This window comes from Neophocaena asiaeorientalis, unplaced genomic scaffold, assembly GCF_003031525.2.
Source record: "Neophocaena asiaeorientalis asiaeorientalis breed wild unplaced genomic scaffold, Neophocaena_asiaeorientalis_V1.1 scaffold72, whole genome shotgun sequence".
In the NCBI taxonomy this organism is placed as follows: Eukaryota; Metazoa; Chordata; class Mammalia; order Artiodactyla; family Phocoenidae; genus Neophocaena; species Neophocaena asiaeorientalis.
Window position 1 is genome coordinate 8,837,906 of NW_020185336.1, and position 136,933 is coordinate 8,974,838.

Here is a 136,933-nt window from a genome sequence, read left to right on the forward strand (position 1 = left end):
AAAAAAAAAAAAAAAAAAAAAGAGTAAGAGTCAGAAATAAAGGAAAAGCATAGTACTAGTTGAGAGGATTCCACAGGCTTAAAGCAGAACCTAGTCAAATGCAATTGGTATGAGCTCTACTAACCCAGCTTCAAGGGCAGAGAATTTAAAATCTGCCTTTAGCTGGCTTTCCTCTGCAGGCTTTGGTTTTCCTTTTTAGATATTTTAATGGTAAATAATGCTTCTCATGAATATTGAAATATCTTCCAAGATGAGGTTCCTGGAAATGTTTTTTATTCCTTTTTGGCTTAAGACTTCAAACAACCATTTTTGTGATTAGAATGTAGAGACATTGTGTTTTTTTTGCTTGTTTCGTTTTGTTTTTTCCTATTGGTTATAAAGGATTTAGGTATTTCAAACATTAAAATGTTAGGAGCCCACAAGCAGAGAATATGGATATGGATGAGATCCCTGAAGAGAAAAGTCAAAAGGTCTCACCTTTTGACTGTTGATAAAGGCTCTCTTCGTAAGATATGCATTGTCATGGTGATGGGGAACAGGGACTGAATTGGGAAAGGATTAGAGAAGACATATATAATTACACTTAATGACATGTAATTATAATTATAGCATATATAAACTATGGAGAAAAGTACACTTCCTTGACCTAGACTCAGCCTGCTTAAGGGTACTGGCAGACATTATGCTAAACAGCTAAAGATTCTATGAGCCAGACTGGTCTCTACGTTATCTAGCTATAACTTCATAGCTGAGAATGGGAGTTAGGTGAGGAAATTATCCTGCTAGTTAACATCCAGTGATACTTTGAGAAGAGTTGGGGAGGCACTGATATCTTAAACATAAACTTTCTTGATATTCCTAAATGTCAGTTTAACACATTTGAATATTTAGTTAGCAACACTTATGCACTCGGCACTCTGAGAGTTAACCGTAGGACAAACAAAGGAGGTAGGATATTATCCCTAACTTAAAGGAGATAAAAGTCAGACATCAAATGCAAGTTGCATTTTTATTTTTTATGGATGAATTCTTTTAAAATTCTGTGTAAGAAGCGTTGGGAATCAGGTGTAGGAAATTGTACCAAACATCAATTTTTCAAATAATTATTTGTTTTTAGTAACAAATAATAAGAATATAATTTCATTGATAATACCAGTATAATACAGTAAAATGAGTACATTTCAGTATAGGATACATCCTCAGTCCTTTTTATATTAACTTCATGATTTATGCCAAACCTTAAACCATCTGTACTAGTTTTTACTCATTTAAAAAGTCAATTTTCTTTTTTTTTAAGTCAATTTTCTTTTTATTTCAATTTGCTTATTTGAAAAGGAAACGGAAATTCAGAAACAAATATAGTTTAAATAGAAAGTAATTATAGAAATAAGTACAATTGGGACTTCCCTGGTGATGCAGTGGTTACGAATCCGGGACACAGGTTTGAGCCCTGGTCCGGGAAGATCCCACATGCCGCGGAGCAACTAAGACCGTGCGCCACAACTACTGAGCCTGCGCTCTAGGGCCTGTGTGCTGCAACTGCTGAGGCCCATGCACCTAGCGCCCGTGCTCCACAACAAGAGAAGCCACTGCAATGAGAAGCCCGCGCACCGCAATGAAGCGTAACCCCCGCTCGCCGCAACTAGAGGAAGACTGTGCGCAGCAATGAAGACCCAATGCAGCCATAAATAAATAAACAAAAATTAAAAAAAATTAAAGTAAGTATAGTTCTAAAAAAAAAGTACAATTAAAACAAAATAATGTAATTAAATTCTAGATAAATGCTGTTGCCTGCTGAAGGGAGGCCTGTGACCTACATTCCCTTTGTTTAAAAAGGAGATTAACTAGGGCTAGAAAGGTGTGAAACCATACCAGCACCAAAAAGAGACTTTCTTCTTTACATAATTAAAAATATTGAAATCATATTCTTACTATGTGATTTAATGTCACTTAGTATTGATACGTGTCCAACAGCCATAAAACAAAACAAAACAAGACAAAACAAAACAAAACATCATGTCCCATACTTTGAATTCACTGCCTTGAGGCTTTCAAGGTCAAGATCATATACTTTATTTCATTTACCCTTACAAGAACTTTATGAGGTTGGCATTAACAGCTTGTTCATTTATTAGACCAGTTTTAGAGATGAGGAAAGAAAGACTAAGGAGGTTAAAAGACCACTGCTCCCCCGTGTTTAGTGTTAGATACAGACAGGAGCCCAGATTTTTGAGAAACAAAGCACTTTCCAATTATACAATCATTGTATTATGTTTCACACTATTATTGTGTTATACGTTATACAATGACTATTTCAAGCTCTTTTTATTCCTTTTTTCTCCCCAGCTTTATTGAGATATAATTGACATATAACACTGTATAAGTTTAAGGTATACAATGTGTTGATTTGATACACATATATTACCAAATGATTACCACCATAGTGTTAGCTAACACCTGCATCACATCACATCACACAAATTACCATTTTGTTTTTGTGATGAAAGCATTTAGGAGGTAGTCTCTTAACAACTTTCAGGTATATAATACAATATTATTAACGATAATCACCATGTTGTATGGTGATTATCATTATTATTCTGTATCCCCAGAATTTGCTCATCTTACAACTGGAATTTGTATCCCTTGACCAACATCTCCTCTATTCTTCCATACCCCAGCCCCTTGTAACCACCATTCTACTCTCTGTTTCTGAGTTCAATTTTTTAAAATTCTGCATATAAGAAAGGTCATACAGTGTTTGTTGTCTCTGACTTATTTCACTAAGCTCTTTTATTATTAAATATCTCAAATAAGTAAGTAACAAAAAATTATCAAAAAAAATTTATTAAGATACAGGAAACTGATTTTTCTTATTTCAATGCCCTGAGGGTAGACATTTTATTAACTGACATTCAGCCTCTGCTTGTGATTTATTTCAAGAGGGATCTAGGTTGGTTAGGAAATTTCATTCGTCTGCTTTCATATATAGTGTAATAGATGTATGGAGAAGGAAGAGATTTGGCCTGAGTGGCAGTATAGGAAATGTACGAGACTCTTCAATGACCTTAGGTTTAGAGCAGTAAAAATAAGGGCTCCTGATACTGAAAAATTTAAAGTCACAGCAGAGGCGGAAGCAAAGATCTGAAGATCAGCTTTAGAAAGGCTAAGATCCAAAGTGGTTTGTAACTTATGAGAAAGTCAAGGATGACCAAACGATCTTAGTTACATTTAGGACAAGAATAAGATCATCAAGAGATTAGGCTCAGGGACAGCAGGTATATCACAATTAGGATATAAAGTTGCTTGCCGACGCCAGAGAGTAGAACTCTTTTTTTTTTTCCAAAAACATATTAATATTTTATTCTTTTTTTAAGAAAAAAGCAAGTAGTTCATATTGTACAGATACATTCTTTTTTTTTAACGTCTTTATTGGAGTATAATTACAATGTTGTGTTAGTTTCTGCTGTATAGCAAAGTGAATCAGCTATACATATACATATACATATATCCCCATATCTCCTCCCTCTCGCGTCTCCCTCCCACCCTCCCTATCCCACCCCTCTAGGTGGTCACAAAGCACCGAGCTCATCTCCCTGTGCTATGCTGCTGCTTCCCACTAGCTATCTATTTTACATTTGGTAGTGTATATATGTCCATGCCACTCTCTCACTTACCCTTCCCCCTCCCTGTCTTCAAGTCCATTCTCTACTTCTGTGTCTTTATTCCCGTCCTTCCCCTAGGTTCATCACAACCATTTATTTTTAGATTCCATATATATGTGTTAGCATACTGAGATAGACTGACTTCTATATTAAATTGTACAGAATAAACATTGGTTAGGCAGAATGGAAGATAAAGATGGAATAAAATAGTCTAAGAGATAATCCTGCTACTAAAAATGTGTTCAAGTTTCCTGCTGTGGCAAATCAGGAGTACAGTTTCCCAGGGTGCAAATGAGGACAGTGACGTGTAAAGAAATTAGAAGGAAAAGTTGAAGATACGATAATGCAAATTTAGATTCACATTTTAAAAAGAGGAACAAAAAAGAGTATATTCTGACATTCCAGATTAGTGAGATTTAAATTAATATTGGGCAAGGTTCCAGAATGAATTATTAAAGAGAGGATTCAGAAAAACCGAGAAGAAAATCCAACAAGAGCTCACTAAGATCACTTCATGACAGAATAACTTCATTTCATCTTTTAGCAAGAAATATTGCCTGTCGTATGAGTGTATTTGATCTTCCACAGGCATATTGGAAGTTCCTTCATAAAGTTTCTGGAGAAAGGATGAAGGAAAGCTTTAATGCAATTATAAATATCCTGTTGGGAAATGGTTCACATGCGTCTGAACAAGGGCTGCTTAACAGAATGATGTTATCCAAAGAGGAAGTTCTAAATGCTGCTTCCCAGGATTCTTCCACGTTTAACATTTCTTGCAGGATAGGTCTGTTGGTGATGAATTCCCTCAGTTTTTGTCTGAGAAAAGTATTTCTCTTTCATTTTTGAAGGATAATTTCACAGGATATAGAATTCTAGGTGAGTGGACTTTTTTCTTTGAACACTCTATTTCACTCTACTCTCTTCTTGCTTGCATGGTTTCTGATGAGAAGTCTGTGGTGATTCTTATTCTTGGTCCTCTATAGGTAAAATGATTTTTTCCTTCTGGCTTCTTTCATGATTTTTCTTTTTTGTGTTTGGTTTTCTGCAGTTGGAATATGATATGGTTAGTTTTTTGTTTTGTGTTTCTTATTTAACCTGCTTGGTATTCTCTGATCTTCCCGGATCTGTGGTTTGGTGTCTGACATTAATTTTGTAAAGTTCTTGGTCTTTATACTTCAAATATTTCTTTTGTTTCATTCTCTCTTTTTTATCCTGGTATTCCAGTTATATGTCATATCTTTTGAAATTGCCCCATGTGTCTTAGATGTTCTGTTTATTTTTTTCTCATTATTTTTCTCTTTGCATTTCAGTTTTTGGAAGTCGCTATTGACCTATTGATTTTTAACTGAAGTATAGTTGATTTACATTTTGTGTTAATTTCAGGTGTACAGCAAAGTGATTCAGTTTTATATATATGTGTGTGTGTGTGTGTGTGTGTGTGTGTGTGTGTATATATTGATTTATTTATCTGTGTTTTTTTCAATCTGAAAAAGACAACCTTTTCCCTTTTAGGTTATTACAAAATATTGACTATAGCTCCCTGTGCTACACAGTAGGACCCTGTTGGTTATCTATTTTATGTATAGTAGTATGTAAATGTTAATCTCAAACACTTAATATATCCCTCCCCCTTCTTTCCCTTTTGGTAACCATAAGTTTGTTTTCTATGTCTGTGGGCCTATTTTTGTTTTGTATATAAGTTCATTTGTGTCTTTTTTTTTTTTTAGATTCTATATATAAGCGATATCATATGACATTTTTCTTTCTCTGTCTGGCTTACTTTACTTATTATGATAATCTGTAGGTCCATCCATTTTGCTGCACATGGCATTATTTCCTTCTTTTTTATGGCTGAGTAATATTCCATTGTATATATATACCACATCTTCTTTATCTGTTCATCTGTCAGCGGACATTTAGGTTTCTTCCATGTCTTGGCTATTGAAAATAGTGCTGCAATGAACATTGGGGTGCATGTAACTTTTTGAATTATTGTTCTCTCCAGATATATGCCCAAGAATAGGATTGCAGGATCATATGGTAGCTCTATTTTTAGTTTTTTAAAGTTACCTCCATATAGTTCTCCATAAATGAATGTTTTTTACTTGGAATATTTTCTTTTGATTCTTTTTTAGAGTTTTCATCTCTCTGCTTGCATCACTTATCTGTTCTTGCATGTTGCCTACTTTATTTGTTAAAGCTATTAACACATTAATCATAGTTATTATATTATAAATTACCAGACTGATCTGGCATATCTGAGTTCTGATGACTGATTTTCTCTTTAGAGTGTGTTTTTTTGTTTTTTGTTTTTCCTTTTGGCATGCCTAGTAATTTTTGGTTGAAGGTGAGACAGGTAAATAGGTAATAGGATTTCAGTGTGAGGATTTATGTTAATCTGGCTAGTAGTTGAGCTGTGTTTAGGGTTCACTATAGTGTTAGGCATCAGAGATTTCAAATTCTTCCTTAATTTTGTCTCTCCTCTTGCCTTTGGGCTTCCCTGTTTACTTTTCCTCAGAAAGAATCTATGTCTTGAAGCTCCTTCATAGGCAACCCACTATTATACTGGAGCCCCATTGCTGTGGTGGAAAGGTAGGGGGAGCAGAAACATTCAATAATTTTGTGATTAAATCTCAGTCCTTTTTGGGGCCGTGTCTCTGAGCTGTCACCTTCACAAGTATTTCTGCACTAACATAGTTTTTTAATTTCTCCCTTAGGTGAGACAGGGAGACTAGACGGGGCTGGAGAGGGAGGAATGCCCTCCTCCAGCTGGACTAATGCTCAGGGAAAGTCTTTCCCCAGGGAGATTAGACCTTTGTTATGAAGAAGACCCTTGGGTATATTTCACAATTATTATTCTTCCTTTTTTTTCTGCCAGAGCCAGTAGAAGATCTTTCTCAGATCTTCATCATGAGAACGTGGTTGGGTTTCTGGACATAAAGCCCATAAATATGTGAGGGAACCCCTGAGAAGTGTGACCCCCAGGAATTTCTCCTCTCACACTAGTCTTCCCTCAGCTTATAGCAAATTGTCAAAGTTATTGTGTGAGTGTTTCTAACAGTTTATGGCTCCATTACCTTCTGCCCTAAGTAAGCAGGTATCAACTGTGTCTGTCTGGATGAACCCTTCAGATTTGGAGGTAATGTTTTGCCCTGAAACCTCAATTCTCTGATAGGTCCAAGAAAGGTCAGTGATTTTTAGTTTATCCAGATTTTTAATTATAAGGATGGAGGTGATGACTTCCGACCTCATTACATGTTAGATCTGAAACTGAAAGTCCTCAATTCTTCTATGTTTAACATTTATAATTCCCAGTCTAAGTGAAGATGTAGAGAATGTGGTCAGTGTGAGGATGAATGAAAACAAAAGGAACAGTGACTACATAAGATGGCAGAGTTGTGATATTGACAAGCTGGAAAAAGCATGAATTTAACCAAAGGTAATATAAAAGAGATAGACTTAAGTTTCTGCCCTTGAGTTCAAAACACATTTTTCAGGGATAGGAAAGGATAGCTGATCTTTAACAATGACATCCAGGAAAAAGATCTGGGGCTTTAGTCATCATTTAGATTGCCATGAATCAATAGTGGGGATCAGCTTCCAAAGTAATTAAAGCATTGGTTCGGCTAAGTGCTTATGGGTATTAAATAAGAGTAAAACCTCAAATGCATTGGGTTAAACTACTTTCTTTATTAAAGAGCTTTTTAGAATCTTTAATGTGCTCAAGTTCATCAGGATTTTCCATGAGGATAAAGAACCTGTAGCTTTTGCCAAATTTATTTGACCATTGATCTGTTTTTGAATTCTGGCTCTGACATTTAATAGTTGTGAAACACTGGGTAAGATATGTGACCTCCAAGGATCTTAGTGTTCTCTTTTCTAGAATAGGAATAATAATGATTACTTCACAGTCTTTCTATGACAGTTAGATGAGAATAATGTTTGAAAACGCTTGTCATATTGCTGGGCACATAAGAAGCTCTGAGTAAATGTTGAAAGTTTCCTTCAAGTTTTTTTTTTTTTTTTAAATTTCTGGCCATTACCTTGAAAAATATAGTTAGGAATAGGTCATATTTAGAACATCTAGCAACTAATATGATTTAGTCATTTACTAATCAACACATTGGTCTAGGAACAACCCTTGATTATTGGTCATGCCGATGTCAGGAGGGTGCCAGGTGATGGGCAAAGGCAGTGGTGGACACTCAGGGAGAGATTTAGAACCATGACTTTTTATCAATTATAAGGAAACTATTTTAATACACAGTGTATCTATGTTAGTATGTATCTGATCCCTGTCAGCCCTGTACACAGCGTATGACAGTATGTTCAGGTAAGAACGTTTGATAGTGTAAAGCTACTCAATACAATGTTATATGATGAACCAGAGAAGTTTATTCCAGAAAAGGGAAGACTTGGGTGATGGAGGTGGGCATGAAAGCTGTCTTCAAATATTTGAAGAGTGTCAGGTAGAAGAGAGACTAGACTTGTTCTGGGTGGTTCCAGAGGGTTCAATCAAGCACAAATGATGTGTGAAAGCTTTAGGGCATGAAAGTTCACCTCCACACAGGGATAAGTTTTCAGAACTCAGAGCAGTTCAAGCACGGCTGAATTCTCCATTATTTAACGATATTCGGAAAGAGAATAGTCAAGTGCCTGGAATGGGTGTTGTGGAAGGGATTCAACTATTGAACAGTTGGAGTCATAGATTCAACTCAAAGATCCCTTCATCCCTGAGCATCTTTGATTCTATGACCAAGAGGCAGGAGTCTCAGTGGTAATTCTATTATTTCTGTGAGTTACTTATATACATTATGACAAGTTTATTCCCCTCTTTAGCCTTGAAAATAAAATGAGAGCAAGGAACTACATGAGTTAACTAGAAACATAAGCTGCTGGTACGATAAACCTCTTGACGCCTGAGGGCTACTAACCCAAAGAGAGACAAATAAATGCAGAGTGTACATATCATAGAGATGTACACAGCAACCCAAACCTATCTGAGGTCAGCTCATTTTTAAGAAGTCTGTTTAAATATTTCAAGTTTTCTTAATTCAATACATTAACCATATATTTTAGTTACATATTAATGTCAATTAATTTAGTGAACAAGGAACCGGAGAGAAGAGGTAGAGCTGGGAAAAAGGAAGGTAATTGGCAGAAGGATGTTCTCTTTCATATGCCTGGCTCTTTTGCCTCTCTTTATGTCTTAACTTCTGCTTCATGAAACTTTCCACTCCTATGAGGTTTGAGTTTTTCATCTATAAATGGAGTGGGTTGGGTAAGATACTTTGTTTATTCGTTTAATTAAACATTTATGAAGTGCATCCTTGGTGGCAGGCATTGCACTAGTTCTCTGTGATGCAAAGACGCACGTCCTGGCTTGCCCTTAGGTGCTCTGAGTTCACATCAAGTCAGTGACAAGACGGCTATGATCCTGGGCTGCCAATATTGTCTTTAAAAAGCTCCTCACTGGGCTTCCCTGGTGGCGCAGTGGTTGAGAGTCCACCTGCCGATGCAGGGGACACGGGTTCGTTCCCCGGTCCGGGAAGATCCCACATGCCGCGGAGCGGCTGGGCCCGTGAGCCATGGCCGCTGAGCCTGCGCCCGGAGCCTGTGCTCTGCAACGGAAGAGGCCACAGCAGTGAGAGGCCCGCATACCGCAAAAAAAAAAAAAAAAAAAAAAAAAAAAAAACACCCCCACACACCCCCACACACACAAAAGATCTCAGAATAGAAAAGCACACAAAACCAAAAAAAAAAAAAAAAAAAAAAAAAAAAAAAAAGCTCCTCACTGGACTCAGCCTGAAATGATTTGCTTCACTCATATCAAATGAATGACTGTGAAAGACTGTGAACACAGGAATGCTCCATCTATACACATATTCTTATTATCCAAAAGCCTATGCACAGAGTGCGAGGGATTAGAAATGAGAAAGGAAACAAATCACTGTTTAATTTCCACGAATTTCCCCTTAAGGATGACTATGAGTTCTGAGCCCTGTCATTCTCTTACGTACTTTTTTCTTCTCCCTCAGGATTTTGGATGGAAGAAGTGGCAAGTTTTTCCTTAAAATTTGTTGCAAAAGTGAGCCTCAGGCATAAATTTTATTGTCAGCCATAGAATCTCTTGAGAACATAGCCTGAGAGACGTTACCCTTTAAATTATGTTTCTTACTGTAGATAGTAAAAACTAAGTATAACCTTTAGGCTTTTAGGTACACATTAGCTGTTTCCCTCAAAACCAGCCTTTCACAGAGGTTGCTAGGACTTCTCTGTCCCTTCAGTCTTTCTGAACCTTGACTTCTATTGAGGATGTATTGGTTTTATTAGGCAGCTCATTTTTTAAAATTAAAACTGCAAACAAGTATAAAGTTGCAAGTCTATCCATGAACACCAGACTAAAGAATGTTATTAACCATGGGAATTCAACATTGGGATATTGTAAAGTATAAGAAGTGAAGACCAAAAAAATTTTTTAAATCAATTAAAAAAAATTTTTTTTAAATCAAACATGGGAAGGTGGAATGCATTAAAAGGTGGCCTGTGACTATACTATTAGTTACCTGTTCCCCTGGGATTTCTATTAAATAGAAAAACTCTACAGGAAATTTGGTCCCTTATTTGACTAATAGCTGTTTAGTCCCTGTGATTTGGTTCGGTCGTGAATAGTGCTATATTTTTATAAAGGGTGGATTGTGTTTAAGAACATAGGCTCTGACCCAGACTTTCTTGGTTTAGATTCTGGCTCCTGGCTCTGTCCCTTACTAGATAGATGACTAGATGGTGCCTAGGTTTCCTCTTCTGTAAAATGGTGACAACCAGAATACCTATCTCAAAGACTGTTGTGAAGATTAAAGGGCTATTGTTTTGAGAGCTCATTGACCAATCTTGGTACGTAATAAGTGCTAGCGCATGTTGGTTATTATTATTACTACTTTTATTTTTAAATTATTACTGTTATTCCAGAAATTTATTTATTCACAGTCTTTAAGTTCTTAAGTAATATGAATAATGAAAAAAAATTGTCCTCCAAGAGTTACTGCCTTTTATTTTTCCTTGTTTAGGTGTGTGTTGGAGGTTAGAAAGTGTAGTATTACTTATTAGAATGTGTACCAGAATCACCCAGGTGCTTGTTTATAGTGCATCTTCTGGACTTCAACCAAGTTAGAATATCTGGGAGTACAGTCTAGAAACCTAGATTTTAAAGGAGGTGCCCAGAATATTCTGAGTCAAACTGAATGTTGAAGATGACTGAGTAACGCAGGCATAGCCTCTTTTGCTTAATCACAGCAACAGGTCCATTTCTAGAGCATATATTAGACACCAACCACTGAGATCTCTGGATAGGATCTCATTAAACCCTCATAAGAGGCCTCTGATTAAAGGATTTGCCCAAGAGCTACTGGTGAGGGGGCACATTGAGGGATAGGGTGGGGTCTACCTGGCCAGAATCTAGGGCTGCTAAACATGCCAAGCGCATCACATCCTTTCTGATCACGTGCTCCTCCTCTGTGGAGGCTTTCTGCTCTGGGAAATCCGAGCCAGAATATTCACTTCCAAATCAGCGACAGCTGACTTTTAAAACTCTCTACATGAGGACTGCATTAGCCAATGTGTATTTTACTGAGAGGTTCTGTCCAGTGAGCAACCAGGAGGGTGACGATGAGAACACTGAGCACAGTCTCCTGTGGCACCACAGAGCTGCTTTTTTTGGTTTTGCTTTGTTTTGTTTTTTGCGGTACGCGGGCCTCTCTCTGTTGTGGCCTCTCCCGTTGCGGGGCGCAGGCTCCAGACGCGCAGGCCCAGCGGCCGCGGCCCACGGGCCCAGCCGCTCCTAGGCACGCGGGACCCTCCCGGACCGGGGCACGAACCCGCGTCCCCTGCTCCGACAGGCGGACTCCCAAACACTGCGCCACCAGGGAAGCCCCACAGAGCTGCTTTTATTTCACTTTCTAACAAACTCTGCCTGTTTGCCAGTAGGTGGCGTCTTCGAAAGCCGTACCACAATCCTACACCGTGGAAAACCCAACTCTTAGATCCTGAATCCCTAATACTTAATTTAAATAGATAGAAGCAGATTTGTAAAAGAAGGACAAGAAAGGGATCCGAGATATATTCAAATGAATTTTATTGTCACATTCTAATGCCAGAAACCTCTATTGCCAACTCAAGTCTTGTGTATATAACAGAGACTATGAACTAGGTGGTGTGCTTGCCCCTGTAGAAGTACAAAAACAAATCACGCAAAGCCTGCAAGTATCCAACAATGTATTAATAAATAGCATTGTTGCTATTATTCGGCTCTCGCTACGTATCAAGCACTGTACTGAGTGATCCACATATATTTTGTCACGTAATTTAATCTCAAAAATTCCATGAGGTAGGCATTCTCCAGATGTTCTGAAGTTCTGAAAGTTCCAGACATGGGGGAAAGAATACTCCACGACATGCAAACGGGAGTCACGTGTGGTAACACAGAATACTTCTCTGTGGCAAGGGTAGAAACAAGAACGGGGCAATTTGGGGTGATCAACCTGGAAAGTAGCTGTATTGTGTTACAAGGAACTGGTACTGAATATGGCAAGCAGTGGTATTAGTGTTACTAATAATAGTAACATAACTAAGTAACGATAAAACAATAAAAAAAAAGAAACAAGTATGAATGAATATCTATTATGCCACACGGTGCTAAACAGTTTCCCAGGATTAACACATTTAGTTTTTACAATTCTAGGAGGAATATTATATTAGAATCTATCTTTTACTGATGGGAGACCTGAATCTCTTCAAAAGGTAGGCATCTGCTAATGTCTGGTTTTTGTTTGTTTGTTTGTCCTATAGTCCCTCTCATTGTCTTTGCCCATTTTTCTGCTCAGGAGTGGACACCTGTCCCAGGCCTGGCAACTGGAGGATTCTATCCCCCAAGTCACAACAACTGGCTCAGGAGTTAACTCATGCCCCAAAGTGGCCCAATGAAGGCCATCCCAGGGACTTGGGCTGGAATTAATGGGAAAGAAATGCTCCTGTTTCATATTAATAATTATCTTGATAATGTAAACTTAGGGTTGCCGGAGAAGTATTTGCTATGACCTTGGGAGAATTTACCTGAGAAACAAGCCAGTATAGAGCAAAGTAGAACAATAAGAGAGAGAGAGAGAGAGAAAGAGAGAGAAACGAAACTTTCCGGAAGCCAGAATAATTCTCCTTTCTGTGGAATTTGTTTTGAATTGACTCTCTTTCATTTTCAACCAGTGAAACATTATATATCAAAGAAATGGACACCAAGAGTGAAAGGTAGATTATAGACCTTAAAATGTGGGATTGGATAACTAGGAGTGATGAGAAGAAATGAGAATTCTCTCATTCCTGATTGTGAAACTGACCATCATTGCTCTAAACTGTCCCCTCAAATCTTGATTAGGACCGTGTCCTACTAAAGATTGAATTTTAGAAGACTTGATAGAAAAATATCAGGATGCTTGAGAGCTTATAATTTTCTTATAGTTTTTAGCAAACTGCTACAGATTCAGTCAAACCTGTACTGATGGACAGATGAGTGAGAAGAAAATACAACCTTATTATGAGAGTATGAGAGATCTTCTTGGCCAGTAGGAAGTAATCCAAGACGATTAAGAATCAAAAATATATATCCCACAAATAGTTGGAAAAGCTGAATTTTCTGCCCCTAGGCGGTCAATGAAAATGAAAGCAGAGAAACAAGAAACTCAGTGTATTAGTTTCTTATTACTGCTGTAACAAATAGTCACACATTTAATAGCTTAAAACAGCACAAATTTATTCTCTTTCCGTTCTGGATGTTGGAAGTCTAAAATCAAGGTGCTGGCAGGGCTGTACTCCATTCAGAGGCTTTGTATTCCATTTCCTTGCCCTTTTCAGCTTTTAGAGATTATTCATGTTTCTTACCTCACGATCCCTTCCTTGTATGACTCCAACCTCTTGCTTTCCTGTGACATCTCCTGTGACATCGCATTTCACCTTCTTACCTCGTTTTTTTTCAGGGCCCTTGTGATTATTACATTGGATTCAATCTGATAATCCAGGATAATCTCCTTATCTCAAAATCCTTAATTTAATCATGTCTGCAAAGTCCCATTTACCCTGTAAGGTAACGATTCACAGGGTATGGGAATTAGGGGCTTGGACACCTTTGCGGGGTGGTCATCTTCCGGCCTATCACACTCAGCTGGAAATCTTATGGGACCTAGAAAAAAGTTTCACCCAAATACCTCCTAATCGTCACCTTCCTTGGAATGGAGAGAGAAAGGTTCCCTGTGACACTGTTTAAATCCTCGGATCCAAACAAGTGCAAAGCCAATTCTGGACTTTCTAGTGAAATGATCTGTTAAATCCAGAGTTTAAGAATTTTTGAATTGAGTTTCTGTAATCTGCAACCCAAACATGCCTGATTTGTACACTGGCTCAGGGTCACAAAACAGCAGAGCAAGGGCTTCCCTGGTAGCGCAGTGGTTGAGAGTCCGCCTGCCGATGCCGGGGACACGGGTTCGTGCCCCGGTCCGGGAAGATCCCACATGCCGCGGAGCGGCTGGGCCCGTGAGCCATGGCCACTGAGCCTGCGCGTCTGGAGCCTGTGCTCCTTAACGGGAGAGGCCACAACAGTGAGAGGACCGCGTACCGAAAAAAAAAACAAAAAAAAACCAAACAGCAGAGCAAGATTTCATGCCAGGTCATCTGATGACCGAGTCCAATCTCTTGATCATTATAGGGGTCGCTGATGATAATGCTCATTTGCCCTTTATTTGAGGCGGGGGGCTCTTAATTCTTGGTTTGTGCTCTCACTCCCACCTGACTGCCTTGGCCACAGGGATTTACATTGTGGCTTCTTTTTCAGGGCTACACTCCCTTCTAATCCTCACCAAATTCCTAGCCTGTTTCTTCCAGTACTTTTAAAAATATGGTAAACAGTGACTCACTGAGAAGCTAGGCCCCAGATTCTAGGGCTGCAAAGACATGCATCTTTCCTGGGGTATAAGAAAGACTTTGTCTTTAGAGAGATAACTAACAATCCCCTTCCAACCGATCCCATCTCCAAGACTGGAAAGCATGCTTTTAGTAAAAAACAGTTGAAGTTTTAAATTTTGTTACATTAAATTCTTAAACCTCAGGTGTTACCCACAGACTTCACTACTGGCTGCCTGGAAGACACCATCCTTTGCTTCAAGACCTTATATTGCCCAAACGACAGCTATTGCTTCAAGCTAGGCTTAAATATAAACACAAGGTACGAAGATGGCATAAGACAATCAACTTAATCTAATTTATGCAAGGTGGTAGGCAACTATTGTTTTTTGAAGTGAGATATATGATTACTGATTGATTTTATGATGTTATAATGTTTTGTATTTCTGTAACAGTTCACTTTAGCTGGGCTGTCCTGTCAATTTGGAATGTTAGTCCCTTAAGTGAACCAAATCAGGTTATCCTGGCTCCTTAGCTGGACCTAATATAGCCTTAAGATTCATCATTTGGCATTTGACAAGTGAAATGTGGGTATTTGCATAATGTAATTTTGATACTTTTTAAGTTCCCATGTGAAGATTCTTTCATTATCATATTTTGTTATGGATTTCAGAATGGTTATATTTATATGATATCCTTTACCATTTAGAATAATAACTAGGGAAAAAACATAAATACTCCAGTAAATTCTCTTTTAAGAAAAGTCATATTTCATGCAGTGAAGATTATGCAATGGTTTTTGTTTTTGTTTTTGTTTTTTTCTGTGGTATGTGGGCCTCTCACTATTGTGGCCTCTCCCATTGCGGAGCACAGGCTCCAGATGCGCAGGCTCAGTGGTCATGGCTCACGGGCGCAGCTGCTCTGCGGCATGTGGGATCTTCCCGGACCGGGGCACGAACCCGTGTCCCCTGCATCGGCAGGCGGACTGTCAACCACTGCGCCACCAGGGAAGCCCATATGCAATGGTATTTTGAATTGAGGATGCTTAATGCAAATTCAAACACACTTTACAAATCGTAGGTTGTTACAGTCAATGGGTGACAACATACCTTTTAATAGATAAAATACCCTGTGTTTTATTTGGTTGTTAGACTCATTTTGGAGCTAAATGGTTTTTGTGTTGCCGTCTACTTGTAGGAAAACTTATACACATTACAAAACATTTTACCTGGCTTTTTATAGAAGTGAACACACTGGTTAGCCAAGGCTGATAGAAGTCTGGATCATTTTTCTATATTTCTAAATCTGAAATAATTCTAATGCCCCCCAAAAATGTCAAAGCAAGGCATTAGAAAAAAGAGAATCCTCCCCCCACCCCCAAATTTTAATCCCTATAAAAACTAAGCTATAGGTACAAGTTGCAAGTTGCTATATGGTCATAGCAATCTAAGAGTAAGAGAGAGAAAAAAAACTTTGCTGTGTCCCTGAAGTACTTGGCAGTCTCGAGGGAACTGACAGATGTTGGAGACAGGACTTCAAAGATAATGTGAGCACTTCTACATTTTTATGTTTATTGCTGGGCATTCGGTTGAATTAGTACTATTTACTGCCCTTCTGGATCTCACAATCTACTATGTCCCCATACTTTCCTAGCTTTGGTGTTAGTCCCTGCATCCTCCCATCTGATTCCCTCTATATTTTCTTCTTGCCCTAGATCCTGGGCTGTTCTAACTGTAAGTTAGTGGGGGTGGATCGACCTGGCCCTGAAGCTCCAGGTTCTGATTTTTGAATTAAGAGAATAGCTCTGTTATTTCTGACGGGAAGGAAACTCCCTGACCCTCCCAACCCTGTCCTCAGCAGCTGGGGTGTCTGTCTTGGGAAGGCCTTGATGACACCTCAGGCCTTCTGTTGCCCTTTCCTGGCTAGAGCTACTTCTGCTGCCAAGGCGGTTAATTCATCAGGCTGGAGCCCAGTGGGTTCTCTGGCCCAAGGAAACACTAACACCCCGAACAGATGGCTCTTGGCTTCATCTAAGCTGCAAACTCTCAACAGTAGGTTTACCAGCTGTGTGACCTTCAGCAAGTTTCTTAATCTCTCTGTGTTTAATTTTTCTATTCTGAAAAATGAGGCGAATAATAGCACCTTCCTTACACTGCTGTTTTGAAGATCAAATGTGTTACTATTTGTGAAGCATTTGAACAGTGCCTAACATATAAATCCTATATGAAAGTTTGTTAAAAAAGAAATAAAAACAAACAAAAGAAGAGCATTAGGATATGCCACTCCAAAATATGTCTCTTTGGCATAAGGATTATTTTGAGCTAATTATTTTTGAGAAACTGCAGACACTGGAGAAGCTCAGGAAATAGAAAGTTATCTTTTGTAAGGGAAATTGGTACTTATAAAGGAGATCTCCCTTTGTAAGGGTGTCTCCCTCTCTGTACCAGGAAGAGAAGGATAACTCTAAAACATAACAGAATCTTGTCAATGGAGAAGGCAGCCACTTAAATCTGCATAACATACCGTACCCTTGTTTACTGTGCTTTTCCTGGAAACCTCTAACTGGCCTCCTCTGTTCCACCCCCAGCACTCACCTTTCTCTTTTGTCTTTAGCTGGAGATGATATTTACGGGAGTGGCTTAGGCCATCTTAGGGAGTTACTAGGTTTCCCTGGGTCTCTCCCATGTATACATAAGGCATATTTGTTAAATTAATTAGACAAGGAGGCCATTGGACTAATGTGGCTCTAGTGCCCGGTGGCCTACATAAGCAAACCAAAATAAAAGCCTATGTATTCCTCACGCTTCCGAGATCAAAATGCTAAGGACAACCAGTCACAAACAGCCAACTAGGTTTTAAGCTGTAGTCAATCAATAATTTCCTTACTTTGCTTCTGCCTTTTCTCTATAAAAGTCTCCCCATTTCCTGTCCCATATAGTGCTCCTAGCCACTTCCGGTTTAACATTACCCAGTAAGAATCGATTTTTGCTCAAAAAAAACTCTTAAAATTTTTAATAAACCTCAATTTACCTTTTAACAACATATTAATAAATGTCTGTTCCCATTTCTCTTGTTAATCTATCTTTTATTACAGGGATCTCAGACAAGAACTCAGAAGAAGGTAGAGGGAAAGTTTATTTTCCTCCTGTGCAGAAACAAACAAACAAATAATCAGTGTGTTGGGTAGAGAAGAGTTAGTGATGACAAGGGAGAGAATTCTAAGATCATAGAGATGAATTCTAAGATCATAGAGGGGATGGGACCAGAGTGCCTTGTATTTGTCGTCCCTGATATAGACCCAAATGCATTCAGCCCTAGACACAGGTTTAAAGATGATAAATGTGCAATTACTCTCAAACCTCTATTCTTCTTCCCTTTAGAAAAGATCTTAGATGTATTCTCTAGGGAGTAACATTTATTCATTTATTCAACAATAATTTCTTTTCTCTATTCAGTACCTACTTATTTCAAGGCAGATGCTACATGCTGGGGACACATGCAAGTAAGTTAACCATGCTCTCTGCCCAGATAAGGCTTAGATTCTAGCTGGTGAGAGACATTATGCAGATAACTGTGCAATTACTTATTTAATCACAACTGTGAAGAGCACTCTGAAGGAGAAAGATAATGTGTAACAGGAATCCCATCCTAATCCTGTGGGTCAGGGAAAGGGTCTTTAAAGAAATGGTATTTCAGAGGAGCTGGTTAGGCCAGGGGTTTGGCCTTGAGGAAGAGAAGGGCGTTCCAAGCTGAGGGAGCAACATGGGCAAAGGCTCTGGAATCATTTTGCACTAGATGAGATTCAACAAAGAAAAGAATTAATGTCTTACTTTAAGAAGGAAGGAATGGTAGGTGGCAGATGTTTTATATAATCATCTGTTTCCCCCAAAGGCAGACAGTGTGGGTGCCTTATAATTTTACCAGCACCATGAAACAACAGTAGGGAATATTGAAAATAATTCTGAGTGAGGGAAGGGAAGATTTCATGGAGGCAATTATACTAGGGTTTTACAGGATGGGTTGAGCTACAATAGACATGAATAAACTAGAGGATAAGAAGCTATAGACCAAATAAGTCACTGAAATGTAAAATGTTTGGTATTAGCAAGACGGCAGAGTTTATGCTTGTATTTTCTTAGATCTACTTCTCTGGGCTTCCAAAATCATATCGTGGAATCCGCTGCCAGAGCCACTTGTTTACAGGTTTTTGATAAGCTGTTTTTATTCTTTAATAAATAAGAAAAGAGGCCATTGTCCTTTACAAAATAGCCGAGGTTGTACTTGAACAAAATCTGTTTGGAAATGTTAAGCTGGTTACACAGAACTAATATGCCTCAAGGTGGTCATTCTCTCTGGATTAAAGCTGTGGAACAATTGTGGCTCCTGTTACAAGGAAAATGACAAAGGGCCATTATGAAAAGGGACAAAAATCTCTGTTCCCAGAGGGGGACTGACAAGCTGAAAGTCCCCCTGTACATGCCAACACAAAAGGCTGATTGCCTCGGATTGTTTGTTTATGTAAATCAAAAGGCTGCTATTAATTCTGCAAGTGGGACTGCTGAGCAACAAAGAAGGTGGTGATTGGCCAGATTCTCGCTCATGGGTTGGTGGCAAATCTGACAAATTCTATTACTTTTGTGCTATGCTCTATCTGCACACCTTCAGGAAAAGAAGCTTGTTATTATGCACTAAAGGAAATCATTTGTGTCCTTAGAGTAAGAGCTGGATTTGAAGGCAAGAGAACTTCTCAAGGATCTTCCCCAAAGCTCTCTCCAAGTCGGACTCAACTGTACATCATGACAGACGTTCCAGTGACATTCAGTCAGGTTGAGTGTAATGGGGTTACACCCCCTGAAAACGGTCAACAAAAAATCACTAAAATCATGGAAAAAGCCAGTGATATGGATGGCACCCCACCATACTGCAGGGTAGAATCTAGTCTTGGAGATGAAACCAAGAAAGGAAGTCAGGAGAAAAGTGAAAAATTACAAGAGAACATACTGCTCCACTCGTCCATGGAGGAGAAGATTCTAAAAGGTAAAGCATTTTGCTTTTCTATAATTTGCTTGATTTGATTTGCAAACTCACTCAGGAATCTTTGGGTGAACTGTTATGACAGGAATAAGCTGCACATCCTCCCACCCTTGCCCCTGCCCAAATGCAGTCCCTTATCCTATGGGGGCTGCAGAGCATAAGGACTAAACCTCTGCCCTGGGTCAAATCCAGGCTCATTTATTTGATAGCCCTGTGACCCTAGACAGCTTTCTTGGCTTCCCGAAGCCTTGGTTTTCTCATTAGAAGAAGGCAGAATAATAGTTCTGATATTTGTACTGTTGTTGTGAAAATTACTGTCGGTTAAATGTTAACTACTGTTATTTATTATTATATGGACAGCACCATTATTATTCAGTCAGAAGGAATTCATAAATTCAACTTTGCTTTCTAAATCTACCTGAAAGTGTCTGAATTCGTGGTACTATAAACTTATATAGACATTAAAGGAGAGGTTATCGTTATGCTTATACATAAAAGGAATCGGTGAAGAAATGAGTTTGAAGAATGAAATAGTTATTTTTAGTGACCACAAAAATCAAAGACCTCTACCTTTTTAAAGTCTTAATTGGTAATTTATTTATCTTAGACTACTTAAATGTTAAAATATTAATCTTGTGGGGGTTTTTCTTCCCAGAAAAACCAGAAGAGAATCTCTATATTGCTCATAAGGCTATCACAGATCTTTCTCTCCAAGAAACAAGTGTTGATGAAATGACATTCAGAGAAGGTAAGAGGAACTTCCATTTTGTACACAGAAATTGTCTGATGGAATGTGGAAGACAGTTTTTGCATGGGATGTTACGTGAGTGTGGTATTGAAAAAGCAATCCAGGTAATGCTTTCAAAAACTCAAAGCTGCTATAGGCAGATAAGGGAGTCTGGATTTATCTGTGGGTTCCACCTGAGAAAGCATTACACACTCTACAAGACTGAGACTGCATGGATCGGTAAAACTGATTGGCACGCTTTGACCTGATGATATGATATCTGCGTCTTAATAAGTTAGTCTACTAAATAAACCTTTCCTTTTGATTAAATGTCTTCAGATCTATGTCAGGCGCCTTGCAAGATGTAAATATTTCAAAAATGGGTTTATCTTAAAAGTTTACCATTGGCATACTGTTTAAAATAATCTTATAAATTTATTTGATCTATAGGAAAATTCTAGGCCTCTGCTGCAAGCACAAAATGGTTACCTAATTCTTGTCAAAGAAATCTTCCAGGTGATGAAGTTAATTTTACTTGTGTTCTTTCAGGAAAATGGGAGAATAAAAAGAACATTGATTTTTAAATGACTGTATTATTTTTCAAATAAACTCAAGAGTCTAAGAGACACAAAATCTTTTAGATTTCTAAGGAGACACCTACATTCAAACAATTTCAAAATAAAGTGGAAGATAAAAATCTACCAATTAATCATTCATATCCTCTCTTGCAGCCATACCCATCTTATCTCAAAATTGAAGTCAGCTTGGTAGACCTAAGTGATTTAGCTTAGTTAGGACCTTAACAAGTAAAACATTGAAGAGATTATCGGTTGAAATATTAGAACATCACACAAAATAGTAGATGCCTAGGAGGATAAGGTTGTTGGCAGTTTCCTGGGTTTGTCCCCTTTGCCTGGACACCTCTCAGACTGTCTGCTGACTACATACGGTGGTCCACTGTGTAGTCACTCAAAGAAGAATGTAGTAAGCAACAGTCACTGTCAAGCTCTTACATTATCACAGATAATTTATAAGACCTAAACCCCATGAAATGGACTAAATAACCTCTCACCCTAACCCTTCTACTGCCAATGAACAAGCGGATTCTGAGAGGCAGGGATCTCAACCTTTCAACCAGAGCCCCTTTCAAATTTCTGATCAGAAAGTCACTGGAGACAATAGTTTTCTACGATCTTTCATTTCCTTCAAATAGAGAATAAAAGCAGTCTGGATTTTTAAAGTGGATGGTCTCAGGGTGAGTTTATCCCTGCATGAATCCTTTTGTGTTCGGTGGAACATGTTCCTCCTGTAGGGTTTGAAGAACACATTTTGGTGTTTTTCATTTTCACAATGGCAAACAGCTATAAAGTCCCCAAAGAGAATACTCCTGAGTTGAAAAAAATAGGAAGATGTTAAAAATACTTAGAAAGAATTATAATTTAAAGTCAAGAAGTAATTTCATGAATGACAACTCCATGCCCAAGTCACGAATATGAGTAAAAAGATCAGTTTCTTTGGTTCTTATGGAAAAGAAGAAAACAAAACAAAGCTTAAAATTATAGCAAACATTCGAATACATATTTAGTTATGATGTAAAAAACACTGACTAGATGTCAGTGGCCTGATAGGAGCTGTGCGCAGCTAACGAGGAGAGATGAACCACCTCCACTTCTATCTCTTTGTGTAAGTTTACAATCTGATTCCTATAGTTGGGAAAAAAAACCAAAAGAGAATGAAAAATCTCTGATGGAAATGGACTTGTCAACATCTTTCAGTGAAAATAGGAAATTGTGGAAGAGAAGGGCAAAGAGGAACAGTGCCTCTCGCTTTATATAAAGACTGTTATGGTGTTGAAAGGGAATAGTGAACACAACCCCGAGTCATGTGCGCTGCAGCCTGAAGCTTCCCACAGAAGTCCTTCAGGGCTGAAAGCTCTGAGAACAACCTCTACTCTCCTATTATTAATTCATTTTTTTCATGCTCAATAAATATTATTGAGGATATGCTGATAGGATGTGTTTGAAAAGTGAAATTTGCAATGAATTAAATGAGCCTCTTAAAAGTCACTGCATGGTATCAAACAACTTAAGTTAATTAGTTATCGGTTAAGGACATGTCGAAAATAATAGGCTAACCTAACACTCTGTAGATATGACCTTAACATGATTTTTAAATCTTGACTCACTAGAAATCAGTGGCAGATCTTAGGCTATAGAGTGTGTCCTTTCGTGGACTTGATGTGTCCAGTAGCCCAGCACATGACTCTTGGCCATCTGTACTCCTCCTCCATAGCTGGTACTTTAGGACATGTGAACTCTGAGAAGCATGGTGGTAAACACTGAATTTGCTACTCTGAGTGTGACCAGTCACTGGCAGTCATTATTTCATTATTTTTACTGTTGGAAGAAAGCCTTTTTTCTAACTTTCCTTGAGGAGTGTGTGTGTGTGTGTGTGTGTGTGTGTGTGTGTGTGTGTGTGTGTAGGAGCTAGGTCCAAATATTTTTTAATATATTCACATATCCACTCGTGACAGGCTAGACAGGATTTTTAAAAGTGTGTCTCAGGGAATACCAGTATCACTAGATACAGTAGTCCACAACAAAAATGTTCCATAGTCAAGTGAGGTTGGGTTGCTGGATGCTAATATCCATTAGTATTTTAAAGGCTTGGATAAATTCTGAAGAGGCTTACTTCATTGTGCTTAATGCAGTGTCTTCCAAGCTAATTTGATGGTGTAGCCTGTTTTATTGTGTAAAACATATTAATAACCCACAAAACAATATCCCATAAAATGTTTGGTGGAAAACGATTGTCCAGAAATATAATCTGGAGAATCTGTGGTATTTTGAAATCTCTACACATATCAATTGCCAATTGATTTTGCTACAGGACATCAGTGGGAGAAGATTCCTTTGAGCAGCAGTTACCAAGAACCAAGTAGACGAAAGGAAAGGATTGCTGAACAACCTTTAGGAGAGAGAGAAGATGAGGATCTGAAGAACAAAACTCAACACCAGGCAATGGAAATTGAATGGCTGGGATTTCGGAAACCAAGCCAAGCTGATGTGTTGCATTCTAAGCATGATGAGGAGCAAGCAGTTTGGGATGAAGAAATTAATAATGATGATGATGATTGCAAAGACGATGAAGATGAAGTTCGAGTGATAGAACTTAAGAAAAAAAATGAAGAGGGTTCTCAGTTAAAAGAGGAAGGCGATGCAAGTGAGGACTCCCCACTGAGCAGCCCCAGTTCCCAACCTGTCACACCTGATGAGCAGCCAACCTTCGGGAAGAAGGGTGATATTTCCAGAAATGCTTATTCAAGATACAATACGATATCCTATCGGAAAATCAGAAAGGGGAACACCAAGCAAAGAATCGATGAATTCGAGTCTATGATGCATTTATAAACTAACTGGAACTGAGAAGTTCTCATGCCCACTAAAGCAAAAGCTAATTCTCTTTTCCTGAGATGCATCTTTGTATGCCTTGAGTCATCCCCTATAAAGAAGTGGAAGCTTAATCTCTGTTTCACCGCAGAATAATGTGGAAATAACCCTAGGCAAATCTCAGTCTGGTAACCTCAAATCAAAAAGCTTTAGATTCATTCTTGGATATTTGCTTTTTAAATCCTCACTAATATAGCCTGTGTGCTAAGCACTAAACAGTTTGACTTTAAAAGTAGCAATGCCGGGAAATGTAGTCATCAAATGAAAGAGGACTACTTGAAATGAAATGTATTTCTTTTGGTGTCTTTCTTCCTGTACACTGAGGGTGATAGAAAGTCTGGTATCAAATCTCTCTTTCTTTAAAACGTGGTTTTATAGACTCTGGCAATAAACTTTCCAAAATACTTTGCCTTTCCTATTATCTTCAGATTTTAAGTTGTTTTTCTTGGCATGTACAGAGTGAAATTCTGTATAGGCTGCCTTCCTAGGTGTTACCATTCACTGAATTTTCTCACTAGAGGGGCTGAGCAATTGTCAGTCAGGAAAATTCTGTTTACTAAATGTTGGCTTTATGTTCTCAAGATGAATTAAATCCATTGTGAGATTGCCACAGGGAGGGGCTGGAAGATTGGTGGGCAATTGACTAAAGAGTTATATCAGATAGATTATTTCTGAGACTGAAAATAAAATCTTGTCTAGCACAGTTAATGTCATTAAACATGAAAATGACAGCTTTAGCACAATTTTAAGAAAATACCCCTCTCTATTACTACACTTTCTCCTATTAAGAGTATCTCAGAATAATTTTCTTTCCTTAGAAACCTGAGACAACTCTAGTCATAACTGTACTAGTTACTATGAAAATGGAAATAATTATCTTAGAATATTTTCAAAGTAGAGTGTGAGCATGTATTTTTAGTGAGAAAGCTCTGATGGTTGTTGGGAATATATAATTTACTGGACCTCAGCCCAAATCAAGATGCTTAAAACTGTGCTTGTGAAGCTTCACTCAAACCAATGTGTCAAATAATGTATTGAATATTTATGAAAAGGGAGAGTCTATATTTATATTCTTAGATAGTTCCATAATTTTTCATTTCATGCTTCTATATATATTATCCTGAGCTTTCTGTCACCACAGATAAAGACATTTCTTCTGGCCCTAGAAATAAAAAGACAATTCCTTATTGTCTGAATGTAATACAGTCTTCATTGTACTATTCAACCCTTTGTTTATTTATTTTTCATTTTGTGAAAAACCCTGGGTTAGCCCTTCTCAGAGTTTTGCTTGTTTATGTGTAACAAATCCCACACATTCTAAAGGCACTTTCTTTAATTCTTTATTATCATGTAATATGTTTCCATGGTATCATATACTATTAGTGTTTATGAGACTCAATTTTGAATTTTTTCCTTTTATTCTTTCAAACAGATACTTCACAACCTGACCATATATAAGTCTGTCACGCTTAATCTATAGAATCTATACATTTCATTCTCGACAATGCAAGTTTTCAGAATAAAGACAGGGAAATCAGTTTTTTATTGACAAATTTCGGTAGAAGATTGATGCACTAGGACAATTACCTGTTTACTTAGAGCCTCTAAATCTTTTCACTTGGATAAGCTATTTTCTTTTTGGATTACTGGTGAACCCCTACTATTTTCTACTTAACTTCAAAGCACAGTATTGTGTTATCCATCATGGAACAGGACCATATTCTTAACCTACCATCAACAGAGCCTGTATTTTGAATTATTCCAGCAGAGGCAGCCAATTCCTGTGGAACTTGAGTGAGGTGGGAGGTCTGTGGTCATTTGATGTGGCCAAGCAACTAGCTCTAATTGGGCTCCAAAATACAGTACGCCTGGCCCTTTTAGTTTTGTGCTCTTACCATATGATTAACCAGCTATGAAAGATTTTATCAACAAGACTATTTCAGGGTGTGTTCAATGAGTAAATGCTTAATGCTCATGAATGAGGCAATGTAGTTGCAGAAGAGCACTGAAACTATTATTTGGCATTAGTGCCCATCGCCCTATTCCGCCATCTTACACTAAGGCCACAGAGCTTAGTGACTGTAAGTACATAACGGTGATGGGTGGCTGTTTGATTCTTGTAGCCTAAGAAAGACAAGGGTCTGGTTCAGATCTCATGGGGGGATACTTAACATATTTGAAAAGCATATGGGACACATTAAGAACACAGATTGGTAGCTACACATGAAGGTTTACTGCTTTTGTGCTTCAAGGTTCAGGAATGGAAGAAGGACTCTGGTACCTGGTAGGAGGGAGAATTGACTTATTGTGAGAATGCTGGTATTTCTTACATGACTTTTTATTTTCCTTAGATGCTGGGTGAACAGGAAGTAATAACAGCTCTATTTCTCTGTCAATATAAAACTTAACCCTTCATATAATGCTACCTTTGAAGACACAGAATATATCAGACTCTATCTATCTACCTATTAACAGTTTAAATAAAGAACTGTGTTTGACTTGCTCTCAATAAAAGTTTGTGTCCTTGTTTTTGGTGCCTAGATTTTATTTTTTTTAATCTGCCTTTTAAAATTTAAAAGAACCCTTGCATATTAGCAGCTATTGAGACCATCAATAAATACCATTTCAGAAATCAAGAGAACACCTCATTTTAATTCATTTGCATTATTTATTTCAAAAAGGTCTTAAAATGCTTGTATATGAAATTGTAAAAAGAATTTCTGATGGATAGATATGTAATGTTCATGAGACATTTCTATTATTTTTACAGGAACTGAACTATTGTTTTAGATACATCTTAATTCCAACAACTTGAAAAAAATATATATCTTTGTAGTCATTAAGGTAATACATTGCTGTGAACTATGCTGACACTTTTATAGTAATTGTTTCTACATATTTACATGGTGGAGTACTTTTGGCACACTTTCAAATGGAGAACAGACATTTGAGTTTTTCAAAATGATAGGAAAAACATTTAAAATAAGTACTAATAGAGAATTATGGAAAAAGATGAAACACCAGCGTATCATGAAGAAATATGTCTGGCCATATGAGAAAGGCATTATTTCTTTTAAAGCCTAAACTTTCATTTCTCTATAAAAGCAAGAGGGCTATAAAAAGTAATGTCAAAAGTTACAGCAAACATTTGTCCATATTAAAATATCAGACAGTAACATAATAAATATGAATACCAAAATGTGTACACAGCTCATGAAGAACACAAGGTAAGTAGAACATACAATTGATATAAACACAATGACACGGGTAGTAATGAGCAGTGGAAATCACCCAGATACGTGGCAAACTACAAAATCAAAGCATTTTGTAATTAACCGCCTGCTTGGATGAGTTTTGGTTATCAATTTGGAAAGTAATTGAATTTTTACTTAGAAACTTAAAATTACATATTTGATTTATTCTTTATAGTAAACTTGGTTGGTCAGAGGCAGAAAAACTGGGTACCTAAAAATGTTCTAATTTATTCCAAATTCCTTTCTACTCCATAGTTTCAATCTAGTTTTTCCACTAACAAATATTTTTAGGTAATCAATAACAAATTCACAAATTTAACCTTTGCCTTCCCTTGTTTTTATGCCCAGCTCTTATAGCTAATATGTATAAAACTAGCAACATTTGGGCAGTTGTTTGAAGGAGAAGAATTAACGCATATGCATAAACCTAAACTGAATAACAAGCATCCTGATAATTTAGAGTTTGGTTACTCCTTTCAGGTCTGGAAAAAAAGTACCCAGAGTGAAAGCCTGTGTGAGATACTTTTGTCCAGAAGGCCAGATGCAGATGAAGCTATGCACTTAAGAGAGACTTAAAAAAAATCCCAAAACAGTTCTTAATTTTTCTTTGTTAGTTAAAACTCTTGGTTTTACTTTCTCTCAGTTCAAAGCATAAAATATAGAAACATACCCATAGCCATATATATATGTTTTAGTTTCAACAGCTAATATAAAGACTTTGTATAGATATTTATAACCAATATCCTTGAACTGGGAAAACCTATCAGTCAATAACAAAATAGAAAATCTCAGTTTTCAAAGAAAGTATTTGTTACTTATTTGATGGCAACTGTCGTCATTAGAAACTCAGCATATTAGAAGTTGCTCTGTTTGCTGAAAAAGGAGATTTTTGTGTTTTTGCAAAGCAAAGATTCACATAAACTTGAAAAGAGACCCTAACTGTAGTGATAACTATTAGTTGACCCATTAGGTTGAAAACAGAGGCATTAAATCTTAGTGCGGTGGTATTTTTTTCCTTTCTTTCAGGCACGGACATCACCAACACCTGAAATTCCACCCATTAAACCTCATCAGGAGTAGATAATACTTTACATGGCTTATTCAAACCTGACCATGGAATGGCTATTTGCCAAAAATAAACATTTTTGTACATTAACTGTGGTTAGTGTTCCTTTTCTCATTTCAAGGCATCTTGGCTTGTAGCAATTGTTGAGTAAACTTATGCAAAGGTTGTTGTAAAAGCATTATGGTGACAATCTACACATTGGAATGAAAGCTACACGACTTGGTTTTTGTTTTAAATTAAAGGACTCCAGTTTTTCACTTTCCACCTCTGTTCAAATTGAGCAATTTGTCAGCTTTGATTAATGGTTGGGGGAACAAAGAGTTGGTAATATCATTCACAGAGAAGCAATCTCTCTATGTCCACTTCTCCCTCTCATATTTGTTCTAGGAAATGGAAAGGAATATGTCCTGCATGAAGTCAAGGAGATAGACCACTGCGAAGTGTATGAGGATAACTATCCTTAAGCCTACACTTCAGTTGTTTAACAGAGAGGGGCGCAGCCTCTATTTCCTGTCTGTACAACATGCAAGAGAGAGACCAAAGAGGTGTGACTCTATACCAAGGGATTTTAACTGAGCCCACCTGAGTTGTCTGTCCTACTTACAGAAGAAATAGAAAGAGGAGAAGAAGGAGGGGGAGGAGAAGAAGAAGAGAAGGAAGAGGAGAAGAATCAAAGAATCACAGCAGCATGGTTTAGCGAAAGAGGCTCACCTTTTTTTTTTTTGAGCCCAATAGAATGGAATCTGGGTTTTAACTCTTACTAGTGGGACGACTTTAGACAATCCCTCTCAGCTATCCTCGTCTGCATAATGAGGAGAATGAAACTCCCCTCACTGAGTTGTGCACAATAGTGAGATGGGGCACAAACAGTGCCTAGCACATAGTAGGTACTCAAAGGTACTTAGTCCCACTTCTTTTCTCTTTACTCCTTGTAATTTCCTTGTTTTTATCCAAGCTCTTGGGGCTTTCTTTTGAGACAGAATTTCTTTTCTGCGTTTGAATGTGAAAGTTAAAGATGGTACAACAAATCAAGATGGTACTATCTGGTGCACCTCAACTCCATTCTCTTGCATGAGAGACCCTCGAAAATCATTCTAAGCCATTCATGAAATGAAGGTTGACTGGAAAAATTGAATTCCTATACACCATAACTAGTATCTTTGCTCCTCTACAGTTCCTAAGGCAATTCTAGAGGCAAGGTGTTAATATATAAGAAAGTATTTCCAAATTAGAGTTCAAAGCTAATGATACATTGTGATCATAGCACATGGTGGTTTTTGCCCTTGTGAATGACAGTTGATTAAATGTTGGCAAGAAGAATTGAGCAAATTTGAGGCTGGTGATAAAAAACAGTTGTATCAACAACAGCTGTGTAATCCTTCAAGCGAGTAGGGTAGAATCTCTAGGTAACTGTTGAAAACAAGAAAAGAACTGTGCAAGCTGGAAGGCTCAGAAGAACTCAGACGGTTTGGTAAATTAGTTTTTGATCAAATAAGTCCTGTAAAATATTATCAACTATGTTTGTGTTCAAGGTAACAAGATGCAGAGACATTTTTTAAAGAAAAGGCAATAACTTAAGCTAATCCAGGGAAAACTCTGAAGTCCCCAAGAACAGAGCCCCCTATTGAGGAACTTGGGCTAATTAAGACCCTAATGTGTCCCAGCCAAGGGTTTATCTTTAGAAGTACCAGAAAACCTAGAGGCATTTATACTTTTATAAAGGTCTTCTGAAAACAAACATTAGAGGGCAATGTTTAAAAGAATGTTGTTAGTAGATTACACAACTCGTCAATACTCTTACAGTTAGGTCCATAAGATTCCTAACTACTGCTTAGTTCCTTGCTTCTAAGAGTAATTGAGCAAAAACATGGTAAAAGCTGTTTTAAAAATTCTACCCAGGGCTTCCCTGGTGGCGCAGTGGTTGAGAGTCCGCCTGCCGACGCAGGGGACGCGGGTTCGTGCCCCGGTCCGGGAAGATCCCACATGCCGCGGAGCGGCTGGGCCCGTGAGCCATGGCCGCTGAGCCTACGCGTCCGGAGCCTGTGCCCTGCAGCGGGAGAGGCCACAGCAGTGAGAGGCCTGAGTACCGCGAAAAAAAAAAAAATTCTACCCCCGAACAAATATGTGATGTATGAAAACAGTTCTTTGTTATATTGACAATATGGATCCAAATATAGCTTCACATATTAAGTATGTCAAGGTAAAGCCAGGAAGAGCATACACTGAACAGACCACAGAAGGTTTTTTTGAGCAAAAACATTCAAATTTCTTCAGCTGGTATACCCAAAGGTAAGTGTATCGAAAACATAATTCATCTTTTTGTGAACAGAGTTGACATTTTTGGTGGAAACTCTTTTTGAATAAAAAGAGATTCTTTAGACTGGCAGAAAACCTTTCAACATTTTTCATTTACACAAAGCATTGCATGAGGCATCCAGCATATTTAGTTTGGTCAGCAACTCAATTAGTCCTTTGGCAACTGACTTGTGTTTTATCCCTCACATGGCTCTGTTTTGAAAATAATTATCTCATTTTCTACTCATTTTCTTATCTCATCTTCAATGTCAATTATTTACATAAAACATCTTAAATATGTTGCAAATATGTAAAACTATTTCCCCTTCCAGCTCTTAGTTATTGTTTTGCTTTTCTGTAATTAATTGGGAGTTAAAATTTAAACGGGAAATCAGAACTAAAGATGCCCAGTTTTACCATCAGCTCAACAGCACAGGTTTGTTTCTTTATTTTAATATTAACAAGAATATAGCATGATTGACCTCCAGAGACCCAACCCTAACAAAAAAATGTATGTATATCTTTCTTAAGAATGTTGTGGAGGAGATTTGGTTAGGCTAGTGGCCCTGTCTCTGGAGATCCAAATTCTAATCCTGATTCTCTCACTAACTGGCCTGGGATTTCTGGACAGCCCACCTTCCTTACCAAAATGAATGCAAAGGATATTAGGATTTCTAAGATATCTTCCGGTATGCCTAAGTATTGTCATACCTAAGATTATGTGCTCAATTTGGATCAAAGAAATATTGGAATTTTCCCCAAATTTATCAGTGTTATCTTGAAGCCCACATCTAGGACTTTATTCTTTTCTGCCCCCCAACCCCACCACCCCATAGAGATGCCAGATCCCCTTCCGTTTTTGGACAAGTCTCAGACAATTTTTTCTTAACTGTCTTCCTAACTGTTTTAACTCATTCTCTTCCCCTTTCTTTATGTTTTCCTCACTTTATTTCTACCTTGAAATCTTTTAGAGCCCATTTTTAGCATTCTTCATCCCTGTGAATGCTGCTGAATCTAAAGTAGTATTTTCACATAAAAGAACTTTAATATTTTTCCGTGCTCTATTTCTGCTTTACTCATTTCAACTCCTCTTATTTGGTCCCACATTAGAGTAGGTTCAATGATTAAATGTATTTTTGGTTACTGTGGTGTGCTGTGACCCAGCCTCTATTTCTCTGCATTTTTTTCTTTCTTTTTTAATATCCACATGAGTCTAGAAGTTACTAGTATGGCCATTTTTTAAAGTGCAATTTAAAAGCACAGAATGAATGGAAACAAGATCCATGTCTAGAATTGAATAAGCATGTGACTTCCTCACTTAAAGTTTTTCCACTGACTCAGACTGGGAAAAACATAATACAGTCATCTAGATCAAAACCCTGCCATCAAGGAGTATTGTATCAATACTATTTCAAACTGTTAGGTAAACATGCATGTAGTTGGGAGGGATTTCACCAAGGTGAAAGCTGTGTGTTTCTGAGGTCTTTTAGCCTAGGAACTCAAGTAATTTTCTTTCTTTCTTTTATTTTTTTTTGATGAAAAAATAGCAAATAAAGGATCAGCTTCTCACTGATTATAACTACTTGTGGACCAAAAGAGCTGGTTATGATCAAACTCAGCCTTCATGAGTACCATTGTGCTTCTCCAAGTACTTCCATCTTCTTTTCCAGTTACCTGTTAGATGGCATGTGGAAACTTGAAGGCTTTGTTCCAGCACAGGGTGGAAAGTAGGCAATTCAAAAGCCCATCTAGTGCTGAAGAAGGACTCCAATCTAATGTTGGACTGTTTCCCTGAGTTAACTTTTGGTATCTCAAATATTGTGATTTTTAAAAAATCTTCCATTCAAATGTTATTAATTTTGAACTAGCATGGAGAAATAGTCACCAAGTTCATTGTCATAGTCACAGTGTCTAATAGATTTACTAGATAAAGACGTCAGTTCCTCCTCAGTCTTCATAATATGTTTCAAATTTCCACTTTTGATATGGCTTCACTGGGTCACAAGCAGCAACTTTCAGGGTCTTCTGAGAGGAATTTCCTTCTAAGCATAACAACTGGTGATAGTTTCCAAAAACAATGTGATTCACCTGGAGAGAAACATGATCTGAGAATGAGCCACAGACTGAATTTGACAATCGTGTTGTAAGAAAATGAAAACCAATAAAAAATTAGGTAATTACATTTTTGATTTTTCAGGAATTCTCCTGAACAAAATTAATAACATAAACACAGGTTTTAGGCAGTATTAAGTTTGTCTTTATCTCAAACTAAGTTCTCACATTCTCCAAGCTACAAGACTTTCAATTCTTCATGAAGCAAAAGATGAATTTTCTGATGATATGGCTGATAACTATATTATTTAAAGGAAATAATTCCAGATGGCATTTACTATATTTGATCGCTGGCTGCCTCACTGCTGGTAGTAAGAAAAAATACACACCATTATAAAAAGTGTGTTAGTTAATTTCTTAAGTCTGTGACTTCGAATGCAAATTTGGAATAAGAAGTGCTAGAAATGATGTATTTTATTTACGAGTTTCCTATCATGATCTCTGAGAGTACATAATGCCTGATGTCCAGAAAGTCCAGACGTGATTAGAGAAAGTCATAGGTATTTCAGAGGTTCTATTATTGCTTAATATTTATTGAATGCCCTAGAAATGGTCGATAACCTACTTAGAACTTGCTCATGGGTTTATAATTTTTTCACTTACCAATCCTCTCAATTACCCATGACTGTGACAAAGGTCATTCTAATTTTATATATATATATATATTTAATTATATATATAATATATATATATGTTGTTTTGAAATGCTTTAAAAATTTATCAAACAGGGGTGACTTCATAATAATTTATTTTAGAGATGGTCTTACAAAAACAATGTCATCCTTATAGGATTTTGGGAATATGATGCTTGAGTATGCTCAAGATTTTGTAAAAGAGATAAAATTGAGAAGATCATTCTGGATTTTCTACAATGTTCTGCTCGTGTGTTATAAAGAGGTAACTAAATAACTTGTCCCCAACAAAAAACACAATGTGGAAACCGGTATTGGAGGGGCATTCTATATCCAAATCCTAGATGCCACCTGTGAGACTTTTCCTTTTTGGTGTCCACAGTTCACAGCATTTGAGGAGGGCTGACCTAGAGGACACCTTTTAAATGTAGATTCAGAAATGTATAATTTTAATAGCTCACTAGTATCCGGGGTCAAACTCACTATCACCCTTCCGCCTTCCATGAAGCTCTCAATGCCTAATGCTTTCTAAAAGAAGAGACATGTTCCTGTTATTCATAGTCTTATTCTCCATTTCTTTTGTTTTTTAAGACTTATACATCTTGGGGGACCTAGGAGGTTTAGTATGAAAACTACCAAAATACTGAAAAGAGAAGAAAGATAATTGTCAAGATATTCATCTCCATGACATCTAGCATCATGAAAAGGGGAACCCAAGGCAGAAGGCAGCTATGTAACATGTTACAAAGTCATAGGCACAAACGAGGTAGGGGAACAGCTTTCTAATTTTTGCCAGCTTAATTAAATTACCTTATTTACAAATTGGCTTACCATTAAGGAGACCAGTGTTGGGCCTATATAAAAATCAGCGAATAAAGGCCTAAGTTCTAAGTGGGCCCAATCCAGTTTATAAGTAAGCCCTATGTAATTTAAGGACTGTCAGCTCCTAAATATTTTCTCACCAGCCTAATATCTTTTCTGATAACAGATTCACTTCTGAAGATGAGAAATGTATTCTTTTTCTCATCCGCAATCTCAATCTTTCCCCCTCTCTCCCTCCCTCCCTCCCTCCCTCCCTCCTTATCTATCTATCTAATCTATCTATCTATCTATCCATCTACCTATCTCTCTCTCTCTCCCTCTCTCTCTATCGCTCCTCTTTGCCACAGGGTTAAGAAAGCAGAAGGTAAGATGTCATTTATTCAATATGTGTTTACAGATTTTCTTAACACTATGCAACGTGAAATTAGCAGCTCACACACTGGTAATTCCTAATTTTTCTGAATAACTCGATAATAACCATCATCACTAAAAAGAAAAAAATATTGTCCAGAAGGAACTGAAATATAACAGGGATGATCTATAGAAAGAAAGATTGGAGGAGGTGTTGCTTAGGTCCTAATTTTGATCCTGAGCAGGAAGAAAAATGTCATGAAGAGAACAGTCACTGGCTGTGACATCAAAAAGAATGGAGGCGCTCCAAAGAAAAAAGTGTGCTTACTTCGGGGTTCATCCCTGAGCAAAATGATGGTCTCGCATACTCAATGCATTCAGTGGATTTGGTGGCTACCTGCTAGTGAGATAGCAGAAAATTTGAGAAGGCAGGCTTGAAATTATTCCTGCTACTCCAAGATCCTACACCAAAGCTTATGACTTTGTGTCCTATTAAAATATAATTGGGGAAAACAGAAGACTTTGAGAGTGAATAGGATAGAGCACAGATGTTCTGGTAAATATTCACAACTGGACCTCTGGTAAAACACCCCCGATTTGTAGTGTGAAATAAAATTCATATTTATGGCAAGACAAGAAAAATTTAAACATAAAAATTCTTCTCTGCCCTTTGGTCTCCCCTCTCCCCCATCTATGCATTGTGTCTCCGCATTATGCATTGACCGAACCTCCCCCATCAGCAGGAATACCTGCTCAACCATAAACAACACATTCTAGCATCAACAACTCCTTAAAAGAGAACAGTCCTTCCTGATCTTGTGAAGGGTCACATGACCCACCACGATGGCACTTAAATCTGGATTGTGTAAATTGTCAATAATTCGTTATTTAATGTGCAGCCCTGTGTCTCAAAAAATTTATATAAACTGTGTCTTGACTTCTAACAGGCAGAACAGTTCTCAGAGCTTTCTGAGATGCTCTTTCCGGGTTATAATCCTCAAATTTGGCTCAAATCAAATTTTCCAATTCTTTCTTAGATCGACTGGTTAATTTTTTGTCCACAGTAGCATGGGTATAAATACTTGCATCACGGCTGGTTTCAAGTTACCAATGTGACATTGCTGAATGTGAAGTTGTCAAGAGCTGTGCACAGCCAGCTCCCCCAGGCTGGTTGGAGCTGGCTCCAGCACCCGCTCAGAGCCTAGGCCTCTGGGAACCAGAGGGCATGAGAAAGTCTCTCTACGTGGAAAGGAGGCAGGATGCGGAACCAGGTTCACACTAAGTGCAGGGCTTGTGGGAAGCACACTGTGTCTCACTTTTCCCATATACTGTCCCTGTAAACTTTCCTGGTAACCAGTGAGAACCAATTCTAGTCTATACACCTTTCTTCTGGCATTATTAGTTGACTGAAGCAAATGACTTTTAGAAACAAAGATGACAATAGCAATTTAAGCAAAAGAACCTGGTGACTGTTCTATTTAAAATAACTGATTTGAAAAATATTTTGTGAAAAGAATAAAAAAAGACTCGACAATTTATCGAAAATATCTGTTTATCTCTCTGTATGAACTTTCACACTGTCTCTATTGTCCCAAACACATTTAAGGCTTCTGATTGAGAAAGCTGACAATGAGGGTTTTATGTCCCATTTAATTGAAAGCTGGATTTGTGGTAAGCAACAGGTGCAAATATTCTCTTACCAGCTCTGGATGAAAGACGGATGTTGATTTATGCAGCCATTTTAGCCCTTTGTTTCTGTTATCACAAGGGTGCAGCCTCAGGGCTCCGTTATCAGGGAAGGGAGCTAAGCACCATTCTCCTTGTTTAATAAGTCTTAACCAGGTGTAATTAAATTGTTGAAGCTGTAGGTGAAATGAATAAGAAGGTGACTTCCAATGGCACACACAAGTAGCAGCTTTGTCAAACGTTTTTGTTAGCAATGCTTAAGAATATAGGCACTCTAGTCAGATGTTCTGTGTTCCAATCCTGGTGTTGCCACTTTCAATTCTGATCATGTGGGCATATTATTTACCCTGTCTAATCTCATTTTTATCAGTTTTAAGTTGGATAGCTATAGTGTCTATCTCAAAACCTTGGGGTAATGACTCTCAAGTGTTGAGCACACAGTAAGGCCTCAATAAGTGTTAGTTGCAATAATAAAGAGTATTTAGTACAATTAGTATGTATCTGCGAATGGATGTCATTTTAGGTGTTCTGAATGCCAGACTACCTTGGTGCTTGAAGTATTGGAACAGTCAAACCACCACATAATTTAGGCCCCTGGCCATTGGGGCTACAGGGAGATCCAAGTCACAGTCCTAAATTACTTTGATGGGAATTATTACGTTTCTTTTTTTTAAGACTAGACATTTGGACTCCTAGAGGCTTTGTTCTATTATAGGAAAGGTTGAAAATCTTTCTTTGCCGGTAGCATAAGGAATCACCAGTTTGCTACTGTGTCAGCATCCCCCAGTTCACAGGAACGGCTCTTGGAGATGTCCAGTTTTGGGGAGTCGCCAACTGTATGTCTAAAATAAATACTGTTTTAGGTAATGGAACGATGTTTTTAATTTTTATAAATATTTCTCTCCAGTTTTCTTACAACCTAGTACTGTCTGCCTGGTCATTAAATGTCTAGGTGTGTGGGAAATTTGTTGTTTTGCACCAATGTAAACATATTTTAAGAAAAGAGACTGCTGCTAAAATCTACCTAAATACTTTTATCTAATGAATCATTTGTAATGTAACTGAGATTTAACTTAGATTATCAAGTATGTTATTGTGTTAGAACTCTCCATTCAAAGGGTAGTACCTGGACCAAAACTAGCATCTCCTGGGAGCTACTTAGAAACGCTGAATCTCACTCCCCACTATGGACCTATTGAATCAGAATCTGCATCGTAACAAACTCCCCAGGTGATCCGAGTACACATTAAATTTGAGAAGCACGAACATGTCATAATACAAGGATTTATGTGGCTACTAGGGGAAGCTAACTCTTACCTTGAAAAGGGACATTTAACTGGTAGAAAAGTTAATAACTAAGGAGACATTTTAAGTAAGGTGACGGATAGGGCTTGATGGTTCAATCCTAGGGTTTTATTCCTTTTGAGCTTTTTTGGATGAATGCTATAGTCACTGGCTTAATATTAAGCCTCATTAATTCTGCTAAAAATAAGTTAACTTCCTCCATGTTCCTTTACTTTTTATTACTCAAACCAACCAAAAGAAGCAGAAGCTAAAAATGAGTAACAAGACAAAAAGGAAGATGGGCGTTTGTGAAAAGCAGGGGCTCCATGATTCATACTTTTTGTCTCCTAGCATCCCTTCGAGACTTAGTGGTTATTGAGAACTTGGGTTTTCAGATAAAATACTGGTTAATCAGACACAGAAAGTCACTATAATGATGAGTCTTGAAGGATTGCATTAGTTAATATTTTACTTTCATATAATTTGGACTGCTTATGGTTTTGTTTTACAATTTACTACTTTATTTCCTCTTTGAGTTGTTAATACATGAAAATTACTTCTTTCAATTGATTTTTGACACTTTTCTCTTTCCTCTGTCTCCTCTTTCCTAATTAAGAATGAATTCCATTAGCTTCAAGTTTATGATCCATAGCTGAATTATAGCAGCTTTGAATTAAGAGGTAGAGATGGGATGTGCTTGAAAATACAAGCAATACCTCTAAGTCAAAGCAAAGGAGTAAGTCTTGGCAAGCCTAGATTCTCATCACAAAAAATTTCTCTGTCAAAGAATTTACCTGCAATTTTAGGGGGTGAGTTCAACTCTGGAATGTATGTTCCTGTGAGTCCTATTTGGTACCCAAACTGATAACTGTCCCCACAGAATGAGTTGTTAGGAAACATATGTTGGAGAGGGAGGTGCCATCACTCAGAGCTCACCTCCAGCTCTGCAGAGTCCTTGCTCTGGTCTCCCTGGCCCCACTCCCTCCCCTAAATATTGTGCTCTGAGTTTGTTGAAATTTTGCTTAGAGTTTTCCGCCATGGATCATGAATTGTGCAATTTGTATTACTCCCTTAAGATGTAGGATAACGTGGGGGGGGCGGGGGGAGTGGAATCAGAGAGTAAAATTGCTCCCTTAGATTAATTATTTAAAAATATGTACCATCTTTATTTTCTTTATCATTTTGTCTTTATATGTAATGAGTTACTTTTCTCATTTTTGTTTTTATTACTATAACAGTGAAAGTTTGTGGAGCAGCAAGTGTTAGATATTCTTTTACAGGCTTCACATGTGTTATCTAATTCCATCCTCACACCAGCTTTGGAGTAGGCACTATTATCACTGCCATTTACCTAAGGGTTAAGAAATTTGCAGTTGACACGTTTTTTACAAGTGATGGAACCAGAACTGGGTCCCCGGTGGGTTGACTACAGTATCAACTACAGTTGACCTTTATTCCCTCAGTCACTGTCTTTTACATTTAGAAGTGGACCCTGTTGTCACCAACCTTATCATTACACAGAAATGTAGAAACTAATTATTGTTTCTGTAGGCGAAAATGAATTTCTCAAGTGAATGATGAATGTCATACCCTGCACCTAGCAACTACATCTGCACCTACTATCAACTGTACCTACCATGAGAGAAAAAACCCAGCTCAACGTACCTTGCTGCTCCCATCACAGTCTTCCAGAATGGCTGTGGTGTTTTTGATGGAAATACATTTACCCAAGGCCTCATTAATAAGCTAGGAAGCAAAATATAAAACATGCGTTAAGAAAAGATATTTTAAAGTACAACAAGACATTCAGAAAACACAGAACATAAAACTATAATAGGGTTAAAAGATAGTTAAGTTAATAGCATTACTTAGCACTATACAATTTTATTGGTTGCTGTTTCTAACAGAGACATAATGTAATCTTGCTAAAGTACAGCTTCAATCTGTCAATTTAGGCCTGTGATTCAGCCACAGAGCCAACAGAGGCTCTTAATTAACCCTTGCCTGGAATGCTGAATAGGAAAGGAGAAAAAGGTGGCATGAAAAGTAGTTATTTTCTTGTCTCAAGTTTGTCTGATGCATATATTAAAAGTCAATGCACATACTTGCAATTTAATCAAACCAGTGGTTATGGGCTCTGTTCCCTGGCTGACCCCTCCAAGCTATTCGACTGCTTAGGTACTGAATCATAGATAAATTGAGTCCTTCAAAAACAGCAGATTCCAGCTGACTCCTGGTCAGAATCTTCCTAATGACTCAGGCAAGCTACAATTCATTACAGGAAAGTCACGCAAGTTAATACAGAGCAAAGCTTAAAGGCATTTTCTGGCAGGCCCCCAGGTTTTTAATGGATTTCTAAGGTCCAGTATGGAGGCAGCTTTCTATAAGTCACCATTTAATGTGGAAAAATATTGATTCCCATGCTCCCTTTGACATTCTGGGCAGGTCTAACGAGATGGTGGGTTAATAGCACAATTTGGGGGCTTCCCTGGTGGCGCAGTGGTTGGGAGTACGCCTGCCGATGCAGGGGACACGGGTTCGTGTCCCGGTCCGGGAAGATCCCACATGCCGCGGAGCGGCTGGGCCCGTGAGCCGTGGCCGCTGAGCCTGCGCGTCCGGAGCCTGTGCTCCGCAACGGGAGAAGCCACAACAGTGAGAGGCCCGCGTACCGCAAAAAAAAAAAAAAAGGAAGAAAGAAAAAAAAGCACAATTTGGACTTAGATATCTAGAAGAGCTGTGGAGAGCTAAGTGTCTACACAGGGAAGCCCCTTGTGCTGGGAAGTGGGGAGGTCTTTGTTGCCAGGGACTCTATTTGTGTCCTTTCTGTTCCAGGGCGCCTAACAAAGAGCTCTAACCCTGGAGCGCTGTAGGACGCAGGCTATGTAGCTCACAGAGTTGCCAGACTTCATAACGCAGTGTTCAGTGGGTTGGTTCTCACTTTTACATGCATAACTTTTCTTGCGAGAAAGTTAAGGGGCATCTTTAGGGTCCAGAAAGTGCAGGAAAAAATGTAAAAACAAGAGGGAAAATTGCAAATGCTGGCAAGCAGGGGACCAATAGTGAGCATGGATAAGCCAGAGTTGGAATTGAGGTCGTCCGCACATGATGGGAAGCTAAAAAGTTAGACCCTCAGTGGAATGGTGTACTGGGAAAAAACAATTTACCCATTAGCACAGGGGGACAAAGGGGAAGCTAGGTTCTCCCATGGGAATCTGAAACCTTACATCAACCTTCATTTTGGTTTGAGATGCCCACTTACACCACTAGCATTGGCTAGGAACACTGATAGAACCCTCAAAGCACAAAAATAAACATCAAAATCTACCAGTTTTGTTACCTCTGGGGTGACTGGCAAGCAAAACATTTCTAGAAGAACGGAATCTCCATCAGAAATCCTCAAAGGAAGCTCTATTCACAATTTAAATTGTGACTAGACAATGACAAGTTTGGGAGGAGACAACCCATCATTAGTAAGTGGGAGCAGTCAGAACCTACAGAAGGAATCCACCACCATGAACTTCAGAGAAAGGGTTAAAAAATAGAAGTACACAGAGATAGAATACTCCTGGAGTTGAAAGAAAGGAAATGCTGTCCCAATTGCTCTCTGGATCTTAACAGAAATAAATATAAACTCCTGTACTTGTAGATTATGCAGAAAATATCTTATCTTCAAATGAATTTGGAAAACTCTGGCTTCAGTACAGTTGAACAGGTTGCCTTACTCCAGAACTTCTCAGAACCTTCGGTACTGAGTGCAGGTTAATGTTTAGCTCGCGGCTCTGAAAGGCAATGTGGTACGAGAGTTTGCCAAATACATTTGACCACGGAATCCTATTTCTGACTGCACAACTAATAACTTTGCTCAGAACAGTGTTTGGGAACGCCTGGTTTAATTGATTTCTTTGTATTTATTTCTCACAATCCCTTCTTCCAAGCACTGAAAGGCTTAGAAAGAGAGAAAACTTTTCTATCCCTTGCCTCCCCTCTCCCACTTCATATGAAGATCTGTTTCCCTTCCCTTCTTCTGGAAATTACTGGAGAAACTGCTTTCCTTCATATAGGAATGGTCTATGAAGTGCTAAGGAATTGTTATTCTTTATCTCATTATGAATAGTTTTAAAAACTGGTTTTTAACTTTTGATTTTTTAAAAATTATATCCATGCTTTTATTGTAAACCATGTCAATCTTTTTTTTTAAATTAGGAAGTACACAAATTTTAAATTATCCATTTTGAATTATTTCATTTCCAATTTAGGAGGTGGGAGTTCCCTATGGTTTATCTCAGAGTTGTTAAACACTAGGCTAGAAGCTGTTTGCTGAGTTTTATCCAATATAAATATGAATTATTGGTGAGGTTCTTTTACTTTATTATTTTCAAATATTTTTGGTTCAGTGAGAAAAGATTTGTTCTTATTTTTAAAAAGTCAAACTTTCCTCAGTGTGTAGGTTTAAAGAAGGGAAAAATATGGAGCAAGTAAAAAAAAAGCTGTGGATTTTATTTTCTTGGAACTTTACACGATTATCTATCCAAAATAATGGTCTAGTTAATCTTACTCTGAATTGCCTGGAGAAAGGTTTTTTGTTTGTTTGTTTGTTTGTTTTAATAGTAATAATACTCCCTACTGGTTGCTTCAGAAGGGAGCAAATGTCATTTTATTAAAATTTGTCTAAGGAAGGCAGCAAATAGGAAAATAGAAAGAATTTGTTAAAATCATTTAAAAAATATTTTCCACATTTTGTTGTATTAAAGCTCAGGCATCAGCAGAAGGCTGTTTCATTAGGAGAGCTCTTCAAAACTTTCATGGGAACTGTGATACAAGCTAGCCTCAAAGAGGAGCAAAAGATAGTTTTTTAGTTCCCTCTGGTGGTTAAAGTTCAGTAATGCTCTTGCTGAGATTCTGTGTTGTTAGCACAGGAAAAAATTACTACGGTGATAATTTCTTTTTATTTTATCCTGCTCAGGAAACAGAGTCTTAAAAATGTAAATTTATTTTACAAGCATATTATTTGAACAGTGTATTGACCCAGGTTATTCTTCCTAATGAGTTATCTAAGATAAAATATCAGGTTGAACCATCTGAAGTAGCGACTATTGCATTTTGACCTACAAAGGTGGCAATTATGTCGTACACAAACAGGTTACGTATACTTATTTGTCAGTTGAATTTTATAAAAGCAGAACAAATTCTCAGACTGGTTTCCTCTCTTTCTCACTTTTCTGGGATCTCCTTTATATCATCAAGGGGAATGGCTTTACTAAGTGTCTTTGTTATCAGGAGATTTCCTAGGCAGAGAAAGACTGGGTTTGTACAATCCATTTTCTAGGGAGAACTGAAAAAATATGACCTAAAAAGAGATTAAAAATTACTGGAGAAGACCTCTAGGTCAAGGCTTGACTAACCATCTCTAAACCCAGTCTATGGTAAATGTTCTCATATCTTGTCATCTTCTTCAAATTAAGCCTTGCTCCTAGAATGGTTTTGAAATGGGTTTTTTTTTTTTTGCATTACGCGGGCCTCTCCCGTTGCGGAACACAGGCTCCGGACACGCAGGCTCAGCGGCTACGGCTCACGGGCCCAGCAGCTCCGCGGCACGTGGGATCTTCCCGGACCGGGGCACGAACCCGTGTCCCCTGCAGCGGCAGGCGGACTCTCAACCACTGCGCCACCAGGGAAGCCCTGAAATGGCTTTTTGTTTGTTTGTTTTCTCTCTTATTTTTTTTAGAGTTTCTCTCCTTCCTTGACTTTTCTTAGCTTTGTACTCTATCCAACCTATCAAGTTTGGCTTCTTTCCTTTTGGTATGTTACCTTGTGCCCGGAATTTTCCCTGCTATTGTCTGACAATTTCTGTTATTTTCAATCCCTCTTTGAAATCTCTAAAATTCTAATTAAATGACGTCATGCCATTGCTTAACCCTACTCAGCAACTTCCAATTACATTCTGAAGAAAGAGAGAGAGAAAGAGAAAATCCTTACTCTGCCCGCAAGGACCTGTGTGATGCATCTCCTTCCTCTCTCTTCACCTTCATCTGGTGCCATCCTTCCCTGCTTCACACCCTGATAACAACATCCATCTTCTTTCCAGTTCTTGAAATCCTCAAACTTTCACCCGTCTTAGAGTTTTTGCACAAAGGGCATCCTCTGCCCACAGCTCTCTTCTTTACAGCTTGGCCAGCACTTGGTCTTTCAGGCCTGGCCTTCAATGTCTCCACAGAGTTTAGTATTCTAAGAATAATTCATGACCTGTGGCCAGTTCCCTAAATAAAAGCTATTATATTTTTTATTTACAGTTTACTTGCTTATTTGTTTATTATCTTTCTATCCTACCCAACTTTAAGCTCCACAGAGAAGGGATCAAGTCTACTTCATTCATCACCCTACAATCCAGTTCTGAAATACTGCCTCGTTTCTTGACACTCAGTACGTGTTCGCTGAATTAATCAATGAGCATGGCCGCCTGGAAGCCTTCCTCAAGTTTACCCAATGTATGTAGTCCTCAACCACGCTTGGTCTCCTCTGCACTCATATTTGCTGTTTATTTATAATGTAATCATTCATTCTTCCCCATGCATTTTCAAAAGGGTTTTTGCATTGTCTTTTGACGAAGTCAGATTTTAAATTGCTGCTTGAACTTACCACGCCACTTGCCCTCACTATGGGAGCCTTCAAGTCTGGAAAAACATTCTCCAAGTACCACTTGAAGCTTTTGCATTTTAGTTTCTTTCGAAGTTCCCGTTGCTGGGTGAGGTTTCCGACATCTAACCCTTGGTCTGTAAGGTGATCCCCATGGCCGTAGAAGAGCTCCTTGTACTCATCAAGCCAGACCTCAGCCACCCTCACCAAGTTCCTCTCCACTGTCTTCATCCGGTCTTTGGGGAAGGAATATGGATTGTCATTTCGGAATATGTGGCCCACTCGGGAACAGGGAATGATCTCAATTTCGCCACCACACATCCACACCTGGAGCAATTTGATGACACACACCAATTATCCAGTGATTGCCCACAAATCGTGGGCAATTAATGACAAGAAGCCACCCGGCAACTTTTTCCCCCTGTTGAAGTACTACTCTTCACTTCTGAAATCCTTTTCAACAGAAAATCAAACTCAACAGGTTTATTTAGTTTTGTATATTGCTGTGGGCCATTTTAGGGTTATTAAAATATATACTTTCTCTTTTCCTATCCTGTATAAATCTTGTTTTTTTCCTAAAAAAATCCTAACAGAATCCCAATGTATGAAATATGTAACATGAGTTCCTGCTTTAGTCAGATCAAGGAAAGGAATATATATTTCCTTTTTTTTTTCAATGTCCCCTTCTCACATCTTGGAATGAGCTGTATGACTTGTGGCCACAACTGAAGACAATTCTTCCTGATCAAGAGCTCAAAGTAATACCCCTGCTACTCTATACACCCCTCTCCATAGGAAAGCAGATGCTTTGGGTGCTCTCCACTATGGCTGCTGCCACCGCTTTCTCAGGTATGAACCAATGGTTATATAAATATCCAGAGTTATCTGAGACATCCTAAGATGCTGTACTATCGCCTGTCGGTGGCCTTCCCTAGTGGCTCTTTTTATCCTTCTGTCACTTGTGTTCTCCAAGATAGCCCGTTACTAAATAATTCCATTATTTCTAATATATTAGAAAAACCTATGAGAGTCATTTTGTGTCAAGTATGCATCCCACAGCATTTACACTGAATGGCAGACAGTTATTTCCCCCACATTCAGATGCAGAAACCATGTTGTGAAATATGAGGGAACTCCAATAAATTTCATGAGAGTTATTGATTCTTCCAAATTCAATCTGGAATATGAAGACATTAATCCAGAGACCTTAATATTTCTGTGAAGTTTCCTCCCAGAGAAAGTAACATATCTGATTGTATTAGTAAAATGAAACTGTTTAAAAATGATAAACTCTTAATTGTAAAGAGAATTTGTGAAACACTTGGTGATACCTTGAAAGAGAGCTCCATATTTTCTCCACCCCAAACGTCGAGCCCAGGATCGTATGTTCCAAGTTCAAAAAAGTAATTTTTATCAATAGAAAATAATCCACCTGCCATGACGGGGCATCTACAAAAAGAAAAGTTGTTTTTTTAATCTCGCATGTCATGGGAGCTCAACTTTTAGAGTGGGTTCCCTACTAGGAGGCATTTTAGAATATTTACCAAGTATGAGGAGGTCTTGAAAGAAGTCACACATAGCATCTAAGTGACAAATTCCCTGGTTTATGTGACAGAACTTGATTAGGGTCAGCGAAGATGGGGCCTGGAACTAGGATTCTTACTTGTCCTTTATGCCCTGACACAAATTCTCCAGAGATGTTATTTTTAATAACAGTTATTTAGTGCTGTTTAGGGAAGACCCGGCAGGCACTGCTGTAAGTGTTATATATGTATTAACTCAGGCCTCACAAAAATCCTGTATGTAACACTAAGAAACTACAACTCAGAAAAGGTAACAAAGTTTCCTAAGGTCACAGACTGGTAGGCTGTACATCTGGGGTTCAAATTTGGGTGGTCTGGCTTGACTCTATGATTTCTCCGCCGCTATACTGCCTCAACTGTACACAAACTTTACTGACAGCTTGTTATGTGGCAAACACTTTTTAAAGCACTTTATATATAGTATTATCTCATTTAATTCTCAAAACAATCCAAGAGGTAGCTACTTCTGTTAGTCTTAAAGTAAAAATGAGGAAACAGAGACTCAAAGAGGTTAAGAAACTTCTTAAAAGTCACCACTAGTACCTAGTAGAGTTCAGATTTAAACCCAAAGGGTCTGACTCCAGAGCCTTCACTGCTGTTATTGGTCATGGGGAACAGAAACTACATTTGAGTCAGCAGTCAGACAAGGCAGTCATCACTTCCCATGGTGGTCACCAAGGGCTCCCCCTGCTCTGCCTGAGACTGGCTGAGTGCTCAAACTGCAGGTCTAGACTTTGGGGGAAGTGTTAGGAAGCTCCCACCACTTTGGCTTCAGGTCTAACCTGTGTTCTTCAATCCAGTTTCTCCAGCAATAAAGCCCCAATTATAATTCGCATCCAGCTTCTGTGTCTATTTCTCAATTTATTCACAGAATTTTGCACCCTTCCCATAGAAAGTACAGGATTAGACTCAAAAAGAATTAGAATGATATCTCTATTACTATTATTTACTCTTAATCTTTACTCATGTTGACTTTAATATTATGTGTGATTATATAGCATTTATGCAGCACATTTAAGTGGCTTATATTTCTTAGTTTGCAAATCCCAGAGAACAGGAGTAGTGTTTGTGAATTTCCCTGGTTCAGGGCTGGATAGGGTGCAATAGCCCACTGAAAAGGTGAGTTTTTGTTGTGGGAAACTAACGTCTCAGGAAAACATTGTTTGCTTTTGGTCATTTATTGGCTAGAACTGTAATTCTTGGTGTTCTATAGACTGACAGCATATACTTGTTTTGTGGAATTGCTTCCTATGCCTTTATAAAAAAGATATATGACTCCTTCCCAATCTTAAGTTTCACACACTTACCTTATTATATCAGTTTCTTTGATTTTGTTTTTTGCAACAACGTCTGGAGGAATTGTTCTCCAACCAAAGTTCATTGGCCACACAAAGATGCCTCTCTGAAAGTTGTCCACTGTCATGTAACTAGTCCAGGAAAAAAAACCAAAGTGCTACCTGAGATCATACACATACACTTAACCAACCCGACATCATGTCTTGTGCAAGTGAATGAAACAAGTGCCTACGCAGATGATTTTAGGTCATCACAAACTTTTTAACAACGTTTCAATAAAATGTATGAGTATAATTTGCATCAGTGACTAACTGGCTAGATTGCTCACTTTTACCTTACACTTCTCTTTTAATAATGTTCTAGCCATTTTTGAGGAAAAAAAACCCACTTAAGAATATATATGTGTATGTGTACGTATACATATGTATACATACAGATACCACAGAAAGAAAAACTAATCTTAAGGAAAATAAATATTTGGGGGTTCAGCTGACTAGAAAGAGGAAAGATCTGGACGATGAGTATTAGTATTTATTAGCATTAAGGGTTAAGAATTTGTGATAATCAAATAAACAATTGGATTGATCAGCTTTCATCTCAAGATATCTATCATGTATTTCCATTTATTTAAACAGATAAATCGTGTATTACTTAGATTTGCAAAAATGTACATATTAGGAGTATGAGCAGTACTTTCTGCTGCTGGTTAAAACTCACTTAAGTATCTTGTGGAATATGACAATATTACCTCATATCCTTATCATTGATGACTTCAATTACTGGACAGGCTACTTTCTTTCTACTTAAATAAACTCTTTCCAGAAGAGGTTCCAACCAACCAACGTTACATTCCACATGAGAATCTAAGAATGTCAACACGTCACCTACAGAGCCAGAAAAAGAACAATTATTTGAAAATGCAATACACTGAATGTGTGTACGTCACGTTCAAAAGTCCTGGGGACTGATCCAGAAATGTGGTTGTAAAGGCAGCAGTCTTTTCTTCTCACTGAATTTCTTCCTTGTCTCTCTAATTTCATTCCATAATGACATAAAAGAAACTTTGTTTCTAGCAGTCGCTTGGAGCAAGCATTATTTATGTTTGGAAAAAATTGATCAGCCACTTGGAATGCGGAGCCAAGGCTCTGAAGGGAATATTTAGTATTAAAATTAGTTGCTTTTGTCCCTTCTAAGGAGGGTGGGTCCCATTAACTCTGGGGTAGAGGACTGGGACTTTGTTTTGCAGAAGACAAGGAAGAGTTTGAGATTCCAAGTTTGGCCTTAGGAATGACGAAGAGGAAAAATCGCTCCACATTATAGGAGTAAAAAGGATTTAAAGTGGGGGAACTAGTAAGACTAGGAGGTAGTTTTAAAAGGCTTACGGAGGGGGGAATGGGGAGTTGTTTAATGGGTATAGAGTTTTAGTTTCATGAGATGAAAAGAGCGCTGGAGATTGGGTGCCCAACAGCGTGAATGTACTTCACGGTGAACTGTACATTTGAAAAATTGTCTGTCCTTGTTGAACACAGACCCCCACTTAGGTGACCAACTTAGGATACTGCTGCTAGCACCAATTAGTCATGGAGCATTGTGCTTAGAGTTCCTTGATGAATGTGGACCTGCTGCCCATTTAATTTGACAGAATGATTTATAAGTGATGGTGAGGAAATCACGTGTCTTCCCTGCAGCAGAAACAAGTTGTAGAAATTTACACAAAGACTGTTGCTCTTCAGGAGACCTGAGAGTTGGCCAGAAGTTAGATGTCACTTGTTCTCCACATACTAAAAGTTAGCCAGAGAGTTACACTTTTGCCTTATTATTTTGTAGAAGACTCTTTCAGACTCTCAGAGAGCCTGATATTACTCTGAGACCAGATGTGGCTAACTCGACTTCTGTTTCTGCATGTCCTTGGATATCTGATCTCAACCTTGCCTGTGGCTTCTCTTCCCTCCTCTCTGAATCCTAAAGGGTAAGTCTTTAGGAAGCAGTAGCTGTCAAGGCCTGTCAGATTCTGGATTCAGAGCCTTACCTTTGATCTCTTTGTTTGGTCAGGCATTCTAGAGAAGATTTCTACACTGGTACCTTTGCTGATCTCTGATTATAGAGACTCTTCAAATCCACCGCAGGCTGCTGCCTATGCTCTACTTGTGAGGTCAGGGGAATGCCTGGGAGAGTTTGGGAGGACTCACTAGGCTGGCCAGCCCTGCTCAGTGCCATCCTTGAATGGTCCCTGAATTACATCCTTGACTAAATCTGGTACAGGACCTCCTGAGTTCCCTTAAACTCTCCACAGGGTTCAGGTGCATTTCAGGGCAGTTGGATTTATCTTTAGATGAGGCTGTTATTAACCGCATCAAACAGACATTTCTGCTTCTTTCCAAACTCAGACATCAGCCCTCCACTAATGCTGCTCAAAGTATGGGCCATAGACACTGCCATCTATAGGGAGATAGGGACAGAAATTGAGAACAAATGTTTTGAAACTTTATAGCAGTTTGCCAGAGTAATTGGTTAATTTATTGTCTATTTCATATACATGTGTGTTATATATACATACACATGTATATAATTATGTATATATCTATATGTGTGTATGGATGTATGTATACATAATTGTGTATATAGCTATTTTTTCCCCATTTCTCTTTTTAGGTAATTCATTTTTATTATCATTTATAAAGGTGTCCACAAAAAATGGAAATGAAAAGAAGTCCTTCTGTGATAGTTTGGGAAGTCACTCTGCCGCATAGTGGCAAGCAATTAAGATGCACCTCGCTGAAGTTTTTCAGAGTTGTGCCCCCTTAGTGAGTCATTAAAACAATTTACTGGGATTGGCCAGAATCTAAAAAAAATAAATAAAACAGAAAAGAAGATATTAGAATCCGTCATGCATTTCTTAACATGGGTCACGGTCAAAAGAGTTTGAAAGTTACTAAACTAAGGCTGAGCTAATGTGTTCAAGGGTGTTAATGAATGACTGAGAAACAAATGTACACTTTTACATTTGGATTTACTAAATTCAAAAAAAATCATTTTATGGTGTAACTATAAGTTATTGAGAAGGCCGATGGCAATAACTTTGATCAAGTTCATCGCACCCCTTCTGAAGGTGGCCCCTCATGCTGTCTAACAATTTGGGCTGTTCTGGAGATCATTACCAGCAGGCCTTGTGCTCCAGGCAGGCAGAGAGACAGTTTTTATAAGCAGCACGGTTTTGGTCCTGTGTTCATCAGCTTTCTCTATATGGATGTCTAATTTTCATCTCAAACTGAGATGGACAAAATCAGAGCTCAGTGGCAATCCCAAACCTGTTCCTCTGGTCATAGCCCCACCATCCACCAACTTGTTCAGATTCCAATCCTAGGGGTTTTTTTGACTCCTCATATTAACACTCTCTTCACATCTTACCTGATGGCAAGTCCTGCAGGCTCTGTGTCCAAAGTAATTCTAAATCTGACCACTTCCTCTATCTGCTCTGGTACATTTCTGGTACCTGGACAACTACAGTAGCCTCCTAACTGGTCTCCCTACGTCCTCTCTGACTTCCCTAATACCTATTCTCTACAAAATGGCCAGAATGAGCTTTTAAAATGTAAGTCAGACAATTTTATTCTCCTTTTTAATGTTCTTCATTGACTTCACATTATACCAAGAATATCGCCTGCATTTCTTAAGTGACTCAGAAAACTTTACAGAAGACAGCCTTTGCCTTTCTCCCGCAATGCATCTCTTACCACTCCCTCCATGGTCAGCACCCATCAGCCATAATAAACTTCTTTCTTTAATTTGAATATACAGAGCTTGTTTCTGCATTGAGACATTTGCATTTTTTGTTCCTTTTGCCTGGGAATGTTCATCACACAGATCTCAGCTCAAAAGTTATCCACTTGGACTATTTCTTGACTATTTTATTTTTGTATCATTTGTGGATAATGACTTTCCAAAGGAAATCAAATGGAGAATTTCATTAAATTTTTCCAAATGCAGTCCATAATTAAGAATCTTAGCTGTCACCACAATGCCCGTTTTGGTGTGATGTGCTTGTTGTCAATTTAAAACTTCCATTACAGAGAGAAGAAATTTGTTAGCAAACCAATGGGATAAGAAAAGTTCCAAATCTGGGGTCTAGTTGCAAGACAGTGAAACTCTGGTGAGCAGATAATTCGGCTTCAGACAATGCTTGAATCCAAGCTGGTGGAGGTCTGCAATGCTATGGCTTATAGGGGCAGAGTGGTGGCTAAATGTCTAGAAGCAACAAAATGTAGTAGAAACAAGTGTAGGTTCTAAAGCCAAGGTTTCTGGGTTCTAATCCTGGCTCTACCACTTACTAGCTGGGAGAACTTGTCATAACTTCAGTGTGCCTCCTTATTCTCATCTATAAAATGAGGGAAATGATTGTATCTACTTCATAGAGTTATTGTAAGGATTAAATCAATTAATATAGAAAGTGTGCAGAATGGTACCTAGTACATAAGGTCAACTATTATTATGGGGTACAAGTGCATCCAGAGAGGATGTGAAAATGAACCAAAATGTTTGATGCTATTTTTAGAATACTTATGGAGAGAAAAGATATACCTTCTCCCCCATTCACCCACTAATACCCACACACTAAAAAGAGGTGAGGAAAAGAAGGCATGTTACTCTTTGGGAAGAGAGGGCAATTGGAAGAGCAGACAAAAGTCAGGGGAGAGATAATTAATTCTGAAGTTCTCAAAACCGATGGGGTCAGGTCAAAAAGTCACAGGCTTAAAGGGGCACCTTGTGGTCAAATTTGGGATGATTTGAGCACACACACACAAATATGAATACTAATACTAATGCTGATAATATACACATTGACTTTTCCAAGGCATAAATCCATAGTGAAGTGGGCATAACAGGGGGTTAGAAAGGAGGAAGAGAAAGAGGGAGAGAGGGGAGAGAGAGGCAAAGAGAAAAAGAAAAAGGGAGATGTCTTCTTTACAAGTTGAATGCCAGCTCTAAAAGAAGAAGGAATGAGAGGTTTAGAAAAACAGTTTTGCAGTCCTCAGTGTAATGATTGATTCAAGCAATGTTCATCAATGGCTGCTAGATTATTGGATAAAATGTTGTGAGGGCAGACTTAGAGAATGAACTTATAGTTACCAGAGGGGGAAGGGTGGGGGGGGGAGGGATAGACTGGGAGTTTGGAATTGACACGTACCCATTGTTAAACTTAAAACACCTTTCCATAAGAAATTTTAAAATATAAGAAAGAATGTTAGCAGTGAAAAAAAAATGTTGTGAGGAAACAGAATACTCACATGGATCAAAGTATCACCCACAAATTACTTCCTACTCTGAGGAAAACTCTAGCTGTCAACATCTTAACCAAGTGCTTAAAATTAGTATCACCAACACTGGGACGACCTGGCATCGTGTCTCTTGATTTGAAGCGATAAGAAGTTCACAATTCCCATCACCTATGTAATAGAATTCTATATGGTATTCACGGAAAACATCCTGCGAGATAACAGTGAGAACATTTCCGAACATGGTCAATTGCACGAAGTAAATGGCCTGTACTCTTCAAAAAAAAAAAAACAACTCAAGGGTAAGTAAGCAATGTATGTGGACTTGTCTATTTTAGACTGAGACTAGGAAGACCAAGTAACCAAATGCAGTGCATGACACTGAATTAGGTTTCTAATTTCAAAAGTGAGAAGCAGTTATTAAAAAATGGGGGAGCAATGAGGAAATTTGAAAAGATCATTTATTAGGTGATATTTAGATGATGAAAGTCGTGCTAATGTAAGAGAATGTCTCTATTCTTCAGAGATGTCTACTGAGGTACTTAGAGATATGGTGTCATGATGTCTGTAAATTCCTTTTCAAAAGTTCAGAAGAAGAGTGTACGTATGTATGTGTCTGTGTATGTGTGTGACGAAGCACGTAAAACTTTGTGGCATGAAATGATGGATATACGAGTGTTCACTGTATTATTATTTCAAATTTTCTGTATATTTGGGAAACAAACTAAAATAAAAATGTAACCAAAACAAAAAATTAGAAGCTTCTTACCTGTTGCGTTCTGTGCCCCTGCCAGCCTGGCTCTTATTAAGCCATGTCTCTCTTTGAGGTGAAGAATCCTAACTTTTGGAAACTGAGACATGTATTTATCCAAGTTATCTTTCAGGTAGTCTATATCAGGGCAAGGATAGACAAGGAAACACTTTAATTAATGAGATCTGGACAATACCAGAAGTGCCTCTTCACTATCAAATTCCCAAAACCATAACATTTACTATAGTCACTAAACTTTATTCTTTGAGCCATGATGTCATTTTCTTGGATGGATTTTTCTCTGGGTTCAGTACTCTAAGCTCTCCGTTTTCCCAAAACCCGAATCCATCTTTTCAGTGTAGCCAAGTTACGGAGAGGAGGGCTCGCCTTTTCTGAGGACTTGTCAGGACAGGTACAAATTTACCTTGAAATAAATAAAGCTCAGGTTTCTGCACAACCTTTTCCCCTGCTAAGGCCCCTTCTAAGACCTAGGGGAGAGTCTAAGTATTGTATGCAAACTGGAAAACTTGCAAAAGAAATATATTGTAACTGCAATTGGCTTAGACCACTGTCACTTCCTACTATGACACCCCCTCTGTCACACCTCTGCTCTCTTGTTCTTTTTGGGGGTTTTGTGGGGTATATTTATGTAGCTTGCAGTTACTTCTATGTACAATTAAGTTATTGACATATCCCAGGTAGGAATGTCTTCTAGGAATACTTCTGCTGGTCACTTTTCTACTAATTGTGAATTCTTTTTCTTAAAGAGGACCCCATAGAAGCTTTGGGTCCCACAAAATCCGAATAGGCCATTCCTAAAGGGACTATTCTCTGCTTGGTAACTCGATGCTATTTCTGTTTATGCTATCGAGGCCACTTCTTAAAATTTTCAACCAGTTTTCCTTAGGTATCTCCCTGCTCCTGGAGCTCAGTGTGACCCTGGTAGGTACTCTGAGGCTGAGGGAAATGGCTCCTGCCCTTGGGGTCATGACCAGGGCTAAGCTGCTCTATTAAGATTGTTGTCTCTTTGCTGCTTTCTAAAATTTTCTGAAGTGGGTTGCATTTTGGGAATTTGTAATGTGGTCTAGGACCTCTGGCGGTCATGGGACTATTTACATACACAGTTTTTTTGACAGTCCAAAGGGAGAGATTCTTCACTGTAATAAACACGAAAGTAAAGACAGTGGTGGATTCTGCCTTTGAACTCTGTTGGCACCTCATTTTTCTTGTCCCTTTGGCAATTTGTCTTCTCAACACTTAGCTGAACATATAATAGGCTTGGCTCTGGAAGAAGAGAACATAGGCCTTCCATTTCATTGTTTACTATAACTCTAGCTATTATCAGTAGGAAAGGCATCCCATTAATTATGGAGTTTTTGCTTGTTAGATTCCATAAAAAGTTATTTATGCAATTGTAGAGAACACCTTATGGTCTCTGGAACTTCAAGGAGCTGTAGTTAGAAAATCACTTCTACCTGGCAGAGAAGTCATAGCTAAAGGGAAGTCTGCGGTGGCTAGTTGATAGGCCCTGGATAGTTGAGCTGAATTTCTGTTACCCATAGACGTTTGGACTTAGGCCTCTAAGGCACAACATGAGAAAATGATTTGGCATTTGTAAAATGTTTATGCTTTATCGAATTATCCTGTAATTTCCATCCAAACTGCTATTGCCTCATATCAAAGTTTGATTTTCCAGGGGGTAGTTTTCTTACCTTTGGTGCTGAAGTCATCCACCAGTAGAATCTCCTTGATGAGGTGCAGAGGAGAGCGGTTGAGGACACTATGAACAGACCTCAGGAGAGTGGACCACACCTCATCCACAAAGCACATGATGACACTGGTGGTGGGGAGGTTATTGTGTACGAGTTGCTCTGCACACCTGGGCCATAACAAAAGCAGAGCACAAAAAATGTGCCAACAAGATCCACAAGGTGGTTTTAAAAGTCACAGAGTGCAATTGTGTGTAAATACACACACACTCACACCATCTATCCATCTATCTATCTATCTATCCATCCATCCTTCCATCATCTATTTATATCTTTATCTTTATATCTTTCTATCCATAAGATGATTTTCTCATGTGCTTTTGTTGGGGAGAGTTATAAACAAAACAAAAGAGCAGAGGAAGGATACCAAATGACAATTGTTGCTATAAGAGGCCTAGACATGCCAGACATGAGAATGGCCTGTGGAGGCATTACCCTGCAGTGGAAAGGACATAGGCTTTGCAGGCAGTTAAGACACTACTTTGAGTCCCACAGCCAATATTTCTCAGATATTTGTCTATTGATACTTTACTTAATCTCTCTGTGCCTCGGTTTCCTCATCTGTAAAGTGAGGGAATGGTTCTTACTGAAGAGAGGTTTACAGTTTAGTGAGAATGCATACTAGCACAGTTTCTGGGCACAGGAATTCACCAAATGGTAGCTATTGCTATCCTAATTAGGTTATATACCACAAGAGAACATGCCTATTCTCTTATTTAATGTTACTTAATTAACATTAATTCAGCTAATGTTACCAAGTAGCTTATGAGTGCCTTCCCAGTTGGCCTTCAGCCAAATGCCAAAGAAAATATTCTTTCCCACTGCATGTATTTATGGATATAGATGATATGTATTCTATACTAATTAAACTCTTAAATAGCTAGCTTCTCTATCTATTTAAGGGGTTTTGCTGAGACCCTCTGTGCTACAGGGTAGCCACAGCTGAAATAATTTTGCTGGCATGGAAGTGAGACAATGGCTACAGTGGGAGTTGGTATTCAGGTGGGTTGTAATTGGTCTTGGGACTTCTCCATGCCCTGAAGTGCATCGTGCCTCACTGCTGACATTCTCCCATCTTCCACCTGAGTAACTCTTCACAGGATGGAACCCAGTGGAACCTCACAAAGAGTATTTGGCATATTTCTAACGCAGCTACTCTTAGTAATGTGATAATTAAATTACAATGATCATAAATAAATATTATCAGCCTTCTGCATTATTTCATTTTAAACCTCAGACTAACAGCATCTCTTCCCCTTTTTATAGAAGAATAATTGAAATCATGGGGAGTCTAGTCCATGATTATACTGGTAGTAAATGGCAGAGCGGGGACTCCAGCTCTGGTCCAGTTTGGCTCCAGAAATAACTATTCAGGAAATATTAAGTCCACAAGAATAAAAGCGGCTGGCTGTAGATGTGGCATTTTGTGGGAGCAGGTACTTCTGCCAGACAACATAACTACACTGTGCTTAGTCTGAAAATAAGAAATAGATAAGAGTAAAAGCCATAGAAAAAAACACATTAGAATGGCACTTTGCAGTTGGTAAAATACTATTATGTACATAGTTAAATTCAATCTTTATAACAAATACTTGAAATATACACTATTATACACTTCTTCAAATAGAGCAAACTGGAGCTTAAGAAGTCAAATGAACGACCAAATGTAACACCCTTCACTGGAAAGAATGTATGTGAGAATGTGAACAAATAGTTTAATCCAGATCTAGGTCATCAGAGAAAATGAGGTGAAAAGGAAAGTGGTAGAGGATTTTGAAGGTACTGGGGAAGTAGGGTTAAATATTCCATCTTGGGCTCTAAGTTGGGAAAGAGGAAGTAAAGCTAAGAGGAGTTTATTGGCCTGAGTGAAAGGAAGAGTATAGAAAACATCAGTGACCTCCTGTGACTCTCTCATCTCTAATTTTATAGTGTAAATGAATGGGAAACGCACATGTCACACATAAATATTCTTTACGACATTTGGTCCTGAAAAAAATAAATCAATTCTAAAAAGGAAGTATATATAAGTCCATGCCACTCTCTCTACTAAATGTAAAATAGCTAGCTAGTGGGAAGCAGCCGCATAGCACACGGAGATCAGCTCGGTGCTTTGTGACCACCTAGAGGGGTGGGATAGGGAGGGTGGGAGGGAGACGCAAGAGGGGCTATGGGGATATATATATATATATATATATATGTATAGCTGATTCACTTTGTTATAAAGCAGAAACTAACACACCATTGTAAATCAATTATACTCCAATAAAGATGTTTAAAAAATAAAATAAAAAGGAAGGGTCAGCTGCACAAATTCTGCCTGAGCCATCTGAATCAGCAGGCCTTAGCTGTGAAGTCCTAGAGCTGCTTTATTATTAAAATTAGGTCGACTTTAGAAACATCTAGTTACAAATGAAAATACATTGGGGAGAGTTAACTAAGCAGGCTAACTCATGTTATATAACAAGGAAGATGAATCTTCTCATCTTATAAAACAGTCGATTTTTTGGGCCTCTTTTAGAAGAAAGTTCTAAATGGTAATGTGAGCCAGTCTGAAATTGGAGGTTGAAAGAATGCTCAGGGATTTGAGAGGTTTGGGGAAGGCACCTCCCTGCACCAAATACCTGCTCCTTCTTTCCTCCTTTCCTCTCCATTATCTGTTGTGATGCCTTAATTTCCCCATCAGGAGTCTATATAGGTAGATCAGGAAGGATTCCACTAGATCCAATGTAGATTTCTATCCCAGGAAATAGTACCTCTGCCAGTTATGGACAAATATATATTTTAGATGCGTTTGAGGAATCACATTGAAGATGACCCTGTGGAAGATTATGCTATACAGATCATACTGGTGCCTGGAAAAGGGGGTGGCATTAAAAGATGGGGAAGAGGGGCACAGAAGGACATGTGAGAGGTTTCAAATACAAAGTTTCATAGCGTGTCTTGGTTTGGGTGGCTGAGATGCCAGGCTACTCTATCATTTATAGGTACCTGGTTTCCTGCATTACTAAACAGGTTAAACATGTTTCCAGGTGTATAGAAAACCCAGCATGCTTGTTTTGTTCAAAGGCACAGTGGGTCAGACAGGAAAGACTTTCAGCCTTATTAGCTCTTGCATCATTCTCACACACGGACTGTCATCTACTTCCCATAGGTGGTGAAACTGTTTCAAGTTATCCTACATTGACCCGACTGAAGGAAATTTCCTTTCGTCCAGTTTGCCCATTGGAAACCTTTCTGCCATATTGGAGGGAGGAGTTGCAGCTCAAGTCAAGTCTAAGTTAAATGCAAGATATTTCTGAGTTAGTAATCTTTTTTGAGGTTAATAATTCATATTTGTATTGTATATGCCCAGTCATCACACAAGTGAGGTATTTAGAGTCTACAGGCCTTGTGCTATACTTTAAAATTAACCCAACCTGTAACCTGTATGTTTGGGGGAAGTCTAGGCTGAGATTACTGTAGTCTGTCCAGGTACTAAAAATAAAGGGGGATTCTAACGTGGGGGGCTCCACTGTCCTGCACAAAGTGGGTCCACTACTGTGTGGGAGAGAAACACTCTGGACTTGAGGAAGATGACTAAATACTGAGATCTTTCTGATACTTATTGGCTGCATGCCTATGGGCAAGTCACGTAACTTTTCAGAACCTCAGTTTCCTCGCTGTTAGGATGAAGATTACAACGCCTTCATCACCGAATGTCTGTAAAGATTTGATGAGATGATGGAGATAAAAATATTTCTGTAAGTTCCATGGTAAAAAACCCGTGCAAGGTCCTATGATTATGCAAAAGCACATGCACCCATTTTGACTGCACGCACTGCCCTTTTCCCAGGCCGTCCTTTAATCCAAATCTATCAAGGGCTCATCATTTACCAAGAGACTCAGAAAGTGATGCGTTTTGCCTTCTTGGCTTGTATGTGCTGAAGGCTCAGCAACTAACCTGATTTGTGTGTAGCCTATCGAATAAAGAAGGTTTTAAATCAGACGATTGAGGAAATGATAATATTCCCTCATGTCTATGAATTTTTCATTCTTATTCCAAAACAGTCAAAATGGACTATGTGGGTCAAGTCTCAGCGTTCACAGGTTTGAACAGAAGGTCGAGGAGAATATTTTCTCAGCTTCTATTTGCAATTCAACTACTGCCTCAGTGTGAGCCTTCAGGGGCCTTTCCTCTCCAAGCTCTGGTATCTTTGGGAGAATCAGAAAGAGAATAGAACATCTAGCTGAGGAGCTCTGTCCAGAATTATATTCTTTTCTGCAAGACCTTAGAATTATTGAAGCTTCTTTTCCTCTCACTGATAAGAGGGTATAGTGATATAAAATTTTTACTTTTATGTTTTGTTCTTTCTAGGGTAGACTAACCCTGACATTTAGTCAGAATTGCCTGACTACTAAGTTAGAAGTTTTCAGTCACACTCAGCACCCATACTCCAAAGGCTGAAGCTGTGTTTCCTGAGGTAACTGCCTACCCATCAAAGCTACTGGACTCGGGCTTAGAAATATAAGCCACCAGCATCAATATTCACCAGTTCAACAATAGTCTATTTTGAGCAGGCAGCTGTCAGAGTGAGGTAAGGGATGGGAGGGAGAAGAGCAGGAGGTGGGGGCTTCCGTGGTGGCACAGTGGTTAAGAATCCGCCTGCCAATGCAGGGGACATGGGTTCGAGCCCTGGTCCGGGAAGACCCCACATGCCGTGGAGCAACGAAGCCAGTGTGCCACAACTACTGAGCCTGTGCTCTAGAGCCCGTGAGCCACAACTCCTGAGCCCACGCGCCTAGAGCCCGTGCTCCGCAACTAGAGAAGCCACAGCAATAAGCCTGTGCACCGCAATGAAGAGCAGCCCCCGCTCACCGCAACTAGAGAAAGCCCGCGAGCAGCAATGAAGACCCAATGCAGCCAAAAATGAACAAATAAAAATAATAAATGAAATTTAAAAAAAGAAAAAGAGCAGGAGGTGGTGTGATGTGGCAGAGATAGTTCTGGGTGGAGGTTAGGGCACCTTTCAGGTAGTTCTGTCTCTCCTGGGGTCTGTGACCTTGGACAAGTCACTTCCTTCCTCAGACTTCTCTGTAACGCAGGGGAGAGTATTAGAGTTCTCCTGAAGCTTCATCTAGTATTGACTTTCGGTGAGGTTTTATGTAATTTTAGCCTCATAAGTGCTTCCCTCTGGGTCATGAGAGCCAGAGCAAAGGTAAATTAAAGTGTTGTTTTGGGCTTTAAATCTTTGGACATTTTCTCTCTGGTCCTTAGAAGCACCTTAACAAGGTCCTGCGTGATCTGGACTCTGCTTACTTCTATGGTCTCATTTCTACCCTCCCTGCTCTCCCCAACCCTACATCAGATTTCCCTCAGTTTCTCAATGGATTATTCTTTTTACCCCCTTTCCCATGTCTCTAACTCCCTCCCCCTTCAGGTTTCAGATGAAACACTTCTGCGCTCTCTCAGGCCAGGCTCAGCCTTTCTCTTCCTTGTCCCAGTAGTTTACTCTGCTTCCGAAGAACGTTTTCATGTGTTTGCCTTGAAGGCAGGACCCATGCTCAGATGTTAGATTGCAGGGTAGGCAGGCACTCAGAGATATTTGTCCACTGCTGAGCTGTGGTTGTTGGGCAGTTTTATAGAGTCACCTTTGCTTAGTGCTGTATAGAAGATGATTTCCTGTAAATTTTCTCCCTGACAAGGTACCTGACGTGCAAAACTAATTCCCCTCGTATACCTCTGACCCTATCCCCCTCCCTGCAGCTACCCACCCCGAGTATAAGGAAGAGAGATGTTTTAATTTCTGCTAAAGTCATATGATTATAAGGAAACAAAAGAAAGAGGAGCTGTATCCTATGGAAAGAGCACTAGAATTAGAAGTCAGAAAATTTTCTTGCTGGGACAGCAGACCTATCAGTGAATCTTCCAGAGCCTCACTTTTCTCATCTGTAAATCACATGAGAGATAGTATGTCTTTCATAGTGCTGTTGTGAGGATTGTTTAGAATAAAAAAACTCCACACGCATGTAAAATCTACACACACACGCACAATCACTGCCTGCAACATAAATAAGCACCTTTTTGGTGAGGCTCAGCAAGGGACAGATCCCCTTTATTCAGAGAGGCTTGGCAAACCCAGGAGAGGTAGAGGTGTGGTTGGCCACTATAAGGGCAGAGCAGGTGGGGTGGGGAGAGAGCCAACCTGGTGTAGTTGAATCATTGCCGAGTGAAGAAAAATCAGAAGACTGAGGGTTGGATCCCAACCCTACCATTCATGAGCTGTGAGTCCCTGGGCAAGTTACCTTTCCCTGTGCTCTTTTCCTCATCTGTAGCACTTTATCAATCTGGCATGGCTGTTGTGAGGATCAAACACGATGACGTACACGGAGAATGGAAGGTCCCAGCTGCCCAGCTCATGACAGGCAGTGAGCAAACAGGCGTGGAATGAAATGAACTGCCACCAACTGCATTGCCTGCCGCAATCTGAAACCTCAGCTTCCTCTCTAAGTCTCAGCTTCTCTGCAGGTGAAGCTGGGACAGCGACAGTACCTGCCTTGAAGAATAACTTTAAGGAACAAATGAGAAGGCAAGTCGTAAAGGCCTTTTTAAATACTGTACTCAAGTTTCTCTGCACTGACCCTTCTCACACATACCCGTACACCAACGTTTTAGAAGTGGGGCCAGTTTAGAAGATATTTTAGTTTCGAATAATATAGATTTTTTTTAAACATAGAGGAGACTCTAAAAAGCTCCCTTTATTCTGAAAGCAAACAACAAAACAGAGCTTCTAAACAGACATTGCTATTTTTCCCCCATTTTCTGAACCTTGAGCAAAAAAACGTTCCCTTCTTGAGAGGCTCTGCTCTGAATGGGTCACCCAGGACAGCCCAACAGGGAGTTATTTTCTGGGATAAGAGTACTCAGGGCAGTATCACCATAAGAATTTGATAAATAATTTTATGATGGTTAAACTGGGCCCTGGATGAGGTGTGTAAAAAAGAAGTGTACACAGGTTCAAATTTCTACATTCACTAATTCCTCTCTCGCATAAATATTTCTAGGTCTCTGGCGGTATTTAGATGACAAAGTCACGGATTTGCTTTAACATTTCTCAGTCTTACATTAATTAGGCACTGTTTTCTTCTCTTTGAATCAGTGGCAGAAGTGTGTTTTATATCCTCTGGTCACCTCTCTCCTTATCGTTCCCCTAGTTGTGGGGAGAGTGTGATAAGTAAAAATGTCAAAAGCTCTATGGTCATCTTTTGGCCACATTTAAACTTTGTCTTGTTATGGTCTAGCCTGCACCCTTTAAACAAAGTTTGCTTTATATTTCCAGCTTCCTGATACAACTTTTTAGTGAAATAGCACACTGTGCTCTAACACACACGGACACACTAAGGTACATATACACATACACACACCCAATTCAAAAGCAACATTGCTTTGTGTACACTCATGGAAGAGAAAACAGGAAATAACCCTTTTAAATCCATCTTGTGGGATTTATTTTTTCCCCTGCCCTTGTTCGCTTTCTCAGGGAGGTCTCAGAGCTTTTCCAGTCAATTTTAGATAATGTTCTCCTATCACTATTAGTCACAAAAGCTGTCTCATTTCACCAATTAAAATACTAATCTTATGTAAAACTAAGGACACTGAACTTCATATAACAGTAAAGTTTCTCTTTTCTCTCAGCCTGATACACACATCTAGAAGCATGAAGTTTGGAAGGCTATGTGGTCAGTTTACTTTCAGTAATTCATTAGTTGTGGTTTTGGACCTCACTAGGATTGGGAGAGTAGGGGAGAGGTGGAAATTTAGGTTCTATAAAGGTTTTTCTTTCCCCTCAGTAAATTGGACTGGTTTGTGGCAAATGCATGGTGCTATCTTTTGCTTTCCATATGTGCCAAAAGAAAACTCTCTTTAGCTGTGTAGGAAGGAATCAAATCATTGGTTGACAGTCCCAGCTCTGGGCTAAGAGAATAGGCCCATTCTAGTTGCTTTATTGAGGGGCTTGCCAGAGTACTGTAGGAAAAGCAAAGCATTAAAATAAACAATTGGCTAACATCGTGATGACACAGCAGTGCTAGAAGCATGCTGTAATTCTTACTGTCCTCTAAAAAACTAAATATTGGCAGCAAACATGTCTTTGAGTCATTTTTCTCTAAATGCAGATTCAGGAAGTGCACTCTTAAAATAAGTTCATTTTTGGAGTTACATCTTCACTCTAGCTGCAGGCCACAGGACAGACTTCTCTAAGTAGAATTGCTCTGCATTTCCAGTAGATAGGACCATGTTTTAGCAAAGCCTGTGTGTATGTATTGATTATTGCTGGCTAAAACAAACTTCAATAATTAATAGTAAGCACTGCAAGGATTAGCTTTTTATAAAGAAAGGGTTAAATATAGAAATTTGAAATAACCGTCAAAACAGTATTTTATCTGAAGCATATTTTATAGGCAAAAATTCTAAGCAAAATGAAATTGTATTTTATTTACTGGCATAAAACATTCTCATAAATAAGATAAGGAGATTTTCAACCATTGAAAGTCAAAACATTAAAATGACAAACCAAGCAACAACAAAAATATGAATTAATGAATGAACATGAATTAATGAATAGACAATAGTGTTAGAATAGGATGTATTTACCTTAAACGAGACACCAACATATTCCATATATTCAAAATGAAAAATTAGGAAGTCATTATTAATTTGTAAAATGACTTCTTGCAAGCCTAATTTGAATAGTTATCTATCATTTATTTTTTAAAAAATAGTATCAGTATTCAAAAATCATTTCAGAGAATCTTATCTTTAAAACCATATTGTGTAAACTTGAGTCCACAGCACTGTGCTCAGTGCTAAATGGATACAAAATAAAGTAAAAGACAGAGTTTCCTTCCTAAGCTTAGAATTTTACTGAGAAGTTGAAACAGATTCTCAAGGCCACGGTTAGTGACGGGCACACAGCAAGGAGTGTTTCAGTAACCAGGAGAGTGCATTAATGGTCATTGGAATTTAGAGGTCACAATCAAATCATGGTCTAGATGGAAGTAAGATACAATTAGATTTTGAGCAATGTCAGGTTAAGATGTTCTAGGAGAAATGGTGACGACTGTGAAAGGTGAGGATGGGGGGAAGCCGTGGGAAGGGACCAGTTAAGAAAAATATCAGTGGATGGTAACAAACGTGATGAGTAGAGAAAGATAATAAGACTAACTATCCTTATGCTGAAGGCCCACATTAGAGAGCATGTCACATGCAGCGAGAGATAGCCACACAGCAAGGGTCAGAAATCAGGGTGGCACTGAAAAGGACAGTGAGAATAATGCTAATGGCAGAAAGGAGTTTTTGTGCTTTTGGAAAAGGCCAGGACTATATCTCAACATCTCAGAAATGGTTCTTTGGGACTCAGGAGAAAAGGAGAGAAGAGCAGTTTTGGAAAAGAGAGTCTGATTTTAGAACAAGAGCAAGTGAAGTTGTCCTGGGAACGCTGCTTCTCTCTCCTCCTTCTCAATGTCAACCTCATCCTAGCATATCGGTTAAATCATCATCCTTAAGAACTATTAACTACTTATTATCTTTACCGAGGGGACCTAAATTTAAACAAACATACTAGCAAATCTATGGTTTTTATCCTTGTTTTGGTTCAATGTATATTCAATAGCCAGTTATGATACGTCAGTTATACTGTGTTAATCAATCCATAACGTGGATTTGGGGGAAATGAAAGAAGCAGTAAGGGAGATATTTCCCAGAACTCTTAAAATTTAAAGGTTCCAGTGGGTTGCTACCATAGCTAATTTTAAGGCCAGTCCTTCGGCATTCTAATAGATTCTTTCTCTCTCCATTTCTTTCTTTCTTTCTTTTTCTTTCTTTTTCTTTCTTTCTTCCTTTCTTTCTTTCTTTCTTTCTCTTTCTTTCTTTCTCTTTCTTTCTCTTTCTTTTTTTTTTTTCTTTCTTTCTTTCTTTCTTTCTCTCTCTTTCTTTTACCCTCTCTCTCTCACATGCACGTGTACACACACACACACACACACACACACACACATTCTTATTATATTCTATAACAATTTCCCCCATGCTAACTTTTAAAATTTATTATCTCAAAAAATCTTATTGTGTGTTTTCTTACAAGCATCTCATACACCTTTTAAGCAAAGCTGAAAAAAATAAAATCAAAGTAAGAGAACTTTAAATCATGCCAACCTGATGAATCAAATGTTTTTCATTTGTATTTTCTTCCAAACTTTATCCGTATGAATACATAATTTGCACATACTTGTAGTCAGAGTGATTGGGTAAAAGAAAAGAAAAATAATTTATTCTCTTTCCTGTAAGAATGGCCCAAAAGGGGTTCTGTACACGGGATCCCTGCTGGCTTAAAACTGTCACCTCCATCCTGTTGGAAGAGTAGAGCATCAGGTAGGCACCTTGCCAAGAGCACCTATATTTAGCCAAGGTGGGTTGTGTGATAAGAGGGAGGGGCCTGGCCACATGCTGTCTGACTCATCCTCTCAAGCACACGTGTCACTCACTTTCTTCTACTGTCGGGACAGCCTCCTTCAGAAGACAAAGCCTGACTATGACTTCCCTGGGCAGCAACCCTTAATTTCCACAGACCAAATTTCAGAAACGAACAAGCACTGGGAGCTACTGAGCCTTCAATAAATCATATGGACGCTAACATCATTATTACTTGCTTTTGGCCCTCACACAATTGTCCTTTCTCTGGTTTGGAAGTGCAGTCTGGGCTTCTGTGCAGTGTCTGATTTTTCTCCAAGCTCCATAGCAGTCTGCCAGGCCACAGAAGGGATGTTAAAATAAAGCTACTCTCCTACTTCATTCTCTGGTGTTTTGTGTTCAAAGTTGGCATGTATAGTATATGGCCATATAGTATATACTATATAGGATATGTATAGTAATATGCCATACACAGTATGACATATATAGTATATGCCCTATACTGGCATATTTGGATGTTCCATACATAGTGGATATGTGTAGTAATATAGTGATATATCATAAATATATGTGATATATGATATACAGGATTTCAGATCAGAGCTGGTGCAGCATAATTTTTGGGATCATTTTGGTAGTCATTAGTAAGATATGGGCGATCAACAGCACAACATAATTTTGAGCATGGATTTTAATAATTTCTCTCTAATTGCTAGCTCTATGACCGCAGACAATATAACTTCCCAGGGCCTCAGTTTCTTCATCTTTACTTTGGGTATATTTGTGTTCTCCTCAAGGTTGTGAGTTTCACCAGGGTGAGGAACATGAATGGCAGAGTGCTTGGCCTAAGCAGGTGATTAGCGCATGGCCAATAGCCATCTGCCAATGGCTAAGAGCTGAAAATGGCTAACATCCCAATGAAGAGGACCCTCTCACCAATATGAATACAGGCACATCTATATCTGCCTTCCTCTTAGTAACATTGAATACCTAGATCACAGAGAAGGGTTGTTTTCCTTTTTTTTTTTTTTTTTTATTGAAGCCAAACGAGGGCATTCTTTACAGACCACATGTGCTAAATCTGAATCTTGATATTCCCTAATTCCACCTTCTCGGCAAACATTGTTTGGCTCAGGAATTGCATATCAAGGCATACGTGGAGTTGTATTATCAATTAATGGGTAGTGAACATATGGCTATGAGGTACCCTCACTTATGAGTGGGCCAAAAAGAGCCAGAAACCAAATATATTTGAATCAGATTAAATATTTGTGATCCACTTTCTGGTTAAAGGAATATAACTGTTTAGAAACTGGTTTATGAAGGCTCACTGGGCACCTTCAGAGCTGTGCTGTCTTGGAAGACAGAAGTAATTTCTGAGCGCCCTTACTTGTTGATTTGAACGCATAATATCTGCTGCCTCCTTTGCAGAGCCCTTGTGAAATTCATGTGATTTGTGTGCAGTTGCTCCATAAATGGTGAAACTCTAGAAATATAAAATATTATATTCTTGTATGTCCTGTGGGTGTTTGCTACTTATTGGCTGATTGACTTTTTCCAAAATTATTATTCCTGTATCACTGAACTCCTGAACTATCTACCATTCTCATCTATAAAGGATATTAAATTCTAAGGAGTAAGTCACTTCTTCACTTATGGCGATCATTACTCATGATTAGGCAGAATTCTGCTGGCTAAGACATGATTCCAGAGAGGCATAGAAGGCTCCTTCCCTGTGCTCCTTTCCCAAATATACTCCTGACAAACTTGCTAATAATAAAAAATTCTGAAATTGAGAATTCACTTCATTGTCACTGTTTTAACGGAATTACATTTTAAGCTCTACCATTCATATACACCTTATTAGGAACTGAGCTCCCCTAATCATTTTGATAGGTGTTCAGTACAGAAAAGGGAACAGGACATGAGCTAATAGGGATGAGGGCCAAAGTCCCAGAGAAATAAATGTATAAAGAGAGTGCAATGGGTATGCTGATATCGGAATTTTTCTCTGTGTGGATGGTAGACTATTTGAACTGTGCCTAATGATTATTGTTGCTCTAATTCTCTAGGTGACCAAAAATCACACAGAACTATCTAGAAATAAGTCTTCTCTATGTAAGACCCAAAATACTTGGGGCTGAGGAAAGAGAAGAAAAATGGATCTTACCCAGAAGGTCTTGTGTCTTCAATGGCTCTGTCCACTGGGATCAAATCACTGAGGTAGACGTTGAAATTTCCTTCTTTCCATCTTCTTTCTACCTCCTTCTCCTTTCCATGGGGAACAACTACCGGACGTCCAAACTGACCTGGAGCTTTGGGGTTCCTTGGAGAAAGTGTCACATCAATTCTTAACACACGGTGCATTCCACCATCTTCAGGCGAACGAGCTTTTCTGTGACTTTGGTTGAGTTGTGCAGGCTGGGTTTTGGCAGTTAAGTTGATTCTTGCTGGCCCCAGCCCACCAGCTAAGGCTTGATTGGTTTGAGACACTGCTGCTCTCTGGAGAGCAAGAGAAGAGAAAGATGCCTCCCTGCTCTTCCTGGCAACGTGTTCCTCTTGGCTTTTGCGCAGTACCGTAGGAAATATAGTTTTGGTTTTGGAATTGGGGACCTCTTTGGTGTCTGTCTTTAGCCCCTCCTCCTTGGTTATAATCACAACATGGCTTTCAGACAAATTGAGTTTCTTCCCATCAGCCACTTTGGCTCCATCAACCTTTGGCAAGCCTCCCAACTGTGTCTCATTAATAGATTGCTTCTTTAAGCGACTTGAATCGGCAATGAACTTGGAAAAGGGAAGGTTCTTATTGGCTTTGTGTTTATTTGCATTTAGTTCTTTGCTCTGAGTCTCAGTTTTATTTAAGGCTATGGCTTCCCTGGGTTTTGGCACTGGTGGGCTGGCAGGGTAGGTTCTTTCATTTGCTACTGCCTGGAATTGCTGCTTTGATCTGTCAATATTAAGATGGATGGTCACATTTGGGTTCCTCTCAGCTGCTTGTTTTGATGTTTCACTGCTGAGACGAAGACTCTTCAGGCCCTCCTGGTTTATACCAACAGGTCCTGTGTGTACAGATATTTTGTCCAGTGGAGTTCCCCTTGCTGCTGTGAACGGGGTTTTCTCAGCCCCCTGGGCTGTCTTTTGCTTTGGCGTCACGTGCGAGGAAACTTCAGGTCTGACGTCTCGCCCCTCTGTCTTCCGCTTGGTAAAAGTCACTGGGGGGGTCTGCAGATATGCAGGACGCCACAGAGGTGCAACCTTGCCCCTTCCGGGGGCATTCTGCACTTTTCTTTCCTTCTGGGCTTGGTCCAAATCATCCTCAACCTTGAGCTTACTCTTTTCCATCTTTCTAAAGTTCTCTTTGCCCCATATGCCCTTCCCGTGTCCCTTCGAGGGGAGCTTCATCTCTTTCACGCTGTCGTCAAGGCTCTTCCCCAGGTATGGCTGAACTCTGAACCCTATCCTCTCCCTCCGGATGATGTCTTCCTTCTGGACTCGAGTGTTGATCTCACTGAATGAGAGGCGGAGAGCTGCCATGTCAAAGAGCAGCCAGATGACAGAAGCTACAAATATAAATGCCAGGACTCGCCCACTTCCTCGGAAAAACTTTCGGATCTTGTTCATGGTACAAAAGCTTCCCTCGCAGCCTGCCCTCCCTCTGAGCCTGCTTACCTTGAGGGGAGAGGGAGCTCACGTAGTAGCAATAGCAGCAGCAGCAGCAGCAAAGTTGCCAGAAAGCAGCCCCCTCCCCTGAACAGAGCAGGAAGCAGCAGTCCAAAGGGAGAGCTCAGCTCCTACCGCTTGTCAGTCTCTGCCTGCGTGGCATTTCACAGCAGAGCATCCGTGCCTGCTTGGCTGGCCCCTGGCTAAGCCCTGCTAAACATTGCCCTTTGGTCACCCTGGGAGCGGTCGATTCCAGCCACCAGACAGGTCAGCAGATCACTCGCCTCGTCTCCATGAGCCCATGTCCACCTTCCTACAAACCCAAGAAAAGGTGGGGTCTGGGCTGCGCCTTCTCTCCTCGCAGTTCTCCGTCTGCACGCTGTAACTCAACACCACTTCTCAGAAGGAAAACATTTCAAGCCATTACCCAGAAAACGTCATTCAGCTCTCACCTTCCGTGTTATGTGAGAGTGTGTGTGTTTTCAGGGCAATTAAAGAAAACTGTCTAACTTGGAGGGCATGTGTTCCTGGTTTGTAACCCCACCTACCCCATTCCTGCTTATTAACCCTGTTGTACCCAGGTCTCCAAGTGATGTGCCCCAGCAATTCATCAGTGAACTTAATGTTTCAACTTGGAGAGGTAACAGCTTATAGAAGGGGCTGAGCATAACCTCAATACCAAAGGTGGGTGTTTGATTATTCAGAAGTCTTCTTGGGCAGGGGCGGTGGGTATCAAAATCTTGGTTTGTAAGTCAACTTTTTGTTTTAAATGAGTCCCTCTATTTTTATTATTAGATTCAGTGGACATAAACTTAATTTGTCATATTGCTGTAAAAGTTTCTAAACCCTTACTCTTGGTTTGGATACTTGTCCCAGATGTAACAACAGCTTGCAGAGTGAACCAGAACTTGGACCAGACTCTGAGTGGCACTGGTAGACTGGTAGGACACTGGTTCCGACAGCTTTGTGATGGTAGAATCACACTGAAGAAATCCTCCCAAATTCTGATTAATTGATGGAGGGGGGAAGGGGCAAAGATGACCACTGGTCTGCATTGTATTTTTAGAAGCTTCCCAGGTCTTTCTAATGTACAGCCAAAGTTGAGAAACACCGTTCTAGAATTAAATGCCTCCCCATTATTTTTTGGGTTTTGGACCACTGCGCACAACTCTTGTGAAATTTTCCCCCAGACAGAGTAAAACCTAATAAAAAGTATACATTCCCAGAACAACTGGATCAGAATCTGCATTTTTATAAATTTAATTTTTATTTTATATTGGAGTACAGTTGATTTACAATGTTGTGTTAGTTTCAGGTGTTAGAGCAAAGTGATTCAGTTATACACGCACATGTATCCATTCTTTTTCAAGAATCTGCATTTTAACCTCACCTGCTATAAACATTGTCCCTAAAGTTTGAGAAGCACAGCCCAGGAGCACTGTTCTCCGAGGGGCTCTGAGTGATCTGCAGGCAGTGATGTTCCTTATTTCTCCAGTGTTAGGAAGGGTATAGCATCCCCGCTTTGAGATAAACTTAGGCTCCCAAAGACTTGGGAAGGGAAGAAGGGAAGATTCTGAATAGTTTATACTTATGCATTGCCTTCCACAACATTTTAACTTTAAGTTTGTGCTTTACCCCATGGGAGGGAACCCAGATAAGTGCAGCGATGGTAACATGTTTCTTAAATCTCTGATTCTCCTTTTTATTCCGTGCCTGCTCACTCCAGTTTGGAATATCCACATGGATGGCAGCACTGGTGACTCAGCTGTTTCCTCCATGCACCCCTGCCCTCCATTTGTCCATCCTTCCGATATTTGCTGAGTCTGTCCCATTGCTCAGGTCCTGTGTTGGGTGTTGAAAGATATTGAGTAAAAAGGACGTAGTTCTTGTCTTTGAGATCTCACAGTCTATTGGTGGACACAGACAGGTAGGCACATATACAATACACAGTAAGTAATATGAGAGAACCGTATCCTGGATTCTTTGGGAATGATTTTTGGAGAAGCTATCCTTAGACTTGAGGGATGAACAAGAACATAATTATCTCTGCTCATACTGTGGTCAGAGAAGGGAAGTATTAGTTGGATGGTGAAAGGCAGATAAATTAGCAAGAACATAGAAGTGAAGAGAGAGTATAGTACTATGGGAAGCACACATTTCTGAGAACCAGCATGATTGCAAACTCAGGCATGTGTGTGTGTGTGTGTGTGTGTGTGTGTGTGTGTACCCCATATGCCCCAAACTGTTTGCTAAGCTCTTTCCATCGAGTATCTCATTCGATCTTGACAACAATCTAATGGTGACAAACGCATGGTGAAAAAGCACCTCTAAAGGCCTCTTCCCAGCCTTTTCCACATCTTTTTCCTGGTTAGTCTATGAGAATCTGTAAGGATGACAAAAGTTGGTCATAAGCAGCTCTACAGACTCAATACTATGGATCTTCAGAAAATCAGTAACAATCTCTACTGGTGGTCCCCACCAGCTATGTATTTCTCCTCTTTTTTTTCCTCTTAGCTGGGTTTCCATGATGTTCAGAGCAATGAAAAAGTATGGATAAAAAAGAATAGAAAACAAAGAAATTAAGAAATTTTACCTTTAATAGCAGTCAATACACACATTATTCAACAGTTGACCTTTCGTACAGATACATGATGCTGCTTTTTGGTTTAGTTTCCCTATTACTAGCAGAAAACTAAATATATAGGTGGGTTGGCTGTTTAAGGTACTTCTGGCTGTCATTCCAAATGGTAGACTTACCTGGTCAAATTCCTCAAGAATCTGCACATACTTAGTTGGAGTGGGTATCATTCTAAAAAACTAGGGCTATGAAGTGGTCCTTAGGAGGCTTTTGGAGGGGTTTTTCTAATTCATTTTGACTTCATTTTCACACTTGTGTAGTAAAAAATTTTAAATATATTTTTAGTTTCTTCTTCTGTAAAAGAGGTATATTAGTAGGAGGACCTGTCCTTAAACTCTACATGGTTGATGTCAGGATTTTCATGTCAATAGCTACCATTTATTGAGAATTTACTGAGTGCCTGACACTGGATTCTCCTAGATTAAATCATGAACTGTTTAGCAGGACAGCTTTGTATATAGTTAGAGTGAAATCTGTGTTCCTTTGTTCTGCTTCCAAGGTGACTATCTCTGAATCACGCTCATTGATAACCAGTAGGAGTTCAATAAACATTTTAAAAAATTTCTATTCTCCAATTTCCCCAGCCAGAATGCAGAATATTAGAAGTACTGGTTCCAGTTCCCTGGCTTTGTGTCTAAAGTAACTCTCTCAGAATATTTGACTGTTTTTTTTTTTGACTATGTAAGTATATTCTGAGTAACTAATACCTATTTTCTTTTATAATATGTACTCAGTTGCTTACCCTTAATTATAAAAGATATAAAAGGAAAATATATTTAAACATATATTCTTTAGAGAATAATGAGAATCTACAGATGCATCACTGAATTTGAATGTAGATTTAAATTTGGAGATTCCAATTAAAGACAATATGGGATGAGGATATTATTCATTTAGGAAATTTGAATGAGAAAATCAAGTAAATATGAAATATCATTTTGCTTTTGTATTTTAATATGATCATTTTTTCCTTCAAAATTCTTTTTTTGTTTGTTTTTGAGAAAAAGAGAAATTGTATGCAAGAAGATAACACTGTCCTGTGAACAAAATTCACAAAAAAAGAGAGAAAGTTGAAAATCATAATTTAAAGGCGGAGTTTTTATAAAGTCCATAGGTACCATAAATATAAAAATGATAATTTTACTCCAGTTTAACTGGTTCTTCGAGTGAAGATGGATGAATACAATTTCTGGCAGTCATTTAAGCTTTGGTGTATGTATCCTTTTTTATAAAATTTAGAAGCTGGTTAAGAAACAGCCTCACTATCTAATGCCCAGAGAATGAGGACTGCTGTGATCTTCCCTCCAACATTTGTCCTTGAAAATTTTTCCCATATTAGTGGTGGTAAATCATAATCCATTAAGCCTGAGTTTGAAGAAAGCAAGACCTCTACCGTTGAAAGATAATACACTGTGCTTAGACCTCAGGTTTCATTGATTTTTTAAAAATTAATTTTTACTGGAGTATAGTTGCTTTACAACATTGTCTTCATTTCTACTGTGCAGCCAAGTGAATCAGCTATATGTATAGATATATCCCCTCTTCTTTGGATTTCCTTCCCATTTAGGTCACCACAGAGCACCGAGTAGATTTCCCTGAGCTATGCAGTATGTTCTCATTAGTTATCTATCTTATACATAATATCAGTAGTGTGTATATGTGAATCCCAATCTCCCAATTTCACCCCACCCCCACTTCTCCCCCCTCGGTGTCCATACATTTGTTCTCTACATTTGTGTGTCTATTTCTGTTTTGTGAAGAGTGGAGCCAAGCCAGCATCTGTGCTTTTTAGGTCCCTGGACAATTTAATTGTTTTAATATTTTATTTTGATTAAGAAAAATTTAATAAATTTAAAATAAAACGGGGACTTCCCTGATGGTCCAGTGGTTAAGCATCCGCCTTCCAATGCAGGGGATGTTGGTTCGATCTCTGGTTGGGGAACTAAGATCCCACATGCCGCAGGGCAACTAAGCCCGTGTGCCACAACTACTGAGCCTGCACACTCTAGAGCCCATGCACCACAACTAGAGAGCCTTCATACTCAACGCACTGCAACTAGAGAGAAACCAACGCACTGCAATGAAGATCCCACGTGCCACAACTAAGAACCGACACAGCCAAATAAATAAGTAAATAAATAAATATTTTAAAATTATTTAAAAATTAAAAATAAAATAAAACATTAACTGAGCATCCACCTTGGGAAAAGAACTGAGCTAGTTATCAGAAGGAAAAAACTGCCTTAAGGGACAGGTTGTCAATGAGCCCGAGACTTTTAACTCAAATACTAAATTAACAGAGCCATTGGTATTGGTTAATTATAAATTTAGAAAAAAAGGTAAAATAGCTCAGGGTGACTCTGATTAAGGCTTTACTAAATCAGAAAGAAAAGGTAGGAAGAACAATGACAGTTTGGAAGAAAAGAGAAATTCAGATTTAAACATGCTGTGTTTGAAATATATGTGGAATACATAAACATGTATATATTGAGCAAATATTTGAGTACCAACCATGTACTAGCCTCTGGGAAAACAAAGAAGCTGAAGCTCACAGTTTAATGTAGTTGTTTTCAACTTTTTGTGCATCAAAAATCTTAAGGGGAGGGACTGTTAAAATATAGATTCTCATGTTCTTCCCTCAGTAATTCTGAGGTTGGATACAGGATCTGGGAATCTAGATTTTTAACTAGAATATCAGATGATTCTGATATAGGTGGACCAAGACCCACACTTTGAGGTTCATTGGTTCAGTGGCAGAGGCAAAATATTAATATAAAAATGGGAAAAGTGAGTGAAACAAGCAACTAACCTAAGAAGGAAGAAAAATAAGTCCTGACAAGAAGACAAGTTTAGTGTTTCAGTCTCTTACCATTCCAGGTTGGAGAAGGATGGGAGTAGCCATTAGTATAGCCTGCAATTTTCTAAGAAATCAGGTCCCTGGCTCTCTGGTCCTAAGAAGGACCTGCGGTCCTGTCAGTGGGTCTCAGCAGGGCAATGTGGAGTTTATGATTTGTGTTGTGTTGCTTCAGGCTGTCTGGGAGAGCAGACTTTTGTAATTTTGATTACCACTTATACATTAATTGCATGTTTTCTTGTTTAAAGTCTGACTGTCACTAGATTTTAGGTTCCAGGAAAGCAAAGACTGCATTTCTTTTTTTTTTTTTTTTTTTTTTTTTTTAATTTTTGCAGTACGCAGGTTGTGGCCTCTCCCATTGCGGAGCACGGGCTCCGGACGCGCAGGCTCAACAGCCATGGCTCACGGACCCAGCTGCTCCGCGGCACGTGGGATCTTCCCAGACCGTGGCACGAACCCATGTCCCCTGCATCGGCAGGCGGACTCTCAACCACTGCGCCACCAGGGAAGCCCTGCATTTCTTTTATTCACCACTATATCCTTAGAGCCTAGTACTCAATCAATACTACTTTTCCCAATGTTCTGGGCACCAAGAATACAACAGTGACTAAACCAGAGAAGTTCCATCGTCTTGTAGTTCATACATAACGAAATAAAGAGACAAAAATGTGTAACTTTAGGTAGTCATGTGTGCTAGAAAGAGAATGGAAGGAAATAGAGAAAGAAAAGTGGGAATATAAATCAGGGAAGCCTCTTTAAAGAGGTAACATCTGAGAAGAAACTTGAATAGAGTAAGGGAGTAAGCCATGAGAAAATCTGGGGGAAGAGATTCCAGATGGTAAGAACAGAAAAATCAAGATGTGACATTGGAAACAAGCCTGGCATTTTGGAGATGGGTAAGAATGTGAGTGTAGCTGGAGTAGAATGAGTGAGAAGGAGAGTGGGAAGAGATGAAGAGGTAGGCAGGCTCCAGATTTCATAGCTCATTTATTGTATATATGATTCAATTAGTTGAAAGAGTGGGCTAACGCTCATAGCATTACCTATATTAACTCAAGTAATCTTTACTTAAAATCAACTTCGTGAATTAGGTGCTAAGATCTCCATTCTACAGGTAAGAAAACTGGGGCACAGTGAAGTTAAGTAGCCTGTCAAAGGTCACACAGCCAGCCAAGCAGTGGTGGGTTCAGGATATAAACCCAGGCCGGCTGGATCCTATACATCAGTGTTTCTCAATCTCTTTCTCATTATCAGATCTCACTCCCTGAGAGAAAAATTAAATTAAAACTCTCCCTAAAGTGAGAGAATTTAAATACTGAGAAATAATAGTTTGTCAAGTAGAGTTAAGCTTTGGAGGACCAGAAACCATTGTAATATTTTAGAATGTTTTTGCCCCCTAAGAATCCATTTTTGCCCCCTTGAGGGTGACATCACTTCATTGAGAAAAATGCATATACTACACTATAATATCGCTCATAAAAACATAATTTTGTAATAAAATTTTCTTATAAATAAATGAATATTTTTATAAATAAATTATATCTCTCTTATAAATAAATGCTTTTATTGTATAAGTTTCTTACAAACAGGGAAATAAAAGGGATAATTCAGTAGCTTGATGAGACTGCCTTTTACTTGCAGATGGATTAGACCTGAATGCTTTAGAAGACTCAGGCATAGGGGAGGTAAGATTGAAGATAAAGAGTGGATAAAGCCTTATCAGATTAAAGTGACGTCCCAGAGGAGACAGGAAATAAGCTTAAGAACACAGGTGGATTATTTAATTCATTTTAGAAACAACTAGGGGCATGTTTCATTTTGAAATTGTACCTGTTCCAGGGCAGGTAAGGATGAGTGGAGATGGAAGGAAAGAAAGTTCAGGGAGTTTGTGCTCGATGGCTTCTGATTATTTTACATAAGCACGAGGCAGAAAGTGAAGAGTTGGGAGTGGGTGGGTAGGCGGTCGAGGCACGTGCTAAAGGTTGGAATCAGTTGCCATGAAGAGAAGGAAGAGCTGCCAACTCAGAACAGGAGCAAGGACTGTCAGAGAGCTTTGAGCCCTGAGCCCCCAGGAGCCCTACGTGCTCCGCTGAGGCCACCTCTGCCACATTCCAGGTGCCACACCAGTGATGCCCTCAGAACATGTCCTGCCTCTTTGTCTTCTTCTTATCTGTCCCACCCTGGAACCATTCTGCTTTCTCTATGACCTCCATTTTAACAAAGAGAAGAGAAAGGCGAGGAGAGAAGGGGTAGAGAAAGAAGAGTCGTGGGAGGGGCAGACGGTAGGCACAATGGAGGGCCCTTGAGGGCATTTTCATGTGCTGTGAAGAAGTAGGATGAAATGAAAGCCTTGAAGAAGGGCTAAATGCTGCTTCATATCTCCCCCCTCCACCACCACCTCCAACTCAATTACTGCCCCCAGGAGCAAGATCAAAATAACCTTCTGTGGGATGAAAGGATGACAATGACTTTGGATCCAATTACGTTATCATAAGCTGGAAACAACCCTTGCATTTGAGGTCTGCTAAAGTACTGAACCGTGAAACTCAAATCACAATGTGAGATATGAAAGCGATTTGAACTCAGGGCCCTTTGGACATTTTCCTGGATATCAAAGAAGGATTTTCTTTCCTGCTTTCTGAAGATAAGGTAGAAAATGGACAAGTGATGAACTAACCAGAAACGGTGGAAGAAATACTTAATTGGAAATGAAATTAAGAGAGGAAAAGACAAATGGGTTTAGATTAATGTCATGCTTACAGTTATCACAGGATATGAATTTTGTTTACATGATCAAATATCTTCAGAGCTACTCAGCTCCTCTGATGTACAATTCTAAGTGGTTTCCTTACTCTTAGAAACTGAGGGTTAACTAACTATTCAAGCCTGGGCACGTAGGAGACAGGAGCATGCAGGCATCCACTCATGATTGAACTAAGGAAAGTAAATAAAACCCCAAAGTCCCCACCTTATTTCCAGAGGGATGAAATAAGCCGGGAAATAAGATGAACTCTCCTCATGGACTTGGACTGGATGGGAGCCATGCAAAAAGAAACACTTGAGAGAAAAGGAAAGATGAGCAATGTGTATATTTTACATGTGTGCACACATATGTGTCTACATATTTATATGCAAACACACAAACTCCATGTGCGGTTTATGCTTGTGTGTACATATTCATATTTATACACATATGTATGTACAGAGTTCACAGAGCACTCCCAAACAAATACACACCAGATGTGCTGATTTTGAGCTCTCCAAGGAAAAGATTACTATGGAGAAGGAAACGAAACAGGGCTTTTGAGGACATTGGTCATCCTACCAGGTGTACTGATATTTGGAGGGCATATTCTATGTTTTGCGTATGTTTATTTTGGGTTAGAGGAGACTCAGGACAACATAATAACTGCTTCATAATTTTGGAGAGATATCATGTGGAAGAAGGATTTAACCATTCCATATGGTTCCAGAGGGTAGAAATGAGGCCGAGGCGTAGCAGATTTCTGTTTTAAATGAGAACAACTTTCTAACAATTAGTACTACACAAAAGAGACATGTATTCCTTCTAAAAGTAGATAATGATCTGCCTACTCTTGGAAATGACATGTGGCAGAGGCTGCGTGGCCATCTGTCACAGAAGTTGTAGGGGGCATTCTTCCATTTGGTGAGGGTTTGCACTATCGTTATTTGCTGGGCCATCTCCATTCTGAAATTCAGTGGTTCTAAAATGCATAAAGACATTTTAAGGGAAGTCAAGTCATATATGGTTTTGGTTTTATGACTGCCTTTATTTTATTCAGTGACTTATGAGCAGCTAACTCCTATCTCAATAAGTACTAGACATAACAATTTCTTCTGTCTCCTGTTTGATTTCTGTTTTCCCCTACTTCTTTTCGTCACCTTTAATTTTTGCATTTTCTATTCTCTTTTCCTTGTGTTTTCTTCAACCTGCCTGTGTCCTCTAGATGTAAGAGATGGAGGGAAGGCAATGTTCATTGAGACAGTAATATGAGGAAGAAAGTGTTTAACTCGGTTAACATTTTTTTTTTCTCTGAAGGGAAAATCCTGGCTGTGTGATTATGTGAATATGTGTATGTATACTACAGTGTCTCTGTGTGTCTGTGTATGTATAGACCTTCAGTGAAATGTGGTATTGCCTGGAGAAAAGGCTTATAGTATTTTTAACATAGAGGATTCCTCTCCCAAGTGGATGTTTGGAAGAGCTGGGGATTGGGAACCACTTTTGATTGTCACAATACCTGGGGGCTGTTACTGACACAGAATGGGAGGAGGGAAAGAATGCAGAATGTCTTACACTGTGTGGGACACTCCCATCCAATCAAGGATTATGCCATTCCAGATGACAGTAGAGCCCCATTGAGGTATACGAAGTGAAGGCTTTGGAGACAGACTATCTAGGTTGCCCTCTTTAGCTCTGTGATCCTGGACAGGTACTTTAATCTCTCTGGATTTTTGTTTCCTCATCTGCACTATGGAGGGTAATAAGAGTACCTCCTCACAGTGTTGTTGTGAAGATCAAATGAATTAACAAGTCAAGTGCTTAGAGGAGAACAGATGCTAAAACACACGCAACAAGTGTCAGCTCTGATTTTGATTTTTCTGAAATGGGTAGGAATCGGCTATTTGGATTCATCTTACATGTTGAGTGTATGAGAGTTTCTATATGCTTTCACCAGGCTTTAGGGAACTAAAACATAATGAACCAATACTTACAAAAGCGTGACCTATGGACCCTCTGAAGTTGTGAAGCTGCTGTGACATCACAATGGACATATGTGAAGTGAGCCTTGACAAGATAACATCAGTCTGCTTTTCCTTCTCCGCCTTGCACATATGCAAATATGTCCCCAACCATTTCCCTAACACACACACACAGCGTTATATTTAATAAAATATAAAAATTCATTTAAAGTTCTAGGAGTCTTTGACAAAATTCAACACCCATTTATGATAAAAACTCTCCAGAAAGTAGGCACAGAGGGAACCTACTTCAACATAATAAAGGCCATGTATGACAAACCCACAGCCAACATCATTCTCAATGGTGAAAAACTGAAACCATTTCCTCTAAGATCAGGAACAAGACAAGGTTGCCCACTCTCACCACTATTATTCAACATAGTTTTGGAAGTTTTAGCCACAGCAATCTGAGAAGAAAAAGAAATAAAAGTAATCCAAATAAAAAAAGAAGAAGTAAAACTGTCACTGTTTGCAGATGACATGATACTATACATAGAGAATCCTAAAGATGCTACCAGAAAACTACTAGAGCTAATCAATGAATTTGGTAAAGTAGCAGGGTACAAAATTAATGTACAGAAATCTCTGGCATTCCTATACACTAATGATGAAAAATCTGAAAGAGAAATTAAGGAAACACTCCCATTTACTACTGCAACAAAAAGAATAAAATACCTAGGAACAAATACCTAGATCTTTTGTCTCCTCTACCTAAGGAGACAAAAGACCTGTATGCAGAAAACTATAAGACACTGATGAAAGAAATTAAAGACGACACAAACAGATGGAGAGATATACCATGTTCTTGGAATGGAAGAATCAGCATTGTGAAAATGACTATACTACCCAAAGCGATCTACAGATTGAATGCCATCCCTATCGAACTACCAATGGCATTTTTCACAGAACTAGAACAAAAAGTTTCACAATTTGTATGGAAATACAAAAGACTCCGAATAGCCAAAGCAATCTTGAAAAAGAAAAACGGAGCTGGAGGAATCAGGCTCCCTGACTTCAGACTGTACTACACAGCTACAGTAATCAAGACAGTATGGTGCTGGCACAAAAATAGAAATATAGATCAATTGTACAGGATAGAAAGCCCAGAGATAAACCCACGCACATATGGTCACCTTATCTTTGATAAAGGAGGCAAGAATATACAGTGGAGAAAAGACAGCCTCTTCAATAAGTAGTGCTGGGAAAACTGGACAGCTACATGTAAAAGAATGAAATTAGAACAATCCCTAACACTGTATACAAAAATAAACTAAAAATGGATTAAAGACCTAAATGTAAGGCCAGACACTATAAAGCTCTTAGAGGAAAACATAGGCAGAACACTCTCTGACATAAATCACAGATCCTTTTTGACCCACCTCCTAGAGAAGTGGAAATAAAAACAAAAATAAACAAATGGGACCTAATGAAACCTAAAAGCTTCTGCACAGCAAAGGAAAACACACACAAAGAAAAGTTCTAGGGGTCTTGTCCCTATGTATTTGCTCAATAAGTGGATACAAAAAATACATTTACAGTATGCAGGGACTACGGAATTTTGGAAAAAAATTTTTTTAATTCCTATGCTTGAAAAGGTTGTGATTCATACAACAGACCATTCTTAATCTTGCACCAATACTGAAGGTTATTTATTTATTTATTTTAATTTTTTTTTTTTTCTTTTTGCAGTACACGGACCTATCACTGCCGTGGCCTCTCCCGTTGCGAAGCACAGGCTCCGGATACGCAGGCTCAGTGGCCATGGCTCATGGGCCCAGCCACTCCGTGGCATGTAGGATCTTCCTGGACCGGGGCACGAACCCGTGTCCCCTGCATTGGAAGGCGGACTCTCAACCACTGCACCACCAGGGAAGCCCCTGAAAGTTATTTTATATTTTGAAAGACTGACTCAGAAGGTGTTTCAAGATTTGACTAATCCCAAGGTTATAATCATGGACTTTAATGATAATTCTGTGAAAAGCCAGTTTTAGAAGGTCCATTTGATTAAGCGGAATCTGTTAAAACATTGTAATGCCATAAAAATTGTTTTTAGAAACAAGTCCCAGAGGTTAATTTGATTACTTTTCATTTCTAATTTATATTATGAAGACAGAGTCAGAGTCTTTATAGTAGTGTGTCCTTTGGTACGATGAACAATATTTTCAATTTAGTTTGTCCCGTCTGTTTACAATGATTTTGTCCCATCCCTTTCCCACTTTGGCTCATTTGCAAGGAAACACAAGTATGTATGATAGTATATGGACTGAACAATATGATCCCCCCATGATATGACTAGTGTATTTTTCAATGAATATATATTGAGAAGTGTTCAACCTTTTCCTGCTTTTCATGGATGCATTTGTTGATCAACCTCTGACACATGGAAACTGCATGTGCTGGGTGCCACAAATTCCATGCAGAAGATGAAGACATTTTATAGTTTGCTAAAACATGTATACTCACCCATTTTTCACTATTTGTTAGGAGGATTAAATAACTTCATACAAGTCAAGTGCTCAGAAAATCACAAATAAAACACCTTCAGCTAGTGTCAGCTACGATTTCGATTTTTCTGAAAAGGCTGGGAATGAGCTATTTGGATTCACCTTGTATGTTGAGTATATGAGAATTTCGGTATGATTTAACCAGTTTTTTGGGAACTAGTACATGATGAATCCATACTCAATAAATTCCATGGAGACGGAGATATAATTTATTAAAATAGGAGAACATCACATACCACTCTGGTGCAAGATCTTGATAGTGCAGGAGGCTGTGCACGTGTGTGGCAGAGAGTATATGGGAACTCTCTGTACTTCCCCTCATTTTTATTTATTTATTTTTTTTGTAGAAATGAAACTGCCCTAAAAAGTAAAGTCTAGGGCTTCCCTGGTGGCGCAGTGGTTGAGAGTCCGCCTGCTGATGCAGAGGACACGGGTTCGTGCCCCGGTCTGGGAAGATCCCACATGCCGTGGCACGGCTGGGCCTGTGAGCCATGGCCGCTGAGCCTGCGCAAGTTTAAGAAATACTATTGGGATTAAGATTGGGATCTAAAATAATAATAATAATGTTTGAGTAATTCAGGGTCCATAAAACCAAAATTTTAAATTATTTCTTTTCTCTCGTGTATACCTCAATCCCCAACTCTACTGGGGGTAGGGGCAGTTACCAGAATTTGATTTTATGAGCAATTTCATTCACTGAATTGTATCTTTCTGCCTCTGAGGAAGCACAGCCTGGAAAGAAAAGCCAACAAGCAGTCAAATTCACGGCTGTATGACTGGGATACTCAGGGTATTGCTGGTTTGTCTGAAGTGCTTCTGGTTCACTGGTTTATATGGCCATAATCTGGGTATCATTTGCACTACTTTCTTTTGTCTTTACTGTTCTGTTTGCTTGTGCTTTTGTGTATCAAAGGTTTAATTACATTAAAATATGCATACTCACCCATCATTCATTTTTTAGTAAAGAAAATCATTGACTAGAGAACCATGAGTACAAAAAGAAGTTCTTTATAGGGAGACGGGCTGGCATAGTAAAGAGCAGAGTCTCAGCTCCACCATTCCTTGTGATGTGACTGAGGCACCCCAGTATCCTCAGTGAACTTCAGTTTCCTCATGTGCAAGCTGTGGGTTTTAATGCTCATTTGTTAGTGCTGTTGTGAGAACTGGATACGAGGAGGGTAAAAAATACCTAGCTCTGCATCTGGCACATAGTAGATACTCATTAAATGCTAGGGTAGCAATTAATGGCAGTTAATATTTTTTGTTGAAATTTTTAATAAATAAGTTTTGCTAAAGTATTGTCATTTGTTTTCAATCATGACACTATAAAGTAGTGCCTGCAGCAGTAACAACAACAGCAACAAAAATGATTGAAGAGTAGGTCCAATAATTTGCTATATAGTAAGTAGGCAGTAGCCTATAGTCCCCAGACAATGTTGGCCACAGACATTAAGGACAAGATACAAGAATACTATCCCACATGACTGAAATGTACCCAAAACTCCTTAGTGTGCATGAAATTAGCATGTACTTTAAAGTTTCTAAGAGGTAATCCTTATTAGACTGTAATTTGGATATGGGCAACCAATGAGCTTTAGGTGTATGCATATGTGTATATATACATGCATCTTAATGTATAATCAGTAGAAGCCAGATGAAACTGTAACAAAAATAAATGATAAAACAGGACAAGATGAATTTATCAATATTCATTCTACAAATGTTATGTTATAGGTAGTGTGTTATGTGCTAGGAGTGAGGATTGGGAAACTTATAACACTGTCCTCAAAATCAAGTTTCTTAGGCCAAAACCCCAGCATTTTTAACACAGATAAATGATAAATGCTGCAGCTAATAGATATCCACAGAAGAATCTGGTTAGTTTGGAAATATCAGCAGAAATAACTTTAAGGATAAGTAATAAAGATTGAATAACAACTATCAAGAATGCCAAGGGGATTAGCTAATTCCAGTCTGAAGGAACAGTGTGTACAAAGGCACAGAGACTTGAGAGCGTGTGGCATATGTAGTAGGTTAGGAAAAATTCAGGAAAGAAGCCTAGAGAGGTAAGCAGGGACCAGATCATGACATTGTTTATGAATTCCAAAAAGTGTAAGGAGAGACCCAACAATCAGCAGTAGCAGGGAGAAATTTCACAGTTGCCCTTGTAGCTTAGTGAGCTGAACTCTTGAGGGCCCTGCATCACTTGGGTTTTTATCACAAGTTCTCTTTTGCAGGTTCTCTTTTCCCTGTCCTGGCTCTGCTTCCCCAGGGAACCCCGCACACGGTGGTCACACTGATGCTACAGAGCATCTTTGTGTCTTATGTGGAGCACAAACTTCTTAGAAGTGAAGTTTTTGGTAGAAGGAAAGAGGAGATTGTAATAAAATCGTGTAACGTGGTAAAAAAAAAGGAATCTGTTACAAGAACCAGAGCCTTTTCTGCAAAATCATTCTAGTGCCTCCCCACCTGCTAAACTGTGTCCCTGCTTTGCTAGCTAGCTTGCTTTTCCCATCTGCTTCATTCATTTCAGAATTAAGAGCCCTTAATGATGTCTTCCTATGTCTTAAGACTTTCCCCCTATGATTTCTCATTTAAAACAGTTCTTGAGGGATTGGGTCCCACATGCTGGATTTCTCCCATCTGTCAACCTTCTGACAACTCCCAAACAAAATTGTCCTGTATACCTTAGTGCCTAATTTGATCATCTGACCAATTAATGGTTTATTGTGGCTCAATAGTTTGGCCTTCCCCAAGAAGAGTGTTATCATGTTTAATGACTTCACCTTTATACTCCCACTGCCTCACCTCTCTTCCCTACATCCAATTTATGTACTTTGGCAATATTTTACGTATATTTGTAAATCATTTTTAATAAAACTTATTTTTAGCAGTTTTAGGTTCACAGCAAAATTGAGAGGAAGTTACAAAGATTTCCTATATAGGCTCACACATGCATGACCTCCCCCATTATCAACACCTCCCATCCAAGTGGTATGTTTACTACAAATGATGAACCTACATTGACACACCATAACCGCTCAAAGCCCATGGTTTACATTACAGTTCCCTCTTAGTGTTGTATATCTCATGAGTTTGGACAGATGTATAATGATATGTATCCACCACTCTGGTATCATATAGGGTATATTCACTGCCCTAAAGGTCTTCTGTGCTCTGATTATTCATCCTTTTTCCCATCCAACCGCTGGCCACCGCTGATCTTTGTAGTGTCTCCATAGTTTTGCCTTTTCCAGACTGTCATATAACTGGAATAGTACACTACATAGACTTTCAGATTGGCTTCTTTCACTTAGTAATAAGCATTTAAAGTTCTTCCATCTCTTTTCATGGACTGATAGCTCTTTTTTTTTTTAGTGCCAAATAACATTCCATTGTCTGAATGTACAACAGTTGATTTTTCTACTCACCTACTGAAGTACATCTTGGTTGCTTCCAAGTTTGGGCAATTATAAATACAGCTGCTCTAATCACCGGTGTGAAGGTTTTTCTGTGGATGTATATCATTTTCAAATTTTTGCTTATTTTTTTGAAACAAGACCATTGAAATAAATAAAGAATGGGGGAAAAAACAATACCTTTACTTTCAAAGAGTCCTTTAATGTTTAAACCTAACTTAGCCCTCCATGAGTGGAATGGCATATAGCAGGCTGACCTCAGTGACATTTCGAGCAGAAGGTCTTTGGCCTCTTCTTAAATCACTCAGCCCAAGGAGGTCACAGATTTTGCTACATCAAGGAATTTCCTTACTAAAATTTAATGGTTCTGATTCTTGAGTTTCAGAGCTTGCTATAAATTTTAGTGCTCTACTTAAAAGAATTATGAGTCACAATTGCACTGGGCAAATCAGCAATCCCTACTGCAGTCTGCCAATGTTCCAATATGTCTACAGCAGCAACTATAATTACTGAACTCTTGACTTTGACACTGTTCAAACTCTTTTTCCTGTCGGATGTAGCATTTACTGTCTTGACCATGATTACATATATCCTCACCAGGCAAAGTTAGGGGCAACACATAGCATGACACTGTCAGGCACCACTAATTCATTCTTTGGGAAGCTGTGTGATACTCCAGCTTTGCACAGTATCTAAGTACAATATTTATCTGCCTTTGGCTTGACTCTTACTCTATCTTCCTTAACCTGTGCTTTTCACTATCTCCTTATACACCCTATTCAGCTCAATGTTCTGTCTGGCAAACCACAATAACCTTCTCCATATTAGCTAGAATAAAACGAGATCTTCTTGTTCTTGACTTAAGGCCAGTCTCAGCACTGAGTTCCAGGGGTTGAGTTGGGTGGGGGGAGAGTGCTGGGACTATTTGTGCTTTGATAATTTTGTCTGATTACATGCTTTCACTTTTAGCAAAAGTAAATTTTACATGTTGATTAAAAGTTACCTGCATTACTTTTAGTCTTTTGAAGACAGTGACCCTCCTTGCAGTCAGACAAGTTATACACAGACATTTATACAGACAGTTTATCAGCATAACCAACCACCAAAGACCATAAGCCCTCCAAACTGAGAAAATTGGTCTCCCCTTGTCCTCTTTGGGTTCCCTGAAATATTGGGTCACCATTTTGATTTCCTGTCAGTCATTAGCTGGAGGAGCTTCTTGGTCATACAGAATAATTTGTCATATTCTGCTGTTGTCAACACTTTGAAGAGCCTCTCAACACTTAAATTAAAAACTCCTTATCTTTGGGTGTTGAAAATATTCATGCTATTTTAAAGTTGGAGTAGTATGGACTTGGCTAATCAATTTATCCATATAGAGGTGACTATTTTCTCAAGGGAGGACATGCTGTTCAAATAGTCAGGAATATGTGTGTATTTGTAGAGGAGTTCTGCTTACAGTGGGAACGTTTGGTCAGGCTAACAGAAATCATTTTCATGGTTCAGGCTGAGAACACAAAGTTTAAAAGTATAGAGTGTTGTCTTGGGGACTCCTTGTGAGAAAGTATGAATGACCAGCTATCCAACGAGCTGTGTTAAATAACAGACTTCATTTTTTCCAAAAAAACTCCCTCTACCTTCTTCCACCTCTTTCAAAAATGATAACTTTTTAAAGTAAAAAACAGTGACATAATAACTAGTTGCTATTGGAAATTTAATTTAGAGATCTGTTTATAACTGGCAGAAATATGCATTTTCCCCTCTCTTTTCTTTTTAAAAAGAGCTTCTTATTTCATTTTAATATAGAACTAGCTACTTTATTTACTATCAGAATATTCCAGATGTTGTACTGCATAGAGTTTTAAGCCTCTAGTCCTTGTTGCACCACTCAAAAAGAGAAGAATTTTACAGCAGGAGAACGTTTTATGATCCTCAGGTATCTGGAGAAACTTCCTTCCTTTTCCTCTTTTTCCATTTATTCATCTATAATATCCATCTGCCTGGTATGGTGCTAAATGCTTGGGATATCAAAATTGAATACGTTTTTGTCCCAGCTATCCAGAAGTTCTCTAATAGAAGGGTAATATCCACCAGTCTATCTTCCAGGTTACTTATGTGTTCTTCTGAATCATCTAATTTGCTGTTGATTCCCTCTAGTGTATTTTTCATTTCAGTTATTGTATTCTTCAGCTCGGATTCATTCTTTCTTATAGTTGAAGTTCTTGTGTTTCTCTGGTATTCTGCCGAGTTTGGTGAGCTTCCTTATGACTATTGTTTTAAACTCTTTTCTAGGTAAATTACTTATGTTCACTTCATTAGGGTTTTTTCTGGAGTTTTATCTTGTTCTTTCATTTGGAATCAATTCCTTTGTCATCTCATTTTGCTTGACTTTCTGTGTTAGTTTCTATGAACAAGGCAAAAGAGTTACCTCTGCCGGTCTTGGAGGCATGGCTTTGTGCAGGAACATCTCTATGTGCCTGTATGTGCCTGGTGGGTTTGGTGGTATGGCTGGAACTGGTGTGGGCACAGACCAAGGCTTTTACTGCAGTGTTCCAGGGGCCACCACCTTGGTGGGAGTGCTAGAGCCTGAGCCCATCATGGGCTGGTACCTTTTTGGGGGTGTTCTGAGGACTGTAGTCTTGCTGGGAGGGCTGAGGCTGGAGCTGGGTAAAGGCTGGGGTCGTGCTGGGGTGGTCTCGGGAGGTCAGCTAGAGCGTCAGGTGCTTTTTCAATCTGCTACCTCTGTGCCACTACTCAGTCACTGATTTTTTGCGTGAGCCCTTTAGGTTGGGAGTCTTGGTTTCCTATAACCCTCTGGCTCTCTGGGTTGTAAGCTCTGTTGGTTCTCAAAGCCAGTTATGGGGCCTCGTCTTCCTGGTGCCAGACCCCAGGGCTGGGGTGTCCAGTATGGGACTAGAACTCCTTGCTGCTTAAGAAATGCTCTGAGTTTGTGATATTCTTTCTACCTGTGGGTCTCCTGTGTGGGGTGTGAATACTGACTAGGCTGTATCTCTGCCCCTCCTACCCATCTTAATGTGTTTTTCCCTTAACATTCTTAATTAGGAAATTAGTCAGAATGATAACCGTAAAACCCTCACAGATTTGGAATTTAAGGAGCATACTTCCAAGTAGCCTATGAGTCAAAGAAAAAATCAAAATGAAAAACAGAAAATGAATAAATAAATGCTTGCAAAAATACTATACCCCAAAACTTGTGAGATTTATATAGGTACATATACAAATAATTATATATCAGAAAAGAAGAATGGCTGAAAATCAACAAGGCAAGCATTAATCTCAAAAACTTAGTTAAATAGAGCAAATTAAATCCAATGAAAGTAGAAGGCAGTAAATAATAAAAGTATAAAATAATGTAATAAAACCCAGTCATAATATAGGGATCAACAAAGACAAAAGTTAGTTTTTTGCAAAGACCAAGATAGATAAATATTTGGTAAGAATGATGAAGAAAAAAAGTAAAAAGACACAGATAATCAATATAAAAAATGGAAAAGATGACATTATAATGTATTTTTCAGGATTTAAACTATTAAAAGAGGATATTATAAACTATATAGTAATAAATTTAAATTTTGATAAATTCCCCCAAATATAAAACTGACCAAAATTAATGCAAAAAGAGAATAATTTGACTATTAAAGACATGGAATCCTAAATTTAAAAGATAAACAAACTCAGACTAACAAACAAAATCCAATATGCCACAAAAAGTACTCCCAAGCCACTTGTCATTTTTGATGAATTTTATCAAACAGTTTAAAAAGAAATACACCAGTTTAGATCAATTCTGCCAGAGAATAAAGAAGGAATATTCCTCAACCTGTTTTATGTGGCAAGTATAACCTTGACCTTGAAACCTCAGAAGGACATTATAAGAAGGAAAAGTTACAAGCCAATCTTACTCATGAGCATAGATATAAAAACCCTAAACAAAGTATCAGTAAACCCAATATAGCAATATCCAAAAAGGATACATCATGATTAAGTTATGTTTATTCTATGAATGTAAAATTGGCTTTGCATTAAAAAAAAAGCAGTGCATTTCACAAGTTAACAAAGGAGAACAATCATGTAGCCATCTCAATAGATGGAGATAAAGCTTATGATAGAATTCGATTCTTATTTATGATCAAAAGTCTTAACAAACTATGAATAGAAGGAGACTATTGATTTGATAAAGGGTATCTAGAAGAAAAAAAATCCAGAAATGTCATCCTTAACCAGGAATGCTAAATGATTTCCTTTTGATTTGAGGAATGAAAAAATGTAGCTGAATATTCACTTTTTTTCAATGTTTTCTTGAAAGGCCCTGCCAATGCAGTAAGTCAAGAAAATGGAGCTCTGAGAACTGAGAAGAAAGAAATACAATTCTCGTTGTATTTCAGGTCATATGATTGCATACATACAAAATTCTGAGGCATCTATAAAAAAGTTATTAGAATTTCTAAGTTAATTTAGCAAGATTGCTGTGTAAGAGGTCAATTGAAAAAATAGTGATTGCATTCATATATACTACACACTATATATACTTTAGCAGCTAAAATAAACTTTAAAAATAAGTGTTTGCTAACTCTCCTAGCCAAATGCAAAATTTTAGACAGACCCAGGAGTGGAATTTGTTTTTTTTTTAAATTGAAATATAGTTGATTTACAAAGTTGTGTTAGTTTCAGGGGTGCAACAAAGTGATTCAATTATATACATACATATATGTGTGTATATATATATATATATATATTATTTTTTAGATTCTTTTCCATTATAAGTTATTACAAGAGAAGTGGAATTAGTTTTAATCCAACTGAATCTGTGGGAGGATTTTATAAATGTCTTTAAAACTTTCTGATATTTGGGTGTTATAGACTTTTTTTTTTCCAGAAAAATCCTACAGGTATTTGAAAAATAACTTCATATAAAAGAAATTATTTGAAGAATGAAACTTTTTTTTCTTTTTTTAATTTGGGTATATCAATATCTGTGTAACTTCTTCCAAGATAGCAGTGACCGGCAAACTCTCATGCTAGAGTCACCATCATCAATAGTTCAATGGGATTTTGTTATGCTGCATTTCCTCCCTGCTTTCTTCCCCAGTGTCAGCATCTCCTCGTGAGCAGCCTCTCTCTTTCCAAGCCCTTCCTGTGGTGAACCCAAATGTTGTTTTTCAGATGGGTGTAATTCAACCCACTAAAATACATCCTTGCCAATGGGATTCATGCTATGAACTCCAACCCCCTCTGCTAGTGACATACGCACATTCTCAGTCTGCGTCATGAAGATATGTAGGCAGATGTAGGTGGTACCTAACAGATGCAAACTTTTTATTTTGTTGAATTTTGCCTTTGTCATTTGGACAAGATGTTAGAAAAGCAATCATTCCTTAGTTACAAGGGATTCCGGGAGAGAGTTCACTGTTGAAGCTATCCCCCAGCCCTGTCCTGCCTGGTGTGTCCTGCCTTGTCTCGAGAGTGGAAAGAAACCATAGGAGCCCAGCTCATGTTTGTCCACACACGCCCTGTTATGTTGCTACCACTGGGCCACACTTACCTACCACACATACTAACTAGCACAAAGGGCAGAAAGGCAAGAAATGCCCAACTGAAATCTGGACCTATTAACACAGCATTTGCTTCCCCTTTTATATTCATTTACAATGTGGTTGACATTATTTGCCTCTAACATTGAAATATTTTGAAACTGACTTCTAGGACTCAGAAAATATAAGGATGTCTTAATTACCTAACAATCCTCTATAGGTTTAATATACATATGAGAAATATGAGAAAAGAAAATGAGAATATGATTATAATAAAAGATTTCTTTAAAAAAATATCCCTTCCCTTACCAGGAAGAAGAGCAAGAAACTCCATACACTTGGGGTTTGGAAAGATGCTGGGTTCACTTAAATCCTGAGTTAAACCAAAACAAAAACTCCAAGTATGTGATCTATATTATTCCCTCTTAATTTTTCCAAGTTGTTAAACCTAAGGTGAATTTCAAGATTAGAGATTTTTTTCTGTCGGATATTCCAGGTATTGTTTTCAAAAGGTCATTTCTAGTAGTTTAAATAAACTTAAAAGACTTTGAAAACAAGAAAATGTGACTTGGTATAACAAAACAAAATCATTTTAGAAATCAAAATTGTGACATTTAAGGAGGATCTAAACTTGGCAGAATTGTGTCTAGAAAGGAACAGTAGATTTTAAAAGTATTGGAGAGCATGTAGTTCATAATGAAAGTTTTCACCGCATGATTAAATCACTTGTTTAAATTCAAAATCTTCCCCTCTCTCCTAAACAATACACACTTTGATTTCTATCTTCCTGTTTTCAGATTTGGAACTGAATACAGCTTCAGAAGTATTGCCTTTAATTTTTGTTTGAAATTATCGGATTTTGATTGTCTTTTCATTCATTCATTAGTTTTGCTATATTCAAGCAGCAGGTCTATCTTTAGAAAGTAGAGAAAGATTCACATTTAGAATTGTGATTGACCCTGGCGTAAATCCAACACTTTTCACAGTCTGTCAGAGGATGAGTGAGATTAGCCACTTCGGCTGGGTCCTTGCCTTTTAGTTGCCATAGTCTACCAACTTGGGAGTATTACCATAATATTTTCTAGGAGCCCTCCTCAATATCTGTTTACAAAATACCAAGTTATTACTTGAAATATCTCTACTTGTTAACATTAAATCAATATCCTATTTCATTAAGTTAAAAAATGACTTAGGGCTTTTATTCTCACATTTCTTTCTTTTCACTACATAGCCTTTAGAGCCATATCAGGTGTAGAATATTGATGGTGCAAGATGTGTCAGAATGCTCTAACATGTGATTTTTGGTACTATTTTAAGCACAAACTATTGCTATTTTGGCAAATGATCACTAGCTCCTTGTCCAGAACACACGATGATTTTGCCAGAAGATTAGGGTCATAGTATAACAAACTCTATATAGAGGCAGGAAGTGCATCATTGTGATTGATAAAATCATTAGATTGTTTCTGCCATCTTTTAGTTATGTCTAGTATAGATATATTTAGTTGTTTTGTTTTGGTTTTTTTTTCAGAAGGTAAACGTACTTATTGCCTACTATTTTCATTTTTGGAGCTTCAGAAGAATTTCCAAGACAATAGGAAACATCCCCTCAAAATCCCATTGCATTATCTTATGTAGTCAGCAGGCTGTTGAAAACTGTGGCTGGCAATTTTCAAGGTTTTGAAAAGAGTTAAACATTCTTATTAAACAATCAAAACCTTCACATGCTTCTGATTAAGTGTCTGTGCACTTAATCCTGTGGAGTGGTTAAATGCATGTCAAAAAGAAAAAAAGTCATGAAATAATTTTCCCATTTCCCCATTCCATGTGTGTTTCACTTTGTCAGAAGATATAAGGTAACTTGCTTCTTATTGATACAAAATATCAGTTGGAGTTGAACTTGCTCTAATTCACAATCACCTTGAAATTGGAAGCCTAAATACTCTATATAGAGTGTAAAGGGTGAATGTCTGAGCTCCTGTGACTAGATGTGTATTTGCTGCCCCTTCCTTCCTTCCTTCCTTCCTTCCACATCCCTCCCTCCCTCCCTCCCTCCCCCCCCATCTCTCTCTCTCTCTCTCTTTTTCTTTCTTTCCTGGAGCTATAGCAAGGGATTTCTACCAAAGGGGTAATTCATGGAGTCAAAATCCAGAAAAACATCCAAGCCAGGTTCACTGGAAAAAGCTGAAGCTCAAATACAAGAAGCAGAAATAAAGTTGAGACACAGATTCAGAAGACTGGGGTTCAATAAAGATGAAATGAAGGACTAGATTAGGAATGAGTAAGAGGAAGCTCATGAGAAAAGCTACAAACCTTGGTGCATATTTAAGGTTTGCTTTAAGGTCTGTGGTATAAGTATATATTTGAGTTGGCCTGATTTAAATAGCCAGAGCTAGCCATGAAGGAAGTAGATATATTTTTCTTATTTAAGTGTCTTTTTTGGTGGAAACCCAAAATGCCTATGAGAATGAAACTTCAAGTTGCCCTGCACTTCTCTAAAGCTATTAGCCTATATATTAAACTCTTGGCAAGTTCTTGTTTGTTATTTATGGTAACACAAGCCAATCTCTTTTAAACATATCATGTTCTCTAGGAAAACAACAATAACATACACAATATGGTGAACCTCAATGGGTCAGGAAGGCAGATTTTAGCCCATGATCTGAAACCAAACTGTGAACGAGGGAGTAAGTGAAACAGCCCTCTAACGATACATGACAGTCCAGAGCTTACTCCAGAGGAGAGGTGGGCACACTTTCCAAACCTTACCCAGACAACTGTACACAGAATAAGGGAACAGATGAAAAGTGGTAACATATTGGCAGCCATGAGAAATAACAGCAGATTTCAAAGGAAGGACAGAGGACTCTTCATGCAAAAGAGAGGTGACTAGGGACCATTTATGCAGCCCTACATCCTTGTGAGTTCCCAGGGCATTATTTCAATTTACCCAGTTCAATAACTAATAATCAAAATGATAACCCTGAAGCTGTCCTTACAGAAGGTTAAATGATTTTCTCAAAAAGATAGTTTTCAAAAGTGGCATTGTTAAAAGGGTTTGCTTCAGTTACGTGGTTAAAACAATCCAGGCTAAACAGTTGATTTTCCTGATAACGCTAGACATATTAGATTTTGCTGATTGTATTCCAGATGAATACAGCTTGGTTGGAAAATGATTAGCATATTACTAATGAGCAGAGCCATTAATTTGGAACTCCGCTGCCTCACCCTCACAATGGAATATGGCTGCTGAGTGGCTGTGTTTGGAGTGGCGGCCAAGGGAAGGGGCAGGGTCTGCAGTGCTTACTCATTGGAAGCCTGCAGAGTTAGATCCTTGATCTATGAAACTTTTAGGACCAGATTTCCCATTGCCAGCCAATGAGTGGTACTTGTCCAATTTTGTGGTGTGTGTCTCCATCTTCATCCACTGCACGGGTTCTGGAGGTCAAGATTAAGAGGTTATTTTAGGAAAGGGGAATGGAGCCTGAATGGTATTACCGCAGAGTCAGTTCTGCCTAGAAGACTAGCTATTTTGGGGGCCCTCTGCTATGGTTGCTGGTGTTGCTTGTATGCTGTTTCTTGCCACAGGAGATCCCATTCTCAGGACTGAATAGCTAGAGCAGTAGACACCAACATTTTTATCTTCTTTTTGTCTTGGCTTCAAGAGAGTTTACAGATTAAATGTGGTGCTCAAATATTGCAGCTGCCTTTTGCCACATTTTGCAATTATAACTATTTCAGGTTGTGACAAATTGCTTATGTTTTTTTTTTTCTTTATTGTGGTCTTAATGAGTTAGTTCTTTGTCTTCTAATACTTGTCTTTTATAGTAAAATCTGATGAAAAAGTGACTTGAAGCACTCCTTAGGTTTCTTGGAATAGAAAGGAAAAAGGTAAGAAAATTCTAAAATACAAAAGAAAGGAATATTTCAGACAATGAAAGAATAGTGATTGTGAACAATGTTAGAGATTGACAAACGAAACTTAGAAGTTCTCATACATGCTTAATAAATAGCTAAATGCACTCAAGCTCTACCCATTTAAACACAAATTTCTCTGGGTCATAACAGTCAGTCATGACTTATCTATGGTAACCTTGCCCTGAACTGGGCACACGTGTTTTCTCACTCATTCATCATTGACCTGGTCCTCAGTGAAATGCAGATTTATTGGATTTTATGAATTGGGGTGTTATATTTACATACTGTATAATCATGACACAGTTTTTTCTTTCCTCCCTCCCTCCCTTCCTTCCTTTCTATTTTTTCTTTTCACATAAGGAAGAGAAGTTTTCTTTTTTATGGCCCACGTACACGGTTCTTCACTGGGGCCGAGTATAGAATTTTAGTTCTGTCACTGAGTTATTGAGAAATTATAGAATTGTGATTAGTGTGCCTTGCTTTTGGAATTGTAGGCACTAGATTTAAGACTGGATGTTGCTTAGGATGAAATGCAAGATATAAATGGTGGCTTTAATCTTTTTATTTTAAGAGGTGAAACTGATATAGACACAACTGATGAAGTAATTTCTGTGAATCCTAGGCTGGGGTGGAATTATTCTCCCCACTGTTCTCCCACTATTTGAAGACAGTGTTTCTCAGTTCTATTGTCTCTTTGGTTTAGGGGCTTTTCAACCTGATTATTTTAATTAAGCCATGGAGTATCCATTGTAAAATGAAAGCTATTTACATTATAAAAAGTGGCATATTTAAAGGAAGCCAGACTACTTTATATTAGCATTTGGAGCGTAATCTTTCTAGTGTGGCTCCCAATTCCTTTCCATCATTCTTCTAAGAATGTAGTTCTTACTTTTTGAATTATTTTTATTATTCTTCTCTGAGTTATTTAAATTATCTCTATATACCAATGGTAAAATGGCAACAGTTTCAATAAGAATCGCTCAATTACACAAAATATCTAAAACACAGTAGAACCAAGACTGCTTAGCACCACACTGTATCTCTTCAACCCTCATTCTAAACTCAGCTATATCAATAGACTGTATACTTGCTTATCTCTAGAAATGATAGTGATCAAGCAAAATCTAAGAAGTAAGTTTCTCATGAGATGTATGTATAGGTGTTCCCAATAGTTTGGTTTTAATTTTTTCAGGCAGAGAAGGACAAACGTAATCTGCAAATTGCCTGAGGAGCAGGGAAGGATTGATGAATAATTGGTGATCTGGGTACAGACAATACTAGTTATGTCTCTAGTCAAGTTGCTGTAAATTTAATGGTCATACTTTGACTTTTATGATGTTGACCAAAATTCTTTAAACTTCAGTCTCTTCAGGGGTTAAAGGAGATAAAACACACATTCATGGAACTGAGCTAAAGATACCCTGAGCAGTGGATTTTCCCATTTGCTTGACCTCACCAGTGCTGAGCTACTGTACTTGACCAAATTGGTGTTCTCTCCTCCTTTAGAATGAGTTGCTGTAATGTCCTTCTTATAAACAGATTTTTGTAAGTAAGTCTATTTAATAAGTCCTTCAGTCATGTCCAATCTTAATGTACCTGAGTCATAGGATGAACATAGCTTAGTGTAGGTTGGGAATAATACTATGAATGTATCCATTTTATGATTCATTAAGACTCCAAATTGCATTTTTACTCAATTCATTTGGAAACTTGTTATATATTTTTACTAATATATTATGATTTCAGATATATTTACTTGTTCACATCATTCACTGTAAATTGGTAAAATCATTTTAAAAACTCCTGACTTAGGTCTATGTTATCCAAACAACTTATTGGAGGAGGAATGTGTAGGATCATCTATACATATCTATATACAAATATAAACAAAGTTTGCAGCTTTGTAAAGATGTCCTGGATATTTCAGAATATCCAGGTTTTTTTTTTTTTTTTCTCTATAACATTATTTTGATTGTGGATATGGAAACAGAAGGTGGTGGTCATCAGAGAGAAGGGAGCAGTTTTGAGTATTAGTGAGTGCATGCTCAGTTGACCTGTGAACAGCCCAGGAGGTTAGCGGTATAACCTGCTGTGGTTGGATCCACATATAACTTATAGTTGGCCTTTCGTATTGGTGGTTCCTCCATATCCATTGTTCCTCTGCAACTGTGGATCCAACCAACAATGGATCGTGTAGTACTATAGTATTTACTATTGAAAAAAATCCGGGTGTAGGTGGAACCAAGTAGTTCAAACTCGTGTTGTGCAAGGATCAACTGTATATGGGTGTATATTTGAACAAGAGTAGTGTCTAAACAGAGGGATATTTAGTACTGGTGAGGTGAACTTTTAGTACTTACTGTGCTGATGAAACATGAAAACATATTGAAGAGGTGTCAATATATTATTTTTTTAATTGCCATGAAAATAAACCCCAAATTCTTAGCAAAGTCTAATGATATATATATATTTTTTCTAATGATGTTTTATATTTTTCTTCTGTGTGAGTGTTACCGAACGCATTAAGCTATTTTAGAAGGCTAAAGTAGTTCAATAGGACTTATTTTTCAAGGCCACTTACTTTTTGTTTTCATTCAAGGCCTTTATAAATTAATCTCATTAAAAATATTAAAATCATGATATAAGTGTGTGTTTGTACATAGACCATTCTTTGAATATAGCACAAAAACTGGGTAATAATAGTATAGCTTGCCTCTTTATGCATTCCACAATCACTGAAAAGAGTTCTTATGGAAAAGCTCAGTGAACTTCAGAGTGTGATTGAAAATAAAATCAGGGCTCAGTAATTTGCACAGAGGTTGTGTTTCATTAATATGTGTCTCATATAAGCAGTCAGCATGTAAAAATAGATGGCAAATATGACCGAGAGTTAAAATTATGAATTATACATAAAATGTGTGTTAAATTAGAGAATTAATTGAGAAGCATGAGTTAAGAAGAAAACTAGTTGATGTTGTATAACATTTGATAATCAGGGTCATTTTTCTACAATTGTTAAATGTGATTTGTCTCATAATGTTATCCTTTGGTAAATTGTTACAACACTGTATGATATATGTAGCTTATTAACAGTTTCATTAATTGCTATTAGAGGAAAGAAGCTATGAAAGCTGGTACACATAGGAACAAATGTTGGGGCAGATGGTTGAAATTAGTGAAACGTGATCAGTTGCTAAACTAGTTTACTTAATTAGCTTCCTACATCAGAATAGTTGAAATAAATTTGTCATATTGTCGTCAGGAAACTGAAATTCAGGGGACAATTGTTATACATCATATTTTAAAACTAACGAGACAAACAGCAAAGAACTGTTGGCACTAACCCCTGACCCTCAGTTTGTTTTGTACTGAGTGGGCTGAGCTGTTAGAACGAGTGGGAAAATTTTCTGTTAAGGAATACCAACTGCACTGACATCTTTCCCTGGCCTGTAACAGGGAAAACGGGGAGAAAAGCAAGTGGAAGTTGGCCACTGCCCACAAAATTTCCTTGATGCTGTTACTTCTTAGTGAATAATTCTGGAATAATTCTCAGAGGAGCTGAAACAGAGTTTTCAAATAACAATTTTATGAAAGTTTCATCTTCAGTGAGATTCCAGAAAATTCAAAGGCAACAAATTATAATAATTTTCATGCTCAGGCCACTCTTGGTTATACTACTGGGAATGGAAGGGATGGAATCAATTTTTCAGGTACTCATTTTTTGGTTATTTCATATAGATTTGAATTTGGTATCAGCACCCATAGTGAATAACAAATAGTCAAAGATGGTGGAGATTTTGGTGGAAATATGGTTCATGTATTGGAGAAAATATGAAGGTATTCTGAATTGTTTAATGGAATTCTCCAAATTTGGGGTGAATATTACATGGTTTATATCTGCTGAGGTTTATATAGGTTTGAAATAATTTATTATCCCTTCCCACAGGAATTTTTTTAAAGACACATTTTTTTCTCTTTAAGACACATTTTGCTTTGCAGCAAAAATGGAGAACTAGGCTATCAGTATACAGCAGGTTCCAATGATAGTCTTTATTTTATCTTTTTATTCAAACATATTATCAGTGACTTTTTTTTTTTTTTTTTTTACCTATCAGTGACTTTTTTTTTAACATCTTTATTGGAGTATAATTGCTTTACAATGGTGTGTTAGTTTCTGCTGTATAACAAAGTGAATCAGCTATACATATACATATAACCCCATATCCCCTCCCTCTTGCAGTTCCCTCCCACCCTCCCTATCCCACCCGTCTAGGTGGTCACAAAGCACCGAGCTGATCTCCCTGTGCTATGCGGCTGCTTCCCACTAGTTATCTATTTTACATTTGGTAGTGTATATAAGTCCATGTCACTCTCTCACTTCATGCCAGCTTACCCTTCCCCCTCCCCATGTCCTCAAGTCCATTCTCTATGTCTGTGTCTGTATTCCTATCAGTGGCTTTTGGATGATCATGTGTTAACTCATATGAATGACAACTATAAATGTGTGATCCATTAATGACACAGCTATCCTTTCCGTATTAGATTGCATAGTGGGGTTCCTTCTGATAAAGTTAGTTTATAAATTGTTTGATTTAGGAACTATAAAGCTGCTGCTGCTAGTGGTTTAGACTTTATCACCTTTCCTGACTTTATTATCACACTTGGACTTAGGAAAGAAGGTAAGAGTAAGATCATTTTATTCACAATATATTTACAGGCACTGTGCCAAGAACGTTTGAACTTTTCAAGGTCCCAGAGAATGTTTGCATCTGAACTTCAAAAAGATTGTTTTTATAGTATGAAACCAAAAAATGAAAAGTTGAGGTTAAGTTTTCACATATCTGTAACATGTAATTTAAAAATAAATTGCTATTTTACTAAACTCTTAATAATATATAAGTAATATTTATTGTGAGAAGTGGGTCCATTTTTTGTATGTTGTTATGAGGAAAACTCTAATATAAAATGTAGTCAATCTCTGTTAAACTACCTTCCCATTTCCATGCTTTTACTCAGCAAAGAAGATAAGGTGTATCTTTACCACTTGTTCAAGGCTGTAGCTTTTCAGCTCTCAATTCTAATACACTTTACAAAAGACAAGAAGAAGTTAAGCATGATGCTAGCTTGTTAGAATTTAGGAATGAAATTTAGGTAGCCTGGAATGGTCATTCAAAATATAAAGAAGTTTAATTTTATTCTCACAAATAGTAACAGGTATATGCTAAAGAATGCTGTTACAAATACCCTGCATGTGAAAAATCTAGGTAAAAGTATACCATAAACTGAGGAATCAAGCCAGTGGTACTATTATTTTTAATACTGAGCAATATAGAACTGACTCTAAGCAAAATTTGAGTCAGCATAGCCATTTTTGTACACTATAAAGTACCTTGGTGACCTAGGTTCTTAGCATAAAGAATATTATTATTAAATGATTTTCACTGAACTATTAGCATTATTTGTTGTTACACACTCACCATTCCCATGCACTAGGTTAGTAACGCATTAAAAGTAGAGACATTCCATTATTGCTTATCTTTCCAGTCACTGTAAAAAACAAAACTGACAGGTGTTTGATAAACGTGTCTTGATTCAAAAGCTTTTTACTCTGACTGTTAGGAATACTCGGGAAAACTGCTTCTATTTTGGATATAGATTGTTTCTACTCTAACAACAAAAATATGGGATAATCTATAAAATCATAACTTGTTTGTACTCATCAGAGTCGAGACAACCAGGGTCACTGAATTCCAAAGGATGGCAAGCCCCTCCAAAGAGATAGGGGCCACACAAAATTTGCCTTTGATAGAGTACAGTAAAAAGAAAAATCAGGTAAGAAGAAAACAAGTGTGATGGTTAATTTTATGTGTCAACTTGACTGGGCCACGTGATACCCAAATATTTGATTAAACATTGCTTATTATTATTGGATTTTATTATTATTAACATTATTATTCGATGTGTCTCTGAGGTGTTTCTGGATGAGATTAATATTTGAATTGGTAAACTGAGTAAAGCAGATCATCTTTCCTGATGTGGGTGGACCTCATCCAATCCATGAAGACCTAAATAGAATAAAGGCCTGACTTAAAGCTTGGACATTGGTCTTCTCCAGACTTCAGATTTGGAATAGAACTTACATCACTAGCTCTCCTGCTTCTCAGGTCTTCGGACTCACACTAGAAGTATACTGTCAGCTCCCCTGGGTCTGGACTTCTCAGCTTCTATAATTATATGAACCAATTCCTTATAATAAATTTCTTTACACACACACACATACACACTCACACACATCCTGTTGGTTCTGTTTCTCTGGAGAATCCTGACTAATACAAACTAAAATTTTAACAAATTTTTAAAGGTCAAATATGGACAAGCATAACAATTTAGAACCCTTGAAAGCCCCACACAAAGGAGACTCTGCAAGCACTCACCAATGCTTGTCCATGGGCCCTAACTGGGTGCTCACAAATAGGATTGGAGGCAAGGAAGGAGACCTGAGAGAAACTCTTGTGGTGCAGGCATGTCGATGGTGACTGGCTGCTACCGATGGAAAGGTGCAATGTCTGGCCCTTTTCTGAATCCTTTTCTTACATGAAAAAAAGGATTGGCCTCTCACCCCTGATACCAGGCAAAGTTTGGTTGCCATTGGGTTAGGAGTAGAAGAAAAAAGTTGTCTGCCACTAGTGAATGAAATAGGAGACTTACTTGAGCCCAAGATCTTGCACTGATGACAAGCAGAGTTCTGTTAGAGGACAGGGCCATGAAACTCAACTTTGCACAAGTTACTCCATTGATACAAGGTAGCTTGGGGCTGCCATGATGAGAGGAGAAGGAATACTGAGAAGTTTAAAACAAGAGACTGAAAATTCCCAGGCACCCACATAATCCTTGCACTTAGTAACAAGCTAAAACAGGTAGTCTATTTCTGGAAGAGGGGGAAAATTCTGGAAAAAGATCCCCTTGTGATGAGCATGGAAACTCTGCTGAAAGGTGAGAATGGAACAGAAATACTGATAAAAATCCTCCCAACACTCTAGGTCTCATACTAAGCACAAGATAGAAGCAATCTACCACTGGAGGAATTTGAAGTCTATGGTAAACTAAAGGTAATTAGAGCAACAACAAAAACTAACTGAGTTCAACTACTGTATAGACTGACCCAACCTCCACACTAACGGACTGAAAGAAAAAGAAAGGTGTCCATTTTCAGTTTTAAATTTACCTCACTATTTGTTTATACACAATATTTGCATTTGATCAAATATTATATAATAAACAAAAAAGTAGCAGCAACAACAGCAATAACCCATTAGCAAGAGATAAACAATCAACAGAATCAAATCAAGATGTGACCCTGATTATGGAACATTAGATGAAGTACTTTGAAATAACTATGTTAAATATGTTAAAGGGTGTAGTGGAAAAGAGAAAAACATGCACGAACAGATGGGAAATTTCAGCAGGCATATGGAGATAAAAAAAGAATCCAATGAGAATGCTAGAAATGGAAAACATGCTAACAGAGAAGAAAATTTCAGTTGATGGGCTTATCAGCAGTCTGGATATAGCAGTGGAAAGAACTGGTTAACTGTACATTAGATCAATAGAAAGCATTCAAACTGAAACAAAAGAGAGAAAGAAGAAGAAACAACAGAATAGGGTATCCAATAACTGTGGGATAATATAAAATGATTTAACATATATATGATTACATTTTCATGAGAAGATAGAGACAGACAGCACAGAATAAATATTCAAAGAGATAATAATGGCCAGTTTTTTTCTAAAATGAATGAAAGACCACAAACAACAGATCAAAGAAGGTAGAGACTCTCAAGCATGATACATTAAAAGAAAAACACACTTAGGCACATCATACCCAAATATCTGAAAGTCAAATATGAGGAGAAAATCTTGAAGGCATCCAGAGGAAAAGAAAACATTGCATACAGAAGACCACAGATAAAAATGACAGCAGGTTTCTCATCAGACACTAAACAAAGCAGAAAGTAATAGATATCTTTATTTATTTATAAATTTATTTTATTTATTTATTTTTTGGCTGTGTTGGGTCTTTGTTGCTGCACACACTGTTTCTCTAGTTGACACAAGTGGGGGCTATTCTTTGTTGAGGCGTGTGGGCTTCTTACTGCAGTGGCTTCTCTTGTTGTGGAGCACAGGCTTTAGCCAGGCTCAGTTGTTGTGGCCCGGGGGCTCTAGAGCGCAGTCTCAGTAGTTGTAGCACACGGGGCTCGGTTGCCCTGCAGCATGTGGGATCTTCCTGGACCAGGGATCGAACCCGTGTCCCCTGCATTGGCAGGCAGACTCTCAACCACTGTGCCACCAAGGAAGCCCAGTAATGGATATCTTTAAAGTGCTGAAAGAGAAAAAAAAAAAGCTGTTAACTCATAATTTTATACCAAGCAAGATAGCTTTGTTTAATAAAAGTAAAATAGAGGACTTGTTCAGCAAACAAAAGATGAGAAAATTTATTGACAGTGAATTTTCACCATGAGAAATGTTAAAGGAAGTGTTTCAGTTAGAAGAAATATAATACAACATGAATATTTGGACCTACAACATTGAATAATGCTGTGAATGATAGAAAAAAGTGAGAATACAAAACATTTTTTTAAAAACACTTTAAAAAGATAGTCAAATATCTAAAGCAAAAATAGTAACACTGTACTGTGGGATTTATAACATAATTAGGAGTAAAATATATGAAAACAATAGCAAGGAATTAGTAGAAGGAAATGATACTGTGTGGTTTTTACAACATAATGATGTGTATATTTTTGGAAGATAGGTTGTGAGAAGTTAAAGATGTATATTGTAAATCCTAGAGAAGACACTAAAAAGTAAAACAAAATACTATAATAGGCCAGTAGTGGAGACAAAATTGAATCAGAAAATTACTCATTTAAACCATGAAAAAGACAAAATAAAGGGGGTAAATGAAGAATATATGGCACATTTAGAAAATAAATAGTAAAAAGGTAGATGTAAGTCCAATCATATTGGTATTATATTAAGTGTAAATGGTGTAAACATGTCAGTTAAAAGCTAGGTATTGTCAAATGGTATTAACAAAAGTAATATCCAACTATATTTGTCTATAAGAAACTCACTTTAAATATAAAGATATAGATAGATTTAAAAGATATACCATGTAAACACTAATCAACTGAAGCTGGGTTAGGTATAATGTAAATTAGATTTACATTATATCTAATATAAATATAAAGTAAATTAGACAAAGTAGTTCAGAACAAGAAACATTATAAGAGATATAAAGGGACATTATATAATGATAAAGGGGTCATCTAATCCAGGAAGTTTTACAGTCCTAAGTATGAATTCTTCAAATGATAGAGCTTCAAAATATATGAAGAAAAGATAGAACTGAAATGGTAAAGAGGCAAATTCACAATTATAGTTGGAGAATTCAACATTCCTGTCTTTATAAATGGCTCATGTAGACAAAATCTTCAGTAAGAAGACTTGGACAATACTATTAACCATTTTTACCACATTGATATTTATAAACTATTTCAACAAATAATAGCAAAATACACATCTTTTTAAGTGCACATGAAACATTAATGAAGATAGAACATTTTTTGGACCATTCAAAATGCTGCAAATGATAAAGAGTTGAAATAATACAAATTATGATGTTCAGACAAAAATAAAATCAAGTTAGAGTTTAATATCAGAAAGATACTTGGAAAATCCCTAAAGATTTGTAAATTAAATAGTACACATCTAAATATCCCATAGGTCAAAAAATAAATCAGAGAAAAGAGAAAATACTTTGAACTGAATAAAAATGAAAATATGACATATTAAGTTTGGGCGGATGCAGTCAAAGAGTGGCTAAGTTGCAAATGTCAAATGCTTATATTAGAAAAGAAAAAAAAGACAATGATTGTTTTGCATATGACACCAAAAGTATAAGCAACAAATGGGACTACATCAAATGAAAAAGCTTCTGCACAGTAAAAGAAACAATCAACAAAATAAAAAGGCAAACTATGGAATGGGAGAAAATATTTGCAAACTACATATTTGATAAGAAGTTAATACTGAAAATATATAAAGAATTCATATAAATAAATAGAAAAAAATCCATAAAATTTAATTTAAAAATGGGCAGAGGACCTGAATAAACATTTTCCAAAGACTACATCCAAATGACCAACTAGTACATGAAAAGGTGCTCAACATCACTGACCACCTGGAAAATGCAAATCAAAACCACAATGAGATATCTCTCACATCTGTTAGAATGGTTATTACAAAAAAGCCAAGATAGGGCTTCCCTGGTGGTACAGTGGTTGGGAATCTGCCTGCTAATGCAGGGGACACGGGTTCGAGCCCTGGTCTGGGAGGATCCCACATGCCACAGAGCAACTAGGCCCATGAGCCACAACTACTGAGCCTGCGCGTCTAGAGCCCATGCTACGCAACGAGAGGCCGCGATAGTGAGAGACCCGCGCACCACGATGAAGAGTGGCCCCCTCTTGCCACAACTAGAGAAAGCCCTCGCACAGAAACGAAGACCCAACACAGCAAAAATAAATAAGTTAATTAATAAACTCCTACCCCCAACATCTTTAAAAAAAAAAAGCCAAGACATAATGGATGCTGGTAAGGATGTAGAGAAAGGGAACTCTTGTGCACTGCTGGTAGGAATGTAAATTGGTACAGCTAGTGTGGAAAATAGTGTAGTTTCCTCAAAAAACTAAAAAAAAAAAAAAAAAACTACCATGTGATCCAGCAATCTCACTTCTGGGTATACAGCTGAAGAAGATGAAATCACTATCTTGAAGAGATATTTCCATAGCTATGTTTGTTGCAGCATTATTCACAATAGCCAAGACATAGCCTGTGTCCTTTGGCAAATGCATAGATAAAAGTGACTATATATATATATATATATATATATACACATATATATATTTGATAATGGGCTTATATATATAACTGTATATATATATATGTATGTATATATATATAGTTGACCCTTAAACAACACAGGGGTTGGGGGTGCCAACCTCCTGTACAGTGAAAAATCCAAGTATAATGTTACGTTCAAATTCATAGAAGCAGAGAGTATAATGTTAAACAGAGACTAAGAGGTGGGGGAAATGGGGAAATGTTAGTCAAAGGATACAAACTTTCAGTTATAAGATGAATAATTTCTGGGAATGTAATATACAGAATGCTGAGTGTAGTTAATGATACTGTTGTATATATCAAAGTTGTTATAACAGTAGAACTTTAATGTTCTTTCTCATAAGAACAGTAACAAAATGTTAATTGTGTGAGCTAATAGATGTGTTAACAAACCTTATTGTAATATTTTGTAATATATACATGTATCAAGTCATCACATTGTATACCTTAAACTTACACAATGTTATATTCTATTAAATCTCAGTAAAGCTGGATTAATAAAGGGCTAAATCCAATGATCTAAGCTTCTACTTGACTCCATAAAAACAAAAGTAAATTTAACAGAAATAATATTTAAAAGAAATAATAAAGATAGGAGCAAAAATCAATAAAATAGAAAAAAAGGTAATAGAGAAAATTAATGAAACTAAAAGCTGGTTCTTTGAAAAGATTAATAAAATAAATAGGTGTTTAGCCAGACTAAGGAAAAAGGAGAAGGGGTGGAAATTACCAATATCAGGAATGAAAAAGCTTACATTACTACAGACCCTGTAGACGTGAAAAGATAATAAGAAAAGATTATGAAAAATTTTATGGTCATAAATTTGACAACTTCAATAAAAGGAAAAATTATTAAAAGCTAGAAATTGCCAAATTTCACTCATGAAGAAATATATAACCTGAACAGTCCTATATTCTATAAAGATATTACATTTGTAGTATTTGTAGTTAAAAATCTTTCAACAAAGAAAGTTCCAATCCCACTTGACTTCACTGGTAAATTCTATTGAACATTTAAGGAAGAAATAATATCAACCTTTTACAAATTCTTCCAGGAAAACAAGAGAGGACAGACTTCCAAACCCATCTTATCAAGTCAATATTAAGCTGATACCTGATAGAAAAACTACACAAAGATATTACAAGATAAGAAATGACAGACCGGGCTTCCCTGGTGGCGCAGTGGTTGAGAGTCCGCCTGCCGATGCAGGGGACACGGGTTCGTGCCCCGGTCCGGGAAGATCCCACATGCCGCGGAGCGGCTGGGCCCGTGACCCATGGCCGCTGAGCCTGCGCGTCCGGAGCCTGTGCTCCTCAAAGGGAGAGGCCACACAGTGAGAGGCCCGCGTAAAGCAAAAAAAAAAAAAAAAAGTAATGACAGACCAATATTTCTCATAAGTAGAGACAAAAATGATTAACAAAATGTTAAAAATGATTAACAAAAATGATTAACAAAATGTTAATAAATTATATCTAGCAATATAGAAAAATAATAGTACATAATTACCAACCTGGATTTATCCCAGGAATGCAAGTTTGGTTGACTATTTAAAGAGTAATTTATATACTTTTCTGTATTAAAAAATTAAATAAAGAAATGATCATAACATTATATTAATGGATACGGAAAAGCATACGAAAATCAACACATAAGAATCAATTATATTTCCATATATAAGCCACAAACTGGAAACTGGAGTAAAAACTGCCATTTATAATAGCATAAAATTCCATCAAATACTTTAAATATATATATGCAAGACCATTATATTGGAAACAATGAAATATTATTGACAGAAATTAAAGAAGACAGAAATAACTGGAGAGCCATACTGTTTTTATGGGTCAGAAGACTCAATATTCATAAAATGTTAATTCTCATTAAAATTCCAGTGGTGTTTTTTAAATAGAAATTGGGAAATCCAAGGAACCTATATTACACAAAATAATTTAAAATATTCAAAAATGGAGAGAACTCACACTACCTGATTTCAAAACTTATTATAAAGTTATCCTAAACAAAATAGTGTAGTATTGATTTAAGGATAGATGCATTGAACAATGGAACAGAGCTAACTCTAGAAACAGACCCACACATATAGAGTCAATTCGTTTTTGATAGATGTGCCAAGGTAATTTAATGGAGAATGAATAGCCTTTTTAAACATATGAGCTTGAAAATTTTGGATCTAGGTGCAAAATAATGAAATTCAACACCCATCTCAGACTCAAAACAGATTATAGACCTAAATGTAAGATCTAAAACTAAATAATTTCCATAATAAAACATGGGGAAAATCTTTCTACTACATGTTTGGCAGAGATGTCTCGGAAGGACACACACACATAAAAATGTGAGTTATGAAAGGAAAACATACTGATAATACTGGCTATATGACTTTGAAAAAGTTTCTTGCTTAATATAGCACTCATTTTTCTTATCTAAACAGATAAAATAATCCCGCCTTCACGAGTTTGTAGTGAAGATTAAATATGTAAAGCATATAGTAGTTGCTTAAATTAGTGGTATCTATTTGTACTGATTACTTTTTTTTTTTTCTTTTTTTTTTTTGCGGTACATGGGCCTCTCACTGCTGTGGCCTCTCCCGTTGTGGAGCACAGCCTTCAGACACGCAGGCTCAGCGGCCATGGCTCACGGGCCCAGCCGCTCCGCGGCATGTGGGATCCTCCCGGACCGGGGCACAAAAACCCACGTTCCCTGCGTCGGCAGGCGGACTCTCAACCACTGCGCCACCAGGGAAGCCCTGTACTGATTACTTTTATTAGCAGTAACATATAGTGACATCTAAAACAAGATGATTCTCTTCAAGGATTTTCTCACTTGTAAAGTCTTATCTTTTCAATAGGGAATACTTACAAGTTTCTAAACTTTCCCCACAAAGATTAGAAAGAAAACTTATCCTAGAACTTAGTATTAAACTTTTTATTCCTTTTTACTTATAATCATTTTGGGAGGCATTCCACTGGAAAATGAGTCAAAGTAAATTTTAAATTCATTTCTTTCCATGTTTTTTCTTTCCTCTCACTGTTTTTCCCAAATATGTCAAATGGATGGATTTATATTACTTTGATGCCTTGTAGTTGGTTAACAAGGACCGATTTTTACTGAGTGGATATTAATAGTAAGTTTCATAAACAGAGTTATGGGAATACTAATTTAAATATGTTTTTTCTTTTTCTTACTAGAAGTCATTCTCTTGTTATGACAAAGCCTTGAACAACTGCTTATAGGTTTATCTTTGACACGGACATTGAAATATATAACCACATAGCATGAAATTAAAAATTGACTTTTAAAGAAGAAATATTTTTGGTTTTTGTTATGTGCCCCATCTTTTTTGCTTTTTAACATCTTTATTGGAGTATAATTGCTTTACAATGGTGTGTTAGTTTCTGCTTTATAACAAAGTGAATCAATTATACATATACATATGTTCCCATATCTCTTCCCTCTAATGTCTCCCTCCCTCTCACCCTCCCTATCCCACCCCTCTAGGTGGTCACAAACCACTGAACTGATCTCCCTGTGCTACGTGGCTGCTTCCTACTAGCTATCTATTTTATGTTTGGTGGTGTATATATGTCCATGCCACTCTCTCACTTTGTCACAGCCTACCCTTCCCCCTCCCCATATCCTCAATCCTGTGCCCCCTCTTAAACCAGTGATAAACTCTTTGTTGGATCAGTGACTCAATCTTTCTTTTCTTCAGTGATTAAAGAACCTAATGGACGAACAGCACTTTTATTTTGGCTTCTTGTTGTTTATGACTCTAACAAGTGAACAGAAGGGCTTATTTGTTAGAAATTCTGGTGAACAGCTTGCTGTAAGTTTAATCAAAACAAGTTTTTATTCTGACTAAGCTTGTCATTCTTGGTACATAAGATGGCAAAAGATAGAGGTCTTCATGGGATCTTGAGGCGAGGCTAGACTGAAAGAAGAGGGTATTTACTTTTAGGGCTCTTAGCAGGTCCTTGTTTGAAGACTGCATGTTTGTTGATGTCTAATGTAAAACTGATCAATTTTTGTGATGTTCAAACTATCCATTGAAAACATGTCAAAACATAGAATGAAAATTTTATGATTTGCTATTTAAACTGATGATTTGAAAGATTTTGCATCGTAATCTTACTTTTAATTATTATATTCAATGTGTGGAAAGAGAATCAGGTTTGAACATATTTACTCTGCATAGTTAGTATCACTACTACTATAACAAATTGCTAATAGTGGAACAATGGTGAAACTAAATGTGAATATAAAGGTCCTAAAGAATTTAATACCTAGCCTTTTATCACTTGTCTTTCCATATAATTGAAAACTAGAGTAAGTTTCAGAGGAAGACCACAAAGACAGTTCTGGTCAAAAAAGCCTGTCAGGAAAAGTTTAAAGTATGAGGGCAGTTTTTCTAGAAAAATGTCAAGATGATTTTATCTTTTACATTTTTTAAGGTCACTATTACTCTATAGCAAGAGTGATTTAGCTCTTCTCCCCTCACCTTGGGACATTTGGCAATGTCCAGAGGACTTTTTTGGTTGTCACAAATGTGTAAGGAGGTTTGCTACTGGCATCTAGTAGGTAGAGAACAGGGATGCTGCTAAACATCCTACAATGCCCTGGAGAGGCCCCGTTCCCAGATAAAGAACTATCAGACTCAAAATACCAATAATGTCAAGTTTAAAAACCCTTTATCTATGGTCTGTGGTAATTTTCTTGTCTTTAAAGCATAAGTATGTAAGATATGGTCTATTTAATAATAGAATATTCCCTACCAACTAAGAGCTATCTAACTTGACCAGGGTTATCAAAAAAATGTTATTTAAACCTCCTGATTATCTGTAAAATCTGTAAAGGTTAGATAGATACTCTCCTCTTTAGGTTGTTCCAAAAGTCGTATTTCAAGGAGGGAGGGAGGGGAATAAAGTAGATTGTACTGTGATTTTTTTTTATCATAAGAGGAAGTATTATTTGATAATAATTTTTTTGGTCAAGCACCAACATTTTAGATATATTATGTCTACTCTTCATAATAAATAAGTATTATTATGTCCATTTACATGTGGGGTAAGTGAAGTGAAGAGAGGTTAAGATATAATCTCAAGGTTACCTGACCAGGTAGTGGCATTAAGCATTTTGAATATAGGTGTTACAACTCCTAATGTGTTCTATCCACTACATCCTGTGTTAGCTGCTTTGTATACCCATAATAATTAATTGTTCTACAGATATAATAATGGAAGATAATTATGACTTTTAAAACAGTTTATGTGCCTGGTTGCAAAGTAAAGAGATGGAGTATATCTGTTATATATTCTTGCTCTTATCTTTCAAGTTATTTAAAATATTTAAAAATCAGTGTCCCTTTGGAAAATGCAAGGGAATATCTCATTATTCTAACTGATAAAATAACAGGAGAGAACATGTTTATCTTTAATTTTGTATGAATTCTATCTCAGGGTAACTGAATAGCTGATGAAGGGAGGCTTTTCCTTTTCTGTACATGTCTTTTTTTTTAAATAATAAGGTTATTTTTAGAGCAGTTTTAGGTTCACAGCAAAATTGAGCAGAAAGTACAGGGAGTTCCCATTACAACCTACTCATGTCTGTCCCCCAAACCTCCCCCACTATCAGCATCCTGCACCACAGGGTACATTTATTTCAATTGATGAACCTACATTGACACATCATCATCCAAAGTTCACAGTTTACATTTGAGTTCACTCTTGGTATGGTACTGTCTATGGGTTTTGACAAATGCATAATGACATATAACCAGCATTGTAGTATTATACAGAATAATTTTGCTGCCCTAAAAAATCCTCTGTTCTTTGCCTGTTTATCCCTGTTTCTCCTCTAGCCCCTGGCAACCACTGATCTTTTACTGTCTCCATAGGTTTGCGTTTTCCAGAATGTCATATAGTTGAAATCATACAGTAAGTAGTCTTTTCAGATTGGCTTCTTTCATTTAGTAATATGCATTTAAGTTTCCTCCATGTCTTTTCATTGCTTAAGAGTTTATTTTCTTATAGTGCTGAATAATATTTCATTGTCTGGATGTACCATAGTTTATTTATCCATTCACCGACTGAAGGCCATCTTGGCTGCTTCCAATTTTGGGTAACTATGAATAAAGCTGCTGTAAAAACTTTTGTGTGGACACAAGTTTTTAACTACTCTGAGTAAATATCAAGAAGTAAAATTGATGGATTATATGGTAAGAGTATGTTTAGTTTTGTAATAAACCACCAAACTGTTTTCAAAGTGACTGTATCATTTTATATCCCCAACAGCAATAAATGAGAGTTCCTGTTGCTCCATATTCTCTCCAGCATTTGCTGTTGTCACTGTTTTGGATTTTGGCCATTCTAATAGATGTGTTATGGTATCTCACTGTCATTTTAATTTGCTAATAAAATATATGACCTAATATATGATGTTGAATATATTTCCATACACTTACTTATATCTCTGGTGAAGTATCTCTCAGGTCTCTTGTCCATTTTTAATTGGGTTGTTCATTTTCTTATCACTGAATTCTAAGAGTTCTTTGTATAACAGTCCTTCATCAGATATGTGTTTTGTAAATATTTCCTCCCTGTCTGTAGTTTGTTTAATCATTCTCTTGACGTTGTCTTTTATAGAGCAGCAGTGTTTAATTTTAATGAAGTCCAGTTTACCAACTCTTTCTTTCTTGAATTGTGCTTTTGGTGTTGTATCTAAAACTTCATTGTCATATCCAAGGTCATCTAGGTTTTCTCTCATGTTATCTAACAGGAGTTTTATAGTTTTTGCATTTAGGGACAGAGGTTTGCCCTGTGACCTCACTTCCCTAATAGATCTAAGAAGAGTTGTTGACTTTTTCACTCTGTTTTGCTTTTTTTTTTACTTGTTGATAGGATGCAGTGGTGACTTCTAAGCTCCTTGGAAGCTGGATCAGAAAACAAAATTTGGAAGGTTTTTCTTTAAGGGAGGATTCTAATTAATAAATAGAAAAATAATAAAATCAGAATATCATCATTTTCCTATCCCTAATAAAACAATTTACTGGGGGAATGATTATTGAAGTTTGCTAGATCAGGTGAAAGCTGATGGGAATATTTAAATGGATGAATCAGGTTGACACCCTTATCAATCTTAACAGAGAAAACAGTATGTGCAATAGGAAGTACACATCAACACCTGTGAGGTAGTCTTGCCAAAATATTGAACATTATTCTTGTCAAGTCTCAAGCTCTTACTACCAGCTCATACAAGAAGAGATAGAGAAATGTGCTAGATGACAGCAAGGGGATGCCATTAACAAAAGCCAGAGTATGGAAAATTATACTGACAAAAACTCTTCTTCCTTATTAAGTACATGGGCGAAAAAAGCAATAGAGAAAAGATAGAGGGGAAAATAGATTTAAAAAAACTTAATAGTTATTGCAATCAGTGGTCCTTGATTGAATTTCAATTCAGAAAAAAATCAACTATAAGCAAATTATCTGACAATAGGGGAAATTTATATGTTAACTGGCTATTTGACAATGTTGAGAACTTTTTTGTGACAATCACATTGTGATTAGGCGTAAAAAAAAAAAACCTTTGTTTTTTAGAAGCATATGATGAAGTATTTGCGAAGGAAATGAAATTATGCCTGGGATTTGCTTATGATAACCCAGAAGGGTAGGAGAGAAGAACAAGCATGTATCTTGGAGTTCATTTAGTCTAAAATCTTTATTTTATTGGAACAAACTCAGAGGGGCTAAGGAGCTTATCTCTTGTGATCAGGTGTAGCTAATGGCTAAGCTGAAACTAAAATTAATTTCTGATTCCCATTCCACTGCTTTAAAAAACAGATGGAATGTTTTACCTACTTCTTTATAATTACAATTGCTTTGATTTGTTTAACAAAACAAAAATTAAGAAAAATAAAAAATAACCTCTAGCTGAATAATAAAATTTTAAGCAATTGGGTTATGAATGAATGGAATTTTACTTATTTGAATAAATTAAAAACTATAAAAGACCAAAAATTTTATTTCCTTTTATTATCTCTTTCTTCCCAAGGAAACAAAATTTCTACAAACTTACATACCTTGGCAATTTAACACTGTTTCAGTGTTGCCTTTTTTCTATTTGGACCCCTTATCATTCTTCTAGGCCACCATCTCCCCTCACTGTGGCCTTTCATAGGTGATGGAAATTTTCCATATGTCTAACTTTATAGACTTTCATTTTCTTTACTCCAATTACTTCACAACTTGATTTTCCTCAGTAGCTTCTTCAAAGTGACTAGCTAATGTGACAATGTAATTTCTGTTGAGATGTTAATGAGTGATAACGACTTGGTTTGAATGTGTTGTCTTTTTGAAATACCTGAAAGAGAAATATAGGAATTTAGGGAGCCATGGTAGATGTGATAACTGGGGATATTTTTAAACAGTGCGTGGGAAAACTTTAAGTTTCCTCACCTAATATTATATACAACCTAATCTTCTAATATTTAAGATCATCCTTCACTTCAATATTTAGCCATTATTTATTATTTCTAATCTTAAGGGGAAGACATAATCAAATTACAGTTCAAATAATCCATCTGGTTATACTGGTGTGCAATTATTTATTTCCTTTTGTTATCCATCAAACAATGATAAGAATAACTTTGGGTTGGTTTCCTTCAAAGTAGCTGCTAACATTAATTTTTAAATTCAAATTTACAATATATTTACTAAGATAACTTTCCACAATGAGTTAAAAGTGCAGACAACATTTTATATTTACCATTCAGAAAGTTTATATTTTCCATTTCATATAAGTGAGAAAGGAAGAAGCAAAGTTATATGAGCAAGGCTTAATTAAATGCTGTTTACTGAAAATTTTACTAAATTTAAAATTTATATGGACTTTAGGAAAATTTGACTTAAATTAAATTCTCTTCAATTGAGAAAAAATTGATTTCTCTTTTACATCACTGTTTTTAAAAAATTCTCTTTCTTACTATTTATGTCTCTCATTGTTGGGATGAATTTTGTGATGAAAGGACTTTTTTTTTTTTGATAAGTGACTTCTGTTCTAGATTCCTTAAGCTTCTTGCTCTTTAAGAAAAACAGTTAATACATAACTCAAAAAAAGAATTCTAGAATCAGAGTGCTTCTCAAAAGAAAACAGTATTCTGTATTAGACCGAAAGCTAACTTTAAGTTAATTTCTAAAGGCTGGCTTGAAATACGACAACAGCTAGCTTTAAGTTAATTTACTTTTGTTTTGTCAGGTAACAAAATTTTGAGAATGTACTTATGCCAAAAAGTATATCAGATTTTATGGGAGATTTTAGAAGAAAATACACAAAATTCAAATTACAAGAATAAAACTTCACACATAAAAATGTTTGAAAAATATTTTAAAGCAATATATCAATATAAGCAAGAGCTGATAATTATTGTACAGATGGGCAGGGTAGATAGGTAGTTAGTTCAGAGACTGGGCAAGAATGCAACCTGGAATTGAAGAGATCTGAGTTTGAATCATGACCTGTGTCTTATTTAATTTAAGACATAGGATAAATCACACTTGGATTACTTAGTTTCCTCATCTATAAAATGTGAATAATTAGAGGTGTGCTGGAGCTTACTCACATTGGCTTGCAAGATCCAATTGCTAAATTTTCAGGAATTTGGAAATCTGATTATTAAACATTGTCATTATTAAAAATTAAATTGTATAAATTTTCAATTAAATAAATTATGTTAAAATCAAAGGTAATATATATACAAAACTCAAGACCTCCTAATTATTTTGTTACATCTTAGTATTACATATGCTTTTGAAGTTATTCTTGTCAATGATATTTATAGGGTAGAAATAATATTATATATAATAGTATATACTGGCACAAACTGCTGACCATATAAATCAGGGATTAATTTATTGTTTTGTTGATTTCTAGATTTAAGAAAGTGATGGTGAATTTTATATTATGGATTAAATCTAAAAGTGTGTCATGTTTGTAACTGTTACATTGTGAATAGCACAAAAAACCGAGGAAATAGTCTCCTAGTATTTGAAAACAGTTATCCAATTCGGCGAAATAGTCACTCACTCATTGCTGAATGAATGAAGTCTTCTTTTGTTTTCACTTTTATCTTACTCAGTAATCTAAACAAAATTATCAGCTTACATTCATGAACTACACTTGTTTCTCGCTTGCAACCATAGGTTGGCTATAGATAAAGAGATGGACAAAAATCAACGAAAGCATTCTATGAGAATCAGTTGGCTATATGGGATTTACAGTAAAGATTATTGTATATTTCATTATTATTTAAAGGTGATAAAATACCCAGAATATCCAGCATAATATCTTCTACATAGATGGTAGTTTTTGATGTTACTTTAAGGCATGTCTATGTAGTAAAGGAGTAATTGACAAGAATAGTTGAAATTATCCAGAAAAGTTTTTAAAATAGGTGTGTTTTTTGGTAGATTTTGAAGTGGCATTATGAATTGAGGTAATCTAAGACTTATAGCTAAAATGAAGAGAATTCACTGATGTTCAATTTTGTCCTTCTTTGCTTCATTACCTTGCCTGTTATTTTTAGCTTAAATAAGCTGTTTTTTCTCACTAGAATCACAGGGAATTTTTTAGACTTGGACTTCAGAGCCAATCTATTAAATCAGAATTTCCAGGGATTAGAAACACATTCCTGGTGATTCTGGTGCATCCAGTCCAGCTATACCTGAGGACAGGGGTTTGGGAACCACTAGAAAAATAAGGAGGGGGATCCTGAGGTCTTGTTTCAAATTCTGTTCCTGATTTTTCCTGGTGCTGTGAACTTGGACAGTTTACTTGACCTCTCTGTACTTTGGTTATTCCAGTTCTAAAGTGGGAGCAATGATAAAATAGTAATGAAATTGCAATATATAAGAAGACATGATATTCAGTATTGCTAAAAGAGAAAACTATCCTCTGGTTTTGTACCTCATATCCTGTCAGATTCAGTCAGCATGTCTATTGCCACTTGAATCAGTCTTGCCTCGTCACTCTTCTTCTCCCTGTGAATGAAATTTGCCACATACAAATGCTAACATTTAAAAAAATTAATTTTATTTATAGTAATTCTGTGAGAACAATTGTTACTTCCTACTGGACAAACAACTGACTATACTTCTAAGTTAAAATGATCAATAGGAAAAGTTTCATTAATAAAACACAAAGACCAGATTTTCTGTTTATTAAAACTACATTCTATTTTTGTTTCAAATTTGACTAAGGAATTTCAATCTCATATGGTTATCACATACTGAGGGTTTGTAATCTTGAATCATATCTGTATACAAATGTATTAAAGATACATTCAATTCTAAATTGTATTCAGTTAGCCATCTGCTTTAGAGAAAGTTACCAAGTGATTAAAATTAAACTTGACAAATATTTCATAAAAAGTATGTGTGAAAAAAAGTTTGTGACTCAAATTGGCTTGTGTTGAAGTATTTTTTGCTTTTAGCCACAAGATGGTGCTTTTGTACTCTGTATTTCCATTGAGAACACAAAAACATCTTTAAAATGGTTGACAAAAGACTTTAATTTTATAAGAATCATTAGAGTTCAAACCACTTGCTATTATTTCCAAAAAACACTCCTCACTGCACCCTTGGGTAAGAAATGTTAATATGAGGGTGAAAATGAAAAAAAAATTTTTTAATCCATAGGGACAATCCATTTTATCTGTTTTTAAGCAAGGTTGTACTCAGAGTGTGTTTGTCACTTCTGTTCACAGATGAGGAAAGTCCTCCATGTAACCAACATCTGTGTATTATCATATAATCCCCAACATACCATAGACCTATTTATTAAGATGCCGAAACAGGAGTCTATGTTAGTCTTATTATGTGGTTCTCTTAACGTGTTTGGGTTCTAAAGCCAGAAGGTAAAAAGAGAGAGTCCTCTAAATATAAACTTGTTGTGCTTCATATCCAAGGTGCCTTACTTTTTTGTGTGTGTGTATGGATGCCACAGTTCCATTGTTCCATTCTTCTTTGGCTTTTTTATTCTAAAAGGACTTCTTGGCTTGTACCAAACTGAGTTTATTTCTTACCCATGACAGTCATGGGCATCTTAAGATCTGGGAGTTGAAGAGCCCATAAATATCCTTTATTCAACCTCTTAGCAGAAAAAAAGACATTATTTGTATAGCATCTCTTGATTATCTAACCGTTGTCCCGTCAACAAAAACCTTCCTGTGATGACTTATTTTTCTTTTTGTCAAACACTCTGCTCGCTTGTTTTTTTAATCTGCTAACCCTCTTTTAGACTTTCCTGCCTTAAGAGATTTTCATAAAGATCAAATAGCTCATAGTTTTACTATATCTTGCCATTTAAAATGTAAGCCACTATAGCAAGTTATTTTGGAGAAAAGAATCATCATCTACCTGCCTGGCAAGATTTTTGGAGATATTACATCCCAATTTTTTCATGAAGCTTTCAGGAAACAAGTTATCATTGTAAAAACAATTCAGAGTCTTTACCCATAACCATGCTTGCAACTTAACTTCAAATTTCAACTTCAAAAGATTTAAAAGGTTCTGGTTCCACCTGACCAGATTTTTGCCTGGTCCCAGTGGCAGTGCAGAAAAATGAATGCCAACTCTGTGAAGCATAGTATTTTTTTTCCATTCGAGAAGTATTATTTTATATTTTGAAATAAAAATTTCACTAAATTGATAGCCTCTTACCTACCTTAATTTCTTTCAAGCCTTTGTGTGTGAGTGGGGTTTGGGTTGAAGGAGAGGGAAGCAGAGGGCAGGCAAGTGAGGAGCACAGGCTCCGGACTCTCAGGCTCAGCGGCCATGGCTCACGGGCCCAGCCGCTCCGCGGCATGTGGGATCTTCCCGGACCGGGGCACGAACCCGCGTCTCCTGCATCGGCAGGCTGACTCTCAACCACTGCGCCACCAGGGAAGCCCGGCTCCTTGTTTTAAGCAGCTACTTAAAATCTCCCAAAGTCTCCAGGACAATTTTGTTTGACCTGTGGTTAAAGACAGCCTCTACTAAGCAACCGATTTACCTGTTCCCCAGGGTGGAGGGTTGAGACGGGTTTTTAATTAGATACAATTAAAATTGTATCGAAGCATGTAGCTCCTGTGTATTAGCAAAGAGTCCTTAGTAATGTAAAAGCGAAGGAGGAGAAGACACAGTTTCAATTCCCGACTCAGGGATTACCTTACCTCCCGGTGATTATCACCATCTTGAGTGACATTATTTCCTGAATACCTTACTCCTAAGAGAAGATTGAACCATCAGAACACTCCTGTCAGTGAAAAAGGGGTGTTTTGGGCAGATGTCAGTAAAGGAAACTTGACTTGTGATCTGCCTCCGTCTCAGGTTAGTAATGCCTGAAGTGCATGAATTACTTAGGTCAACGTGTCAATGAGATAGATGCTTCCATGCCTAGCTCCTTGAGGGGACAAAAGAATGATTTGGCACACATTGCTGAGGGAAAAATAATTCAGATGACTTTTTTCTTCCAAGTCTTCTACACCCATTGTCCTGTCAAAATTGAGAAGGGAAGATCTGCATGCTGTCAAATATATTTACATTATATTTGTATGGGAAGGTACAAACATACCTTCTCCTCAAGACCATATGAGGTGTTTTGATCTGAGGGTGAGAGAGTGATCCTAAGCATGGGACCACCCAGAGCCTCAACTGCTACAGGTCTAAAATCCATCGTGTTCCAGTGTGAGCTAAAAAAGCAACCAACCTTACTGTATTTTTAATGTTTTTTTTTCTTGAATCAAAATCTGTCGTAACTGTAGTTGCCTTTTTTTTTTTTTTTTTTTTTTTTTTTCCCTTAAGTTACTTCAAGTGGCCCAGTTCCTGGTTTGTATGACTTAAGGATGCCTACTATCTCAGAAGGTATTAAATTGCGTTTCTTTTTCCAATTTAAAGCACGGAGGAGGGAACATGTCCAGATAGTCCTTCCCATACAGCTCTAACTTAGGTAGATTAACCAACTATCAGTCACCCAGTTCTCAAGCATCATCACCTCAACAACGTTAATAGTGCCAAAGGAAAAGGACAGTCAACATCTGTGAAATCTCTTCCTGTGTCAGGGATGGGGAGAGATGATAAGAAGTTGTCCTTGCATCTGAAGCTGCAGACAGGATTAAAATCATGCTGAAGCGACAGGTCAGTATCTTGAATCAATCCAACACTTGGGCACATAAGTGTGGTACCAGGATTCAGGTTGAAATAAAGGAAAAGCTGGCCCAAGAGTTTGGGGGTAAGATGGGGAAGTCAGGATGGCTGGGGTTGCCTACAGGCAGGAGAGCAGGACATTGATGGTTAACCACCCACTGGGGCATCCTTCAAGTCTTATGTAAAAATATAGCCTCTGGTAGCTTTTATATAATGAATTGGGACCACTGACATCAATTCAAACTGCAATTTCTTCTAAAATCTGACAAAGTTTGTCAGAGGATAATTATTTACCAATCTGATGAGTCCAGGAGGTCCGCTAATTAATTCTTCAATGGGATGCTTGCCATCCTTGCTGTTCCTTAATACTGCATACTGAGGGTTGTGCATTACTGGGATTGGCTCGGGGACCACCATAATGATTATACTCGTTGAATGCTCAGTGCCAAGTGCTGTTTAATTCAGTTTCCCTGAGGTCATGGAGGGAGGGCTTCCACTGTGCCATGTATTTACAATTTTTAGAAACAGAGTAGGTGGCAATGTGGTTTTACCTTAGGCGATTTAAAAAATTCCTAGCCCAGTGAATTTTGGAAAATAAAGACTAGGTACAAATATATTGCAAATCTGTAAGTTGGCATTAAATACATTGATTGGACTGAGAATTTGGTAACAGATTAACATTTTTATCAGTCAATATAATCACAAGACTTGAAAATTATCTGTGATTCTTTCTAGGCAAGGACATAGGGAACAAGTAAATGAAGTACAAGGTCATAACACCTTACTGATAATGGAAATAAATGAGAAATCAAGTTAACATATTTTAAACAAGTCTTCCCTAAAAGATGGGGCTGGAAATGATATGAAGCAGATTTGCCTACTAACACAGGACTAATTAAAATATGTTTAATTGATAGAGATTGTTGATTAGTTATGTTTTCTTGTAATCTCTGCCAGAAAACTCAGTGGAGGTGTATAATTCAGCTTCATTTTCCATACACTGCCTTTTTAAAATTTGCAGCTTATTTTATGTTAAACTGCATTGGGGGATGCAAGTTATGAGCAATATTTCACTTAGGACAGACACCCATTAAGTTGACCTTGTCATTAAGAGAATCATGTGTTTTATTGCTGAATTTAAAGCTTTGATAATCATTTTAATGGTGCTTCAAAATGACCAGAAATCTCTAGCAGTAGGGATTACAAATTCTCACATTTCCCCAGGCAAATAAAGGACAAGACAGGCCACCTCGTCATGTTCCAAAAGGCTTTTTCCCGTCTTTATCAGATAAGTATTTATGGCAGACAAGCTACCTCTAGGCTTTATCGATGATAATGATAAACTGAGAAGGAATGACAGCTGAAAGAGAGAGAAAAAACATGAAGGGAAGCAGGGAACATCTCCTGGGGTGTCACCGTGCATCAGAGAGAGCCACAAAGCATCCTAGGGAGCATGGGGGTGGGTAGACGAGGAGGAGTGTGTGGACTGACTCACCAACAAACATTCAGAGTTTTAAAAATTCCAGGAAGTTGAAGAAAGCTAAAGAACTCTTAATTTCTACATCTGATATTTTCTAAAAATTGAGCCATATTTATGTTTCAGATCGTTCTTGGGCATTATTATTTCTGTCCCCTTTTGGAATGCCGTAGTTTTGGAACATTACTACAATAACACAAACATGGGTCAGGTAGTACCGGGATTCAAGCAGTGCCTATCTGCCGTGGAACGCCAAGTCCTTTGCAGATGTTTTCTTCCTCTGCTATGTTCTGTTAGAATCTAGGGTAACTCTAAAAGTATTTGGCTGTTAAGTTGTTTCTCAGATGTGTTCACAAGATGATTTACCTTCTGCAGCTAAAACTTGTCACTTCCTAGTCATCTAAGGCAGAACTTAGAATTTTCATTCTATTTCATCTCAAAAATAACTTACATATCATATTGTAGTTTCATCAACATAATATTTTGTTTGTTTTTTAGTCATTTCTCTGATTTATTTTTTGAAAAAAACCTGAGATGGGAACAAGGTGCAATGGCTTTCAAGTCTTCATTTTCAAGGTCAGCGTGCAGCAAATAAGTGTCATGGAGATCTCACTGGTGTGTCACAGTGGGTTTTTTGTTGCCTTCTTATTCTGGAACTATAGGCACTGCATTGAATATGTATAGTGTCTTCATGCTTGCTTCCCAATCCCAGTTCCAATCCATTTTACCTTGTTCACTGGAAACTTGTGGCTCTTAATCATAGACTTCCCAGAGAGGCAGGCCAACAAGGTACTGGGAGATGTGCACACAGCCCTGCTATTTTGCTTCTCAGCCAGACACAATCAAGTGTTCCATGCTCTTTTCAAAGAAACGTCTCCCTCAACCCCCATATGCTAACCAGCGTAATCCTCTCTGTTAATCATCCTTCAATATGCTTTGTTAAAATTCCGCTTCACAGGTGTCAACAGTGATGGCAATAACCATTATCCTCACCCAATGTGTTTCTCTACATGTGGACTTTTACTTCTGTGTTGAATGAATACTTAGGCATCACATTACAGCACCAGTGGTCTCCAAATTGATTTCAGTCATTTACCCCATCAGTAATAGACCTTTTGAGCATGCATTTACAAACTATGCATATATATATATATATATTTAATAGATATGAATATAGAACTATACTATAAATTTGATATTATAGTATAAATATAATGTATATTATATTAATAGTTTAGTAATTATGTAGTAGTAGTGATATTAACATAGTATATTAAAAACTAGTACAAATTAGTATCTAGTACATTATAAAACAGTGTAATTCTCCTTATATTCTATCATATACACAAAATATAGGCAACAAAGAGCATGATAAGAAAGAAAATGTAAAAATAAATACAAGGCTAGTTGTTTTCTTTCCAAACTTAATTGACTGTCTTGAACACCACCCTGGGGTTCGTGCATCACTTTTGCCAAATGTTACCTTATTCTAACAGAGAACATTAATGGGTTTGTTACTACAACAAAAATATAATTTTAAATTATTTTATATCTTCCTATAAGACATATATTGTGTGACTCGCTGATTTATTCTTTGACTTAACTTAGCAGTCCTTAAGATAATATTGAAAGTAATTTGTATTTCCTGATGGGGTACTTGTGAGGTGGTAAATAGAATATCTTGAGTAGTAATAGAGATTAAAATTTTTCTCTGAATAGATTTAACAGTAAATAATTTACAAGAGGTTGATTGTGACTTTATGGGAAAAAATGGAGCTAAAAGGACTAAAACATTTTCCTAAGATTCATGAGTGAGCCTAAGACAAAAGTAGAAAAAGGAAATAGTTCCCCAAGCCTCAGTGTTCTGAAACAACTACCTTGGAACTTTTAATTTTTATAATTCCTACAACTAAAGGATACACTTACATCCTTGTTCATGTATGTAGGAATTTTAAAAATAATATAATAAGATGGTCAGTCAAAGCCATTAGTTGTAGCTTCTATGTAAATCACATATGTCCAAAATTCTTCTCCTTTAGATAACTTTTCAAAAAGAAATATACAATCAAGAATGGGAATGTGGGCTTCCCTGGTGGCACAGTGGTTGAGAGTCTGCCTGCCGATGCAGAGGACACGGGTTCGTGCCCTGGTCTGGGAAGATCCCACATGCCACGGAGTGGCTGGACCTGTGAGCCATGGCCGCTGAGCCTGCGTGTCTGGAGCCTGTGCTACGCAACGGGAGAGGCCACAACAGTGAGAGGCCCACGTACAGCAAAAAAAAAAAAAAGAATGGGAGTGTACGCATTGCTATATTTAAAATAGATAACCAACAAGGACCTACTGTATAGCGCAGGGAACTCTGCTCAATATTCTGTAATAACCAAAATGGGAAAAGAATTTGAAAAAGAATAGATACATACCTATGTATAACTGAATCACTTTGCTGTACACCTGAAACTAACACAACATTGTTAATCAACTATACTACAATATAAAATTTAAAAATTAAAAAAAAATTAGGTTAGTTGAGAATGACTTAACCTCTAGTGAGGGATAAATATTGTATAATTTACTAACAAATATTTATAAATATATATAAATCAAGTAATGCATAAATTGGTCATAAACCAATAAATACTTTCTCTAAAAAAAAGAAGAAAAAACGAGAATGGAAATGTATGCTTGTTTCTCCAATTGGCATTTTTAGATATTTTAACTGAGACAGATCACTGACTAAAATATAAGTTAGTGCTGAATGACGATCTCTCTTTTTTTAATTGAAGTATAGTTGTTCTACAATATTATGTAAGTTACAGGTGTACAATATAGTGACTAACAATTTTTAAAGGCTATACCCCATTTATAGTTATTATAAAATATTGGCTATATTCCCCATGTTGTACATGATCTCTTTTTAAACATTACCTATAACTTCGGCCCATATACATTGCCTTCCACGTCCAAATATCATTTCATAGGTCTTTTCTTTTTGGCATGTGGAAATGTTTTTTTTAAAATTATTAATTCTTAACATTAAAAAAATATATGATGGATACTCTTCAGAATTTTATGAAAACTATAGGCTCTCTTCCCGGGACAATGTACCTGTTTGCCTTTGGTCTTACGAAAGGTTAAGATCTTTGTTCTAGTATGACTATAGTACAAAATCTTCTTTCACACCCCCCGTTTCATAGGAAAGTTATTTTTAATAAAGTTATATATAAAGTGAAATTTACTTCTTTTCCATGAACTTGAAATTGTAGATGTGCCTCCAAGGTAGCAGCTTAAAAAACAGGATTAAGGAAACAGTAAGGAGGGAAGAAAAACATGGTGTAGTCTTCTACTACAATTGACTGTTTCAACTTTTGAAGGTGGCTGAGTCAGTGTGAGTGGCAAGAGAATTCTGCAAACCATGGGGCTGATTTCAGAATTTGATCATTGGAACCTGGGCTGTAAGGCTTACGCATTTCTGGTGGTCTGTCAACAGCATTTGCCATAGTGTTAAAGAGATAGGTGGGCTGTGAGATTTGAGGGGATTGAAGTCAGAAGTGGAAAGAGAAAGGAAAGTCCTGTATAGATTTGGAACTAGGAAAAGCCCATGACCTGGAAAGAGTCCTATTGGCTTAACCATGCTGAAGACTGGTTCAGAGGTAGGTCTGTTTGAGAAGAAAAACTAGGACTTCCCTATTTGGTCTAACTGAGGCTAAAGGAATTCTCCCCACTATGAATAAATAAAATAGCCATGACAGAGATTGCAGCATTTACCAGGGCAATACAGAATTTAGATTTTACTAAATTGGTAAACAGAAAATTCTTGGGAATTACATTACCTTAAATATCATCACAGAACTCCTTGAGTCTTTGTTAGAAATTATGCCAATGTTTTTCTTGTTTAATTAAGTCTCTTAGATCAAATCATCGTATATTATTTTTCTACATCATGGGAACGATTTGTAGACATTAAGTGCTTGTAAACAGTTTCCTGCCCCAGGGCCTTTGTACATGTGCTTTTCTCTGATATTTTTATGACCACCCTCCCTCATCTCCTTGGATTTCCACCAAAATGACATACTCTTTGTGAGCCACTTCTGATCATCCTATTTAAATTGCAACCTTTCTCTAAATTCCTTATCCCTTTGCCTTGTTTTATTTTTCTCATTATTTATCATGATGCCACATCAACAATATCTTTCTTATTTTCATATTTATTTTCCATCTCCTCCCAGTATAATATAATCTCTATGGTGGAAGAATGTGTGTTTCTTGTTCACTGCTGTATTTAGTATCTGGAGCCATGCACAGAGGAAGCGCTTGATAAATATTTACTGAATGAATAAATGGCTAATGGAAAAATAAGTAATTTCTTTTATTCATCTATCAATATTTACACAGTATTTTCTACATGCAGGTCACCATAGTGGTCACCTGGGATAGGATAGTAAAACATGACGTGATCTCTGCTCTGAAGGAGCGTACAATATATCCAAGAAGACAGGCCCATAAATAAATTAATATAATATAATGATATAAATGACATAAAATACTAAGAGACTGCAGAAGAGGGAGCTGTTGACTCTTCCTGGGGCAGACAGGAATTGCTAAGGGGTTGACCTCTGAGCTGCATTCTTAAGGATGAGTAGGAAGTCACTAGGGAAAAAAAGGGTTGCAAAAGGAGAACGAGTTTCATTTAGTTGCAGGGATATATGGGTATAATCAAAGAGGCTGCTGTTGGGGCAGTATTTTCAGGCATGTGAATGTAAATGGAAAGAAAGAATGACCATCAGCACTTTGGCATCGAGTACCTCCAAAGATCACCCTTGGCTAGCAGCATGGACTGCTCAGTACAATATTTCTCTCTGTGTGGTCTTCTTTGCCTCTTAGCCAGCATTATGCTTGTGCTCAAAAAGAGCCACCTCATTCTCTGATTGTTTTTTGCCAAGTTGGTGTGTTGCCTGTGATTGTTTCCCAGCATTCCACAGCTTGAAGTTTGCTTTAGTGTATCCTTATGGTGTTTCTTATGCCTGCCCTGCTTGCAGGCTACATATGTTGTACCATTTTACACTTGGAGACCTTCCAAAATGTGTGAGAGAAAATGAGACCAAAGTGGTTGCCTTTAACCAGAAGTGGGTAGACAGGCAAAGAATCCTAGATTCCCAGAATCAATTGAAACAGACTTGAGAACTCAACTAGTCAATTTTCTGGACTCTTGGCAGGATTGCAAAAAAGCCAGTCCAGGAATACCACTAACATTTAGTCACACATGACTAAATGAACTTTTACTTTAATTCTAAGTAGCAATTGGCTATTAAAAATTGAACTTTGAGTGTACAACCTTAAATGCGTAGAATAATGGAAGCTTCCATTTCTGGTAATGTATTTTTTCATCCAAGTGACAGGCACCATGATGTTAAAAAATGAAATAAGTTTAATAATGGTCTTCCATTTCCTGGAATAAGTTACCAAACTGTTAAGAAATTAAAACAATTTTGCTCTTTTGTAAAACATGATGCTTGGCAGGAATTCATTTTTGAGAGGTCTATTATTGAGATGGAATCCTTTAATCTTCACTTTGATACTGACCTTTCAGAGTGATGCAAATGCTACTGGTTAGAAGGCAACCTTCTGTAAGGTAATCACATCCAAGCCTGTAATCAGGGCCTTATACAGTCTACAGTCTCACGAAGAGTCTGTCTTTGTAATGGCACGAAAAGGAATTATTGGAGACTGAGTAAGCCGGGGATTGCTTAAGAGATATGGCAGGTATTGTAACATACCATCAAGATACAAGACATGAGCCATCTCCTCACAAAGTTCTTACACTAATTGGGGAGATTGCACATATACACCTGAAAATACTACATGGTATGTGATGAGTATTTGGAACAAGCCTTGTGATGACATTGTGGCTAAGCATTCTGGACAAGTGGTCCATTGACCAGTACTGCAGACAATTAGTGGTTGGAGAAATCACTATGTGTTGAGGGGACAGAGGAGGTACTCAGGGTGGAAGTGAACTTGAATGGGTTTGAAGGGTAGGTTTTGCATGGATCAAGAGAAATGGCAGGAATATCTTGGATTAGGAAATGAAACATAACAAAGCACATGAGTAAATGTGTAAAATGGTCAAGAATAGAGCATACATGGCCAAATTGGAAAATTCCACTCGGAGGGTTTGACAGAAGCCAGAGTATATTTGGAGTCCAGTGAATGCCAAGATGACAATCTGGATTTTATTCTTTTGGAAATACAGAGCCGGAGGAGACTCTGATCAGAGGAGAAGCAAGATGAAAACAGTGCTTTAAAGAAAGGAAACATGAGTCTTACACCTTAAAATATTAACAAGGCACAAGACTAAAGAATGGTCAGGAATGTATATTAGTATCACCCAATACAGTTAGAGCAGTGGTTAAGAATGATAATTCCAGAGTAATACTAGCCGAATTCTGGCATCACCATTTATTAGCTGTGACCTTGGATAAATCAGTTAACTCCTTAGTGCTTTATTTTCCTCATTTATAAATTATGGATATTGATAGGGATTACCTCATAACTTTGTAGATGAGCTGATTTGCATAAGGTTTTTAGAACAGCGCACAGTAAGACTTTAATGAATGTTAGCTAGTTTTATTAGAGAACAGTGCCAAACGGCGTCCATGCAGAGAGCATCGATCAGATTTCTACACATCTCTAAAATGGAAATAATGGTGACTCTTACATTGCAGGGATGGGGGCATGATCAAATGAAATAATTCCTGTAAAGGTGTCTGGTACAGAGTAGTCAGTAAAGATTATTAATTGGCTAATCCATGGCCATCAATTTAAATCAGATATCTTTAAGTTCAGTTGGACTTGTTTTGTATAATTGTTTGGTAAAAGTTCCTGTGGTCTCTGGCCTCAGAAGTCTGACTTAGATCAGATACCTTATTTGGGTTTCCTGTAGAATGACAAAGGCACATGAAGGAAAAGGCTTTGTTTGGGGAAACTTGATACTTTTCTGTTACTGCCAAGACAAACTCATTTTGGACAAATAAAAATTGATTTGGAAATTTTAAAATAAAAATTGCAAACCAAACAGGATGTAGTCTTGTTAAGGAGGAAATGATTCATTGGATTAGCGTAATTAGATAGGCTCTATTTGTGCAAGACTTAAACAATCACTAAGTTCTTTCTTTAATAACTTAGTGCTGCTGTCGCTGCCCAGCTCTGGTCTATTCTAGGTGGAAAATGAAAAGCAGCGGGAGGAAAGCACACAGATTTCCTGTGTGTGTGTGTGTGCGTGCGTGCGTGCGTGCGTGTGTGTGTGTACGTGTGGGTGAGTTTGCATGCATGCACACACATCTACTTAGTGCCTTTGCTGCTATCAACTTTTCTTACAACTTTGTGCTTCCAAATGATTTTGAAATTGTAGTGTGTTTTTGGCAGAGGATAGATTCCTCACTTTGAATAAAAGGTAGTGAGATCAATGGCAGTAAGCCGAAACTGTCTGAATGTAAAAGGGGATACTGCTCCAGCTCTCTCTCCTTTTCTTTTCCCCGTGAAAGAGAGGTTAGAGAGTGGCATGTGGCTAGAGCAGTTGCAGCTACATGATGGAGGACGGGAGAGCTGTCACCTGCTTTGCTGCGCGGGGTGCCCAGCTTAACCCATCTTTCTTTGGCAACTATGCCCCAGTGAGAAAAGCTAGCAGTCCATATGTTGAGTAGGCACCATGCCATTTTGACAGGCGTGAGTGTCGGCAAGAAAGGGACCATGTATGAGCATCAAATGTGTTTGTTGTGAGAAGGATTCTAGGCCAGGAATATTAAAATAACTGTCTGTCCTTAGCTCTAGCACATATGGTTGAGGAGATATGCTATGATGACTCACATTAACGTTGGAAAAAATATATATAGAATACACAACCATGCTAAGTAAGTTTCTGCTGTTGATAAATCGAGCCTGGAATCTTCACAAAGGAAGGTTGTAGAGAGACATATATAGTGATAATAGACTCTTTTCTATGTACAAAATAGAATCGACTTAACGACTAAATTCCCATACAATTACAGTTCCACTGAACTGATGAACAGACCAAAGGATACTGTCAGAATTTTGCTGGGAGGTCCTCAGGTATTTTCCAACACTATTTGAAAAGTAAATGGGATAGAATGGGTTCATTCAATATTTCAATTCCAAAGAAATTAAATTAATTTTAGCAACGTTAGTTTAACTATTTTCCTGCTACAGGGACCATTTGTTTTAAAATCATTAAAGGGTTTTAAATGACATTGTCCTGACATTTGGTCTGATTAAATTAAGGGAATTAGTATAAAGTCGTTTTATTTCTCCTTAGCTTTCTAAATGAATTGTACATTTTCCCATGTAGGAAAAGGAATTATCGACCTGTTTTATACTTATATCAATTTGTGTGTTCGTTAACTGCATAAATATTTAGGCATGGAACTGCTTCCATTCGCAGTTCAAAGGTTCCACAAGGCTTGCTTAACTCCTTGGAAAGCCAGCACTGTATGGGGCAAAGGGGATAGGATATATAGTCTAAAGAGCAATAGGTAAGATTTAATAGTTGTCCACAAGGTGTTTAAATTTATACCTGTATGCATACATACACATGCCCCCTCCAGAACCACACAAGCTTAGCATTTGTCATTTTGAAGCCTAGGGAGGTGCATCTAGTTTGCCTCTAGTTCTAGTAACTTGGCCTCCTAGGGAAATGCTCTAGTAACGATCTAAATATATATATATTGGGGTGTACCTCACTAAGGAATGTGTTGCTTCCTAAGATCATGTTTCTCAAAGATGAGAAACATCTTTTAACATACTGTACGATTCTCTGATATTCTATGTTTATTGCCTACTTTCCCTGACTAAAATGTAATCCATAAGGAAGTACTTTTTGTAGTTTTTATTATTATTATTAATTAATTTTATCACTATATCCCAATAACTTACCTAGAACAATGCCTGGCACATATGGGTAACTCAGTAAATATTTTGTTGAATGAATAAATTAATAAACAAGGTTATTCTATGGCGACACCTGGAAAGGCAGATGCCTGGGCTCCATTCATTGTTAGTGCCAAGGGCTGTAGCCACTGTGATCTCCATCAGCTCCCTCTATTCTCAAATAAAAATATTTTTTTAATATGGCCAATTTAATCATTCTTATGTAAAGTGTGAATAGAAGTGTATTTAGGAAACTTTAATATCGATATTGCTCTGTAACATACACACTAAGTTAAAAAGAGTGCGCTTGCTTTGCAAACATAGCCTCGTGGCAAAACTCCCAGCTTCCTCTTCCAACCAGATGGCCTCCCCTAAGCCCTACCCTTCGTAGAATCATGGAGATGGAGCTGGCCCTACCCCAGATCCAAATCAGGACAGCTGGAGTGGAACTGGGAATCAGAATTTTCACAAGTTGCCCAGGTGAGTCTTATGCAACACTAAGGTCTGAGGACACTGAAACCTGGAACGTCCTATTATTACATAGATTTTTTTTTTTATTCCTGTTTTCATCCATGGCTCTTATGACATTCACCAACTTTGCAGTGGTAGCTGCAAATCCCAATTTTATGGCTGCCTGAAGTTGGGTAAAGGCTGATTTCATTATCTTTAATATGAAATTTAGTGAATGAAGGAGCAATTCTATCAGGAGTTTGGACTGGGCAATAAATGAGGAACTGAATGTTTCTTTGATTGCAGATTTCAGTTCTCCACAAACTCTAGAACTGTCCCTGGAAAACAAAAGAAAATGAAATTTAACCTTATAAAGCACCAGCCTTCTCCCATCCCACACCCTGGGATGCACATAGGCTGGGTCTCCACAGTGTTCTAACGCAACTCAGGAGAAGGTGCTTCCCCCTGGCGGACACATTTTGAAAAGATGCCCCTCTCTGGGTGTACCAATTACAAAACGATGTTTGTGTCTTAGTTTGACTCAAGGCTGGCTGAGAGGAGCCTGGACTAGGTTTCCCACTGCTGTGGTGCCCTCTTGGCTAACGATGTCTTATGTAGGGAGCAACAGCCCAACTGTGCAATTGTATGGTAAGGAGTTCCTGATAATTGGGGTCAAAAGTTGGTCTTTGGTGATGAGGTAGTGACAGAAAAGAACGAATGCTTAGGGAGGTCACCAATGATCTACTGGGTCCAGAGATGAACCCTTATATCTTTGCTACACAGGAAGCATCCTGTTGTAATAAGTGTCCTTTGATGAAAAGTTGTAAATCTCTTCTTGTTCAAATGATAGGGAGGTGTGATTATTGCTTTTGAGAAATCCGTAAAGAGAAAAATTCATTTACATGGTACTGAGGACAGGGCAAGCTCTCAGAGTGGGAACAGAATGAATCCCTTGGCAGCTGGGCAAAAGATTAGAGAAAATACTTTTGAGATGGTAGCCATTAGGAAACACGAACTTGTAGGTCTCCACCTCTGCTACACACTGGCTACATGGCTTGAGACAAGTCATGTCACCAATCGAAAACTAGCATCTACTTCTTGGGTGTTGTGGAATGATTTATACGGTGCTTTATAAGTTGAAAAGTCTCTATTCCTGCCCTGCAAATAGGTCCATCTGTACCATTTTTTTAGATTCATAAGTTGAAAAGTGTCAATGTTAATGCTTATTTTGGAAGAGTTTATTTTATCATGGTAAGGACTTTGATAAGTTTTTAATGCTTTTTTAAAGCCTATGTGTATATTATACATTTTGAAGAGACAAATGTAAACCTTTAGGATCTGAACATTTGTGTGTCTTCTCTTTCTGAAATGACTGCCTTCCTGGGGTACTAATCTAAAAATATTTGTGTAGTGCTCTTATATTATAGTAAATGTGGTTAAATATAGAGGATATCACCAAGAGTAGGTAATCTGAATTCCTGCCAAGCTAGCATCAAAGGTTATGGGGAGATTAAGGGATTTTTCCCCCTAATCAAATGTAAGAGTCTCAATGGGTCAAAAGGGGTTCTGTTTAAAAAAAAAGAAAGATTTCAAGAATTTCTTGAACAGTGAATCTGACTGGATGGCATTATTTATGATTCTCAAAGTTTATAGTTCATCAGTGTACATTAGAATCATAGGTGGTCTCATTTGAAATGTCGTTCTTAGGCTCCAGTCCTGGAGACTCTGATGCAGTAGATCAGGGATGGGGCCCCAGAATCTGTATTTCAATAAGCACCTGATACAGGTGGGCTGAAGACCACACTTTGAGAAATACTGGAAGACGTGATCTCAAAGGTCAATCTGCACTTCAGCTTCCTTGAGTCATTTATTTACATTGAAAGTGTTTTTCTGAATATTTTTCGGGAATGTGAGCAAAGCATTTCTTTTACGACTCACATAGTTGTAGACAAGAAAATCTTCATGAAATTTCCTCTGGATTTCTTCTACACTTTCAAAACTGAAAAAAGAAAACCTTTGATGTTTAAATAATCATTCAGTATCTCAGATGCTATAACTAATTGTTTGAAAATGATGTGTTTATGCCAGGAATTATTTGAGACTTTTGAAAAATACAGAGGGTAGAAATGTATTATACTTACATGGAGATACTGCTGAAGTTTCATCTGAAAAAGCAAGAGCAATATAGCTTTGACACTTCTACTTAGGTAATTTAAACTACTACCTTACAACCTGGGCTGCAATTAAAATCACCTGGAAACTTTAACCAATTTCTTATATTTAAGTCCCAACTCAGACCAACCAAAAATAAATTTCTGGGGACGGGGGAAGGCATAGATATTCTTTAAAAGCTCCAGAGATAATTTTGCTGTCTACTAAAGCTGAGAATGACAGATTAAGCTAAAAGGTAATTATTAATAAAACTTTTGGTTTGATATCTCTTTATTTTGCATGAAACTAAGAAAATGTATTTGATTTCTAATCTCATTTGAATGCAAAAGAGAAAGCATTAATTACATTTGACAAATATTCACAAATGTGATTTCTGACCTCATGGAACTTACTAATTAACAGAAATAAATATTTTTGCTTCCAAGGAAATCAGGTATCAGCTACAATTCTGGGCACATCAGTTTGAATGGAGAGAAAATTCCTGGCACTGGCTAAGGCTAAAAGTTAGTAACCTAACTTTGCAGAGGCTGTTTAAGCTCCCTTTAGATTCTGTGACTACATATGACCACAAGAAAGATGATGGTTACTGAGCCGTAGTCACAGAATCTGAATTCTTCAGTTTCCCATACGCAGAGTTAATATATTAAATCAAATATATTGAATGATTTAAAATATTTATTAATCATATAGTGTATGAAAACTGTGGTTTATCAGGTAGAATGATTTTCACTGGAAGTAACAAAAACCTCTGATAATAATAAGGTGACTTATTATCACACAAAATTAAAAAGTAAGGCTATTGGTGGACTCTAAGTGAATCAATAATTTCATGAAAAACTTCAGTTCTTCCTGACCTGTTCTGCTGTCTTAAGCAGTGGACTTATCTTGAGTCTGGTTCTCCTTGTGGTTGCAAAGGGGAAATTGGTTCCCTGTGTCAACTGACCCTCCAAAGCCTTGCTCCCAGCAAGCTGGAGCCAGAGAGACAAATCTTTCACGTGAAGCACAGAATGCAAGTCTTTCCCTTTAGTCTGATTGGGCCCACTCAGGTCATGTGCCTATGTCTAAATCAGTAGGAAACTGTAGGAGAAATCCATTTATGGATTAACCAGACTCCATCTCTGGAGCTGGGAATAAACTCATCTTCCCTTTCATGATAGGAAGTGGTGGGAAGTTGAACAAAATTGAGTTCCTGACGGAAAGAAAAAACAGAGGAAGTGGAAGCTGGTTAGGTTTTGAAAACCTGAAGTTTTCAAAATGATAAATGATGTGGATTTAAGTGGAAGAGACATTTTTTCTGCCTTTAATAAATATATAATGTATACTTTTTGCAGGCTCCTGTGCTTTTTCTAAATAAAACTAATTATGCATAACTATTATCAAAGAATTCTATTAACTGATTACAAATTACTCATATAAAGAATGGTTCAATTTACATGAAGGCAAGAGATTTAGAGTCATCTAAATGCATAAAAAGGAGAGATATTTATCTTACTTCCAGGGGTTATCATGCACTGTTCAGAGTAAATCTGGATTTTTCTTCCAAGTTTAAAAAAGAAACATTTACACTGAATTGCTTGGGGTGGTCTTCTGCAGTCAGAAAGGAGTGTGTCTCCTCTTTCTTCAAATGCCTTTCCCAATTCCAAGACCTTGATAGCTTGGAACAATTTCAAAGATTAATTTGAACGTAGCATACTTTTAAATTTAGTGTAATGGAAAAGACTTCAGATGCTGGTGGCAGGCACCTTTGTTTAAATCCTGCCCTGCCTTCACCCATCACTTTATTATTTGTGAAATCTTGAGTATGTTAATCAGTCATATTGGGCTTGTTTCCTTATGTATGAAGTGGAGTTAAAAATAGAACCTGGGCTTCCCTGGTGGCGCAGTGGTTGGGAGTCCGCCTGCCGATGCAGGGGACATGGGTTCGTGCCCCGGTCCGGGAAGATCCCACATGCCGCGGAGCGGCTGGGCCCGTGAGCCATGGCCGCTGAGCCTGCGCATCCGGAGCCTGTGCTCCACAACGGGAGAGGCCACAGCAGTGAGAGCCCCGCGTACCGCAAAAAAAAAAAAAAGAACCTACTTTATAGGATTGCTTTAATGATTAAAAGTATTAGAATTAGAACTGTGCCTGCTATTTAGTAAGGGCTCAATACATATAAGCTAATATAATTAGTTTTCTAAATAACCTGTATAGGTTTATCATCAAAATGATTATGAAAATTGTACAAATAAGAATAGGTAGCACTTACTAAGTTCTTACTATGTTCTAGGCACTGTACAACTGTGAAATTCATGTAAACGGCACATTTTCTTCTTACAGCAATGGCATGAAGTGAATATTATTATCAACATTTCACAAACTGAAGGTTAGAGAGTGTAGGTCACATCCTCTCATTCCCACAGCTAGCAAATGGAACCAAGATATTAATTCACAACCGTCTATATTCTTTCCCTGTTCTACGAAGTAAAGTATTTTCTTACCATTTTATAGTCTTGCAACAGAGTTTTACTGAGTATTTAAAGAATCTGAGCTGCATTTTATTTTTCTCCAAAATATTTAAAACACCTTTAAGTGAAATAATAGGAAGTAAGCTGTAGGTCAAAGGCTGCAAACTTAGCAGCACAGGCTAAATCTGCCCTACACATGTGTATGGTTGGCTTCTACAGTCTTCACATTTGTTTCAATTAATAGCCAACATTTAAAATTGGGAGATTTCAAGTAAGAATAAAGAGGACTGGCTTCTATTCAGGTTCTGGAAGTTCTGACAACTCTGGTTCCATGTGTTCAGTGAAAAACCATTGACCTGCTGCTAAATATGGCAGCCTCCTTTTGACTGGACATACACTCTCGCTGGATCATGCTTACTTGTCCACTCATTTCAGTTATCAACCTCTCCCCGGACGCATTTTAATTTTTAATCTTGCTGTAAAACGTTGTGAAAGTGACTTTCAGTACGACTTATTTTTCTTGGAGGAAAATAATTAACTTTCCACTTAGTTTTCCTAGTATAAACTTAAATACATTGTTGTCGGCAAAATCCCACTCCCCCACTTTGATATCAGAGTTGACGTGCTCATCAGAAATGTGTCTCAAGAAAAAAATTTCATGCCCTCTGCTTGCCTAATACAGGGCTTTCTGATCCTGGGTTGAGCAGGGATCAACAACCAGCCTTAGAAGCATGTCCCTAAAACAGCGCATTTCCTTGACGTCAGATCAGGTTTTCAAGTCATTAGGTCCTTGGTTCAGCTAGTATTTAAGATCTTAACACATGAATCATTCATAGAGTGAAGGAAAGAGCCTGCAGAATGTCTTCCTCTGGGGCAGGCATATGGATGAGATGTGGTATTGGAGGGTGTCCAGAACTCAGATTTCCAGAGAGCTTGGCAAGAATATGGAGAGAGGGACTAAAAAGTAGGAGGTTCTTTTAAAGCTTAAAGCATCTGTGCCAGTGGGACAAAAACATTGTCACTTTCATATTTTCAGCCCTGAAACTAAGGAAGTTCTGTGGTTGTTTATTCTAGAAATATAGGTGTGCCTCCTTTCAGGGAAAATCAAAATGCAAAAATCCACATTTATGGAGAGAGACTGGGAATTTGTGTCACAAAATACTGTCCTTTACTGGATGATTTTCTAGACTTTCTTTCCTCCTTTTTGCTTTCTTTTTTCCCTTTCTCTTTCTTTCTTTCTTTTCTTTCTTTCTTTCTTTCTTTCTTTCTTTCTTTCTTTCTTTCTTTCTTTCTTTCTTTCTTTCTTTCTCTTTCTTTCTTTCTCTTTCTTTCTTTCTTCCCTCCCACCCTCCCTTCCTTCCTTCCTTCTTTCCTTTTTCAGTAAGTAAGCTTCCTTGGGACATTTATGTCATAGTTATGGTTATAAAAATTATAAGCAGATAAGAAAACTAGGGCTTAGAGAAGTTGCTAAGTTTTCATAGCAATCTTTGTGAGACCCAGGTTGAACTGATCCTAGCTTCCTGGGTTTAACTGATCTGAGAGTACAAACTAAACCCTGCTTTGTATCTCTCCTACACTTCAAGTCCCCTAACTGCCAGTGCACCATATTTCCACAAAATATGTTCACCAAAACTAAGGATTTGTAGTTAAAAATCCAAATCCAGGTCCACATGAAACTGAGTACTTTTCTATGTATTGAAGGTCTTTTATTTAAAAGCAAAGGAAGGGGCTTCCCTGGTGGCACAGTGGTTGGGAGTCCGCCTGCCGATGCAGGGGACACAGGTTCGTTCCCTGGTCTGGGAGGATCCCACATGCTGCGGAGCGGCTGGGCCCGTGAGCCATGGCCGCTGAGCCTGCGCGTCCGGAGCCTGTGCTCCGCAACGGGAGGGGCCACAACAGCGAGAGGCCCGCGTAC

General features: G+C 37.7%; 2 protein-coding genes across 4 annotated transcripts; one reads left to right on the top strand and one right to left on the bottom strand.

Moving 5' to 3' along the window:
- Window positions 1–12,391: 12,391 nt before the first annotated feature.
- On the top strand, window positions 12,392–26,318 carry ERMN (ermin). 3 transcript variants are annotated; one of them, XM_024736010.1, is made up of 6 exons: window positions 12,395–12,461; window positions 14,813–14,928; window positions 18,062–18,108; window positions 19,321–19,643; window positions 20,296–20,388; window positions 23,257–26,318. In XM_024736010.1, the coding sequence occupies exons 3-6, from the start codon at window positions 18,083–18,085 to the stop codon at window positions 23,775–23,777; spliced, it is 963 nt and encodes a 320-aa protein (XP_024591778.1). In that variant the 5' UTR covers window positions 12,395–12,461; window positions 14,813–14,928; window positions 18,062–18,082; the 3' UTR covers window positions 23,778–26,318. The 3 variants fall into 3 exon arrangements, with proteins under 3 accessions (XP_024591776.1, XP_024591778.1, XP_024591777.1); XM_024736008.1 differs by lacking the exon at window positions 14,813–14,928 and having other exon boundaries at window positions 12,392–12,461; XM_024736009.1 differs by lacking the exon at window positions 12,395–12,461 and having other exon boundaries at window positions 14,361–14,928.
- Window positions 26,319–32,378: 6,060 nt separating this feature from the next.
- Window positions 32,379–68,685, bottom strand: GALNT5 (polypeptide N-acetylgalactosaminyltransferase 5). Its single transcript, XM_024735985.1, has 10 exons — window positions 67,235–68,685; window positions 54,567–54,733; window positions 52,873–52,992; window positions 47,579–47,714; window positions 46,842–46,961; window positions 45,283–45,400; window positions 43,955–44,278; window positions 38,984–39,064; window positions 36,049–36,210; window positions 32,379–32,519 (listed from the first exon to the last, which is right to left on the bottom strand). Exons 1-10 carry the CDS (start codon window positions 68,683–68,685, stop codon window positions 32,379–32,381), a joined length of 2,820 nt encoding a protein of 939 aa, XP_024591753.1.
- Window positions 68,686–136,933: the final 68,248 nt, after the last annotated feature.

What these genes read in the sequence shown, in the direction of transcription:
- ERMN (XM_024736008.1), top strand. Translation starts at nt 18,083, where the DNA reads ATGCTACATGCTGGGGACACATGCAA. An exon ending in GGAGGAGAAGATTCTAAAAG is followed by an intron (nt 19,644 to 20,295) that starts GTAAAGCATTTT and finishes TTTTCTTCCCAG; the next exon opens with AAAAACCAGAAGAGAATCTC. An exon ending in TGAAATGACATTCAGAGAAG is followed by an intron (nt 20,389 to 23,256) that starts GTAAGAGGAACT and finishes ATTTTGCTACAG; the next exon opens with GACATCAGTGGGAGAAGATT.
- GALNT5 (XM_024735985.1), bottom strand. Translation starts at nt 68,685, where the DNA reads ATGAACAAGATCCGAAAGTTTTTCCGAGGAAGTGGGCGAGTCCTGGCA. An exon ending in ATATGGAGCTCTCTTTCAAG is followed by an intron (nt 44,279 to 45,282) that starts GTATCACCAAGT and finishes AAATTGCTCCAG; the next exon opens with GTGTGGATGTGTGGTGGCGA. An exon ending in CCGTCTTTCATCCAGAGCTG is followed by an intron (nt 32,520 to 36,048) that starts GTAAGAGAATAT and finishes GTTTCTCTCCAG; the next exon opens with GTGAATCACATTGTTTTTGG.